General features: G+C 34.1%; 1 pseudogene; it reads right to left on the bottom strand.

Annotated features, from left to right (window-relative positions):
* Positions 1-94,975: 94,975 nt before the first annotated feature.
* LOC114093253 (ras-related protein Rab-18-like) lies at positions 94,976-95,497 on the bottom strand (annotated as a pseudogene).
* Between the last annotated feature and the right edge of the window lie 48,682 nt (positions 95,498-144,179).

The following is a 144,179-nucleotide window of genomic DNA, read 5'->3' as shown; positions in this document are numbered from 1 at the left end:
GTTATACCGTGTTACTGTTTCTGCCTCAGCTTTAGCTGTTGCAAGAATCACAAGTCCAGTTAAGTGATCTAACCTCAAAATATCTGTAGCAGCAAAGAGCATGTATTGGAGCAGCCACTGGATGCTGCACTGGGTGCATGAAGGTTTCCTTTTTTTTTTTTTTTTTTTGCTTTCCTTGTGTCAACCTAAGCAACTCAGTGAGACCCTGTCTCCAAATAAAATACAAAATAGGGCTGGGGATGTAGCTCAGTGTTTGAGTGCCTCTGAATTAAATCCCTGGTGTACCCTCATCCCCCGACCTCCTGCACAAAAAAAAAAAAAAAGTGTTCACGTCTATATGAAGTAAGATGTTATAATAATTCAAGAACTAAAATTTATCAGCGAGGATATTTTATAAGAAAGATGGTTAAAATCCTTTTTGCTCTAGCTAATGATGTTTTAGAAGGCATTTTATAAAAGTCTTAAAATTTCAAGGATCATGGAAAATTGAAATTAATTAAGTATATTCCCTAATTATCCATTTGAAAAGTACACTTGTATAGAAATAAAATGGTTTGACCATATGCATGAAGCATTAATCAAATAAGAAGAGAGACACAGGATGCAATTATTTGACTTGAAATATATCTGTTCCTGTGTGTGTTTGCATGTGTGTAAGCTAGCAATGTTGTGTGAATGTGTGTACATGCATGTATGGTGCTGGCAGTCAAACCCAAGGTCTTGCACATGCTAGGTGAGTGCCCGACCACTGAACTACACGTCCAGTTTTGTGTGTGTGTGTGTTTGTATGTGTTTCAAACCAAATACATATGTGTATGTATACATATACAATCTGTATGCATGTTTATGTGTACATGTACCTATCCTCATCTCTAGCAATTCTTTATATTTCAGTATCTACACATATAGGAAGGTTCAATTTGAAGAACACTTTAATCTATTATGTCAGCCATTGCCTGTTTGTTTCTTTTATTGATCTATGTATTTTTCTTTCTTATTAGACAAATATTAAGATACAGAATGCAACATTGTGGATGATATAATAAAAAAATTTATAAATATTACTTAGGAGAGTATTAGGATTGAATTTATTCACTTATTATTTAACTACTTTATAAACCTCAAAATAACTTGTTTTAAATTTATTAACCTCCATATATGAATAGTTGTAATAACATATGTGTGTCATATTCATGTCTTTAAAAATACAGGAAGAAAATTTTTGAGTATTTTGGTTTTTTCTGCTATTCCTTTCCCACAATATCAAAATCAGCCCAGCTAGCAATAGATTATATAACTCTTTTAAATTTGTTTGAGATTAATTATTTGATCAATATATTTAAATTTAATTTGTACTTTCCTAGTAGGTAATTTTAGCAGCTTTCTCTATGTTTAATTGGCTTTTGAAAATTGATATATTCTACATATTTATTTCTTTGAGTATATTTTTAAATTTGTTTATTTTTTCCTAAACATTTGTAAGAACTCTTCATATAGTATTGACAGTAATCTTTTTCCTGCAATCTACTTGACTGAATTTTTATGTATGTTATGTTTATTGATTTTGGCTTTGATATAGTATGCTGTGCCCTAGTTTTAATTTTGTTTAGTTGAAATTCTTATGCTTCACTTAATTTATTGTAGAATATTGGTGTTTTTGTTTTTGTTTTTCCTAGATTGTTAACACATAATTCTAGATTTTCTAGGTCTCTCTGCACCACTGATTGCCCTCCCAACAAAATATAACTATGAAACCTATACTAATTAATTAAATGATAAAGAAAGAGTCTATGGGTCAAAAAACTTTTATAGTTCAAATAAATCTTTATTACAAATAAATAAGACAGAAAAATGTCCACATTCACCCCTTCGCAGAATAGGAACGGCCAAGTGCAGAGCCTTGAGTTCCAGCCCTAAGGAGCCAGGACTTTCATCCCTGCAGATCATAGTTTCTCTTCCCTCCAAACCCCCCAGAGTTAATGCAGAGAAAATGGGCATCTGAACATTCTTTCTCGCCTTTAATGGGGTAAAGAAAATCTTTTGAAGAAATGGAATCAGGGCACTTGTACATGCATAAAAAGGAAAAATAAATAAATAAATATACTTTGATCTAAGTCTCAGTCTCACACTTTACTCAAAATTTCACTCAAAATGAATGAGAAACTTAAATGTAATTTTTAAAACTATGAGATTTTTAGGGAAAAAAAAAAGACAGGAATAAATCTTTGGTTTGTTGGGTTAGAGCGTTCTTTGATCTGACTCTGAAAGTACAATCCATAAAAAGGAAGTATTGGTAAATTAGCCTTACTCAAAATATGATACTTTTGCTCTATGAAAGGTATTTGTAAATGCAAATCACATGTCTGATAAAGGACTAGCATCTAGAGAGCCAAAAGAACACAAAATATTCAACAATAAATGAACATTAGAAAGTGAGCAAAAGTCAAGCAGTTTCATTGCACTGGTAATATGCAGATACAAATTAAAACCATTAAAAGAGATTGCTACACATTTACCAAAATGGCTTAAACAATGACAATTTTGAAAGTTGAAAAGGGTGTCAAATAACTGCACCACTGATATTGCTGCTGAATGTAAAATGGTAAAGATATTATTGAGAATAGTCAGGCAGTTTAAAAAAAAAACACAACACACACACACAGACACTCTTACATACATACATGTAACTACTATGTAGCACAGAAATTGTATCCTGGTCCATGTAACCCACATAAAAACAAATTTATGTTCACATAAAAACATGTGTATTACAGTTCATAGTAACCATATTTGTGATATTCTGAAACAGCAAACGACCATGTTGTCATTCAAAATGTTTAAACCAATTTTGTTGTAGCCATACTATGGAACAATACTGAACAATAACATTGAATTGATATTTAATACACACAATAATCTTAATGAATCTTTAAAAGAATTATATTCAATGCAAAAAAGAAAAAAACTCAAATGACTTCATTTATCTAACTCTTGCAATGACCAAACTGCATAGAGAACAAATGAGTAGTTTTCAGAAGTTGAGAATCTTTATTAATTTTTATTTTAAAATAGATTGATGAGACAAAATGTCCCTTAGATTTCTAACCTCTGTTTTCAACACTTCTGTGCAATCTCTTCCTCTTAAGTAGAAGGGAGATCTCTAACTTTTGCTTACTTAATAGAACATGCCACAAATGATAGAATGTCACTCCTCTAACACATTATATTATATGAAACAGGTGAAGAAACTGTTATGAAATAACACATCTAATCAGTTGACTTTAATTAAAGGGGAGGTCATCCTTTGCTGGCCTGACCTTATCAGACTTTACAAAAGGTGGTTTAACCCTCAAATATCCTTATCTAGACTGGCTGTAAGAAATAGATACAGTTAGTTCCAGATACAAGGAATGTATATTCTGCCAGTTCCTTTGTGAGTTTGGAATGAGTCACATGTGAGGGATTCTTATGAATCCCTTAGCCTAATAGGACAAAGTCAAGCTGTGCCTAGTCTGCTCACCTTCTGATATGGTGATACAATAAGTGCATGGTGCTTCAAACTGCCAAATTTATGGTATTTGTAATGCAATAATATGAAAGACATACAATAATATCTCAGTCCATTTGGGCTAATGTAGCAAAATATCATAAACTGGGTTACTTATAAGCAACAGAAATTTATTTTTCACAGTTCTGGAGATTAGTATATCCCAGATGTGGTGATTGTGAGATCTCATTTCCTGGGCAAGAGTAGCCGTGTCCTCAGCATGGCTTGACACAGAAAGCTCCCTCAGATCTCTTCTGAAAGGTCACTAAACCCATTCATGACTTAGTCACCTCCCAATGGCATCATCTTTTTTTAACTAATTAATTAATTTATTTTAATTAGGTATATATGACCACAGAGGCATTATGTTTCAACATGTAAATCTTGGAGGAGTGGGGCACAAGTATTATAAACATAGCAAGTATATAAAATAAAACAGGATTTTAGTGTTGAAATTGTTCTCTCTACCTTTTTTTCCTGGATCTGAATTCTATTTTACTGAGTTTATCTTTAATTAGATCTTTGTCTAATATATTTTTAAATAATTTCCAGAGATAGTTTAAATTGAAGATATGCTCTGGATTTTTGCATATCATCAAATCTCTTTTACTCTGACAGGCTACAGACAACATAATAGATTTTTGAGTTGAAGCTCATTTCTCTAACAACTCTGTTCTTGTCCAGTTCTGTCTATGTTTCAGAAGCATTCAATCAATCTAACACCTAAATATTTGTTGACTAGTATTTCCAAGCAAATATTTGTCTCATTTATTTATTTAATCAATGCCTCAACTCATCAATTCCCTAAAGCATCTCCACTTTGATTCAGCAATTAAAATATGATATTTTATTCCCACTGAAATCTATGGTTTCAAACACTTTCAAGGTAATCACTATTAATTTGAGAGTGTGAAAGATAAGGCCTGGAAGCAAAGAAAAAACAAACAGAGTTAAAACAATATCAAGACATAAGGAACTGATAGAAAACAGTTTAATACACTTGTGAATTTTATTGGAAATAGCATTGTAAGGAAACCGTGAATCTGAGCTAAAAAAGTTTTTAAAGTGACAGCTTAACTTATAGAAAAACTGTTATAGGACCCAGCTTGTGCAAGTAGGAAGTGGCCTATAAAAGTTTTACAGCTCCCAGAGAAGGTGTGCTCCCATTCATCCCTTCAGATTTAGCCATGGTCATAGGATGCAGGAAAGAACCCACACAAAACTGGAATTCCCAGTTCCTTTCTTTTAGAAGATCCAGGATATAATGAAGAAATTCTGCTCTTTCCAAGATATGGAATCATTTCAAGAACAGTCCCTGCTGAGTGTTTCCCATTTTTTTTAATTTTTAATTTTTAAAAAAATGGGTTTTCTAATTATATTTAATGGGAATCACATCATATCGCTCTTTTAATAGTGCATATTATGTACGCGTGGGTGTGTGCACCCACACATCATTGTATAAGGGGTGAGAAAATAACCATTCAATGTACACTTTAAAAGTATTTCTTTTAAAACAGATAAGGGAAGAAACTAGGCATATAAAATATCTTAGGAAAAAAATTTTGATCTTATTCTATTGCCAATGGAGAATATAGATGCCTTCTGAACAGGATGATGATATGATCAGAACTGACCTTAGGGAAGATTTATTTAGAATCAGTGTGCATTAGATATGACTGCAATGGCCTGGGGGTGGATTACACACTGGCTAATCTTGAAGGCAAAGTGTCAGTTATGTATCTTAATTTCTAATCTTTGCCTAATAAACTCTAAAGATGATATGATATATCATATTTTGAGGAATAAATCTAGACAGTAAGATGTACCTAAGATATGTGTTAAGAGCCCTTTGTGTAGTTTTTTTCCTCTATGTTGCTTTCAAATAATTTAACTTGTACTTTAATAACACAGCTTTATCTCATGACCTACAGAATATGGTCTAAGGATGAAATAATTCTGCCAAATTTTATAATTTGTGGTTTTGAGGAAATCTATAATCATTGTACTTATAATGTTCTTATTTTATAAATTACGATATTTATTTTTGTTTTTTTAATGATTTCTATGATGATACTTTTGTTTTTCCATAGGTAGCAACATTTCATCTTTAAGTAAATATGGTCATTGTTGTCTGTCTCTGTTTGGTTTATCTATTTCTCTTTAACAAGCTACCCAAAATTTTATTGTAGTTCATGATTTGGGGAGCCAGGAATTGAAGCAGAGCTCAGCTGGGCTGCTGGCTTTCTTGTTTCCTGTGGTGATTGCTGTCACTGCACAAGTGAAGACTGGGCAGCTCTGTAGGTCCTGAGGCAGCTTTATGCCTATGCCTGGTGCACAAACTCACACATACATAATATGCACTGTTAGAAGAGGGACATGATATGACTTCCATTAAAAAAATTAGAATGCCCATTTAAATGTTTTTTTTATTAAAAAAAGTGGAGGAGGGGGACACTCAGCAGGGACTGTTCTTGAGAGATGGGGAAGGCTGGTATCTATCATGTTCGGCCCTCTTGTTTACAGTGTCTTTCTAATGGGTCTTTCCAGTAGGGAAACTGTAATTTTTAATGGCAGTTCAACTTTTCAAGAGTAATCTTGCAAAGGCAAGGAATGAGATTGGTCAGTCTCTGGTGATCCAGGCCCCAACAATAACTGACACAGTATGATTTTTACTAGTCAAAATATCATAGAATCCAGATTTAGGAACAAAAGGAGATGGACTTCACTCTCAATAAGAGGCAGAAAAAACAATCTGCGGCATCTTTGAAGAACCAGTGTCAGAATGGAGTTCAGTTTATATCTTCGAAAGACAACTTGTTCTTGACATCAAGAAACCAATGCATATTTATAATTTTTTAAAATTTAATGTTTTAATCTGTGAAAAGAATGTATTTTGCCCAAGTCAGTGAGAGTTGACAAGTGTTGAATGAAAGCATGTCTGTAAAGAAAAAAACAAACAAACAAACTACATTTTCCTTGGTAAATATTTATCACCTTAGAGCTTAATCTGAGTTTCTTTGTCTTTATCTTTTTGAAGATATTATTTTACATGTATTGCATTATTGGCCTCTTCTGAACTTCTACAATTATAAAAATTATTAATGTTATTAATAAAAACTTTCTGTTTTTGTGCAATGCTATTAAATCCTAGGCAGAACATCGGCCCAATGATGGCTACAACATAGAATGCCATTGTAAAATATATAGCAAAGAGAAATTTACACTAAAATAAAAATATATTTTATATCATGAGACTAAAAGGCACATTATGGTGCTTTCATGTTTTTCCCCACCTGCAGTAAGCCTAGTTATGGAACAAAGCAATTTCTTTAACCGATGGAAAATTGAATTATCTACTCTGTCCTCTGGAATGCAAATACTAATGGCAATCAGACTTTTTCTAGTTTGAATTTATTAAACAACATTTAATGGAGCTGAGTTAGATAGATCTATGGTGAAAGTGAAAACATGAGACTATATTAAATTAAACTAAAATATGAACCACATATCTTCTAAAAGAGGCAATGTGCCTTTAAATGTATTAATACTAGTTGACATGAGAATTGAAAAGTTCATGTAATACAATGACTTGAGATGAGAGCTGTTATATTCTCTGGTATATTCTTCCTAACAAGCTTAGAGGAAATTAAATTTACAAGACAAGCTTTCTGTCTCTGAGTTTATCATTCTGCTATACAATTAAGATTGTAGATATGGTCTCTCTTCTTATTAAATCCTGTAAATGTGCCCAGAGGCTACTGCAAAGGGAATATTTACAAAATGAGATCAAGAAATATATAAATAAGAAATGTGAGTTTAGTATTCATTACTCATGATTTCCAAACTGGGCATGGAAAATGAGCAAGGCATTTATATTCATTCTGCTTTACTAATATTGACCTAGCAGAATGTTTTCAGTACAGCCCTACGATGGCAGGGATTGTGGACAAAGAGGAATTTAGAGATCATTGGCCCAGGACTTGCATTTTACAGATGGAAATCAAATAAATAAACAAAAATGAGTCAACAAAAAAAACCCCAAGGCCCAAGAAACATAATTTGCCCTCTAATATTTCAAAGACTTCATGAATGAAATAATTGAAACAAGGGGGTTTCAAGTTTATATATATTTTTTTACTAATTAATTGCTAACTCTTTTCTACAATGCAATTCATTGACACTCAATAACATAATAAGCTGTTTTGAATCAACTCTGATTAACCAAATAATAATCTGACCACAGGTATGTCATGATAACTAAGGTTTCTATAAACATTAACTATATTCTTAAATATATATAATTATACTTTTTCTCCCACAGTTAGCAATGATGGAATTTTGTTTTTCAAATAACAGTTCTGACCTGGTTTTGAAAAAATAAACTGGAATTGAATAAACACTTGACTGTAACAATGAACTAATGTAAGATTGAACAGCAAGCAATAATTTTAGAATGGCCAGAGCCATTCATAGAAGATTATGAATGACACAAATGTGAACTATAAATCTCTCCCCCTTTACCAACAAAGTACTGTTAAGAAGTTTAATTTTTAGCATAATTTTTACTTTCATTATCTGAGTAGGTAATTACCTCTCCATCATGAGATTATGTGTTTGATGTGTGTGTGAAAGATATTGCGAAAGGTCCTTTACCCTTTTATACATGGGCATTTGTCTGGTAGGCAGTGACAGAATGAAACTACAATACCATTGTTACCAACAGTAGCAGCCAAGGTACATTCTTCTCAGTGTGATTTCACCATTGGCAGAGGGGAGCTCTTAGGCAAAGGTAACATGCTCTCTTTCCCATTTATCTGTGGACACTCTTCCTGGCCCCAATTTCCCTTGAATAAAATTCACCATTCAAAGAATGTGCCCAGGGAAAATCCGATTGCCATGTGCTACTTCTCTAAGTGACTGAACTTCCAAGACAGTCTTGTTGGCTCAAGGAAAGTTGCAAACTAGGCTCAGCAGAGTGTTTTGCAGGGTATGGCCCCCATAATTGCACCTTATCCCCACACCTATCTTGTCTGTTTCTATATCGATTTCTTCTCCATAAATCTAAGAAACTTCAGAGCAGGCACTATATATTATTGTTTCTTATTTTTGATATTTGGAAAACTACAGAAAATATAGAATAGATTCATGCTTAATGAATAGATGAATATAGGTTCTGTCTATCTGAACAAAGCCTATTCAAATTTCAGGAGGCACAATAAAGTTGAACACTCATAACATGTTCCATAATGATGCATCTTGCTTCAAAAATCTACAGTGTTTTTAGCATTAACATTTCTTTCTGTTTACAGACTGCATTAACTTGTTTAGCTAGAGCAGGATTTGTTAATAATGTAAACATAATATTGTTCTCTATAAATAAGCTAATTATAATGAGCGATGCTTACTAAAAACATTGTGTTTGAACCAGAAAGAACATTATTTTTTCCTATAGAAGATGAATGTGAATTTAAATACTATTTTGGAATATGGCTACAAGTTCTATACATATTTGTATATTGAAATGGTAAGTATGAGTAAGAAGTAAGACCCAGAACAATTTATTCCTTTTGGTAAGTTAAATGGTTAGTTCTTTATAGAAAAAACTATATTTTTAAGCAAGGATGATAATTAAATAATATCTTGAATATGAATGTTGAGAGTTGTTCTGAGTTACTTCCCATTTGGTGAAGATTAGTACATAGTATCTTCTTTGAATTCATATTAATTGAGAAGTTTGGTTTTAATCCTCATAAAAATTCAAAGATATGCAATATATGTATTTCCAAAAAGAACACTTGTATTTTCAATAAAAAAAAAATTACCCCTAAAGTAGAATCCTGCTCCAATATAATGGAGACAGAAGTCTAACTCCAGTCTAACCCACTGTAATCAAACTCTAAATCATTACAGCCTACTGCCTCATTGAGTGTTCATCTCTGCACTCAAATCATTCTCTACCCCTTGCTCTCTTCTACTGTCTCTGACAATCAGATTTTCCCTGGGCACGTGATTCAGATGGGGAAATAAATTTTATGGAAAGGAAAGTGGGGCCAGGAATGCTCTCCACAGATTAGCGATAATGAAAGCATCTCATTTTTGCCTAGGAGCTCCCTCTGCCTATGATGGGTCCTGGCTGAGGAGAATGGTACCCTGTTTGCTTCCTTGGAGTCTGACAAGATTGTGGCTTTGTTGTGTAACTACCTACTATGGAACTGTGCATGCCCCTTATGAAGGTGTAAAGGGATTTTCACAATACCTTTCAAAATATTATTTAAGTGGTGGTGGTGGCAATAATAATTGTTCTTCATGTCCTGATTATTATTTTTTAAGTTTACACTGAAATAACTGACATAAAGAATTAATGAGTTTATGAAGATTAAATAGGTAATACTCTTAAAATTTTTATTTATTTTATTACAATAAAATATTTCCTATATATTATATGAAAACAATAGGAATATTGGAAAGATATGATTATTTCCATTTTAAAGGTGAATAAACCAAAACTAAGAGAAATTCAGCTTTCTCATTGACAGATTAAATCTAGTCTTTGATGTTATAAAAAGATTGAAATCATATTCCTTTTTTCAGTGTATTTTGTCAAATAATAGGTAATGTTGAGAAAGTGAGCATAACACTATTATTTTTGGTTGGTTATTCACTATTTCATTGTAATCTTTTACAGAAGCTTTCTCTATCATTTGGAGTTGAATAAAGGGAGTCAGCTGATAAATCCAAGAAAGTGCTTAAATAGTTAGGTGGATATAGTAAGGACCAAAGGTAAATAAATACATCAAGCAGGAGAAAAGAGCAGATGTGTCAGAGGTGGGTTTTAATTATACAAAGCATGGTCAGAAGAAATGTCATTGATCCAGGTGACATTTACAACTTTTGGAAAGTTAAGAGCCCACTGACATCCTTCAGGTAGAGAAAATAAAAATATTCAAAGGTAGGAGTGTGTGAGCATTTTTAAGGGAGAGACAATCAGAACAGGAACAGAAGAAACATGAGGAAGAGGGAGAAGGAAGACATAAAATTAGCAAGCTAACAAATGAAAGAAGGGAAAGGAGAAGATATCGTTAGGTCTTTGTTCTGAATAAAAATAAAAGTGGAATATAAATAAATGTTAACAGCTTACCCCAATGGGAATGTTGCATATAGTGTTAGTCATTGGAAAATAAAGGATCAAGAGCCCTGGATTTATCTCCAACACAGTCAAAAAAGAAGTCAAGAAGGCAGGAAGGTGGGAACAAAAGGAGAAAGGGCAGGCAAGAGTCAGTTGGAAAACTAATGAAAGAGCAAAATCAAGGGATGATGGTCACTTGAATTAGGATAGTCAAATTTTGCAAATAGTTAGTAGTTAAAGCAAAACCACATTTTAAAAAATTTATTAGTTGGGGGTGAAAGATAAAAAAGGAGGCAAGGACTGACTTCTGGGTTTGGGGCCTTGTCATATATAAGAATGTCACTACCAAGAGTGAGGAAAAAGGTTGAAGGTAGAGAGAAGAAACTCAATTTGGTGACTACTATTTTAGTTGTTATTAGGTATTTATGTAAATTGCTAAATAGGAAAGGATTCTCCTCTTCTTTCTTCACTCCTCTCTCTCTCTCTCTCTCTCTCTCTCTCTCTCTCTCTCTCTCTCTCTCTTAAAAGGAAAATTCATAGTACAGAGGAATAAGGAAAAGAATATTTTTGAGCAGTGATGAAGATAACTAATTGTCATTAAAATAATAACACCTTAGAGTGAGGATGATGAACTTACTGTTCAATAGTTGGGGAGAATAGGATAGTTATGATATAGATATTTAAGAAATTTGGGAGTTTAATGCACCAAGGAAAAACATATTCTTAGTAGGCAATGATAAAAGTCTGTTTGAGACAAATGAACATGAAATTAAAGTGATACCAGCTGCATATATAGGAAAGTGGGTTAGGAGGATAGTTAGACTTAAATAGATCTGGGGCCTGGCTATATGAATATAGCAACGATTGAAAGACCTCAAGGAGGTGCTGTTGTATACAATGGTGATTAAAATGACTGCCTATGGAATTTAAATAATAATTCAATCAATTTTGCAATAAGCATTAAGCGATTCCCTTTGGTGTGTCCAGTTTTGAGCCCTGGCATACTTGTAAGAATACAATGCTGTAGAATAATCATGCAAGTCTTGTTCTATGCTTGAGGAGAAATATTTCTATTACTCAAACCAAAATATGATACAATTTGATTTAAAAATAAGAGAAAACATAATTAAATGAAGTTAAAATTAAAATATAAGTACAACAAATTAGATAAATATAATTATATAAACTGTATTAGTTAATTACAATGGAAAGCTTTCTATTACACTAGACACTATGAGATTGTGCTTAGAATTCTGAAGAATTCCATACTATTGTGAGACGGATTCATTTATTCATTCATTCATTCATCCCACAAATAATTATCGATTTCACACTCTGTGCCAGCACTTGTATTACTTTTCTATTATTACTGTAAAACAAATAAATTATCTGAAGCTTAGTCACTTTAAACAACAGAAATTTATTATCTTCCTCCTTCTCTATGTCTATCAGTTCTCACCAGTGTATGGGATATTTTTTTGTTTTAACAATGGAGATCATGTTCTGCCTTGAGGGAGTTTATGTTGAAGTGGGACAGAATACTTCTCTGTAGTATATGATTTCCATTCATTTATGTGTGGTCTGGTGATGTGCCTCACCATTTATTTGGTATTCTTGTAGTACAGTGAAGTATACTCTGTTTTAACTAGAGAATATTGTACAACACAAGAACATGCTGATGAAAAACTCATAATGTTCAATTTCACTAGGTATTTTGTCAAATAGCCAATGAATGTTTTGCCATGTCTCTTTTTGGAGAGAAGCACAGAAGCATTTTTCACCCTTAGTGAAAAGAAGCACAAATTCCTGGAGCATTCTAAACAACATCATCACACCCTGGAGCTTGACACTGCAGGAGCTGTGACCTGGGGTCTCCTGAAAATAGACAAGGGAAGGATGCTGGTACATCTCTGTACACACTCCATTTCCTCAGGGCATCTGGCTGACTTCAGTGTGGGATTCCTGTGAGACAGTGCTTCCGTAGGAAGTAAGGCATTGTATTCTGAAAAGAATCCCTTCCTACTGGGCTCCAGTGAGGGTGGGTCAGTTCATTATTGAATTCTTTCATTTCACTTGCTTCTCAGGAGTCCTAACATCCTAGCACTTAAACCTGAACATTTTGCAATGTCTTTGGAAATGAGTTATAGCAAATAAGCAATCAGAATAAATATATTAACTACTAGAATGACTGCAAATTTGAGAAACATTATTTTTTTTTATTAAAAGAAGGGAAAGATATATACCAGGAATAAAACATGCTAGGATGCTCAAAGTCTGTTCTTATTTGAACACTTTCCTCTGCCATTTGCTGAGAAAAAGAGAAAATATACAGTGTCATCAAGGGAAAGGGTTTTATTTTCATTAAGTTGACGGGTTTTCTATCTTCTCTCGCCTTATGAAAGTTTTGTTTGTGTGCTCTGGGACACCTCAGCACATTTGTAAAACAACTTTGGCAAGCACACTTGTCTTCATCAATGGAGGCAGTGACAGTCAAACACTTTGTCTCCCAGTCTGTCTTCTCCCTTTCTCCTTTATCCTGCATCATAGCATATTGAATTTTGCTCAGGAATTTGCAAGCAAGCTCAGAATTTCCGGCTGACTCAAGCTGATTTAGTTTTAACAGCTCTTAAAAATTGTGGAGGCCAAAGAGAGAGCTGGGTGCAAGATAGTCACGTTCCAAAAATCTCATCACCAACTAAATTTTAAAGCACATAAGACAATTATTACACACATGTTTACCAGCGAGAAGGTTGCTACAGCTAGTCCAATAAAGGTGACAAAGATTCATCTTTTTAGCGTTAAAGATTCTCCCACTATTCTTCATGAAAAGTTTATTTGTGCCAGACACAACACTACTTTGGAAACAAGTTTAGCAAACAGTATGAGGCAATCAGAAGCCCATAAATCAATAGCTAGACTTAAAAAACATTTTGGGATAAATCCTTATTCACCACTTCTAAGTTGATTATATGAAAGAATAGAAAGTATCTCTAAAATAATTTAGCCACTCCACATGGCCTGAACACTAATAACTGTACCAATAACAACCCATTTCTAAAATGTGTTGGGATAATTAACAATCTGTTGATATCACAAATTAAAACTGATTTTTAGTATTTATTATAAAATGAGCCAAGCTATGGTGGGAGTAGTAAAAGTAGTTAAAATATGTATAATACTGCCCTCTGGAGTATATGCATTCTGATTGAATGGTAACCAACTCCCCTAATAATGTGTAAATGCCTAATTAGATCCAATAACAATCACTATAGTCCAGGCTGACATGGATTTACAAACATGTGCACACAAGTGTGTGTGTGTGTGTGTGTGTGTGTGTTTGTGTGTGTGTGTCCAGAATATTTTAAAACAAATAACAACAAATTTAACATTCTGACTATTCCATACTTTGTCATAAAAAAAAAAAAAAAATTGCATGAAACTTCACGTTGGAGATTAAAGTCAGCCAATATATAAAATCGTAAATTCCTTTTAAAATTCAATTTAATTCAAATAAATTTAAAGTACACCCTAAGATTTCCTTCCCTACATTTCCTGCACAGCTTCCTATTTTTCATTACCTGATTTCTAAAACATTTTTTTCAGTTTTTACCACGTGCTTAATACCCCCCCTCCTTTTTTTTTTTTTTTTTTTTTTGTAGCACTAGATATCAAACTCAGGGCCTCACATGTGCTAGGTAAGTGTACTTTAACTTGTGATTTCAATGTAAAATTGCATCATATTTTCCTTTAAAGAATTCAAATTGAGAAAATTGATGCAAAGTATTATTATAACCATAAAATGTATAATCATTGGGCTTGGTTGCCAAGTCTGTAATCCCAGCAGCTTGGGAGGCTGAGGCAGGAGGATACTGAGTTCTCAGGCAGCCCCAGCAGAAGTGAGGCACTAAGCAACTCAGTGAAACTCTGTCTCTAAATAAAATACAAAATAGGACTGGGGATGTGGTTCAGTGTTCCAAGTGCCCCTCAGTTCAATCGCTGGCACCCGCTCCCCCAAAAAACTATCATCATATCACTAGTGATAGGGCCTATTAAGAAATAGCCCACCTTTGTGAAATTCAAGGAATTCTTTATAAGCTAAATGTTTTTCAAAATTATTTTTATTTAAATGATCAGGATGACAAGGTGACTGCACTGGCAGTTTCATATGCAAAGCATATTGATGGGATGCAGCATGGTACCACTTAGGAAACCACAAAATAGTTCATAATACTTGTTATATAGTGTAAGAAAAATCTCAAGACATAGAATCAGAAAGGTAACTCTGGGAAAGAGGACAAAGGGCTTTTAAATACCAACATAAATTAATATATATCTTGAAAATATTTAGGCTCATTGAAGGAGAAACCCATGATAAAATTTAGAGAGATAAAGGAGGGGGGGAGAGAGGGAGAGAGACAGAGAGACAAAGAGAGAGAGAATGAATATAATGACCAAAGACGGAGGAAAATATAACTGCTGTGAAGCATATGCAGTGATGCCCAGCTGCCTCTGCCCAAGATTAGGTATGAATCAATATGTTTAAAAATTTAGCTATGATAAATCTGTGTGCAATAAATGTAGAGGAAACACAATTGTTTTAAAATATTAATACAATACAGACAGGAGCAGATAGCTGACTTCCTCAATTCTATAATTGATTACAGAATCAGTTCTGTAATGGGAAAGAGAGATTTTTCAGAAGTAGGAAGAACACAGGACAGACTAATGGTACTATGAAGGGAAGTTTCATTTGGGACAAAGGAAGTTTGAGAAGTCTATTGGATATCCAAAAGAGATGTCAAGAAGAATGTAGGATAGAAACCTGAAATACAGAAATGGTAGCCAGAGTAGAGGTCTACATTTCAGAATCATCAGCGTATAGATTTTCTTTTCTTAAAGAAACAAGAAAGAATGAAATATCCCAGGGAGTGAGTATATATTGAGAGAAGGAAAGATCAATAACTAAGTTAAAGAAAATTAAGGTAAGCTAAGAGAACATAAATAATCTTAGATTTCTGACTGGAATTTGAAGAGGAGACATGGTGGCATCCACTAAAATAGAAAGCTTACAACTTTGCAATATGATACAATGAAGTGGCTTCACACATGTAAGGTTTCTGTGTAATTTCCATGAAAATTGATTTAATGATCAATAGATTTACTTCTTTACTCTGGAAGATGTTTACTGAATTTAAGTTGATCAGTACTCCTTGTTTTCCTTATAGCATTTTGGATCCTCTTTCTTAGAGCATTTGCTCGTTCTTATTATTTCCCTAAGCTATACATACTGAATTCCCCCTAGGTTTAGTTCTTGGTTTTTACCATCTTTCATTATGTGCTCACTCCCTTGAGAGTTTTATCCTATTTCATTTGTATGTCTAGTAGGATTCTCAAACTTCTTGAGTCTGAAATCCAGCTTGTCCCATGATAACCACCTCTCAGAAAGTTATAACTCCATTCTTCTATCTCTCCTCACAATTGCAGTACTCTTCTTCTTCTGCCTCTTACAATTCATATTCAATCTCTCAGTTCTGATCCTGTCGATTCCTCCCTTGACTTCTCTCCCAGTTTTCATATTTTCTGCACTTCAATTGTCATCATAGTTGTCAAAAGACAATTCACGTCACATTACTTGTATGTTTGAGATGTATTTAAAAATTTCTGTTATCATTAAGGGGAAGAAAAGTAAAGTTTTTACATGGGCTCACAAAGTATTCCATAGTGCATTAAACTTTTATTTTAATCTATCCTACAGAGAGTTGTATATTTTTATCTTCTCTTCAGAACTGCCCCCTAAATTGCAGGCTTGTGTATTTCTATATTCCACTGCTAAATATATATCTCAGTAAGAATCCCTAATAGCTTGTGAAATCCACTATATCCAAATTATATTTTGTTTCTTAGTCCTTTTCTTTCAAGCCTTGCCTTTGTGACTTTCACATAAAACCAACATGCACCCTGTGGCTATGGGCAATAAATAACCTGTGAGTTGTGCTTTATTTACCTCTTTCTCTTTCCCCCACCTTCCCAGTCTAATATGGCTATAAATCCTTCCCATGTTTTGTACATCTATTTTTACTATCCTACCTTGAGACCTTTGTCATTAAAGATACCAACTCCTAAGGTTTAGTCAAAATGTTTCCTATCTAGATTCCCTTTTGTCTGTCTTCTAATCCAATCACTACATGGTAGAAATACTGAACCTTTAGAGATTTCATTCAGATGATATTCCCCAATTTTAAGTAGTTAGAGGTCTTCATGACATTGATCATAAACTAAAAACTCTTAAACATGGCTATACTATTCACCTCCTATCTTATGTAAACCTCATTTTACATATTATCTCTTATATTATTCTCCAACCCTGTTGATTGTTTTCTGTTTGAATAAAAGGACAATTCAGGTTATTACTGTGTTGTTATTTTGGTGCTGGGGAATGAACTAAGGGTTCTTTACTACTGAGCTCCATCTCCTATCCCTTTTATTCTTAATTTTGTGATAGGTTCTCACTAAATTACTGAGCTTCTCCCTGAATTGCTGACGTTGTCCTCTACAATGCCCCTTGGTCTTTGTTATTGTTTTCCTCTGGTTTTGTAAGCTGTCTCTGTTTATACTTCAGGTCATAAAGTGAACATAACTTCTTTAAAAACAATTCCCTCATGATAGTTTACCTAAGTATCCCTCTTCCCAAACTAAGGTCACAAAAATATATCAGTGCTTACTCATTAATTACTTATACATTTAGTCACATATCAAGTATGCTAATGTAGGGACTATTCATAGTATCATCTTATTATTGTTGTTACAAATTACCATAAACCTAGTGACTTAGAATGATACAAATTTAACTTACAGCTGAATTTTAAAAAGGCTGAAATCAATGTTGTTTCTTTCTGAAGCGAGGCTCTCAAAGAGAATCATCATTTCTTCTCCTTCTCCAACTCCTACTCCTTCTTCTTCTCCTTCTCCTTCTCCTTCTTTTCCCCCTAGCTTCCAGAGTATACTTACATGAGTCAGGACGGGGTCCCTTCTTCCATTTTCAAAATTCAGCTATAGCTTCTTCTCCTTTTACTGACATTCCTTTCTGTTGGTCTGTCTTCTTTCTGACTATGATTGTCCTGCCTATTTATCACTAAAATTCTAGGATTTATTTGAACCCCATACTTATACTATAGGAAAATCTCCCTCCCTCAAGATTTCTGAAAATCCCCTCTACCAAGCAAGTTAACACATACATAGGGCAGGGGATTAGGATGTGGATGGCAAGTGGTCATTATTTTATCTATCTCAGGTAACTTATCATTCTTTCATTACTTTTTAATTTTATCATTTGTATCTCAAGGACCTATGTAGGAGGGGACATAATTGGAACACAATACATTTTTTTGGAATGAGTAAGTCATAAACTTGATTAATCAAAATTGAAATATTGACTATCCATTCATTTTAAGGAAACATACCTTTGCAAAAGAGAGATAAAAAGAAATAACATTTTTAAACAAAGCTGGGTAAAGCATGATGATATTTATAGAAATGCCTTATTTGAAACACAGGCAGTCATTGGCCTCCATTCAACAAGTTTAGAAACATTTCTGAATGACTCACCTCTGAGCAGGAGGTGCCACCTTCACTAGGAGAACTCCTCAAAGCACAGACAAAGCTCAGAGAAAATATACTGGCAAGATGTCTTTTTCTCATAGAGACAAATTTGGTCTTTTAAAGAAAAGAATTGAAAGGTGGAAATAAAACTATGCATATTATAAGAGAAATGTAACCTCACCCTCCTCATTCAGCATAAGCCCCTTTATCCCCAGGCCTCATCAAGAAACCATGTCCATTGCAATTGTTCTCAGCTCTTTGGACTGTCTTTCCAGTTGTCCCATGAAAAGGATGAAGTTTTAAGGCCATTGACTCAACATATGTTTTAAAGCAGAAGATTTCCCAAAATACTCATAACTCTATTATACTCAGGGATTTGGGAAGAGTTCAACAGAATATCTCTTTGGAGACTAAACTGTCCACATTTGATCCTGAAATTTTCATGCTGTGGGAGAAACTCAACTTCACACTGAGGCATTGCAAAATTTAACAAGTGGGATCTAATCATTTCCATTACTAGGAAGGTCCTGGTGGCTTAGATTAAGTCACCTGCCTAAGTAAAGAAACTTAATATTATTTATCCAAGAAATATTACAATAAACTTCTGAAATCTGATGAATACAAAGAAACAAATAAAGAACTTCAAGTTGAGTTATATGAAAACGCATAATTTCTCTCTCTCTCTCTCTCTCTCTCTCTCTCTCTCACACACACACACACATTTCCAAACTACCATTATTTTATTATCTATAATCATAATTAAGGAATAATTACCAAACACTTAAAATAATAATAAATTTTAATACATCTAAGATATTTCTTAACTTTCTTTTAATTTGCCATTAAGTAAATGGGATAAGCTAAGAATATATTTTAATTCTGTATACTTAATTTCTTCATTGTTTCTATTTTTGAATTCTTTTGCTCTTCGGGGAGTTGCTTTTTTAAATCTCTTTTTAGAGAGGCATTGTCTACCACCTTTAAAAAAAACAGTGACAACTTTTGTGTTACTGAAGGTTTCAGATTGTTGGTTAGATTTAGTACCAACTTGTAACATTTTAATTGGAAGCTTAGCTTATTTTATACCTTGGGTGGGGATTTTGCCAACTAGAGTGTTTCAAGGACACTTAAAAATTGGTTACACATTTCCAGCTCTTCTTTTCTTCTTACAATGCAAATGGATTTTCTTTGGATAAAGTTTTGATATGTGGAAGTTTCACAAGCAACATATAATTATTAAAGATAAATATTTATACTAAAAACATTCATGAAAGGATTACATTGGATTTTACTTTCCTCATACATTTATAGTGGGTATTGATTTTCAAAGTTAATTTATATTTTATTAAAATGTGTATGATACAAACTAAAATAAACCTTCAGAATACTTTTATTTCAAATGAACGTTCTCATTATTATACCAAATTATTCAACTTATTTCAGATATATAAGGAAATGACATTCATTCTCCCTGCCAATATATAAATATCAGAGTTCAGTATAAATTAATAAAGCATACATGTTTTGATGGTTTTCAAATTTACCCAGTTTCAAGTTCTGTCCTTCACTTGATTTTATAAAGCTGAACAATGCTTAATCAAATTACTTGTTTTATTGTGAATTTTCTTGCCCAAGAAATCTACACTTGGTTTCAGTTATTATAGGCAGAAACATAGCTAGATTTTGTCACCTAATTTGACTACCTTAACAAACACTGTGTTTTAACTTCATTGAATGTTCCACTTTTCCCCAGTATATTGTCAAAACATTCTCATTATATTATCCTTGATGTATTCATATGCCACTTTTTATCATAGTTTTAATTTACCACACTCTGCTAGCATGGTAACAGGGTCAACACAGCCTAAGTGTTAAAGATGTAGATTCTGAAATGAAACTGCTGGCTCCACATTTAATAGCTCAGAGGTTATGAAAGAACTACCTAATATACATAAGACCTATACTTTATTTTAAAATAAGCATCATGGAATATTTAACCTCACTGGACATTTATTGCATTTAAACAGAATGACACATGTTCACATTTTTTGTGCAAAATGAGAAATGAATAAGTATTAATGTATATGTTGAAGAATGTTTATAAATTTAAGGAAAATATGAAAAATAATTGTGATAAAAATATGCCAATCTGCTATTTGTTTCTTAAATAATCATTCTAATTTAATATGTTTTAAATTATCATTTTTTTCTACAATGTGTTTAATGGGAGAGAGAATTTCTGATAATGCTCTAAAATAGTGAACTGCACATTATATCAACTTTCATTTTAATTTCTCTGAAAAGTGCCTTGGAGTTACAACATCTAATCAATATACCAGTGAATAACTGAATTTCAAATGTGCAAAATAATGCAATAGACTTCTAGAGCTGTCCTATGGAAATGATCAGATCTGTTGAACAATATGATATTTCTTATTTCTGTTGCCTTTTTTGGCATTCCCTTTGCCACCTCTGTTACATTCATGTTATAAAGGGGATCAACTGTGGAATATTTAAAATGGCTAAGTTGTATTTCTTTAAGATAGATTTCTGAACCATGAACTGATCAATAAAAATAAGGTTCAGAGTTAAAATTTTGTACTTTAGCTTCCTTTTATGTTATCACTGTCATTATTAATTTTTAGAAATACTTATGAAATGAAATCTACCCTCTGAAAGAAAACAAACAAACAAACAAACAAAAAACCCACAAGAATTGTTGTTTTTAAATATGGTTTTAATATGGACTGAATGATAAAACCTTAAATCAATCACTACCAACTGTCATTTCTTTTCTCTTTCCTTTCTTTCTTTTATCTTCACATATATATTTTTTTCCTTAGTTGTATTTGGACACAAAAGTTAATTTATTTTGTTTGCTTATTTTATTTTGTTTGCTTATTTTTATGTGGTGCTGAGGATCAAAACCAGTGCCTCATATGTGCAAGGCAAGCACTCCACTGCTGAGCAACAGCCCCAGCCTCTCATCTTGCTTTTTCTATTTCTTTTTGATAACCAGCATGTGATAACCATCAATTAACCATCATAATCTTTCTTTTGGCGGGGGTACTGGAAATTAAACTCAGGGGCACTCAACCCCAGCCCTATTTTGTATTTTATACAGAGATAGGGTATTACTGAGTTGCTTAGCATCTCACTTTTGCTGAAGCTGACTTTGAATTTGGGATCCTCCTGCCTCAGCCTCCTGACTGCTGAGATTATAGGCATATGCCACCACGGAACACCATTATAATCATAATGTTACCCTTAACTTGACTAAACTTTAGACACATTTTAATTCTTCCTAATAGTCTCATTATTAACTTTTTCTTAGAATATTCAATTTAAAAACCAGAATTATAATTCTTTCCTTAACACTTTGAGAGGTAAATCTTTTCAAAACCTCTGGCCAGTTTTATAGCCTAGAAATATCTTTTTCATGGACTTGACATCCATCTCTTTTAAGTGTGATCATGAAGGAAAACGGTGCCTCCATCTCCCAGTGTCTCTGGGTAGTGGAAGCCTAACATGTACAGATGGCCTATTCCCATGGACCACTTTTCCACTCACATCACCCAGTACTTCACTAACTCTCCCAGAGCTGAAAGCCTCTCCTTCATTTAAGAGGTCACTTTCGTGGTTGATGAAAGTGCTCCTGCACACAAGCAAGGGACCCAATCAGACACTTCCATCCTCGTGCCCCTAAGGGGTGATTCAATAGAAAATCTAGAACAGATGTGTGTGTGGGGGGGGTACACTAATCAATAGTAGTGAGGAGCTTGTACACAGGGGAATAACAAGGAAAGGAGGAAGTTCCAGAGACCAAAAAAGAACAGGCCAAAATTCTCCCATCATATTCCTGGCTCCTGGTACCCTTCTCTTTGAAAAAGTCTTTCTCTTTATCTGTTACTTTTGCAATAAACCTACTTCTTGCTTGTTCTCTCTGTGTACTGTTCTTCAATTCTTTGCTGAATAGAGACAATGAACCCAGAACCCTTAGACAATAACATTTACTTCAAGGGAGTTCAGCTCAGCTCCTCTACCCTATTGTAATTTTCTTGGTCCCATTAAAATTGTTTTGAACACAATCTTTCTTAATTGTTTATCTCCCTCTGTTGCAATTTTTCTTTGACACAATCATAGAGCAAAAGATGCTTCATACTAGAAGGTGGATATTTCAAGGCTCATTTCTGGGAATTAAAAATTGATCAATGCTTCCATGTATGTAAAATCCTGCTCAAGGTCTTTTTAAGTAGTAAAAATGTCCTTTCACAAACTGCAGGAATGATTAAAGAGTGAAACAAACATTCTCAATCATATAAATAAACAGGGAATAATAAATAGATGTTATAAATTGGAATAATCCAAATTTGATTTTATTTTTCAGGTCAGTGCTCAAGCTAGTAGGTGATCAGCTCTGTTGCTGTTGACTTGTTAATAGAAATTGAATCTGCTTTGTACAGCATGAAAGAGTAAGTTGTATACTCACCTGAGTCTAAAGGACACTCAAACCTATAAATTTAGTCAGCCTACATTCTCTGGATTTTTTCTTTGGAGATCAAAATATTGCATTACTCATTATACATGAGTAACTCAGTAAGACCCTATCTTATAATTTTGTTAAATATGTCCCATTTTTTAACAACACATCCAACTTTATCTGTAAGATTATATTTTATAATTAATTTATAAAGAACTGAGTAAAAAAGCTGCTCCTTGCAGGTCTATTTTTATACATATAGTGACTGATGGCGTTAAAACTTATAGAGCTGAATGACCACAATGGTCTTATTTAAAATACACCACTTGATTTAGGTATATTTGACTAACAGATAATTTATAGATCATGACAAATAAAGGCATACTTGTTCCCCAAATTCTTCACTACCAAAAGTTAAAAAAAATCTCAAAAAATGATGCAAAACAATTGTTTTAGTTTCTTATGTACTTATGCAATTGGATAGATTTAAGGAGACTATGAAATATCTAGAAACAAGAGACTCTAATCTAGATTTTCTCTCAGCTTTAACTGATGCAACTACTCATCCAGAAAACTACTGATGCTTGTAGTTTCTGTTCCTTTATCACAAGTGGTTTGCTAATTTTCCAACTCTCCTTTCCTACAGTATTTCAGTATTTATAAGTGTATATTTTACTTTATACTAAGACAACACTACAAAAGGTGAAATGTACATAAACATGTTTGATATTATCATGGACCATGTTTTAAAATTACAAAGATTACATGATCTTTCTGCATATATTCTTATAGTTATGTAATTGTAGAAGTCACATTGAAGTTGAAGTTACAGTTTTAGTCTTTTTTACATTACTTCTGGAAAAAAAACAGTGAAAAGAAGTAAATGAACAATATATTATTTTAAAGACTAAAAATATGGTGGATAAATGAATAGAGTTATGAAGCCCAAATATAATAACATGACATTGCTTTAGACTAGAACTGCTGATTGGTGGTAGTGGAGCCTAAAGAGGATTCTCAATTACTGGACTGTGAATTCTTCATTGCTGTCTAATAATACTAAAGTGTGAACATGGAGAATTTTAGTCTTCCAGACTTAAAATTGAAGGTGAAAACTAAATACTGTCTCAAAAATCAAATAAACGAGTTCACTAACATTTTACGTAGGCACAAATATGTTTTGGATAGTGTCAGAATTTTACCTGATCAAATTCAAACTAATTCCATTGTCTTTATATGTTCTGTGAGACATCTAAATATCTCTGAGTAGAGGTACTTGATATCACTTAATTAATCTGTTGTTGTTGCGATGGTCAAAAGGTGCGACTTATGCAGTCAAAGGGGAGAAATAAAGAATGCCCACGTGCTTCTGCCCTTTTCAATGCTTTATTCACTCAAATCACTTGATACAGTTTCACTCTATAGGTTCTTAATCAAGAAAATGACAATTCTTAATGCTAGGCACTGCAATAGAAATAATCAATTCACAGCAAAGAATTCTAGATTAATTCAAAGCACTGCAAACACACTTAATCATGACAGATATGCCTTCTTCATGCTAAGCTCAAGTGTCAGATCAAAAGTCTCAAGCTTTAGGCTCTATGTCCGGCAGGTGCACACTCACTCAGACTGCAGTGATCAGGTCCAGAACCAAGGCAGTCTTCTCTGGGGATGGAGCTGACAGCCAGTTGAGGAGAGGGTTGTAGGGACAAGTTGCAGCTCTCACCAGGGTCAAGATGTGACTTTTGAATTTGAGAGTGTTGAGGAAGATGCAGAGGATCAAGCAAACCAGGAGAAGAGTTGGGATGTCAGTCCAGGTCTTCATCAGGCTCTCCAGCATGAGGGCATTAGTGTCAGCTGGCTGAATGTCTGTTCATTTGCTCCATCATTTATACTAAATTTGGGGGCTTCTGACCAACCTTTCAATCCCTATCAGCTGCTACAGGATTTCTCAGTAAAGTCATTTGCTCTGGGGTTAAAGCATCTGGTCTGGTAGTCCCCACCCTGATTTTCTTACATCTCTTCCTTATGGGGTGAGGAAGACATGACTTCATGTTGAGCTTGTCAGGGTGGGGAGAAGTGACTCCTTTATGTCAGGGCTACTCCTGATTATCATAATGGAGGGCTCCATACGTGTGCCTGGGGAGACTGCAGGTTTCAAACTGGAGTTTTAAAATGTAGTTGCTTAGGCTAAGGCCTAAAACGATCCTTACAATTGTAAATTATTATCCACAAAAATATAAGGATTTTTGTCACAACTGGTATGGAAATATGGGGGGCCATAATCATTTTAAAATGCTCTATTCTGTTTAATAAATGGATTCTCTAATCTTTTTATATGGCTGAAATATGTATAACTTTGAAGAAAATGTAAACTTCTAAGATATCTCACTACCCTGAATCATAGAGAGCATTAGATTTTAAGATGGGATAAAAGGCTTATTAGTCATTGCTGTCAAAAAGTACTTAAGCGAGGACAAATTATTTTGGCTCATGATTATTTCAGCTAACAGATAATTTATAGATCATGACAAGTAAAGGCACATTTGTTCCCTAAATTCTTTACTACCAAAAGTTAAAAAAAATCTCAAAAAAATGACACAAAATAATTGTTTTAATTTCTCATGTACTTATGTAATTGGATAGATTTAAGGAGACTATTAAATATCTAGAAACAAGAAACTCTAATCTAGATTTTCTCTCAGCTTTAACTGATGCAGCTACTAATCCAGAAATCTGGCTCCATTGCTTTGTGTCTGAGGTAAGGCAGAGCACTATGGCAAAGAGAGTGTGATGGGGCAGTAAATACCAAATAGAAAGAAAGGGGGCTGGGGTAAGATATAGTGCTCAAGGGCACACCCCCAAGGACCTAGTCCTTTTAACCAAGTCCCACCTCCCACCGCTTCTATTATCTACCAATAGTCCACTCAATGATGAGTCAGAAGCATTATGATTGAATCATTTCTCAACAACCACACTTCTGCACATTGTTGCACTGCAGCCCAAACCTTCAACAACAGAGACATTGGGGAGAAATTCCAGATCCAAATCTAAACAAAGGGACTAGCTCCAATGATGTAATGCATATTGATTAAATGTAAATGAGTAGGACCACAATAGTAAGTCTAAATGAAATGTAAAGTACTCCAAATCAAATGTAAAATATTAGAAATTCAAAATATATTTAAACATTTATATTGGAAGCCTTCTTTGGACTTCAATTTTGCCTAAATATACCCATTCTTATCTTTCATAGTATACCCATATTTATAGTCAGTTTTTCATTTACTATTAAATTCCTATCATCGGTTTCTATGACACCTAATCTCCACTCTGTTTGCCTTAAAGAAAAAGTTAATGCATTGTAATTTTTGATTCATTGATCCACAATCTGGCAAAATAACATTCAAGTGAATAGTGGATAATGGTTTTCTTCCTTCTCATTTATTTAAGGTTGGCCAAATCCTTAACAAACTATTTTATGTGATTATATGTTGTATTGCAGAGACAGAAAGGGGATTTGAAAAAAATCACAAAATAGATGTGCAAATATACTATATGTGAGAAATATAAATAATTGGTACATTTTAAATATAAAGTCTATATTATTATCATATTAATACAATTAATTTCCTTTTGTGATAATGCTATTACACTCATGATAGATTGTTATTTTTTCTTCTAGTTAGAGGTTGAATGATTTTAAATGTTTCAGTAGAAATTAAGAACATAGAATAGAGCCAATCGGATCATAGGAGAGAGAGAAGACAGGAAAAAAATAAGGGTGGAAGAGATAAAATGAGATGGCAAATGTTAATAATCACTGTATTTAAAGGAGTTGTTATTCCATGCTTTTACTTTTTCATTACAGGTAACCTTTTCATAATAAAATGTTGGAAAATACACAAACATATGGGTCACCTATTCATTATACCAACTCAAGACATATTTGTTGCTATTTATACATTTCCAACTTTGCCTATATTTAAAATCAAAGAAATCAGATGCTTAGACCTCCATTAAAACATGTGTTTACTTCTTCTCCATCAGAAATATTTATATATTCCCATAATTTCTGTCAACAGGAATTGCTATTTATCTAACACTGATCATTGTAGTGTCATGAGCATTTATGATGCTATTTAGATAAATGAAAGAATGCTCCATTTGTTATGAATTTTATTGCACTCCACTAAGAGAAACATTTAGAATTGATGTCTCAAATAAATATTGAACTCATATTTATTTATTATCCTTGTCAGACATTCGTAATAAAATCATATATTTCATTCCATATTTCATGACATTTACTTTTTATAAATTCAAAAAATCACCTCAATTAGTCTATGAAATATACACAACTGTTACACAACTAGAAAAAAATAGTACTGTTTTGGAATTATTTATGATTTTTTAAAATTTTCGGCCACAAAAAATTGATAGGATTGATTCCAGAAGTATTTTTTTTTCTATAAAAATAACCATTTCATACTGTTTCTGATCTCTTTTCCTGGAGGTTGAGTTTTAAAGAATATTTCTTCAGCATTTTATACATACAGATAGCAGATAGAATTAATCTTCTATGGTAAACCACAAATGTGTCTACAATTTCTCACTCCTCCCATCCTTTGCATTCTGACAGAAAGGTTTTCTGTTTGTTTGTTTGTTTTCCTTTTTTTAAGGCAAAATCTGTTTCCCCATCACTTAAATCCTGGAGGCCTTGTGAGTTGCTTTGGCTGATAAAATATGGCAGAAGAAACTGCATGCCAGGTCAGAATCTCGGCCTCAAGAGGCCCTGTGTGTTTCAAAAGCCACTTCCCTCCGAGAAAGCTGCACAGTATAAAAGATGCAGTGCTTCCAGAAAGTGGCAACAGCATGGTCAAATGTTCACATCTGAAAGCTGTCACCAGATTTTCACTCAAAGTTGCTTTGTGTGTGTTTTGTTAATTTTTCACTAGATTTTGTGCCTAAAATGTTGATGTTTTTGTTTTATTTGAAACATAATAAATCATAAGTATGCTTTATGAGAATAAAGATGCTACTAATATTAAACTTTTCTGCTCTGATATTTCATCCAAATTATTGTCTGAAATAATACAAATTGCATGTCATATGTTTATTATATTATGATATGTATTTATGTATTTGTATTTAACCAATTCAGTTAAATAAGCTCTGTGATAAATTCAGATCTACTAGGATGAGGCCATCATATTTCAAAAGTGGCATTTAGCTCTCTATGCAAAAATGCTCAATGCATCTAAAATATAATTTCTTCTCACTAAAGATAATGATGACTAGGAAATATAGTTTCTTGGTTAGCTAATATTGTAGTATTATTTCCTGACTCATTTTAGCATTTCACTTTTTAACTCCTCCGGTCTTTTTAATTAAATGAGTTATAAAAGAATGTGCTGAAGTAGAAGTAAAAAATAGCAATAATCTCACTTACCAGGTGGAATTCTCTTGTGCCTTGGCTCTAATGAATTATAAAAACCCCAAAGAGCCATGAATCTTCATAAATTAATGTGGACCAGTTTGTGAATTAGGAAAAAATGAGGCTCAATAAAGCCAAACAACTCAGCAACAATAAGTAAATAAAATTTATTTTATAATAGTTGTATGGAAGAGGCTTATTTTGCAAATATATATATATATATATATATATATATATATATATATATATATATAATATATTTCATAAATATATTATATATATATATATATATATATATATATATATATATATATATATATATATATATATATAAAGTTAAAAATAAATAAATAAAATTCAAAGCTCTTCATATTGCTAGTATGTTCTCAGAAGACCCAAGCTGAAGTCTCACAACTTGGGATATTTAAAACAGGACTTTAATATGTGGGCTTGTGGGAGTTGATGACACAGAGCAAAGCTAAACTTGTACAAGTGAGGGAGAAACTGCAGTTCAGGTTTTCTTACTTCCTTTTAACCTTCTAATTTATAATTTTACATTATTTGAAACTGTTTTTGATGAATGATGATTAGAATTAACGAAATCAGTTTAATGAAGCTTATTTATGAATGATTTTTACAAACTAATACTTTTATTGGGAAAATTTCTGCTTGACATTTTGTGTTTTGACTGGCATTTCCGTGTTGCCAGCTGTCATAAAAAGGACTGCAACACATGCCGTGAGCAGCATATGCCTTTTGGGTGCTGAACAGCGTTTTCATACAAAAAAATCAAATGATCCATAACATATTATGCTGTCGTTTGAAAGCAGCATCAGAAAGGAAACATTTTTCATGCCTGTAAATATATTTAGTTCCCCAAGGCTCAATCTAGCATTTCCTCACCACTTTTGAAAATATAATGAGGTGAACATTTATTCTTTTAATTCACACTATTAGAGATTTCTGAATACTAATGATTTTTTTCATAAATAAAGGTGGTAAAAATACATTTATAAGATTTAGTGGCTTCCATTTATTTTACTGCTGTTTACCTAGACTTCTGTTCCCTAGGCATACCTTTTCAAATCCTTCTATACCAGTAATTACTAATCTCTGTGGAAAACGACATCTTAAATGCTATGTTTAACACTTTGCTTTAGAACTTATAATAAAATATATGCAAATCAAAGCAATCGATTCAACTACATACTTAAAATGCATTATTAATTCTGCTTAATTTTTATGTTAAATATATCAAATGAGTTTCACATTTAAACTACAAGGATATCTTTAAAATCTTAAAAAATGACTTCAAATTGGCAAAACCCTTTCCTTTATGAATTCAATTTGATCCTCAAACTTTGATACTATACTAAAATATTACTACGTTTTACAAATTTCTTGTCTTCATTTGACATAACGAATCTCTAGAAAACCAACATTGTATTTTTTTAAGAATAGTCTATATTTGTCAGACAAAAACACAGCTGAGCATATGATTGCTGGTATTCTATATTTCTGCATTTTGCTGACTAGGAAAAGTACTAGGTTGTGTAAAAATATCCAGTTGATGCATTTTAATTTCATTTAGCTAAAACACAGAATTTTCCTTAGCAGTTAATATTTTACTGTTTTTTCTATTCTTTTTAGCACCTGCCTTAATCTCTAATGCAAAAATGTTGAATGTTGTTTGAGGAATTAATATGTTAATAACAAGGAAATGTAAGTATGTTAGACAATGTTCCTTTTTATGAAATATTGTAGAAATTTATATATTTCTGTGTAAAAGTGGTAAACAAAGAGACAACATGTGATAATTTTTAGACATCAACTTGATAGCTGGTAAAACATTATTTTTGGAAGAGATTAGCATTGGAAATTGTAGAGTAGTAAAGAAACTTGCTCTCAATCATGTGGGCAATCATCATGGAATCTGTTTAGGGTTCAAATAGAATAAAAAGGCATAAGAAAGGCTAAGACATCACCTGCCGCCCTCAGACATCCAAAGTTTCAGGCTCTGGGGTCTTCAGTCTTGGATGAGAGTTAACACTATTGGCTCCCCTGGTTCTCAGCCTTCAGACTTGGAATGAATTGCATCACTAGCTTTCCTGGGTCTCCAGCTTGCAGATGGCAGATTATGGGACTGCTGGTCTCCCATAATCATAAAAGCTGATTCTCATAATAATAAGGGGTGAGATAGAATTTTTATATCTTATTTGTTCTTTTTCTCTGAATTATGCATCATTATGAAGAATGTTAACTTTCCTAGTTTACTATGACCTCTGAGACTTCTGTCATCGTTGCAAGCCCCTTCATGACACATGACTTTAAAATGGGGGAGGAGTCCCAAACTAGTTATAACATCTTAAGTGGAGGGGTCTTTGTGCATAATCTAATAGGTTTGATGAGTCACTTAAGATGCCATTTCTCCAGCACTAATACTAGAGAATGTGAAATTTTAAGCCTCCATTAAATGAGATTTTCTGGGGCTGATCTTGACTGTGACATTAAGCAAGGATAAAAGACAATACTTGTTTCCAACATAGGGAACAAACATTCTTCTAATTGGTGCACTCCTCACTTAAAATGGGTTTTTCTAGATGAGTTAGAAATATGATGTGAGTGGACATCGGTCCAGATATTGCCCATATTTGTGATTCTCATTCTCTTATAGGGAGAAATATGCAAAGTGAGTTTGAGACTTTAAATGCTCTATATCAGGACTATTAGGAGTTTCAGTACTTTGTTCTAGTCTTGTTAGAGGGAGATAGATGGTATAGAAGAAATAAATAGCACTTATAATGTATTAAAAAGAAAGTATAACTGAGAAGGCATTTGGTTATAAATCAAAATCATTGATATGTCATGAGAAGATATTTGTTTCCCCAAAAGAAGGCTGATTTATTTCAAAATATTTTAATTAAAGTTGCACTAATCTCAACAATTTTATATATTTGTTAACTAAGGCAATTTTGAATAGTTCTTAACAATTTTGTATAATTCTTAACTATGACATTTAACCAAAGAGAAAGAGACTAGTGATGAGACTATGTAGATAAGATGACAAGACTATGTTTATGGTAATATATAAATAATGTAACACAGAAGCATTTTGAGGTGAAAAATCTATAGAACTGTTGAAATTTGTTACATGTAGGATCAGTAATTTGATATCCTGCAGAAATCTGCTTGTCCACAATCTGGAAGCATTTATATATGGCTTATAAGCTAAACTTTGGGTTTATGATTCAATAAACAATATTTTGAACACCCAAAATAAAATTATACTGACAAGTTATTTGATGATAAGGATTTTTATATCATTATTCTGGAGTTTCTACCTTTTTGCATATAGTATATACTACTGAATAAAAATAAATCATTTTTACTCCTATCTTTAAGAAAGTACTCAAAAAAAAGTAAAGGAGAAACTAGAAACTGAAATGTTGAATTGAGGTTATCTATCACTTTATTTGAAAAAGAATAATCATGTATCTTTCAAGTTATGAAATCCATCATCCTGCATCTGGTTATGTGCCAGAGAAACTGTGTCCCCCATGGATTAAAGAAGATAATTTTGAGGTATGAATGTTTTAAAAAGAATACAGCTTGGCAGTATGTGTAAACTTTAAGAAAATATGGAAACATCAGTATGATAATTAAACAAAAGTTGAGCATTTGATTTTAAAAAAAAAGCAGGGACTATTTAAAGTGAAAAATAGGGTCTGCTACTTTACCTATGTTTTCTTTAAGTTGTAGAGTTTTTCACAGTAAATTTTTGGTAAACTAATATAAATTTAAGGATAAAAGAAAGAACAAGCAAGTGATAAAAATGCTTCACAAAGGAATAATAAAGAGCAGATTTCCTAGCATGAGATATAATTGAGAAAAAAATGATTTTGAAAATATTTTTTAGCCTTTAATTTTTTCTTGGATTTTCTGTTACCATGGCTGGGCAAGTGCTCCCCTACTGAGCTACACCTACAATCCCCTCATAGCCTCTGTTTAATTTTTCCTTTGAAAATGAATCTCACTAAATCCCCAAGGTTCGTCTCCTGCCACACTCTCAGGATTAGCAATGAAAACTACAGAACCCTAAAAAGAGAAGTAGAAGAAGATCTTAGAAGATGGAAAAATATACCCTGTTCATGGATAGGCAGAACTAACATCATCAAAATGGCGATATTACCAAAAGTTCTCTATAGGTTTAATGCAATGCCAATCAAAATCCCAACGGCATTTCTTGTAGAAATAGAGAAAGCAATCATGAAATTCATATGGAATAATAAAGGACCCAGAATAGCAAAAGCAATGCTAAGCAGGAAGTGTGAATCAGGCGGTATAGCGATACCAGACTTCAAACTATACTACAGAGCAATAGTAACAAAAACAGCATGGTACTGGTACCAAAACAGGCGGGTGGACCAATGGTACAGAATAGAGGACACAGAAACCAATCCACAAAATTACAACTATCTTATATTTGATAAAGGAGCTAAAAGCATGCAATGGAGGAAGGATAGCATCTTCAACAAATGGTGTTGGGAAAACTGGAAATCCATATGCAACAAAATGAAACTGAATCCCTTCCTCTCGCCATGCACAAAAGTTAATTCAAAATGGATCAAGGAGCTTGATATCAAATCAGAGACTCTGTGTCTGATAGAAGAAAAAGCTGGCTCCAATCTACATATTGTGGGGTCAGGCTCCAGATTCCTTAATAGGACACCCATAGCACAAGAGTTAATAACAAGAATCAACAAATGGGACTTACTTAAACTGAAAAGATTTTTCTCAGCAAGAGAAACAATAAGAGAGGTAAATAGGGAGGCTACATCATGGGAACAAATTTTTACTCCTCACACTTCAGATAGAGCCCTAATATCCAGAGTATACAAAGAACTCAAAAAATTAGACAATAAGATAACAAATAACCCAATCAACAAATGGGCCAAGGACCTGAACAGACACTTCTCAGAGGAGAACATACAATCAATCAACAAATACATGAAAAAATGCTCACCATCGCTAGCAGTCAGAGAAATGCAAATCAAAACCACCCTAAGATACCATCTCACTCCAGTAACAGTGGCAGCCATTATGAAGTCAAACAACAACAAGTGCTGGTGAGGATGTGGGGAAAAGGGTACTCTTGTACATTGCTGGTGGGACTGCAAACTGGTGTGGCCAATTTGGAAAGCAGTATAGAGATTCCTGGGAAAGCTGGGAATGGAACCACCATTTGACCCAGCTATTGCCCTTCTCGGACTATTCCCTGAAGACCTTAAAAGAGCGTACTACAGGGATACTGCCACATCGATGTTCATAGCAGCACAACTCACAATTGCTAGACTGTGGAACTAACCCAGATGCCCTTCAATAGATGAATGGATAAAAAATAATTGGCATTTATACACCATGGAGTATTACGCAGCACTAAAAAATGACAAAATCATGGAATTTGCAGGGAAATGGATGGCACTAGAGCAGATTATGCTTAGTGATGTTAGCCAATCCCTAAAAAACAAATACCAAATGTCTTCTTTGATATAATGAGAGCAACTAAGAACAGAGCAGGGAGGAAGAGCAGGAGGAAAATATTAACATTAAACAGAGACATGAGGTGGCAAGGAAAGGGAGAGAAAAGGGAAATTGCATGGTAATGGAGGGAGACCCTCATTGTTATATAAAATTACATATAAGAGGTTGTGAGGGGAATGGGAAAATAAACAAGGAGAGAAATGAATTACAGTAGATGGGGTAGAGAGAGAAGATGGAAGGGGAGGGGCAGGGGGATAGTAGAGGATAGGAAAGGTAGCAGAATACAATAGTTACTAATAGGGCATTATGTAAAAATGTGGATGTGTAACCGATGTGATTCTGCAATCTGTATTTGGGGTAAAATTGGGAGTTCATAACTAACTTGAATCTAATGTATGAAATATGATATGTCAAGAGCTTTGTAATGTTTTGAACAACCAATAAAGAGAGGAAGATGGCGGCGAGGGGAGTGCATTGCCCCCGTGTGCTGCTTCACTGTGTGGGAGTATGACAAGTCAGGACGGCTAAAGCCTATCTTGTTAGGAATTTCCAGCAATAGTGGGGTGCTCCGGAACCTGGAGGAAGGATTTCCATCGCACGAGGATCGGCTACGGGGACTCAAACGCGAGAGGTTTGTCGCACGGAGGGTAACACTGCTTATTCAGCAAATCGCCCCGCGGCTAGTGTCTGCAGCGCGCGCTGGGAAACGAGGAGATAGCGACGCAGGGATACAGCGCTGCAGTTTCTGCCAGCCGTGCAAGCACCGTACTCAGGGCTGAATTCTGGGTTCAAGACGGGGGAAGGAAGCGGTCCATCTTGGTTCTCCACACCGGTCAGACCACAGAGGAGGCCAGCGGCCACCATGTTGGAAAGCTGACGTCACCATCCCTGTTTCGACTGACCGCAGCTCATTCAGCCATAGAACAGGTAATTTCAGGCTGCCATTTGCCTGCGACTTGCAGACAGATTGCTCGGGCTCAGTGCCTGGGTGCTTCTTAGAGCCTGCTCTTATCGGAGCGAGCACCGAGCGCGGAGCGGCCGAGTTCCGGCTCCCGGAACCGCCCTGGCCCAGGGCTGGGGAGCCTGCGGAGGCTGCTTCTTGGAGCCTGCTCTTATCAGAGCATACACCGAGCACGGAGCGGCCGAGTTCCGGCTCCCGGAACTGCCCTGGCCCAGGGCTAGGAGCCAGCGGAAACTGCTTCTCGGTCCGGGTCCTGTTGAGGGCCGGTCAGGACTCACCCGTTGCTTTGGTTGCCCGGCAAGGGGAACGAAATGCTGCCATTCGCATAGGATACCAACATGGCAGAGATCTGATGTCATCAGAAAGCGGCGGAGGAGAGAACTTCATCAATACAAGCGGCGACAGAAACAGTTGGTCTCCTGGTAGGGGGGTGAGGCACAGACACCCGAGTCTCTCTCGATTTGTCGTCGAGCCAGAGGGGAGGAGCCGGGCCGCCGCCAGCGCCCGGAGCAGGCCCAGCGGCTCGCCAGTGTGGTGACCACGTGACCCCAATTGGAGAGGGGGCGGAGCGGAGCCGCCACCCGTACCCAAAAGGTGGGCAGATCTGTGACCGACCAGCGGGACAGGCCCAGTGGCATGCCGGTACGACAGACACGTCACCCCATTTGGAGTAGGGGCAGAGTAGAGCCGCCACCCGCGCCTGCAGGGTACGCAAACCTGCAACCGACCGGCGGATCAGGCCCGGTGGCCTGCCGGCGTGGTACAGTCATCACCCCAATTGGAGTAGAGGCAGAACAGAGCCGCCGCCAGCGCCCAGAACAGGCCCAGTGACCTGCCGGCGTGGTAGTCACAACACCCCAATTGGAATAAGGAGAGAGCAGAGCCGCCGCCCGCGCCTGCAGTAAAGATACGCAAGCAGTATGAAAAGACAAGGAAAATAGGACCACAAGCAATGCAGGTCAACCCAACTTTAGAAGAGGTAACAGCTGCAGCAGATTGAATGTCAGATAAAGAATTCAGGATATACATGCTTCAGGTGATCTGGAGTATCAAGGAAGACATTAGACAGCAAAATCAGACAATGAAAGATCACTTTGACAATGAATTACGCAAACAAATCCAGGAAGCAAAAGATCAACTATACAGGGAGATAGAGGTTATAAAAAACAAACAAACAGAAATCCTAGAAATGCAGGAAGCAATAAACCAACTTAAAAACTCAATGGAGAATACTACCAGCAGAGTAGAACACTTAGAAGATAGAACATCAGACAATGAAGACAAAGTATTTCAACTGGAAAAGAACATAGACAGCTCAGCAAGACTGTTAAGAAACCATGAGCAGAACATCCAAGAAATATGGAATAACATAAAGAGACCAAATTTAAGAGTCATTGGGATACAGGAAGGTACAGAGCTCCAAGCCAAAGGAATGAGCAGTCTATTCAATGAAATAATATGAGAAAACTTCCCAGACTTGAAGAATGAGACAGAATCCCAAATCCTAGAAGCCAACAGGAGGCCGAATGTGCAAAATCATAAGAGATCCACACCTAGACACATTATAATGAAGATGCCCAACATACAGAATAAGGAGAGAATTTTAAAAGGTGCAAGAGAAAGGAAGCAGATTACATTTAGGGGTAAGCCAATCAGGATAACAGCTGATCTTTCAACACAGACTCTGAAAGCTCGAAGATCCTGGAATAACATATTTCAAACACTGAAAGAAAATGGGTTCCAACCAAGAATTGTGTATCCAGCAAAATTAAGCTTCAGGATGGAAGATGAAATTAAAACCTTCCACGATAAACAAAAGTTTAAAGAATTCGCAGCTAGAAAACCATCTCTTCAAAACATCCTCGGCAAAACATTACAGGAAGAGGAAATGGAAAATAGCAATGAAAACCAACAGTGGGAGGTAGGACAGTAAAGGGGGGGAAAATAATCAAAGAAGAAAACAAACCATGTTTAGTAACAGAAATAAACAAATAGGGCTGGAACAACAACCCATATCTCAATAATAACCCTAAATGTTAATGGCTTAAACTCACCAATTAAGAGACACAGGCTAGTAGAATGAATCACAAAACAAGACCCAACAATATGCTGCCTACAGGAGACGCATTTGATAGGAAAAGACATACCTAGGCTGAAGGTGAAAGATTGGGAAAAATCATATCACTCATATGGACTTCGGAAACAAGCACGAGTATCCATACTCATATCAAATAAAATAGATTTCAAGCCAAAGTTAATCAAAAGGGATAAAGAGGGACACTACATACTGCTTAAGGGAACCATACACCAACAAGACATAACAATCATAAATATTTATGCCCCAAACAATGGTGCAGCTATGTTCGTCAAACAAACTCTTCTCAAGTTCAAGAGTCTAATAGACCACCATACAATAATCATGGGAGACTTCAACACACCTCTCTCGCCACTGGACAGATCTTCCAAACAAAAGTTGAATAAGGAAACTATAGAACTCAATAACACAATTAATAACCTAGACTTAATTGACATATATAGAATATACCACCCAACATCAAGCAGTTACACTTTTTTCTCAGCAGCACATGGATCCTTCTCAAAAATAGATCATATATTATGTCACAGGGCAACTCTTAGACAATATAAAGGAGTAGAGATAATACCATGCATCTTATATGATTATAATGGAATGAAATTGAAAATCAATGATAAAAGAAGGAAGGAAAAAGCATACATCACTTGGAGAATGAACAATAGGTTACTGAATGATCAATGGGTTATAGAAGACATCAAGGAGGAAATTAAAAAATTCTTAGAGATAAATGAAAACACAGACAAATCATATCGGAATCTATGGGACACATTGAAAGCAGTTCTAAGAGGAAAATTCATTGCTTGGAGTTTGTTCCTTAAAAAAAGAAAAAAACAACAAATAAATGATCTCATACTTCATCTCAAAATCCTTGAAAAAGAAGAGCAAAACAACAGCAAAAGAGCTAGAAGGCAAGAAATAATTAAAATCAGAGCTGAAATTAATGAAATCGAAACAAAAGAAACAATTGAAAAAATTGATAAAACTAAAAGTTGGTTCTTTGAAAAAATAAACAAAATCGACAGACCCTTAGCCATGCTAGCGAAGAGAAGAAGAGAGAGAACTCAAATTACTAGCATACGGGATGAAAAATGCAATATCACAACAGACACTTCAGAAATACAGAAGATAATCAAAAACTATTTTGAATCCTTATACTCCAATAAATTAGAAGATAGTGAAGGCATAGACAAATTTCTTAAGTCATATGATCTTCCCAGATTGAGTCAGGAGGTTATAGACAACCTAAACAGACCAATATCAATTGAGGAAATAGAAGAAACCATCAAAAGACTACCAACTAAGAAAAGCCCAGGACCGGATGGGTATACAGCAGAGTTTTACAAAACCTTTAAAGAAGAACTAATACCAATACTTTTCAGGCTACTTCAGGAAATAGAAAAAGAGGGAGAACTTCCAAATACATTCTATGGGGCCAACATCACCCTGATACCTAAACCAGACAAAGACACTTCAAAGAAAGAAAACTACAGACCAAGATCTCTAATGAACCTAGATGCAAAAATCCTCAATAAAATTCTGGCGAATCGGATACAAAAACATATCAAAAAAATTGTTCACCATCATCAAGTAGGATTCATCCCTGGGATGCAAGGCTGGTTCAATATACGTAAATCAATAAATGTTATTCACCACATCAATAGACTTAAAAATAAGAACCATATGATCATCTCGATAGATGCGGAAAAAGCATTCGACAAAGTACAGCATGCTTTATGTTCAAAACTCTAGAAAAACTAGGGATAACAGGAACATACCTCAGTATTGTAAAAGCAATCTATGCTAAGCCTCAGGCTAGCATCATTCTGAATGGAGAAAAACTGAAGGCATTCCCTCTAAAATCTGGAACAAGACAGGGATGCCCTCTCTCTCCACTGCTGTTCAACATAGTTCTCGAAACACTGGCCAGAGCAATTAGACAGACGAAAGAAATTAAAGGCATAAAAAGAGGAAAAGAAGAACTTAAATTATCACTATTTGCAGATGATATGATTCTATACCTAGCAGACCCAAAAGGCTCTACAAAGAAACTATTAGAGCTAATAAATGAATTCAGCAAAGTGGCAGGATATAAAATCAACACGCATAAATCAAAGGCATTCCTGTATATCAGCGACAAATCCTCTGAAATGGAAATGAGGACAACCACTCCATTCACAGTATCCTCAAAAAAATAAAATAAAATACTTGGGAATCAACCTAACAAAAGAGGTGAAAGACTTATACAATGAAAACTACAGAACCCTATAGAGAGAAATAGAAGAAGATCTTAGAAGATGGAAAAATATACCCTGTTCATGGATAGGCAGAACTAACATCATCAAAATGGCGATATTACCAAAAGTTCTCTATAGGTTTAATGCAATGCCAATCAAAATCCCAACGGCATTTCTTGTAGAAATAGAGAAAGCAATCATGAAATTCATATGGAAAAATAAAAGACCCAGAATAGCAAAAACAATGCTAAGCAGGAAGTGTGAATCAGGCGGTATAGCGATACCAGACTTCAAACTATACTACAGAGCAATAGTAACAAAAACAGCATGGTACTGGTACCAAAACAGGCGGGTGGACCAATGGTACAGAATAGAGGACACAGAAACCAATCCATAAAACTACAACTATCTTATATTTGATAAAGGGGCTAAAAGCATGCAATGGAGGAAGGATAGCATCTTCAACAAGTGGTGCTGGGAAAACTGGAAATCCATATGCAACAAAATGAAACTGAATCCCTTTCTCTCGCCATGCACAAAAGTGAATTCAAAATGGATCAAGGAGCTTGATATCAAATCAGAGACACGCTGTCTGATAGAAGAAAAAGTTGGCTCCGATCTACATACGGTGGGGTCGGGCTCCAAATTCCTCAATAGGACACCCATAGCACAAAAGTTAATAACTAGAATCAACAAATGGGACTTACTCAAACTAAAAAAAATTTTCTCAGCAAAAGAAACAATAAGATAGGTAAATAGGGAGCCTACACCCTGGGAACAAATCTTTACTCCTCACACTTCAGATAGAGCCCTAATATCCAGAGTATACAAAGAACTCAAAAAATTAGACAATAAGAGAACAAACAACCCAATCAACAAATGGGCCAAGGACCTGTACAGACACTTCTCAGAGGAGGACATACAGTCAATCAACAAGCACATGAAAAAATGCTCACCATCTCTAGCTGTCAGAGAAATGCAAATCAAAACCCCCCTAAGATACCATCTCACTCCAGTAAGATTGGCAGCCATTATGAAGTCAAACAACAACAAGTGCTGGCGAGGATGTGGGGAAAAGGGTACACTTGTACATTGCTGGTGGGACTGCAAATTGGTGCAGCCAATTTGGAAAGCAGTATGGAGATTTCTTGGAAAGCTGGGAATGGAGCCACCATTCGACCCAGCTATTCCCCTTCTCGGTCTATTCCCTAAAGACCTAAAAAGAGCATGCTACAGGGACACTGCTACATCGATGTTTATAGCAGCACAATTCACAATAGCAAGACTGTGGAACCAACCTAGATGCCCTTCAATAGACGAATGGATAAAAAAAAATGTAGCATTTATACACAATGAAGTATTACTCTGCATTAAAAAATGACAAAATCATAGAATTTGCAGGGAAATGGATGGCATTAGAGCAGATTATGCTAAGTGAAGCTAGCCAATCCCTAAAAAACAAATGCCAAATGTCTTCTTTGATATAAGGAGAGTAACTAAAATCAGAGTAGGGACAAAGAGCAGGAGAAGAAGATTAACATTTAACAGGGATGAGAGGTGGGAGGGAAAGGGAGAGAAAAGGGAAATTGCATGGTAATGGAAGGAGACCCTCAGGGTTATACAGTGGAGGGGGTAGAGAGAGAGGAGGGGAGGGGAGGGGAGAGGTGGGGAGGGGGGATGGTGGAGGATGGGAAAAGCAGCGGAGCACAACAGACACTAGTATGGCAATATGTAAATCAATGGATGTGTTACTGATGTGATTCTGCAATCTGTGTATGGGGTGAAGGTGGGAATTCATAACCCACTTGAATCAAAGTGTGGAATATGATATGTCAAGAAATTTGTAATGTTTTGAACAACCAACAATAAAAAATTAAAAAAAAAAGAACAACCAATAAAAAAGTGGGAAAAAAAGTTCTTATAATAAACAAATATTTGGATCTTAGAAGAGCAATCCATCCTATAGTCTCAAAAATAAACAAAACAAAACTAGAGAGGGAGAGAATAATATTGTATTCTCTTCATGTTGTTTATATCATTTCCCTTTGCAATTCTGAACATTCTTTCAAAGGAAAAAATTATAACAAATTTAAAGATGTTGATTGGCTTTGTGATCCTAGAGTCAACCAAAATTTATTCTGTAAATAGAGTGTTCAGAAGTATTAAGCAAAAGAGATGGTTTTGTAGACAGAGAAGGGTTGAAGAAAAAAAAAAAAAAGGTCTGGGGATGTGGCTCAAGCAGTAGCGGGCTTGCCTGTCATGCGTGCGGCCCAGGTTCGATCCTCAAGCACCACATACAAAGAAAGATGTTCTGTCCGCCGAGAACTAAAAAATAAATATTTAAAAAAAAAAAATCTCTCTCTCTCTCTCTTAAAAAAAAAGAAGAAAAAAAGAAAAGAAGGATCAGTCATTTCAAAATTTCTTATTATAAGGCAGGGTCAGGAAGATAGAATACCATAAAAGTAACTGATTGGTTAATGACAGATAACTTCAAGTTACTTTTGTAAGGATTAAAGAATGTAAAAATTAGAGAACTTCATTGTCATTGTCAACTGGCCTTTTGGAAAACTTGACCATTTCTCAGGAGGTCAGATAACAACTTAGTTTCCACAATGTGATGAGGTATTTTAATATAGTGACTCCATTTTGATTTTTAGTCTTATTTTGGGGGGACCAATATGGGCACCTACTCCACAAAAAATGCTCCCCTGTAAATTTTTTTTTAGTTATACTTGAACACAATATCTTTATTTTATTTATTTATTTTTATGTGGTGTTGAGGATGGAACCTAGCTTAGCAATACAAATGGATATGGGTTAGATGGTATTTGAAAACAGAACTCTGATCCAATAATGAGCTGGGGAACCCAAACCATCTCTGCAGCAATTGGCCCTGAAAAACCCAGACTTGGTCAAAAACTGTCATTTTCCCTTAATTTTGTCTCCATTTCTCAATCTCCCATCTAGCTCTGGATAAACAATAGAAAATAGGTTATGTTGTTCTCCATGATGCTATTTTTTTTTTTTTTTTGCAATTCTAAAACTTATACACCAGTAAACACTTATTTTCTTTTTCCATTGTATTTCTACCTTAATATGCTTTATATTAAAGAGAAACCATTATTTTTCAGTGAAAATTTTCATATTAACATAAAATTTTTAGTATGAAGAAAAGTTCTAATAATCACTACTTATTAAAATAGATTGCAGTTTTCCTACTAATGAATCACTCCTTCAAACACTGTTCATATTCACGGTAGTGTTATCATCCTAAAACATATATAGCATCTAATATTTCACCTAAATTAAAATCTATTTGATGCAGGATGATCCCAAAACTTTCTAACATTTCAATTACTATTTGTTCATCTTGCCTATCAGGGCAAAATCTCCCTCAGTTTGAAAATCTCAGTGTATTCATCTCTGGGTTCCTGGAACTTAGGACAGAGTGGGGAATTAAGTAAAGTATGCAGACATCATTTAGGGAATAATAAGACAGAGGAGAGATTGATCTGTGAGTCTAAACAGGTTTTGGGAGTCCTCTACAATTAGGGGCACTGAATAGTTCTCATTGATAGTCTGCTCAAATGTAGATGTATCACATACATAGGACCATTTCAAAAGATTTTTTAGTATCAAGATATCAACTGAAAATAAACCCCAATAATACTTTGATATTCCAAGACAGTTAAAAATTGTCCTTGCCTTTTTGAGCTCATTTCATATTAATAACTGCCTGAAATAGGCAATTAATTCCATATTAATGCTAAGCTTCTCTTTAGCATTTTAAAATGTCACTGTGAACATTCTCTCAAAATGTATACATGTGTGTGTGTGTATTATATATATACATATATACATATGTGTATACATATATAAGTATATATTGTTTCCATATATAAATATATAATGATTAATGAATTATAACAAGGTAAATATTATTTATATTAGAAGTACAATTGCACAATTAATTATTTGACTAATTATTCACAATTTTGATATAATATAATCTGCAGCTATGTCTTGAAAAGAAAGAAACTTAAATTTTCTAATATACTTACATAATTTTCGATGTGAAAATTGAAGTAGTTAACACTGATAAGAAGATATTTCTGAGAAAATCCATAGAAAGCACCACAAAATAATTCTGATGTAACTATTAATTATATAAAATATAAAAGTGATTATTTCAATATTCTGAAAAAAAAATATTATAGATTAAAAATCAATATATTTAAAATACATAGTGAATATGAAGAAATCAAACTAACATATTTGGCTATCAATAAACATAGTTGGTAGCCTAAATTTTTCATTATAATTAATGTGTAAATATTTATTTTTCTAAAATGTTTGAATTTCTCTATCTTTAATTACCTAAAAGAATAATTATCTTTATATGACATTCAAACGAATTTTGAAAATTTTGTGAGTTCTTGATCTCATTAAAAGATTAAGCCAGAGTTTTGCTATTAGACTATTATGTATAAACCTTTAAAGGAAATTAAATTCTTATACAAAAAACTTATTTTCATATGAATGTCCCTGTATCTATTGACATGATATCAAGTTAAAAGGAAAAGCAGAACAGAAGTGAGGAGACAAATGTTTAATGAGAGATAAAAGCTTCTATTCTGAGGCTAGTTTTTACTTCATGAACCTCCAATCCTTCAACTATAAAGTGATATTTCAGAGCTGAAAGTAGTAATACCAAAACTCTCAAATTATTGGCATCTTTCTTGTTTTAAAGTGTATATTAAAGGTTGTTTGTTTAATTTTGTTATTCTATTTTTGGAAATTTGATCTTCAAAATGTTCTGTGTGTGTTTCTGCTCCCATGGTAGCAACCATTGATACTCTTCTATTGTTAATATATACCCACTTTAAACTTAACTTATGGGAGAGAAAACTTGAAATAAACCATAGTGCAGTTAAAAAAATCTATATTTGGGGTAACATTCATTTTTTTTCTCATTCATTCCTTGTCATCCATTTACTATGAGAATATTTGCTGAACATTCAAAATTATAGCTGTATATCAAGATTTTTAAATGTCTTTTTCATGGTTGGTAAACAAAATGCATATGATGCACAAGGTACAAGATATTTAAGAGAAAAATTTTTCTTACAGACACATGGATAGATAATATAAAACAAACAAAAAAGATAATTAGGTTCACCAAGTATAAAGCACTGATTAGTATATTTGGGTATGTAAACAGGACCGTAAATTTTATATAGTTTTTTTTAGTGCATTCTATTATTATTTTTTTTTTGGCATACCAGTCTAAGCAGGTGTCACTAAATGTACAGACATGTGGAGCCAATGTGGTGAGGCTGTCAGAAAAGATAGACTTCCCTAAACATTTCCAATTGCACAGATGTCATAAGGGAAATTCTGCAAGATGCCTGTCTTAACCTCACTTCTACCTAGCACTTCAGGCTACTGCAATGTTGCCAAGGTTCTACCAATCCTTAAGTAGGCCGTATGCCATGGAAACAGATGGGTGCAAAGAAGATGCCAAAATGTGAGTCCTAAGGTGAAATCTATGTTCATAAGGAATATCATATCTGTTGGGACATTGAAGAGACTGCTACTACGGACTAAGCATCTTAAGCAATAACCAATGCAAATTACCTTCAAAGAAAAGTGAAACTAAGAAGAAAAATTGAAATGTGAAACCACATTCTGGATGATACAACCTGATTGCAACTAGTTACTGTTTCTGATACTAACACCATGCATTTATTTTTTCTCTAATTTCTGATTTATTGTTTTGCTAAGAAACTCACTCCTCCTTATTAAACAGTACCTTCATAGCTTACACTTTTTTACATCTTCTTATTCAATATATATTGTTCCACTTCATAAAGCATAACCAACAATATCACTTTTCTACACACACACAAAAAAAAAAACACGTATATTTCTGTGTAGCATATAGTCGATAAAGTAAATATAAACTTTTATCACAAGACAGATGAAACAGCTAAGATGAGCTACTACATGATACAAAGTAGTGAATTTTTACATAACTTGATTTCTTTACCCATTCTACCTTTTTCTTTTTCTTTTTTTTTTTTACACTATTTTGTTATCATTGTTCTTGAATCTTTTCCACCTATATGTCCAATCAAGTACAATTGTTCATGGCCAAATTCACCCCCTTTTTTCCATATTTTAATCATATATTTTGCTAGAATTCAATATTTAATTCTACTTTGTACTATAAGCACTTTTGGTTACTTCATAATTTTGTAGTAAATAATACTCATAGTTCTCAGGGACATTGCTTAGTTTAATTTCACATTACTAAAATTATTAGGTAGGCAGTGGATATGCCATAGAAGTTACCTCAATGTTTCCTTATTGAACACTATTTAAGTACAGCATATTTAAATATATTTTAATTTTTAAAATCTCGTAAGATTTTCAAACATGGAATTGAGGATATTAAGAATATCTGTAAAGATTTTATGAGCACGTTTGTCAATTTTGATTAGCAGTCTATTGAAAGAGATCTAAAATTCAACCAACTGCAGCCAGAAAAGCAATGAATTGAATTTGTTTATTTGCTTTATTTTTAGCATAGAAGTGAAAACTTCCAAACTGTATAAAAGGAAGATATGTATAAAATATAAAATAACAGATAGGAAGTAACTTAACACTCCCTGGCAGTGATAGTTATTCAGGTAAAAGGAAGAAAAATAAAATAGTTTATCACATAAAACAATTCACCAAAGTCATTAAAGTGTTAAGCCAATCTTTATATATTCAAATCGAAAAAATAAATATATTCAATTTATTGCTTTTGTTTGTTTTCTATATATTTTTTCATGAGTTTTGACAATAAAAAATGTAGACATTGCTTCTGCATGTTAAAGGTCCAGAAATAGCATTATTAGTAGGAGTCCATTATTTTTTCCACAAGTGTACCTGACGATAAGTTTATTGCTGCCTTTATGTAAAATCTCACTCCCAATTTGTGGTCTAGTTTTAATAAATACCAACAGAACTTTTCAGCCCCACAAATTTTATAAAGTTGTGATTTTGTAGTGCTTCTAATGTTCCTTTTAAATGAAAAAAAAAAAAAAACTATTATTTTACTTCTGATCCCAAATTGCATGAAATTAAAAATTTCATTCACAACATTTGAGCTATATTAAAATTATTAGCAATTTAAACTTTAAAAATAAGTAAAAATATATGCCATTAATTAAATACATTGAATACATGAAAATCTTTTGAAGTTCTAAATCAGTTGCCGAAACTTTGAGACTCCTAAGTGAGTCACACAAAAATAAGTGGCTTATTATAGAAGCATGTATAACACTCATTTCAAAATCATTCTTTATATTATTTCACATAGAATGTTTTAATCTTGACTTCTAGAATCCAGATCTCTGTTGTCATAAAAATGGTATGTGCTTGATAACGTTTGCTATTAGTTAAAGTAGCAGAATAAATAACTAGTTATTCACATGACTATCTTGTTATCTAAAGTCAAATAACCTTAAAAAGAATTATCAGAGAAAAAAAATAAGTCCTTGAACCGATATTAAAAAGTAAGTTCTTCAAAGGCATAGCATCACAGAAAGCAGCAGACAGAGCCACAGTAGATACTGTTCCTATTATCAGGCAGCAAACAGCTTATCTAAACACCAATGTGAAAAAGTGTATAATTTTCCCTCTCAAATTATAAGTACTTCGAAAATTTATGAATGCTTTACATGTAAGACAGGCGAAAAACAACATCTTATGTGATGGAAACATCAGCACCTTAATAAACAAACGAACAAAACAATGAATGAGAATAAGTAGTAGTAATAGTTCAAAATTACTGATAACTTACTATATGGAAAGCTTGTACCAAAGACATTGACTGCACTCCCACATCTAATTCCGTAATGTCTGTTAAGTTAGTGTCAGACATACCCTCTCACACAAGCATTTTATAAATAAAGGTACAGACTAAACGGTTTGAGTGCTCAAGAAAATAGAGCTAGTAAAAAAAAAATGGAAAATCAAAGTTCTAAGTTAGATTTATTGATTCTGAAACTTTACACCTTCAATCTGTGAAGTAAATTGACAGAATTACATTTGTATGCAGTTGTTCATTCTAATAAGTGGATCTGTAGAAGTTATTCATTGGCAAAGATCTGCAAGTAGCATATTTAAAGTACTAAAGCTACTGGTATGTTTAATTGGTAACAGAGCTGGGCACATGTTAAAAACTAAATATAAAATATTTGTTTAATTTTTATAATTGATACAACACTTAATAGATGAAAAGGCAAGATCAAAAGAAGAAAATTCTAATCAGGCCATATATTTGTAAAAGTGTGGATAACTCACATATAAAACAAAGGCTTTTTTGATCCCTTAATTATTTAATCAACTTTGGCTGAATAAAGCAAGTTGTGAACAGGTAGGCTGTATGTTCAGGTTTGTTTATACTGTAATTGTCTCTGTTGACATTGAAGTAATTTAGGTTAGCATTACCTACACTTAGTTTTAAAGAAAACTGATCAAATTAGGACAGGTGGAGCAGTTGAAGGATCAATGACATGAGGACACAGACAGGCAAAGTCAATATCTTTCCTGAAAGTCTCATGCTCCTGTACTTTGTGGTGGGGCTTGTGGAAACTAGATATTTAGAGGAATTTTTCTGCACTGAAATCTACTCAATATTTAACTTTTAAAAATGTACAGATTCTCTGGAAGTTTTGAATTTTTTAATCCTAATATATATGAAATATGATTAGCTATGCCTACTACAAAAAAAGAGATGTGATCTGTTTTATTTATAAAAATCTAATATTAAACATATTAAATTCTATTAAAATATCTAGCATGGGATTTCTCCAGAATATAAGACGATTTCAACTCTTCCTTGACTCTAAAACCAAGTATGAACACAAAGAATCAAAGTTAAAAAGGGGCTATTAGAATTCCTTTGAAGAATAAAAAAGGCTCAATTTTTGCTACCATGGCAGTGGAGTGGATTCGGAGGTTATCCACTGTGGGAGTAGTGAGGTTTTAAGGTGAGACATTCAAAAAGCTCTTCTTTGAATACACTTGTTGTGCTTTTGATCCTTTCTGAGGATAGAAAAAGGACAAGGGAAAAATAGCATGTTATGCGGAATATAGCAAGAGCTCCAGAAATAGCTAGAATTGCACTGCATTAAATCTATTGCATTAAAAGATGTAAACATTGCACACAGCAGATAGTTTGGTAGCAGTTGAATGCTGGCTTAGTGTGAAATATACAAGCTATTTTTTTTGCACAATTTCTTGAATGACAGGAGCAGCACAGCATCCAGTGCATGGACATAACAAATTTTATGAATTTCTCTAACCAGTGAAATAGTAAAAACAAGCTATGTCCTAGCAGCTGTTCTCTGATTTTGTTTGCTTTCTATATAGCAGCCAAATGACAGTTATTATTTTTTTCACTATTGTTATTGTATTTTCTGTAGTTGTTGCAACTTAGCTTATTTGGGTATTTGGTTGTTGATACTGAAAATAAAATACATAATCAGACCACCTACTGTTCCATTTTATTTTCAATCTGTAAACACCGGTGGTAAATTTACTTTTTTTTTTAAAGCCAATCCATCTGCAGTTTCTTTCTCTCTCTCTCCCTTTGAAACATGCAATTTGGGAATAATATTTCTAAAGATAAATTGGGTTCACTATAAGCTTGGAAATCAAGAAAGTTGCATGCACCTAAATTGCCATGCAACTGAATGGGCTATTTTAATAAAAAAAAAATCCATTTGAAAAGAGAAGAGTTCTGATCCTTGTTATAAGGAGTCATGAGCATTCAAGGAAGATTAGTCTCCTTGGCTCCCACAGGAATTACCCTTCTACATGAATCAGCTCTCTCTTTCATATTCCAAAAAATTATCCTTTTCCTTGCACACGAAGAGTGGAAAATTATAATAACTTTAGAGAGCTTGACAAACATTTTCTTAAATACTGGCTTACAGACATGTTGATGATTTCTGCAAAAAGATTAAAATGAAAATTCACTAAAGGAAAGTGGACAGAAATGGGATTATTTATATCCAGGCAGAATGATTCTCTGTTGAGATAAAGTCAACTCTGGACATGCTCTTAAGGGACACTAGTATTTTCCAGCTAAAAACCCTCATTGGGGCCATGGAAAATCTTGAGCTGGAGAAAAGACAGTGTGAGTTTCACCTTGCCAGCAAGTTGCTATCTAAATCTGAATTGCTGTGACAGAGTGTGCTTACAAGATGGAACGTATGTATGTGAGGCTGTGTCAGCAGTTGGTGCAAAGCAAAAAATTCAGTCATGAAGTTGTCTTATCTGTGTAATTTCTATCAGATACACAGCCTGCTCAGCTAGTATGGATAAAAAGAGAATATTTTTTAAAAAAATTATAAGCTTTTAAAATGACTCTTAAAATATAGGAGTATAGGATGCCTCTCCTTGACATCAACTGTAGCAATTAGTTACCAGCAGGCTTTGACCAGTGGCAAGCAGTTGATTCATGTCTTTGGTTTCCTAAGGCTTGGACTCAGTACCTCCTTCTTCCTGAGCTCCTCTGATGCTGCTGTGTGAAACCTCTGCAGGTGTTCTTTTATGTACCAGTAAGGCCAACCTGCAAGTGAACATGTGAGCATGTGAGGGACACCCTTGACCAATGGGAAGAGAGGTCATGAAGAAGTTCTTGGTGCAAATATTGTACCATGGAAAATAATTTTGAGGTGCATAATGCTTCTCTTACCTTCCTCGAGTTAAGCACAATGCATCTGTAGTGAGGGCCACCTCAGTTATTATGTGCACTTAGTGTTTTGGTTCTCTTTTCTCTCATTCTTACTATTTCAGTTAGTCTAGTGGTTTAGCTACTCTACCAGGCTTTCTACTAGAACTACCATTCTGTGCTTTTGCAAGAACCCTAGGAAAGCAAGGAAATGCATCTTCTTAGATGAAGTGCCAACATATATTTGAAGATAATCACCTCTTAACTCTCATCTAGAAACTGTTCTATATTTGACAATGTATGTGTATTAGTAGCTTTTATTTGCTTATTTTTATTAGTTAAGCAACATTAAGGTGAACATGTCTAAAATACTTTTATGCCTAGTCACCATTTATAGAGTACAGTTTAAGGTTTTTAACATGACTCACAAAACATATAGGATCTCCAGAATAAATTTCTAGCAATATTTTCTGCCACCAGCAAACATTATTTTAACACACACTACACAAAAACACAAAGCTTAAACTTCACCAAAATCAAAACAAATGCATTCAATGTTCTCACAATCTATCAGCATTCCTCATTTTTCTTGACCTGTCTGCATTTTGTTTATTCTCTTTATGTAATGACTTGCTAAGTTTTGAATATGGTTTGTCTCTTCTGAAACTCATGTTCTAGTTTAATTCCCTTGTGAAGTATTAAGAGGCTGTGTATGGAATCCAACCACAGTGTTTTGAGTTGAGACCCTTTGAGAAGCAATTGGGGTTAGATAAAGTCATCAGGGTGGAGTTCCAACCATTGGATCCTGGTGGCTTCATAAGAGAGAAAAACCAGAGGACACACGTCCATGCGCTCTATCTCTTGCCTTGTGCTACCCTGTGCCACCTTGAGACTGCCAGCAAAAAGGGCGTTATCAGATATAGTCCCTCAGCCTTTGATGGGAACTGTGGGCTGAAATAAACCCCATTTCCTTATAACTCACTCATCTGTGCTACTGTGTTAAACAACAGAAACTTGACTGAGGCAGGACTGACACTTCCACTCACCACCAGACACACTTATCATCCCTTCAGTTTCCTTCATTGCTCCTTTTCATCTAGCCAGACAGACAAGTTGATTTGATTCTCAGAGGTCTCACAGAAGTTTTTCATGTATCCACTTTATAATGTACTATTTAAATAAGTGCTTATCTTCATGTGTTTCATGTTAGACTAAGGGTAGTGCCTTTGTTCAGTTTTTTTTTTTTTAACCTTTCCTCTCTGTGCAGGCATCAACCTCAGGGTCTTGTATATGCCGGGCAAGTTATCTACCACTGAGCTGCATTTCCAATCCTGTTCTTTTCTTTCATTCTTTTTTTTCCTCCCAAACCCCTCTTTCCTTTAAATTTTATTCTTCTTCCTCAAGCTTAAATTTTCCTCCTTTTGCTCTTTATAGAGTTAAAGAGTCAATTTTAAGTTTTAAGATGTTGAACAGGTAATTACTTACTTCTTTGCCTCTAAAGCTGATATTTTTCTGAGGTTGCAGGCATACATCCCTGTACACAGTCTTTGTTCTCTTCATAGTTCTATCTCTAGTACATGAGAGTAGATAGTCTATAACTATTGGATGATAAATCAACATGGCGATTATGACAGTATTTAGGTATCTCTTAAATATTTAATTCACAGGTAGGATTTCTTACATCAGTAATGATGTTAGTTGAAGTATTACCAAGTAGCCTAGTTCCATATTATTGCCCAGGAAAGAAATTTTATACTCTTTGATTTCAGCAATTTTAGCTTATTTTCCTCATAACATGTACTCAGTTGAAGTAACAATGTGTGCCTATCATATGTCAGGCACTGAGAGAAACACTTTGGAAAACAATAAAGTGCTTGTTATCTCAAACCTTAGAACACAGTCTTGTGGGAGGCCCAGGAACTGGAAATTGAATAACTAAATGAAATTTCTACAGCAAAAAGTTGTCAAAAGTGATTAAAAAAGTGAACAACTTGTGAAGAGAAAGATCAGCTGTAGAGAGGCAAAGAAGTTGAAAATTGCCTGTTTAGCAGCTTTACTTAAAATTGATTGTTAAGCTATATGATGAGTAAGGGGAGGAGAATTTGAGGTTGAGGGGACAAGAGATTAAAAAAATGTCTGCCTTAGCAAAATATCAGTTATCTTCAAAGACCTAGAAGAAAAATTGTGTGGATAGAGTTGGTGAAGCAGGGAGGCCACTGGTAGGCATAAATTCATAGAAGAAAGCTAGATCAGAGCAGGTTCACACAGGAAAACTAGGCTTTATTTGAGAGTAACAGTGAGAAAGTTTTGATAATTTTAAAATATATGATTATAAAATGTGATGAATAACTTATAATCCATTAGGCTTCTTACTCTGTGGAGAATTGAGTGGAAAAGACTAGGAGTGGAATGGAGAAAGGGAGCAGTTTAATAAATATGCCTGTAGCAAAGCAGAAAAGTCGCAGATGAGATATAAATTTATGTGTCAATATTTAAATTATATGTAAAGCAAAGAAATTAGATTGGACCACCAGGGGAGAGAATGAGAGGAAGGAGAGAAGCAAAGATTATCTCTCAGAGGATTTAGCACAGGCAAACTAGCCACGTTGGGGCAATCTGGAAGTGTTAGTGTTTCATAAACTACAAGATAAAAGTGTTTCAAGATGTGGAGGAGCATTAACTATTTCATATGCTCCTGAGAATTCTAGAAAGTGTGTTAACAAAGTGTATCATTTGAAATCGGAAAAACGTAGGTCAATGTCAACTTTACAAGCAAAATTCTTGTAGAATCAACAAATAAACACAGACTTGCAGGAAACATGTTTTATATTTGTCTCTGAAGAGGCAAGTTTTTGGTTCTTAAACAGTATTGCAACAAGGATATGAAAATCAGGGTAGGAAGAGACATTTTAGAACAGGTGATTGCTAAGTTAGGTTCTGAGAAAAGAACAGGAGCTGGTTAGCCATTATTGATAGAGGAGCAAGATTGGGACAAGGTAAAAGCGAAAGATAGAATCTTAATGCACTGGGGGATTTTTCACATCACCCTCATCCATCAAGGTTTTGAAATGTGGAATGTAGTACATCCTCAGAACAGTAACAAAATTTCATAAACACAGTTCATATCTACTATATATATATTTGTCATGATGCATGGGAAATTAGTAAAAATTGCTATGCAGTAGTATTAGACTATAAGGTTAATTTGCAATTTAAGTTTTTGTATGCTTGTTGCAAATATATAAATATGTTTGATATTTCATTTTCATGGGTTTTATAATATTGAAAATTTGCTTATGTTTTCTAAATTCAAATTGCAATACCGATTTTTTTCAAGATAGAATTTGACTAGGCTTTCTCAGTTCACTTTGTAATTCAAAATTTACATTTAAACTAGCCAGTCATTTCAAATACTAGAATTCAATTTTCCTCCTAATTTTATCTATAACCTTTTATTTTAAAAGAACATTAGTATTCTCTGTGCAAGTTGCTTCTATTACTTTTGCTTTTTTTTTATTTTTAAAGAAGATCACTGATAATAAGATTTACAGGTACAGTAAGAGTGAATAATATGCTGAGTTTTTAAGAGAATATAGTTGACAGATGGTCTCTATGAAAAACTTACTATTGTGGGAGATGTTTTTAGTGGCCATTTTGATGAAAATTTTTTCAGTAACAGATAATATTTTCTAGGATCTTAAGTTATAAATTCTAGAAACAGCAGGATTAATTCATCATCTTTGATTCTGAACTCAATGAACCGAAAAGAGAAAGACTCATTTTCAATTTATTGTTCTTAGAGAATAAGATACCTACACACAAAAGCCATACAACCATATGGCCTTATGTTGGGAAATTAATATTAAAGAGAAAACTTATCAGTCATTACATGACAAAATAACAACATAAATAAATATTGTTACTTTTACCCGATAGATACAAAAGTCGATTGTAGCATATTCTAGAAAAAAAATGTTTAGAATATTTTTAATGTAGAATTGCATGCACTGGGAAATAGATATAGAGTTGGAAAACTGAACAAACTAAACAGCTATTGAAAGCTGCTACTACTACCTATTCGCCCAAGGAGAAAACTATACAAATTAAAGTACCAATATTGCTTGGTATATTTATCTTACTCAACTGCCTTAATAGAGTACTCTAGAGTGGCTAGCTTTAACAAAAATTTATTTTGTACAGTTCCACATGCTAGGCATCCAAGATCAAGAGGCTGGCAGGACTCATTTTTGGTGAGACCTGTCTCCCTGATTGTCAGAATGCTGCTTTCTCAGAATCCTCACATGGCCTCCCTCTGTAAGAGCATGAACAGAAAGGTATTACAGTACCTCTTCTTCTTATAAGAGCACCAGTCCTAGGCTAGGGATATAGCTCAGTTGGTACAGTACTTGCCTTGCATTCAAAGGCTCTGGGTTCCAATGCTCAGCACTACAAAAAAAAAAAAAAAAAAAAAAAAAAAAGAACACCAGTCCTCTTGGATTAAGGCCCTAACATTATGACTTCACTTAAGATTAATTATCTGCTTAAAGCTCTCTTTCCAAATATGGTCAAAATGGGAATTAAGATTTCAAACTATGAATTGTGGTCACTTTCATTTAGTCTACAACACTTGGTAAAATTTAAATGGTTCACCTACTTCAAATAAGTATTTCAAGCAGTGATGGTTTAGTGACCAAGGAGCCACATTAAGGGAACAGACTCTAGGCTTGACATCAAAACTGCACATGATGCTCATTGCTGTTTCCAAACTCTCAAACTTAAACAATGTCGTTTATTGGGTCTTTGAAAATGAACTGCCATTTTTTGGTTAACTATGAGTTTTGCTAATAATGTTATACTTATTCCTTCCAAAGTGAACGTTTGATGTAGTTACACTATTTTTTTTTAAATTTAAAAGTAGTGTTTTGAACCCTATTTTCCATTCAATTCCAATTTTAATGAACATTCAGATTTTTAGTGGAAAAATACATGATACAAAATATGATACAAATTTACCTAAATATGCCTTTTATATTATTTGCTTCTCTAAGCCCTGCTTACAAATCATATATGTGGAAAATGCTTCAAGTACAGAGTCTTATTGCATTATCCCATTTTAAACTAGTTGTAGCTACAAACTGGTCTTCTATCACAAAGTTTCAATTTTGTAGTTCCTGAGAGATTTTTCTAAATCACTTTCATTTATGCGTAAGACATAATTTTATGAATATTTCAGTATCAGTATTGCAAGAAACAGTTAAATTAGTAGAATAAGATACAGAATAAAGGTAAAAAAATATGGTCATAAACTATAAAATATATCAGTAGTGTAAGAGTCACATTTAATTTCTAGAACCTGAGAAACTTGAGGAATGCCTTATGAAGATAATATTTTATGTGAACTTACATGAACAAACTTACATGAACAGAGTATTTAATTGGCAAAGAGGAACTTTCTCAAAACATCCCTCCAAATTTTTCCCCACAGGGCTAACAGAAAATACATGATATTACAACTTAATTAATTTTTTTAATTGAGAATATATATATATATATATATATATATATATATATATATATATTCCTCAGAGGAACATATGAGGATTCAAAACATAGTCTTTGGTCCCATAATTTTGTTCAACAGGAATTAAAGCTTGAAAATGTCAGTTAAATAAAGTAAAATTGCCTACATATAGTTTTCATGAAATAACTGGTAATAGACTAGTGAGAACATGTGTACAACTATAGAATTTGACAAAATACATAAGTTTTCAGGTATCAGAAAACAAGAAGCAATTTACTGTGATCTTTTAGACAAGTAAACTGCTTGCTCATTCTCCTGAATCACTCTATAGACTGCTGCACAGAGAAGGGACTTCCTTCTCGGTTGACTTCCACAGATCAACTTGGCTTTGCTGTCTACCTGCTGATACAAAGCTCAATGTCATTTAAAGGATGACAGGAAACTAACAATATGAGGTCCACTATCCAGTCAAAAATGACTGGACCCACAGAGAAACAGGAAATGTAACCCATATCTAGGGAACAATATCAGCCAATAAAAACAGAGCATAAAAGAGATTAGTGTATAAAATGGCTATTAAAGTACTTTCCATTATTTAAAGGAAAACGCAAATTAATGACAAATTAGTGATATAAACATAAATTATAATGTCTAGTGCTCAAAATACAATAGTAGAAATGAAAACAAATCACAAAATAGACCTAATAAAAGTTGAGTTTCTCCTCAAACCTTTATTAGTGAATTTGAAGATAGAATTTACTAACTAGATTCTACCAAATAAAAACTACCAAAAGAAGGTTATACCTAATATAAAACACAGAGAGTATAAAAAGCAGAAAAATATGAAGAAAAGTATAGTTTAATCTGGATAGTAAATATATTCATTTATGTGTAGCAGGTCTTGACAGAGAGTAGAGAGAAATTGGAGAAAAATATTTAAAAGATGAAGGATGAATTTTCCAAATTCGATAAAAATGTAAATCTAAGCCTTATTAAAATAAAGTTACATAAATAAGGTCAGTATCTCCTCATCATAGAAAAATCAGATCAGTGGTGTCTGCTATCCAGGGAGACAAAACAATTATTTTGGAAAACTCTTGAGTGAACTTTCTGAGGTCCTGAGCTTGTCCTATATCTTAATTGAGCTTAGAGTTACACAAGTTCAAGCAGTTGGCAAAGCTCATAGAGCTGTGCTCCTCTGTGCATTTAATTTATGTAAATAATCCCTCATATAACAATCAAACAATCTTCTTGCCACTAAAATTTCCAATAAAGGTGCATCTTACGGTTGTGAATTAGAATTTTAAAATAGCTATGCATTCCATTTGTATCTGGAATTATCTGTTATAACAAATTAAATAGATAGAATAAAAGGCTTAATGAGCAAATGCTGATTCTCTGGTATATTATCAATTTACAGTCTCTGGGAAGCTATTTAAAAATTATTTTGTTTTATAATGTTCATTTATTGAATCACTGATTCTATAATGCTACTATTTCATTCTGTGAAATACTTAAAACAGATTCTGAAAACTTACGGTCCCATAAGTGAAAAATACTCTGAAAGAAAACATTTTTATGACCATGTAAGAGATGGAGGGATGTATGTTCCCTTAGCTTAATTGGAATATTCATTCTACTATTAGCTCTTTGTGGTTTTTAATATTCCTCTAGAGTGCTAAAAAGTAAAAGGCAAATTTTTATTATTCTCCTGAAGCAAGATCTCCTGGGTATAAGCTTTCCCAGAGGAAGAAGGTAACTTGTTTATATTGGACCATCAGGGAGAAAAGATTGTGGAAAATAAAATTCAGCGAGGAATGTGAGATATAAATAAGTGAGTTAATGTACCCAGGAAACATAATCTAATGCAAAGTTGGAGCTGTATTTTTCAAGCTCTATGAAAAAACTGGAATTAAACTAAAAAATATTTTGCCAAGGAAACTAACCTACAATATTTACTTGTTCTTGTACATGTGCAGTTGAGATCATAAAAAGAATATTACTTCATTCATTCTAGGTATTATTAAATTTTTGCCTGCTAATATTAGATGTATTGTCTTCTTCCCTTCTGAAATATGAAGGCTTATTTATCCAGTACTTCTGCCATGTACATGATTCTATGTTTATAGAAACAGTCATGGCCATATATATTCTATTAAGCTGTTTCAGTTCATTGTGCACTACAGAAGGACTTGAGAAATAATTTATATAGAAAAAATTGAGAGAGGTAGAAGTTAAAATATGTTAAGATGATGGATATGTCGTTCATTCCTACATCATGAAAAATCTGAGTTGCTGCTAATTGCATGTGTCCCTGAGTGCAGACTACTCATAGTTATGTGAACACATCCAGTAAATTTTCATATTCATTCAAAGTATTACTGTATTTCAAGTTATCAGTTTCCATTTCTGAAATAAATAATTAAATTGTTCGATCCCTAAAATTTATTAATCTATTGCTAAAAACAACTCTAAATTTCCATGACTACATTTGTGATTAATTTCATGCAAGTTCATAATGATTACCACAAAACTATTTTGCTAAGATTGTTGAAGAAATTAGCATCTTTCCTTCCTCTATTAATAACATACATGACTTAATTACATTTGTAGATGTTTGATTTTAACAATCATATCAACACTTTCATCATTAAAACATCCTAGTGTGTATATGCATGTACATATAAGCTACATATTTATATTTAGACCTATATGAATTTCAGTATAGTTAGAATTTGGTAGAATTCATATAATTTGTTTAGTTTTTATAAAGATCAAGATCAGAAACTATTCACTATAATAAAATCTATTGCTTATTTTCTGATAAGCTGAATCCTCAGAAATTCAAAAAAATATTTTTTCAAACTTTGATTTACTTATCTGACATAATTAAACATTCAATAAAATGTACTAAAAAGGAGGGAGGAGAATACTCACAGTATTTCCCATAGATGCAACCAACATACACAAGGTTTACTTCTGCTCCATACATATTTCCTCTTCCTACTACTCTAGTCTTCCTCTTCTTTGTGACCAAAATAAAGATTTGGAAACGCAGACACCAAGAGAAACATTAGAATTGTCACTTAGTGACGGGGGTTTAGAAATCAGTGAATTTGAAATCAAATGCTTACCCCAAATCCTTTCTTTCTATGATGTTATTTCTAATGTGACTATCTTTGATTTCAAACCCTGATGAACAGCAAATCGATTTAAATATCCAACTTGGAAGAATCTTAATGAATCTTTTTATTACAGAATCATGGATTTATTACATATATTTTTTCTGTTAAAATTATCATCAGTATATATTCATATCACATTTTGCTGGTAAGTGGTTTCAAAACAAGTTTACCAAATATCTGCCTGAATAGAATTTTTTTCCCAAAACATCACAGTTCTTGAACATCATCAGAGGAAGGTATCTCTGAAATCTTGCCATTTTCCTTCCCCTACTTGATCTCTTGAACTGGTGATAGAATGTTGTATTTGATAGCTTCGGGGGGTTGGAAGAGAAGATATTTCTGGTATCATAGTCACAGTCTTCATTCACAAATAAATGATCAACAGGATTGATCTGACTAAGTGCTTCTCCTTACTACATACAAAGTCATTAAAATAAATATTATTTTATTGTTAGTTTATAAGTTATGTTAATATATTAAGTGGCACAATTAAAATATGCCTAAAAGAAACTCTGGAGCAGAGAAAAGTGACATGAATGAAAATCGGGAAGACTGAGACTGAGAGAAAAGTAATATAGCATAGGGAAGATGGAGCAATGGAGCTGGATGTATTGGCAAGAAATCACACAGAATCTGAAGGTTTTGTTATTGGAGCCTAAAGAATGAAGCAGAGAGCAGGAAACAATGAGGTAGGACAAAGATCAAAATATATTGTCATTGTGCTATAAGCAAAGATTTCATAACTAAGTAATAGGTAACTCCCTTAATATCACTGTATTATTACATCTGCATTAAAAACAATTTAGAGATTCATCTGGTTCAATGATGACCACAGATATTGATGCATACTTCCCAAATCAGCAAGCCATACAAAGCCATAATTGATAAAAAGTATATTGATAAATTAAGTATACTTCTTGGAAAATCCTTATAGTTTTTTATTTTAAAAAAAGTATTAATTTTTAGGTAATATAAGAAATAAAATAAATGAAAAAACACAAGTTTTACTAAAATTTGCTTTTTTCCCCCTTTAAGATATCAAACTAGATCATGACCCCATAACTTGCCATATTTAAAAAGCTTTCCTCTAAAATGGTATGGTTCACTTATTTTAAATTTTGTAGTCACAAGTTAAAACTTGTTCCCCAAACAAAAAAATTAAATATTTCTACTTTGACTTCATGTTTGTTTATCTTTTATTTAGTTTTTAAAATATGCATATCTTTAAAGAATATAGGATACCCTTGAACAGTTTCTATATCTACCTATAGCTGTACATTTCCAGCTGCTTTATAAAGTACATCTTTATTTTTCAACATGCACAGAAATACATTCTTATAATAGTGAAATTCACATGCTTTCACATAGCCACTACAAACCTTGAAAGGAAAAGAGTTCCTTGCTGTGAAATAGAGACATAAAAATATGTTAACTGGGAGTTATTGCAAAGCTATTTTTTCTAAGCAATATTTTCTTGGTATAATTACCTTTGCTGCTTCCAACAGACAAACCTAGAATCTCAATCTTTATGAGAAAAATAAAATAAAGCATTAATCCTTATAAACTGGAAATGATAATAAAGCCAATTTTATCCTTATAAAATATAGTAAACCTAATTTCCTCCAGTAGGAAGACATGACTAGAATGAAGACACTGAAGATGAATATTACTAAGCTGAAACCAGACTTGAAAGATTTGGAAATAAGTTATTGTATTTAATTATTTGGAAATATAATCAATATTGAAAAAATAATCTCCTGCCAAGCAAAGGTGAAAAACTTCTGGAACTGAATATCAGATGAAAGAGAAAATGCAAAGAATAAAACAAAACAATACAAAAAATAATGGTTCAATGAATTTTATAGTGGGTATATCCAAAGTGGTTTGGACAGGAAATCAGAGCTTTCACTTTTAGCTCTTCAGTGAGCTCCCTATTTTGAAAAAAAAAAATGTATTTAAACTTACCTCTAAAATATGTCTCCACATTGTAAGTATATTACATTAAGCATTCTGTTAAATGCATAGCCAAACAAAACAAAACAAAATTGGGGGGATATCCTCAGGGTGCAAAAAAGAACAAGAATTTGAAATCAACACTAAATGAGAACTCAAACCCAGGGTGACTTACCAACATCAGAAATCTTAAAACTTGAGTTTTAGTTGCAGGTTCTTTGTCAGAGAAAAGAGACATACATTGGTGCCATTTATGATGGGGATGTGCCATTGCACAGACAGGACCTTTAATTGCTGGTTTGAAGAAAATATAGGTACAACTTGCTTGACAGCAAAAATAGACAGTCTAATAATTGTGTCAAACAATAATTTCCTTCTGTCATTGGCCCTTGCAGTTTCTTCACCTGTGAAGTAAGAAGATAACATAGAATCCACCTACTTCTAGTCACATTCTGAAAATCATGACTCCAAATTTCCATTCCCAATAGCTGTAGCACTGCATTTGGAATCTTTCATGAACTTCCTGTTTCTATATTTTCAAGGTGAAGCCCCAAACAGAACTTGAACTCCTAGGCTTGAGGCCTGGCCAAAAAGTGTCTGGATGTTTGTTGGTGATAGAGATGGAATGCAGTTTATAGAGTTTTAGACATATGTGTTACTTTGTTTTTACATCCATAAAATTATGTGTAAGGCCCTTAATGGTATGGTACACAACTGGAGGTTGGAAGAAGAGTAGACTTCAGACCAGAGACCTACATTTACAATTTCACTTGCCACACATATGTTAAGAAATGCATATGGTCTTAGAATCTGTTCCAGTGTGTAAACTAAATACCTGTCAATAGAAAGCTATAATCAGTACCCTCTGCTATAAAAGATGCAAAACTGGTACTATATAAGTGTTTGAGAAACTCACGTTTATCTATAATCTCTAGTGGTCCCATGTTTATAGTGGTTAAAAATACCTGGGTAAAGTAGAAGAAACCCCTGGGAGAAAAACAAAACAAAACAAAACTATTTTCCCTGATATACAAACGACAATAGCCTGGCACAATGGTGTGTGCCTATAATCCCAGTGGCTTGGGAGGCTAAGGCAAGAGGATCACAAGTTCAAAGCCAGGCTCAGCAACTTAGTAAGGACCTAAGCTACTTAGTGAGACCCTGTATTTAAGTAAAATATACAACATTTTTAAAAAATGGGCCAGAGATGTGTCTTAATGTTTAAGTGTCTTTGGGTTTCAATCCCTAGTACGAAAACACACAATTAAAAAAAAATATGAGTGTCACTCCTTCCAAATACTTGGAAAAACTGTATGTCATAGGCTCTAAAGGTAAGATAAAGTTAAAACATGCCATCAATATTTTACTCCATATTATTATACAGTAAAGAGGAACTTCTCCTCTGCTTTCTCAAGCTTCACTGAGATAAAGTAACACAGATTAAACAGGAGAAAAGAATACAGATATACAAAAGAAAAAGAGGGCAAAATCTTAGCATGGAGGAGAATCACACAAATTTGATCTTCTCCTTGCTCAAAACTATTCAGTAATTTATACAATCTTTTTTTTTAAATCCTGGACAATTGAGAAAGTCAGGGGAACAGTAAATGATTTTAGGGAAACTTAGTGGGTTTGCAGAACATAGGATAGTCTGGGAGGAAGTCTATTTGGCCCACAGAATAAAGAAGGGCTTGTAAATTGTTCTATGGGACCAAAAGAGAGAACAATGGTATGTGCCAAAGTCTGTCCAGGTGTTTTGACAGATTTGATCTCTTTTTGTAATATGAGTTTTGTTAATGGAAACCCAGGAAAGGGACCAGAGGTCATTATTTTTTTCCTTGAGGATCCAGACTCAACACAACAGACAAGCCCCACCATTCACTGGGAGGGGAAAACACAAGGGAGGTCAAAGAGACTTTAATCTTGGACCTATTTTTTAAGGCCTTTTAAAATTTCCTTTAGATAAAATTACTCAGGAGGCCCAACACATCATGTTTGGGGGGTGTTGATCTCTGAGTCCCAATAATTTTAGAGTCCTTTTGGCTCACCACCTAGTCACTGATTTTACAGACTGAAAAATAAAGAATGTTTTTCATGTTTCCACTTGTTTGAAAATAATCAAAAGATTGATATAGTGTGACTTGTATATTGTATGAAATGCAAATTTCAGTACCTGTAAGCAACACTTTATTAGCACACAGCTCTTCTCATTTGATTGTGTGGTGTCTCTGGCTGCAGCAGAATTTTTAGAACTGAAAATCTGTCTGGTTCAGCTTGGACACTGAAAAAGCAAAGGATACTTTACTGTCCTTGTTAACATGGGCTGCTATTCCACTCTCTTTATAGAATTATTTTTCTATTCAAGGACCTTGGGGTCTTCAAAAACCATCAACTCTTCAAAGGAAAACATTTACGAACAGTAAAGTTTGCTCCCTGAGATCCTTTGAGTTATTCACTTCTATCCCTTGCCCTATTGTTTTTGCCACCCCTGGACTGCATACTGTCATCCTCACTTAATCCTAAACAAAGTTTCACATTGGAAGACCCACCATAAACCAAGTCCCAGCTGCTAATAAATTCAGACTTTCCCTTCCCCCACTTGAGCAAAGCTTTGTGGAAATGGCCTTCCCCTCACAGAGGTAAGCAACAAATTCTGTTTGCCATGTCAATAGGTTGTGCTGAAGATATTTAGAGAGACAGTTTTCAACAATCTAGTAGTTACCATAGAGACCCTATGGCCCGTAAGGCCTGAAAGATGTGTTAGCTAGTCCTTTACAGAAAAAGTTTGTCAACGTCTGTTTTAATTGAGTATCAGTTATATTTTAAACAAAATGTTCAACTTAATCCATTTTCAAAGGTGTATTATTGGTTTGTTTATGTGAGACAAGAGCATTCTTCCTTGTGAATTCCTAAGCAATTTTGTGGAAGTAAAGAGTCCAGGGTGGATCTTTAAATATATTTATATATAAATGAGAACTGGTAACACAGTGTTTTCAAAACTGGGGTTAAATGACCACTCAATTTTTATCTGATGGATGTTGCTGTCATTTCTTCCTACATGCATAATGTTTAGTAAATGTCAAAAGTCATAACTTCAAAATATATGAGTGTGATATTTTTAACACCAAAATTTGGTGCCAACTTGGCAACATCTAAGGCAACACAGATATTAAATGCACTGGAGTGAATTGATTATGGGGAAAGGAGGGAGGTCTGCACATAGTCCAGGCACTTGGTGTCTGACTTTCATTTCTTTCTGTGAGAATCTATGAAAAGTATCCAAATACGAACAAAGAGACTATTTATGCAGAGCTGCTTTTACCAAGAGAATCAGCTCCTAACACTTGAATTTGGCAGAGGCTCAAACAGTGTTATGTAAGTGGAAAGGATACACAGTGAAAAAAAAAGGAAGGCTTCAGGTGTGTCCTGATGTGTGATTGGTAGCAGTGGACAGCTGGATGTGGACTAAGTAGAAACAGAATCTTAAATGAATGTTTTAGGGAACAATATTTGTCTTTCTCTGGATAAACCTGGAAAGTAAGGGCAGACAGTGGGAAAATAGGCACTCATTGACACATCATGACCGTTCAGAGCAAAGAATCATCCTGCAGAGAGAGGTGGCCCTTAGCCTTCCTGGGTTGGTTACTAAGAGGTTGTGGGTCATAGTTCTGTTATCACTTATGGTCTGCATTGTACTTTTGGGTATTCAGATTCTCACTCCTTTTTATTTATTTTTCTCTCTTTTGCACTGAAAAGGAATTCTACAGCAGATTCAATGCTGAACTGTTTCCATTGCTTTAAAGCTTTGATCATTCAGGAGTGATCACAGATAGCACCTGCAGTATTCTTGAGTCTTTCTTAGCATTTCTGAAGTTTAATGGATATTTCTTTCTTCCTTTCTTTTTTGCATTTCTTGTCTGCATGACTATTGTGTAGGAATAATTTTTACCAGTGATTTTCAGTAAAAAGTTTAGGAAGGAAGGAAAAAATCCACCCCAGATTGTATGTTAAAATTATAGTACCTGAACTATTAAAATAATTATGTTGAATTTAGTATTATACAAACAGTCCAAAGATAAATTTTTGTTATTGAAAAACAAACCAAATAAACAAACATCTCTCCAACTGTAGAAAGATGAAGCTTATAAAGGGATAAACTTCATAATTGTCTGTTTTAAATACATGTCAATTAGATTCAAAGCTACATAAAGTATCTTGAGAGACAACTTTTTAGATATCTTTTCAAAAGGATAACAAGTTAAAAATCTCACCCTAACTCCATTAGAAAAAGCCTGAGTCTTGATCTTTTTACTTCTTTACATGGGAAAATTTTAACTATTGAAAAAACAAGAAAGAAAAACTGCACATCAGGACACTGATAGCATCAACACACCACAGTAAACTAGAATTTGTATTTAGTCATAAAAGCACCTTTGTACCAATTTCCGATAAGCTCTTGTGCCTCTTTTCACTTAAGGGTCAAGGAAATTATCTAATAAATTACCTTAATGCAAAATTAAGCTTTCAACACTCTGAACTTTTAGTAGAGTGCTATGTAGAAATAATGTTCTTTGGTTGCTGTCTGCTTCACTAAATGGAGAAAATATTCCATCCTAGCAAAGTCCATTTTATTGTTATTAACCCTTTATTGTCTGTATGCTGTGAGGGAAAGTAGATTAGGGAAACTCTCCTCAGAGTCTCTTAGATAATGATGTGTTGTTTGTGCAAAAAAGTTTAAGCGTTGCTTACAGCCTAACAAAAGGCATTAAAGAGACACTGAATTTGAGTGTATGTAATGAAAGAATCTCTCTTTTAACTTCTCAGGTACACTTAATGTTACAGAGAAATATTCCTGCTAAAACTAGGCAGTGTTTAAAGCATATTTTATTTGCTGGACAAATAATCATAGTCAGAAATTTCAGATACATAATGTCATTTAAGGAATGTCTGTTTTACAGACAAACAGACCTTTGAATAAACAAATAAATACTCTACAATATGACATATGATGAATATTTTACTAGATGTTGTTTGTTACTACTCTTGGTTAAAAAAGACATGGTGACATTTAATGCTTGACTATGAAGAAAAATTTATATCAATTGATTAATTATTAAGTAATATTATTATTATTATTACTTAAATTATTATATCAGTGTTTTAACCTAGAAAAGAGAAATTGAGAGATAAGAAGTAGCTACTTACCAAAAAGATGAAAGATGACTGGGGGCCAAGTTGAAGAATCAAATTATAAATATTAAAAAAACAGTTAAGAAACTCTTCTGAAAAAGTAAACAAATTAAATTAAATTAAATAATTCTAATAGTCTTATCATTTATTATACTAATGAAGATAAGAGAAATTAAATATAATTACATAGGCAGTTTTCTTAAGACATTTTAATAGAATAACCCATATTTGGATATTCCAGGCCAACCAAAAATATCAAACTCAGTTTCTTTAAACATTATATAATCAAGTAATAAGAAAGTACACAGTCTTTGTTTTTTTTTTTTTTTTTTTTTTTTTTGTTGTTTTTTACCAAGTTCCAATGTTTTAAAAATTGTTTTTCTTAGAATCTCACCAAGTTCTTACATCTAGAATTGGGGGAAAGATATTTGTTTAAGAACTGAAGTATTTGAGAGGCAGAACAATATTTTATTAGGCAGGTAAGTAATGTTTATAACTTCAGTCTGAGTAAATAGGCTAAGACAGTTATTTTTTTTTAATTAGGGTACAAACAATAACAACAAAATAAAATGTTCACACATACACAGAGATATAAGTGTATGTGTTTGTACATACAATTGAGGAGAAATGTGAGCAACATCAGAGTACTCCAATCAAAACTTACTTTCTTATTTTTAAATGTTTGAGGAAGAATAAATTTATCTGAGAGAAAAAAACATAAATCTAAAACTGTATCCAATCAGTGTCATACATAAATTTGCCTATAATTTCTACTATTCCCTTTGGCCTAAAATATACTTTAAATTACTTTTCAAATACACTTTTTACATTTGTTTACTTATGAATCTAAGAACCTCCTTATGTGAATCCCTAAACAATATCCGAAAAGGTCAAGTTTAAGTGTGTGTGTTGTGTGAAACATCCAGGTAGCAATCTTAATTTGTGATCAGATCTTAAAAAGAACCTTATCTTCAGTTTGGCTGCATGTGGTAGCAGCTGTAAACCTAGGAACTCAGTGTGGCTGAGGCAGGAGGATCACAGGATCGAAGCCAGCCTTAGCAATTTAGCTAGGCTCTAGGCAACAGTGTGAGATCCTGTCACTAAACAAAATATAAAAAGGGCTGGGGATGTGGTTCAGTATTTAAACACCCCTGAGTTCACCCTTGATACATACATACATACATATATACATACATACATACATACATACATACATAAATAAATAAATTTTAACAAATGAACTCATAAAACTGAGGTGTTAAAAACCAAGACAAATTAGACCCCTGATTTCTTCCTGCTGGATGCTCCTGTAGTTTTTGTGTTTTTTTTTCAAGCAGATTTTTAATAATATCATAGTTTTAAAAATTTAAAGGATGACTCATAACATATAGTTCGTTTTTCATGAGAATCCTTGATATAAACACCTATACATTTTATTTGCCAAATAAAGACTGACAAAATCTGGGCTCAGACTCTGAAAATGGATAATAGACAAGGAAAGAAGGCATCATGAACAAAAGGAAGCAGGTAGAAATAGACTTCAAAGACCTTTAGATGATAAGGAAAGGATAGCTTAAGCAAAAAAAAAATATTGTATAAGAAGAGGCAATACTTGAAATAAAGATCTAAAATAAACACTTAGGGTAAAATTAGGGCTCGAGAGCAGTGTGTGCTATTTGTGACTTAGCAAATATATTTCACAACTTGATTCAGCTCTAACCCTTCTTTGTATAACAGTCACTATCCTCATTTACTACACCCCATTGTATAACACTGCCTTTTCTGAGAATATTGAGTGTTTAAATTATCAACCACATACATAAATTATTTTAATGAGTTTAAAAATAACAGGACTTTTTCTTTTTTATTCTAATTGTCTACAGGTTTAGCACCTTGTTAAGATAAAAAATTTTAAAATCCACTGTCAGTACATAAATACATTGGAAGCAAATGGAAATGCCCAATAATTTGATATATATATATATTTAAACTTTTGAATAATAGTAAAATAATGAATTCAACTAATCATACGTGAAATAAAAATCAAGTCAGAACTTTTCTAGAGGAGATGAACAGTCAAGAATCTTTGTTCTTATTTAGAGATGATGATTTCCAATGTGTATTTTCTCTGTCATGATTTTGACCCTGGCTTTTAGCTGTGACTATGACTCGGTTTCTCCAGCCTCTCTTGGACATAAAGTTTGGCCATTTCACTAAGACCTGGTCAGTAGCATGCAAATAGATGCTATGTTTTAGTTTTCCATTTCATAGCTGATCAGAATTCATATCCTGTACTACATTTCACCCTTCTGGTGGGCTGGGTTTTGGACACCTTTATCTTCAGAAACTAGGGCGACATCCAGAGACTTTAGAACAAAGAGAAAGAGGGAAGCAAGACCTCAGACATCTTTATAAACCAAGTATCTTAATTTTCACATAAAAGAAAAATAAACTCCTATTTTGTGTGAGTAAATGTATTTTATTTATTAATCCATAAACAATATTTTAATCTATATTCTTACTTATGGAACAGGTTAGTTAAGTATTAAGTGAGTTGTAGAAATACATGTGAAACAAATCAAACTAATAATCTTTAAGTCAGATAAACCTAAGCAATTGACATAGTTAAACTTCAGATTTTTCATTTTATAATAAAGAAGACCACAACATTCTCTAAAGTATTATTATAAATATAAATGTTCTAATATATAAAATTTTAATAATGAAGATATTTTCAAACTGTTTTTAATCTTGAGTAGCAAAATTTCAGTTTCCTATGTTATTTGAAAAAAACATTAAATTTGATTTTTAAAGTAATAAAAACTCATCTTGGAGCAATTCATTTCTACAAAAATGCTAAAAATACATTCAAAGAAATAACTTTTAAAATAGCACTTAGAAGTAATGTTAACAAATTTTGTTTATATCTTTAACTTTACAAAGGTTTTTAGGTGAAAAATAGACACACACACACACACACACACACACACACACACACATACATATTCCTAACAATTTATGGATTAAATGCAGTGCAGTTTATAAATTTCATCTCCATAGACTTTAGGCATTTTCAAAATACATGTTCCAATATTTTTTTCATGTTCCAATATTATTAGACTTTTGGCTAACTATTTTTAAACAATGTTATAAATCATTATTTGAAATAACTTTGCATATAAAAGCATTTATACTGATTCTGATTATTGCTTAGATAACTTTCTATCAAAATGTGTGCTATGTAGAAAGCGAAAAATAATTAATAAACGCTTGTTTTTATGTTTCCAAATTTTACTCTAGTTTATACCCCTATTAGTACAGTATGAGGATATTTACTTCCTGTAGCCCTTGCCGATAATGAGAATTACTTCTGAACACTTGATAGACAAATGCCTTTTCAATTTACCATAATTAAATTCAAAGATGAACATTAAATAGCTTACTACAGTATTTAGTAACATCTAAATTAAATACTATCATTTCTCATAAAAGTCCTTTATTCGTAGTAAGCATTTATAAGCTATATGCTGAGTGAATTACAGTTTCAAAGACAGAAAACATGATTGTTACATTTCTTAACAGTCTTCAATCTCTTCAGAATGAAATGCTAAAACCAATTATTAGTATAAATTAAATTATCCAGGCATTACTCTTACTAGATTTCATATGCACCATTATAAATATGAATACAGCATTTATGAATAATCAAAAAACCCTGTTATATTGTGATGCATGGATTCTTTTTGTAAGATCTTCAATTAATATGTTATCTATCTTTAACATCATTTCAGCTTTCATTTTTATAATTGACATAGTATTAAACTCATCAACATACATTTGAATATCCATAAACGAATATGATCGTCAAATTACTTACTTAAAACTTACATTTATTATTAGCAGGATATACTGTCTCTCTTTTGAATTCTATCCATCTCAAAAATTAGCAAAATTCATAGCCTTGTGTGGTCCCAAAGACATTATTTTTTCTTTTCCACAACAAATTGAGAGAATTTGATTCATAGTACAGTATATTATTTACCTGAATTTCATTCATCACTTCCCCATAGTCTCAGTTCTCAAGCCAAGACCTAAGCAGTTTCACAGAAAATGATCATAACCACCATCCCTTTCCCAACATATCATTTAGTCAAGCAGAATACTGAACTTTCTCAAAGATAAACTTGAACAAGTTTATCTAATATATGAGTTCCCAAATTTACTATTTATAATGCTTAATTTTCAAATCATTCACAATGAAAGTTCCTTCTAAGAACAACAACCAATGTAAAGAACACTGAATTAAGGTTAGTTCTAATATCATTAAACACAGTGTCCCAGAGCCATTAATAACAGGACTATATCCTGAGATAAAATTTTGAAAAAGTGGTAGTTTACATTTTAAACTTACATAACACAAAAGCTCTTGATTTACTTCTTTTCCCAGGTTAAGTAGATGCCTGTATAACTACAAGTCTGACCTTACAGAATCCTACATTGACTTATTCAGGTTGTAATGTGTCGGTGATTACATTTTTGGCACTTTTGTATTTAATCAGTGATGGGACAATCTTTTATGGCATCTAATTAAAGTTAGTATGAAACATTAGGGTAATCCTTACGGGATAGATTATAATATTTAAAACCAGGAATAATAGCATAACTTTGCAAAGGTAAAATGGCAGACTTTACCACTATGATATATGATATTTCCAATAAAAGAAAAATTATTTTATTTGTGTGTCAATATCTCCAAAAGACTACATTATCCATTTATGTAGCTGAAGCAATCTTTGGAAGCTTCAAATATTATTTATCTAGAATTGGGTTCAGCTAAAGAGGAAACAAAGAATCATACAAAAAACTGCATTTTTCTTGTATAGCAGTTATATCTATTATCTCTAACCAGCATGTGGCTAAAATATCTATTCACAGACCAATTATTTTTTCGTCCCTTGGAAATTCATTCACAAATATAGATTTGTTCTCTCATACACATCAGCCATCACTTTAGTTACTTATTTACAGTGATAGAAAAAAACAATCATTATCCAAAACATTTTTGAGAAATAGTGTATAGAGTGACAGCTTTGCTAGCAGTAATCCTTTAGCGCATTCAGAGTCCCCCATGAATTCCTTCTGTATAGATTAGTAATGGTTTCGCAGAAGTGATTTTTTTTTCTTAACCATTTTCTGGTATCTTGCCACAGTTCCTGTGACTTCTGGATCTGACTCTGATGATAAGCTTTTGCACATGATTGATGGCATTCTTCAAACTGATATAACCACTTCTGTTTGGTTCCATTTCTCTTCATATCTCTTTTCTATTGCATCAATTGCATGGAGCAGGGCTTCACCATATGTCACCATAGGTAAGATTAGGTTGTAGCCTTTATTAAGATTTTACTGAATATCCATTGGTAACAGGTAGTATAACCTAACTTCTAGAATATTCTTCAATGTCCAGTGTGTTGAGTCCAGCTTCTTCTGAAACTCTTTTTGGTAGGACCAAGTTCATGTCTATCACAAGGAAGGCTCAACAATGTCTAGACTCATATTAAGCACAATTTAAAAGAGGTCTTCAGGAAAGAAGTTATTCCTACATCCTGTACTTCAACATAGATTTGTCCAAGATCACTTACTATACCAGAAAAGACTCTTAGGAAAACCCACTTCTGTTTATCACCACAGAGTGATATCATGTCCTCTCTCAAATAGAACAATTACAACACAATATAAGAAATCAACATAAATGTATTTGGAGATATTAATCATAAATAGTAGTTTAAATTAAAATTTAGTCTAGCCAGTTTCTTAAAGTCCCCTCTTCCACTTAAAATAAGAATCTTTATTTTAGATTTTTCTAATGACTGTGAGCTCATATCCTATACTTACTTGCTCAAATAAAAATACAAATTAAACATAAAAAAAACAGCCATTTTCCTAATGGATTTAGGCAAAGTGAAATATAAGTTTACACAAAATCATTCCTATCTCTATTTTAATACCCTTTTCACAAGAAATAGTTTTTTTAAAAATCCTGGACACCTATGTACATATATAAATAATTAATTATTTAATATATCAAACATTTTCCAGTTATATTTAATACTAAAGTATCTCCTTCTCTTACTCTCAAATTCAGAATCTATTCTGGAGTGCCTAAAACTCAGTGCTACAGCTTCTACTGAAGTTCTTCTTTCTGTTAAATTTCTTGTCTTCCCAGTGACTTTAAAGTTTCTATCAATAAAACCAAGAGTAAGAACAGAATAAGAGAAGAATACGTGATAAAAGGAAGAATGATGAAAGTTAAAATGGAATGGAATCTGAAAAGTTTTGAAATGAGGAAAGCTCGACTGTGTTCACTGGGTAACAAAAGAAGAAAAATAAAACAAGTAGAACCATTTGTCTATAGTCCCTATGTTTAAAGTAAGATTCAGCTGACATGAATTTAGTCACAGTTAAAGATGTAAATATGTAAAACGTACCTCTGCTTTTTAAATATAAAATAAAATTTAACAAAAGTCCTCAAGTCTGAATTGATTGAGACCCCAACTTTTCCCCATATGTCAGAATGTATCACTGGTATTGAAGGGACACAGGTTTTCTTTTCTTTTTTGAAGTTGTCTCAGAGTCGAAGTCGTTTCTACTGAATTTGTTCAGTTTATGGTATATCTCCATGCCTCCATTTTTCCTTTTCTACTGCAATATTCTCATTAGATTTCCCTCTTATTTTTCTATGCTCCTCCACCAAAACAAGTTTTTGATTATATAAAATGAAAAGAAGGTGGAGAAGTCTAACTTCCAAATATAAATTTTATTATTGACCTTCTTTTTAAGCTTACACTATCACCAGGCCCTTCACAATAGTCACCTTTATTAAAAGGTATGCCTTTTACTCTACTTTGACTTCCCATTCATGGATCTGTTTATTACCACTGAACCTATATTAAGGTTCCATGTGTAAAAGAATGGATGTTTCATTTTCTCTCTTTCTGTTTAACATTTATAATTCTTTGGTTCTCCTAGACACCCTGATCCCTGCTTCTACTTTCTGGTATTCCTTCTTGTTTTCCAGAGTGTAAGATGATTTCCTTATATTATGGGTTCTGAAGGGTCAAGTCTTTATTTAAGGACAAACAGCAATAGAACATAGAAGAATAAGTGCTCTTTTCTAGTTTCTTTTAGTCAAAATAATAACACAAAACCAAGAGGAAAGAGTTGTAGTCAAACATAAAAGTGGAGAAATTAAAAATATGATGAGAATGCTGTCACTAAAATGGTTTCTACATCTCCAGACCTGTGCCATTGAAGAGCTCTACGTGGCTACGTAAACTCAGATTCTAAAAACAGCCATATATCCTTCTCCTTCAAATCAGAAGAATTAACTTTGTGGATATGCTAGATCAGAGAGTAGAAAATCTGTGTAAATGATCTTATGAAAATTCTGGATATCTGGCACTACACAAAAGAAACAGCTTAAGATAGGCCAACATCTAATAACTCTTTCTGACTCTTAATCTGTTGTGAGCCAATGAAACTCATGCACCTTTTGCTCTCTCAACAGTTTGCTCTCTCAACATTTTCCTGCTTTTGAAATACCAAGGGTGATTTATGTTTTCCTGATCAACAATTATAGACAACTGAGTAATCCAAATATGTTCATCATAGTGATATCTGTTATTCAGATACATTCTTTGGATATTTTATTTGAAGTAGTATTCACATTATCATTATTTACTGATTTATAAAGATATTTAAAATGTATTTACTAATTCTGAATTAGGTTAAGTGTTTATAACATGCTGTAATCAATAGCATGCTGGGCGTATTAGATACACCTGACTTAATTCAAGGTTTCTCTGGGAGTTGGTAAAATTCTGTTCCTTGATCTATTGTCAGAAGCTTTTGTTTGAATGTGTGTGTGCGCAATTTCTGTGGCTTTGCTCAAATGAGGTGCTACCCTCTCCTTTTTTTTTTTTTTTTTTTTTGATTTCTCACATTTTTCCCTTTTACAAATTTATACCTGGACCAAGAAAGCATATGAATGGCACAGAACACAAGATTACTTGCTTGCCCTAAGATTATAAAGCATTCTAATAAATTGGGAAAGCACTTATTAAAATGTAATGTGAAACAACCAGTTCTACCCATTTTATGATGTTTCTCTACTGGCGGTTTCAATCTCTGTGTATATAAAGGAATATATTTCATTTTTGCTTTGGGAGAATAATACAGGAGTTAAAATACAAGACTCCAGAAATATCAGTTCAAAAGTTAAAGTACAAATAACCTTCAATGGTTTTTTTATCAAATATATCTCTAATTTATAGATCTGAGAGCAATTATAAGCAAAACAAACAACAAAAATATTTTTATTTCTTTAGTAACAGATATTTTATTTCAAATAAACATAAGACATTCATCAGTTTATTTTCAGAACTTTTGTCTTTTTAAAACAGTTTTACAATGTTTTTTTAAAACTTCAGTAGGTGATTTAATAGAAAATTGAAAGATGTTTCTTTTTTTTAATATTTACTTTTTTTTTTTAGTTTTCGGCGGACACAACATCTTTGTTTGTATGTGGTGCTGAGGATCGAACCCGGGCCGCAGGAATGCCAGGCAAGCACGCATGCCAGGCAAGCACGCTACCACTTGAACCACATCCCCAGCCCTGAAAGATGTTTCTTGAAATGCTTAAAATAACAACACTCAAAACCTTCTCTTTCCTGTTTATTTGTGAGCAAAAATTCTTTAATCAGACCACTCTTTTAATGTTTGAGATACCTTTTATTTTTTATTTTTTAATACTAGAGATTGAATCCAGGATTAAACCTAGGGCCTCTGACATGCTGGGCAAGAATAGGCCACAACTCTATAACTGAGCTCCTCCACCAGCCTAGGTATCTATCTATCTATCTATCTAAATATATATATATATATATATATATATATTATATATATATATATATTATATTATATATAATATATATATATATTATATTATATAATATATATATATATTATATATATAATATATATTATATATATAATATATATAATAATATATATATATAATATTATATATAATTTTGTATATATATAATAATATATATATATATATATATAATATTATATATAATTTTGTAACAGGCTCTCACTGAGGTGGCCTTGAACCTGAATCCTTCTGCCTCAGCCTCCTGAGTAGGTGGAATTACAGGTATGTATCACGATGCCAGCCTTGAGATCCTTTCTAACCCACCTCCATACAGTAAGTAGTTCTTTATTCCTGCTCACACTATTTCAATGGTGTGGACTTCAGTAAATCCTAAAATAATATTTTATATCTTTTTTTTTTAAATGATCAACTTTCTATCTCCTTTTAGGACAAAGAATTTTTTTTCACAAGACACATCTCCAAATATTTAAAGAAAGACATGTTAACCAAGGAAAAATAGGGAAAAAAAGAAATATATGAAAAAAATAGTGTTTTCAAGACTTTTATGGAAATCTATAGCATTTCTCCTAATTATATGACATTATAGTAAGGGTTTTGTTTTTGCTTTGTGTGGTAGGAAGTGAAACCCATGGCCTCACATATGCTAGGCTAGCACTTTACCACTGGGATACACTGAACTAAACTAAGGCTTTTAAAACATCTTCCCAAGATTTTTAATACAGGTTTTCTCTTAGATTTTGTTTGCTGTGAATTAATATATATATATACTTGTTCAGATTTTTTTGTGAAATGGATAAAATTGGAGAAAGAACGGGAAGTTTGAATAAATTCAATTGCTTTCATTGCTTTTATAGAATTGTGTTGAATTAAACAAGTAAATCAATTACCAGTCAACAAACAAAAACACTTATATATTTTCCAAATTTACAGTACAAATTAACTAAAATAAGCACCATCAAATGAACTTGATTTTGGTTAGAAGCAGGAACATATATTCTAAAGAACATCATTGAATTTGCAGTGGGCACGATCATTTCCCCACAACACCAAATTTGAGTGTTTTACAAGTGTGGTCTCTGGTTCAGCAATATCAGCTTCACCTGGGAACATGGATAAATCCAAATTCTCAGATCTCACAGCAATTACTCTGCATCAAAAACTCAGGTTGTGGTTCCACTGGCTTTTAATAAGTCCCACAGGTGAGTCTGAAGCACAGTTTAATTCAAAAAACACTGGTGTACAAGTTAGTGCCAAGTTTGGGTTGTATTTTCAACTGGGGGTGGGGGAGAGAAAGACAAAAGAAAACAGTACTGGTGTTACCAACATTAGGCCCAACTGATATTCAAGCACATAAAATTTTCAATCAAAAGGGTAAATCAGTAATGTAAAATCTTCCCTACTCTGATCTCCAGGATAAATTGACTTCTTTTCTTTCTTAACACTTTTTTTTTCTAGCATTAGATCAGAATTAACAAAAGAAATTTCTTGCCCTCATCTTCCTGATATTGCCATGGTCTTTGAGAACAGTGTTGCAGTAGAATAGTAAATACCATCAATACTTAAAAAAGTAATATTTAAACATGACATAGAGATCAACCTTTAAAATGTATTACTTAATTCCTTATGTTCTTCATATTAATTCATTTTGATTATAAATGCTCATTTGTAATTTTCTCTTTGTTACATATGGACTTCTCTATCAGAAGTATTCCTTAAGTTACAAGTTGTCTCTTATATTTTATTTGCTGTAAATTAGTTCCATTCTATGTGAACTTTCATTCAAATGACTACAACTTCTTAATAAAACTAACTTACACTGACTTCTTTAAAAAACATATGTCAATTTTATTTTTATTTTATAGGATTATTGCTTTTTTATGAATGAAAATCTCTCAATGTATTGGCTTAATCATTTTAAATATAGTTATTCTGGGGATCTTGAAAATTTCCCCTTAATATCATGTATTTCCCCATTCACTTCAGGAATGATTTTGTGTTCAAATGGTGAAGATTGTTGGGTGTTTTTCTATAGAGCACAATTTTTCATGTGTTGGAATTGTTCTCTGGGATCCCTTCCACGGAGACCTTCTGAGGGAAACAATCATTTCAATTTGGCTGCTCCCTTGATGTGTTAGACCCATTCCAAACATCCTAGCCACACAGTGATTCTGTCTCTATTCTCACCCTGTTTTCATGATGAACTCACTAAATAAATCCACAGTTATCCTTTCTCATCTTTTTTTTTATTACTTTGAAAAGTTATTTTGTTTTCTTTGTCTCTTTCTCTTTCTCCTTTTATAATAACCTATTCAAAGATAAAGAGTTTTGAAGATGTCCCTGATACATGGATGCTCTTCCCTGTCATTCCAGATGGCATTTGACAGTTCCTGCCTGCAGTGACACCAGGGACATGTCAACCTAATTACAAAGCCTGTGGGCATCTGGGTTCACTTCCTGAACTTGGCTATGCACAGGTCTTCCTGCTTCACTAGGACAACACCTTCGTACAATCTGTAGTCTAAGGTTGTTGAAAATGTTGTTTGATTTTTTTCATCAGAGATTTTTTTTTTCCACCATGAGAATATGTTCTAGGACTTGTTAAGTACCCTTGTGGGTTCACTTCTACCTTTAAAGAAATTTATTTCCTTTGTCATGAAGATGCCAATATGTGAGTTATCATTGACTGCTCCCTGAACCCCAAACTCAACCCTGCTTCCCTCTTTTTACTTTACCGTTTCTTCAGCTTGTCTATATATTTATATGGCTTCATCTATCTGATTTTGTTTGTTATTTCATCTATTATTTCAAGTGCTTGTACCAAAGGGGGTACATCAAAGGAAAAATATTTGAGAACATTTTTAACCATGGCATCTTCCAGTTTTCAAAGTTGAATCAAGATTTTCTGTGGAAAAACTTTTGTGGGCTCTGGACACTAAATCCCTAAGTTAATGCTTGTGTTCAGCAGCAAGCTGCAGGAGATGAAGCAGAAGCCAAGCTGACACTTGCACTCTGGAGATATTCAGGCCTCTGGAGAACAAGCAGGGCTGAAGCAGCACACGGGACCATCTGCTGTGTGGTCAAGAGAGCCACAGCAGTGACAACTCCAGTTAATGACTGCAGCCTAATCTCTTCAAAGCTAATTAAAAATAACACTATAGAGATATGAAACAGGGAACTAATAAAAATTGCTATACATCAGTAGTGCAGCTGCCAAGATAATTATGTGGTCCTTTTTCAGTCATGATGACCTATACCTCTATTCCATGGGGCAGCACAATCCATAGGTAGGGCCAAGACACTGGCAATAGATTCAGCCTTTATGGTTATGTTACCTCTTGTTCTTGCTGTTATGGCAGCTGCTGTCACTGAGCTCAACTGTGTCCCATGTGCTTTCTATTTTAGTTAAAGCTATGTATTTGTAGTATAAGATTATCAAGTTTTAAATACATCACTTAGAACCGAAATTTTAAAACTTGAGGACTTGTATACACTTTATCTTTGTAAAAGACTGCCAGGAAGTTGTAAACTATTACCAATAAACTAATCTGACAAAGTTCAACAGATGCTATTTTAAGATTGATTCAAAGAAAGCATTCAATATTTTCAGTTCAAACGTTTCTATAAACAACATATTTTAACCAGTATTGTGCTCTAATGGATTTCTTTGTGCTACAGTTTCTTGTTTGAGATAACAACAAAGGCAGTTTCCAGGTTATTGATTTCAAGAATAAAATATCTACAGGAGGATATTTTTGAAACATATAGTCATTTTGATTATCAAATTTATCTTTTATACATTATACATCTGCATTTGGTAAACCCTAGGAATATCTCCGCAAATGTTCCAGTATCCTCATCCATTTTGAATTACCTAAATAGCGAAAGGTGGAAAAAAATTAGATCTATTGTCTGATAGCTTCTAATTCTTATTATGGGATTAGCTCATCAAATATGAATTTCAAAGTATGAATTTCAGTGTGATTTCTTGAGCTCAATATAGAGTGTACATATTTTAAAAATATAATTTTTACTTCTTCACTATACAAAATTATCCTTGCAATGAATACACTTTCAATTTTGAAGAAAAGGATAGTCATGTGAGGGAAAGTCCAAGAAAGCAACTCATTTTTAATTTCTTGTAGAATGCTAAACCAGCAAGATAATAACAAGCAAGGATGTGTACTACAAACTCATGTGTTTCAAGGATGAAGCAGTTCATGAAATTAAGAGTGATGGGAAACCTTTTACTTTTCAATGAAAATTATTTAATTAATTTATTAATTTTTGAAGGGTCAGGTAATGTGGCTTAGTGGTAGAGCCTTTGCTTGGCATGTGTAAGGTCCTATCCCTAGCATTGCCAAAACAAAAAACAACAACTAAAAAGTGAAGAACCCTGTAGCAAATTGGGAAATGCCACATAACCAGAAGGCATCGAAAGATTCTGATGAATATGTGGACAAAATAAAACAAATTGATAGGCATTTTTTTCTTCCATAGTCTCCTGATTTTATCCTGAATTTTATCAAAGGTTTTGGTATAAGATGTTTTTATATTTGCTTTCATTAAAAATTGGTTTGACCTAAGATACTAAAAGAACAATTTATATTATCTAATCTCATGTTTGCACTCTAGTTAATATAACTCTCCCAATATCAGGTTATTAATTTTCTTTAAAGTCTAACAGACTTCTTCCAGTACAAAATAATGTGGTTCTTTAATCCTCCATTTTAATTAATGTATGCCTTTGGTAATATTTCTAAATTTTATTAAGCTTTATAAATTAATTAAATGTACATATTGCTTAGACATGGAAAACAATCAACCATATGTTTTTTTTTTCTGGTAGTTTTTCATAATAAGCAAGTGTATATATGTTTAGGATGCAAAAAAAAATTATAGTGCATAAACTGCGGTCCATAGAACCTTATTCAAAAGCCTGTTTTATACAGTTCTATGTGGGTTAATTTTTATAGCTCACATTTCAATAAAAATTAATAATACCCTAAATCAAGTGTTTCTTCAATATGGATCTAAAAAAGGTTCTCACATGTAAAGAGTACCAAATCATAATTTGCATTTGGCATCATATCTCATGGTTTACAATGTTAATGTACACCAATTTTGTCATGCAAGGGTCTTGTTATGAGAAGAGTCTGCCTTGGATGTGTACAAGAGGAGGCTGAGTTCCTGGGAGATGATGACACTTCAGGGCCAGTCCACAGTGGACATTGACCCAGCAGGACAGCATACACTTAAGATTTCTCTCCTAGAAAAACATCGACCATGCAATGTGTAGAGAAGAGTCTCCAGAGCCCCATCCAGGTGTGATTTCACCCAAATTGCCCTTGGTGGGACTTTGCTTGTGAACATTTCTCTGTAGTTGTTGATTTGGCCTCCTTTCCCTTTCAGCCCCCTTTCTTCACTACCTTTCCATTTTTTTTTCCTAGAAAGACTTCTTAATACACCAAACATACTTGATTTCTCATTTTAATTTGTGCATCTGGGGAAGCCAATCAAAGTGAAAAGGAAAACCTATGTAGAAGACATGGATAATGAAGAGTTCAGAAATAGCATATCTAATTAAGCTTCTTCTCTTGCATTATTCTATATATTCTTCAAATCAGGCACTATGAACACAATTACAGAGAATTACCAACTACTTCAAATTTGATTATGAGATTGATGAATCATTATTATATGAAAAACATTAATCCTATTACTTGGGGACTTATTTTAATTCATCAGGAGTATATTCATTGTGGGTAGTAAGGTCCTAATGACTATGAATATGTTATACTATTTTTAATCTAAAGAGTCTCTAATAAGCACAACAAATATTTAAGGTTAATGTTAAAAACTGCAATTGTAACAGATTACAGTGTCTGTAATTCCAGCTATTCTGAAGGCTAAGGCAGGAGGATGGCAAGTTCAAGGTGTGCCTGGGCAAACTAATGAGACCTTGTTTCAAATATAAATATATATATATATGGTCTGGGGATATAGCTAAGTGGTGGAATGCTGATGGGTTCAGTCCCCACTATGACCAAAACAAACAAACAAAACAAAACAGCAACAAAAAAAGGAACTGTAAGAAACAGAACCAATAAAACAATTTCATGCTAATGAAAGCAAATAATTTCATGATAATGATTTTATGCTAATGAAAACAAAGCTTATCTTGTGCTTCACCAAGACATCTATGGCACCTGAGAGGTGTGTTAACTACCCTTATATCCTTTCAATAAAGATTTTGGCTGGAGTCATGTAGTTCCTTACAGCCTCAAGTTGGAGAATTCAGGCCAAGACAACACTTGAGTGAGATTTCATGCTGATAGAGGAAGGCAATGATATTAAATTCAGATTATTTCCATCTAAGGAGAGTGTGAGCTTCACTAAGGGCCAGACTTTGTCTTAGGATCTTCCACTTGACCTGCCTGAAATATTCTCAAATGTGCACTGGAGGCTGAGGCTCCTCTTAGCAAATTCCTTCTCCTTCCAGCTCTGTTCAGAGGTTGCATTCCTATCTTGCACGCCAAACGCTTTCATTGTCCACACCTGCATCCTCTCCCCTTCAGTTTCATATATTCACACCTCAAAAGCTTTTGTATTTCTAATTCCTTCACAGATAGTCCAATTGTCAAAATAATCACATCCAGTTTGATTGCAGTCACCTTTACACACAGGTCAAGTTTCACACGTAATGAATTTATTTTTTCAAAGAACCAACTTTTTTTATTGTCAATTTTTTTGAATTGTTTCTTATGTTTCAATTTAATTGATTTCAGCTCTGATTTCTGTCTTCTGCTTCTAGTGTTGATTTTTACTTGTTTTCTAGGGCTTTGATATGTAATGTTAGGTCACTTATTCTTTGACTTTCTATTCTTTTAATGAAAAGAGCTCAATGCAATGAACTTTCCTCTTAGCTCTGCCTTCAAGTGTCTCAGAGCTTTTGCTATATTGTATCATTTTCTTATTTGCTTCTAAGTATTATTTTTTTTTTCAGTTTCATCCCTGATTCCTCTGCTATCCTGTTGTCATTGAATAGTGTATTCTTAATCATCCAGGTGTTAGAGTAGCTTCCATTTTGTATTTTATTATTGAATTTTTATATTATCCCATTATGACTTGATGGAATGCAGGGTACTATCTTTATTTATTTATTTATTTTTGTAATTTCTAAGAGTTACTTTGTGACATAAGTTATGGTTTATTTTAGAAAGGAATGCCTGTCCTGCTGAGAAGAAAGTACATTCCCTTGTTGATAGACTAAATATTCTATATGTGTCTGTTAAGTCTAAATTATCAATTAGTTTCTTTGTTTAATTTTGTTTGGAAGATCAATCCAGTAACTACAGAGGTGTGTTATCCAGTATCAGGGTTTGCTTGATATACATAGATGCTCCATTGTTTGAGGAATAAATATCTATGATTGTTATGTCTTGTTGATGTATGATTCCCTCAAGTATAAAACGTTCTTCTTTGTCCCTTCTGACTAACTTTGGCTTGAAGTCCACTTTATCTAATATGAAGGTGAAAACCCCTGCTTGTTTATGCAGTCTATGTGAGTCATTTATTTTTTCTTATTCTTTCACCTTCAGTCTGTGTATGTCGTTGCCTATGTGGTAAGTGTCTTGAAGGCAGACTATTGTTGACTCTTGTTTTTTTTTTTTTTAATTCTATATGCCATTCTATGTGTTTTGATTGATGTATTTAGGCCATTAACATTCAGGGTTAATATTCAGTTATGATTCCTATTACTGATCATTTTGGTTTATTTCTGATTTTTAATTTAACTTAATCTATCCTTTGATTGTCTTTTTATTTAGTGTATTTTCTCCCTTTCCTGGTTTTCAATTTTTTTTTCATTTCTTCCTCATGGAATATTTTGCTGAGAATGTTTTGTAGTAAGCAGTAAAAAGCAGTTTGATTCTGAATATTTCTAGCTGTGAATTCTTTTAACTTTTGAATACCATTGAAGGGTTTTATTTCATCTTCAAATATGAAGCTTACTTTTGCTGGATATAAAATTCTTAGTTGGCATTCATTTTCTTTCAGAGCTTGATATATGTTGTTTTAGGCCCCTTATCTTTGAAGATTAGAATTGAGACATCAGCTGAGATCTGAATTGGTTTCCCACTATATGTAATCTGATACTTTTCTCATGCTGCCTGTGAAATTCTATCCTTATTTTGTATACTAAGCATTTTTATTAAAATGTGCCTTAGTGTGTGTCTTTTCTAATTTGGTATATTTGAGGTCATATATGCCTCTTGTATTTTTTTTTCATTTCTTTTTTCAGGATTGGGAAATTTTCTGATATTATTTCATTGAAAAGACTATGCATTTCTTTGGTTTGTATCTCCAAACCTTCCAATACCCCGATAAATCTTAAATTTGGTCTTTTCATGTTATAATATAATTCTTGGAAGTTCAGTTCATGGTTTCTTACTATCTTTTCTGTGTGTGAAATTTAATTTTCAAGATTATATATTTTGTCTTCATTGCCTGAGCTTCTGTTTTCCAAGTGGTCTAATCTGTTGGTGATAATTTCCATTGAATTTTGAATTTGGTTTACTGATTACCTCATTTTAAGTATACCTGCCTGATTTCTTTTCATAATCCCTATCTCTTTATAGAAATAATCTTTCACCTACTGAATTTTTCTCTGACTTCACTCCTTACATCATCTTTGATTTTATAGATCAGTTTAACTGTATACATTTTTAACTCCTTCCCTGACAGTTCTACTGTTTTGTCAAGGGACTCAATTATTGGAGCATTTTGGTTTGTCTGGACCTCTTTTCTTTTTAACCTATAATTTAAACTATGGATGAGCACTTAAATATATTTACAATAATTAACATAGTTGTACATTATTTATTTTTTTCTGTAATGTATGCTTTCTTTTCCCAGGAGTTAAAATTTTATTCAGAGCAACTTATTATATTTCTATCATGGAAAACAGACATGATCTTGGCACATGCTAAAACTTTATTTCTTAGGAGTTCTACTACCTTTGTAAACATTTTTCAGAACAATGTGATTTTCAGTATTTTGAAAGCAGTTTGATTCTGAAAATTATTTAAATATATAAATTTAAAAAAAACATTATCCCTCTTACTTAAAATCTTATTTGAGACTTCAAATATAAACTTCAAATTCCTTCATGTTCACACAGGTTAGGAGTATTATTATCTTCAGCCAGGACAGAATTTTTTAGCAACTTCATAAACGCTCTTTTGGATTTTTCAATTATCTTTTATAAATTAATAAATAAGTCTATAATTTAATAAATAAAATCCTAAATATCTTAGTGTCATGAGTAATTTCCTTAATATGGAATTTATACCAATTATTATAATAATTGTCACAAGGAGAAAAATATTATAGTGACTGGAGGTTTCAAACCAAATTGGTTCATGAAAGTAATATAAAATTATAATTGTCATATTCATCACAATCAACAAAATTTTATTAGATATTCACTCTTTACCTAGCTTTAGGCTAGATGCTGAGTATAAGGAGAAAAACAGCACATTCAGATATCTCTCAGTATTTATGCATTAAAACAAACAAACAAACCAAAAGACAAAAATGGGAAAGAAGAGAGAAAATTAATTAAACTAATTTTAAACTAATTTATTAATTAATTAAACTAATTTAATTTTTAATTTTTTATTGTTGCTTGTTCAAAACATTACATAGTTCTTGATATATCATATTTCACAATTTGATTCAAGTGGGTTATGAACTCCCATTTTTACCCCATATACAGATTGCAGAATCACATCAGTTACACATCCATTGATTTACATATTGCCATACTAGTGTCTGTTGTGTTCTGCTGCCTTTCCTATCCTCTACTATCCCCCCTCCCCTCCCCTCCCCTCTTCTCTCTCTACCCCCTCTACTGTCATTCATTTCTCCCCCTTGTATTATTTTTCCCTTTCACCTCACTTCCTCTTGTATGTACTTTTGTATAACCCTGAGGGTCTCCTTCCATTTCCATGCAATTTCCCTTCTCTCTCCATTTCCCTCCCACCTCTCATCCCTGTTTAATGTTAATCTTCTTCTCATGCTCTTCGTCCCTACTCTGTTCTTAGTTACTCTCCTTATATCAAAGAAGATATTTGGCATTTGTTTTCTGGGATTGGCTAGCTTCACTTAGCATAATCTGCTCTAATGCCATCCATTTCCCTGCAAATTCTATGATTTTGTCATTTTTTAATGCAGAGTAATACTCCATTGTGTATAAATGCCACATTTTATTTATCCACTCCTCTATTGAAGGGCATCTAGGTTGGTTCCACAGTCTTGCTATTGTGAATTGTGCTGCTATGAACATCCATGTAGCAGTGTCCCTGTAGCATGCTCTTTTTAGGTCTTTAGGGAATAGACCGAGAAGGGGAATAGCTGGGTCAAATGGTGGCTCCATTCCCAGCTTTCCAAGAAATCTCCATACTGCTTTCCAAATTGGCTGCACCAATTTGCAGTCCCACCAGTAATGTACATGTGTAACCTTTTCCCCACATCCTCGCCAGCACTTGTTGTTGTTTGACTTCATAATGGCTGCCAATCTTACTGGAGTGAGATGGTATCTTAGGGTGGTTTTGATTTGCATTTCTCTGACTGCTAGAGATGGTGAGCATTTTTTCATGTACTTGTTGATTGACTGTATGTCCTCCTCTGAGAAGTGTCTGTTCAGGTCCTTGGCCCATTTGTTGATTGGGTTGTTTCTTATCTTATTGTCTAATTTTTTTAGTTCTTTGTATACTCTGGATATTAGGGCTCTATCTGAAGTGTGAGGAGTAAAGATTTGTTCCCAGGATGTAGGCTCCCTATTTACCTCTCTTATTGTTTCTTTTGCTGAGAAAAAAACTTTTTAGTTTGAGTAAGTCCCATTTGTGGATTCTAGTTATTAACTTTTGTGCTATGGGTGTCCTATTGAGGAATTTGGAGCCCGACCCCACAGTATGTAGAACGTAGCCAACTTTTTCTTCTATCAGACGGCGTGTCTCTGATTTGATATCAAGCTCCTTGATCCATTTTGAATTAACTTTTGAGCATGGCGAGAGAAAGGGATTCAGTTTCATTTTGTTGCATATGGATTTCCAGTTTTCCCAACACCATTTGTTGAAGATGCTATCCTTCCTCCATTGCATGCTTTTAGCCCCTTTATCAAATATAAGATAGTTGTAGTTTTGTGGATTGGTTTCTGTGTCCTCTATTCTGTACCATTGGTCCACCCACCTGTTTTGGTACCAGTACCATGCTGTTTTTGTTACTATTGCTCTGTAGTGTAGTTTGAAGTCTGGTATCGCTATACCGCCTGATTCACACTTCCTGCTTAGCATTGTTTTTGCTATTCTGGGTCTTTTATTTTTCCATATGAATTTCATGATTGCTTTCTCTATTTCTACAAGAAATGCCGTTGGGATTTTGACTGGCATTGCATTAATCCTATAGAGAACTTTTGATAATATTGCCATTTTAATGATGTTAGTTCTGCCTATCCATGAACAGGGTATATTTTTCCATCTTCTAAGATCTTCTTCTATTTCTCTCTATAGGGTTCTGCAGTTTTCATTGTATAAGTCTTTCACCTCTTTTGTTAGGTTGATTCCCAAGTATTTTATTTTTTTTGAAGATATTGTGAATGGAGTGGTTGTCCTCATTTCCAGTTCAGAGGATTTGTCGCTGATATACAGGAATGCCTTTGATTTATGCGTGTTGATTTTATATCCTGCCACTTTGCTGAAATCATTTATTAGCTCTAATAGTTTCTTCGTAGACCCTTTTGGGTCTGCTAGGTATAGAATCATGTCACCTGAAAATAGTGATAATTTAAGTTCTTCTTTTCCTATTTTTATGCCTTTAATTTATTTCGTCTGTCTAATTGCTCTGGCCAGTGTTTCAAGAACTATGTTGAACAGAAGTGGTGAGAGAGGGCATCCCTGTCTTGTTCCAGATTTTAGAGGGAATGCCTTCAATTTTTCTCCATTCAGAATGATGGTAGCCTGAGGCTTAGCATAGATTGCTTTTACAATATTGAGGTATGTTCCTGTTATCCCTAGTTTTTCTAGAGTTTTGAACATAAAGGGATGCTGTACTTTGTCGAATGCTTTTTCCGCATCTATCGAGATGATCATATGGTTCTTATTTTTAAGTCTATTGATGTGGTGAATAACATTTATTGATTTCTGTATATTGAACCATCCTTGCATCCCAGGGATGAATCCTACTTGATCATGGTGCACAATTTTTTTGATATGTTTTTGTATCCGATTTGCCAGAATTTTATTGAGGATTTTTGCATCTAGGTTCATTAGAGATATTGGTCTGTAGTTTTCTTTCTTTGAAGTGTCTTTGTCTGGTTTAGGTATCAGGGTGATGTTGGCCTCATAGAATGAATTTGGAAGTTCTCCCTCTTTTTCTATTTCCTGAAGTAGCTTGAAAAGTATTGGTATTAGTTCCTCTTTAAAGGTTTTGTAAAACTCTGCTGTATACCCATCCCGTCCTGGGCTTTTCTTAGTTGGTAGTCTTTTGATGGTTTCTTCTATTTCCTCAATTGATATTGGTCTGTTTAGGTTGTCTATATCCTCCTGACTCAATCTGGGAAGATCATATGACTTAAGAAATTTATCGATGCCTTCACTATCTTCTCATTTATTGGAGTATAAGGATTCAAAATAATTTTTGATTATCTTATGTATTTCTGAAGTGTCTGTTGTGATATTGCCTTTTTCATCCTGTATGCTAATAATTTGAGTTCTCTCTCTTCTTCTCTTCGCTAGCATGGCTAAGGGTCTGTCGATTTTGTTTATTTTTTCAAAGAACCAACTTTTAGTTTTGTCAATTTTTTCAATTGTTTCTTTTGTTTCGATTTCATTAATTTCAGCTCTGATTTTAATTATTTCTTGCCTTCTACTTCTTTTGCTGTTGTTTTGCTCTTCTTTTTCTAGGATTTTGAGATGAAGTATGAGATCATTTATTTGTTGTTTTTTTTTTTTTTTTCTTTTTTAGAGGAATGAACTCCAAGCAATGAATTATCCTCTTAGAACTGCTTTCAATGTGTCCCATAGATTCCGATATGATTTGTCTGTGTTTTCATTTATCTCTAAGAATTTTTTAATTTCCTCCTTGATGTCTTCTATAACCCATTGATCATTCTGTAACCTATTGTTCATTCTCCAAGTGATGTATGCTTTTTCCTTCCTTCTTTTATTGTTGATTTTCAGTTTCATTCCATTATGATCAGATAAGATGCATGGTATTATCTCTACTCCTTTATATTGTCTAAGAATTGCCCTGTAACATAATATATGATCTATTTTTGAGAAGGATCCATGTGCTGCTGAAAAAAAAGTGTAACTGCTTGATGTTGGGTGGTATATTCTATATATGTCAATTAAGTCTAGGTTATTAATTGTGTTATTGAGTTCTATAGTTTCCTTATTCAACTTTTGTTTGGAAGATCTGTCCAGTGGTGAGAGAGGTGTGTTGAAGTCTCCCATGATTATTGTATGGTGGTCTATTAGACTCTTGAACTTGAGAAGAGTTTGTTTGATGAACATAGCTGCACCATTGTTTGGGGCATATATATTTATGATTGTTATGTCTTGTTGGTGTATGTTTCCCTTAAGCAGTATGTAGTGTCCCTCTTTATCCCTTTTGATTAACTTTGGCTTGAAATCTATTTTATTTGATATGAGTATGGACACTCCTGCTTGTTTCCGAAGTCCATATGAGTGATATGATTTTTCCCAACCTTTCACCTTCAGCCTATGTATGTCTTTTCCTATAAAATGCATCTCCTGTAGGCAGCATATTATTGGGTCTTGTTTTATGATCCATTCTACTAGCCTGTGTCTCTTAATTGGTGAGTTTAAGCCATTAACATTTAGGGTTATTATTGAGATATGGGTTGTTCTCCCAGCCATATTTGTTTATTTGTGTTACTAAACATGGTTTATTTTCCTCTTTGATTATTTTCCCCCCTTTACTGTCTTACCTTCCACTGTTGGTTTTCATTGTTATTTTCCATTTCCTCTTCCTGTAATGTTTTGCCGAGGATGTTTTGAAGAGATGGTTTTCTAGCTGCAAATTCTTTTAACTTTTGTTTATCGTGGAAGGTTTTAATTTCATCTTCCATCCTGAAGCTTAATTTCGCTGGATACACAATTCTTGGTTGGAACCCATTTTCTTTCAGTGTTTGAAGTATGTTATTCCAGGATCTTCTAGCTTTCAGAGTCTGTGATGAAAGATCAGCTGTTATCCTGATTGGTTTACCCCTAAATGTAATCTGCTTCCTTTCTCTTGTAGCTTTTAAAATTCTCTCCTTATTCTGTATGTTGGGCAACTTCATTATAATGTGTCTGGGTGTGGATCTCTTATGATTTTGCACATTTGGCGTCCTGTAGGCTTCTAGGATTTGGGATTCTGTCTCATTCTTCAAGTCTGGGAAGTTTTCTCATATTATTTCATTGAATAGATTGCCCATTCCTTTGGTTTGGACCTCTATACCTTCCTGTATCCCAATGACTCTTAAGTTTGGTCTCTTTATGTTATCCCATATTTCTTGGATGTTCTGCTCATGGTTTCTTAACAGTCTTGCTGAGCTGTCTATGTTTTTTTCAAGTTGAAATACTTTGTCTTCATTGTCTGATGTTCTATCTTCTAAGTGTTCTACTCTGCTGGTCATATTCTCAATTGAGTTTTTAAGTTGATTTATTGCTTCCTGCATTTCTAGGATTTCTGTTTGTTTTTTATAACCTCTATCTCCCTGTATAGTTGATCTTTTGCTTCCTGGATTTGTTTGTGTAATTCATTGTCAAAGTGATCTTTCATTGTCTGATTTTGCTGTCTAATGTCTTCCTTGATACTCCAGATCATCTGAAGCATGTATATCCTGAATTCTTTATCTGACATTCCATCTGCTGCAGCTGTTACCTCTTCTAAAGTTGAGTTGACCTGCATTGCTTGTGGTCCTTTCTTTCCTTGTCTTTTCATACTGCTTGCGTTTCTTTCTGCTTGGTGAAACTGTTGTGTTTTTGAAAAATTTTCCCCCTATATATTTATATTGCTCTTGTATAGTTGAAAAGTCTCCCTTGCAGGGTAGGGCGGCGGTCTGCCTACCTTGCAGGCACGGGCGGCGGCTCTGCTCTGCCCCTCCTCCAATTGGTGTGAGGTGTCTACCACGCCCAAGGACCCCTGGGCCTGTTCTGCTGGTCGGTCGTAGGTCTGCCTACCTTGCAGTCACGGGTGGTGGCTCTGCTCTGCCCTTACTCCAATTGGGGTGTCGTGACTACCACGCCGGCAGGTCAGTGGGCCTGTTCTGGGCACGAGCGGCAGCTCTGCTCTGCCCCTACTCCAATTGGGGTGACGTGTGTACCAAGCCAGCAGGCCACCGGGCCTGATCCGCTGGTCGGTTGCAGGTCTGCCTACCCTGCAGGCGCGGGCGTCGGCTCTGCTCTGCCCCCCCTCCAATTGGTGTGACCTGTCTACCACACCCATGGATCCCTGGGCCTGTTCCGGGCACGGGCGAAGGCTCTGCTCTGTTCCTACTCCAATTGGGGTGACGTGCCTAACACCCCGGCCGGCTGCTGGGCCTGTTCCACCGGTTGGTCGCAGGTCTGCCTACCTTGCGGGCACGGGCGGCGGCTCTGCTCTGCCCCTACTCCAATTGGGGTGTCCTGACTACCACGCCAGCAGGTCGCTGGGCCTGTTCCACCGGTCGGTCGCAGGTCTGCCTACCTTGCAGGCACGGGCGGCGGCTCTGCCCTGCCCCTCCTATCACGCCCGCAGACCTCTGGGCCTTATCTGCAGGTTGGTCACAGGTCTGCCCACCCTACGGGCACGGGTGGCGGTTCTGCTCCGCCCCCACTCCAATATGGGTCACGTGACCATCACACCAGCGGGCCGCTGGGCCTGATCTGGGCGCGGGCGAAGGCTCTGCTCTGCCCCTACTCCAGTTGGGGTGACGTGTGTACCACGCTGGCAGGCCGCTGGGCCTGATCCGCCGGTCTGTCACAGGTCTGCCTACCTTGCAGGCATGGGCGGCGGCTCTGCCCTGCCCCTCCTATCATGCCCGCGGACCACTGGGCCTGTTCTGCCGGTCTGTCGCAGGTCTGCCCACCTTGCGGGCGCGGGTGGCGGCTCTGCTCCGCCCCCTCTCCAATTGGGGTCACGCGACCACCAAGCCGGCGAGCCGCTGGGCTTGCTCTGGGCGCGGGCGGCGGCCCACCTCCTCCCCTCTGGCTTGACGACAAAGCGAGAGAGACTCGGGTGTCTGTGACTCACCCTCCCTACCAGGAGACCAACTGTTTCTGTCGCCGCTGGTATTGATGAAGTTCTCTCCTCCGCCGCTTTCTGATGACATCAGATCTCTGCCATGTTGGTATCCTATGCGAATGGCAGCATTTCGTTCCCTTTGCCGGGTGACCAAAGCAACAGGTGAGTCCTGACCGGCCCTCACAGGCCCTGTCTCAGTCCTGTTGCCACTGCCCAGGAAGGCTCGTTTGGTATTTACCTCCACAGTACTCAGCAGGACCCGGACCGAGAAGCAGTTTCCGTGGGCTACTTAGCCCTGGGACAGAGCAGTTCCAGGAGCCGGAACTCGGCCGCTCCGTGCTCTATGTATGCTCTGATAAGAGCAGGCTCCAAAAAGCAGTTTCCGCGGGTTATTTAGCACTGAGCCTGAGTAATTTGTCTGCAAGCCGCAGGCGAATGGCAGCCTGAAATTACCTGTTCTATGGCTGAATGTGCTGCGATCAGTCAAAAACAGGGATGGTGACATCAGCTCTCCAAGATGGTGGCCGCTGGCCTCCTCTGTGGTCTGACCGGTGTGGAGAATCGAATTGGACCGCTTCCTTCCCCCGTCTCGAACCCAGAATTCAGCACTGAGTATGGTGCTTGCACAGCTGGCAGAAACTGCAGCACTGTATCCCTGCCTCACTATCTCCTCGTTTCCCAGCGCGCGCCGCAGACTCTAGCCGCGGGGAGATTTGCTGAATAAGCAGTGTGACCCTCCGTGCGACAAATCTCTCGCGTTTGAGCCTCCGTAGCCGATCCTCGTGCGATGGAAATCCTTCCTCCAGGTTCCGGAGCACCCCACTATTGCTGGAAATTCCTAACAAGATAGCCTTTAGCCGTCCTGACTCGTCATTCTCCCACACAGTGACGCGGCACACGGGGGCATTGCACTCCCCTCCCTCCTCTAAACTAATTTTTTAAGGAGAATAGATAGGAAAGTATTGGCTTTCTCTCCTTTTTCTGCCTTCTTTATTTCTTCCAATTATTGCCATAATTCACAATAGTTTAGTATGAATACTCCATTGAAGAATAATTTAATAGTACATGTATTCTTATTGGATTAATAAAGTATTTGTTTGAATAATTTTTATAAAACTAATTATAACTACCAAGGCTTCATTACTTGGTTTGGTCCTTACTATGCTCATACACTTATTTGGCAGGATGATTAGAAGGCTTGAAAGGGGAATATTTTGCCCTGGATTTTCTCAATCAATTAATATGATGGTATTAAATATTCACTCATAAGTTTGGTTAACAATTTAAGAAGAAAATCTCAATAATTCAATATTACTTGGAGATAATAATCACATTTTTCAGAATGTATCATATTAATATCATGTAAATATCAAATTTTCAAAGTTCAGGAATATATCTGTATTTACTGTATGGATGGTCTGTCAGCTAGTAGATGCCTGGTGTGGGTTTAATAAAAAAAAAGTATACATTAAAATATAAGTTGTTGAACATCAGAGTCAAGCTTGTTGCTATTCTTGAATTGGTAAAAATACACTAAGTCTAACATTTCTGGTTTTATTCAAGAATCATTTTATATTTATTATGTAAGAAGTCAGCAATACATCCCTTAAACTCATTTCCTTTTAGGAAAACTGTCCCTCCTTTATTTTACCTGTCCAGCCTTTTTTTTTTTTTTTTTTTTTTTTTAGTTTCTATAGCTAAATCTAATTGCTTGGAATGTGTAAAACTGATCTTAATCTTTATAGTATATCACCTTAAATTTGTAGGAGCTTCTAAGTATCATAAGCTGTATAAGTCAAAGAGAAAGAAAGAAAAAAAAAATAGAATGAGTTATTTTCCTAGATATACTGAAATGCTACAAATAGGATTTTAAGGATGGACAAAAACTTAGATGTTATCTGGTCAAAACATCTTTTTACAACACACAATACTGAGATCTGTGAAGGTGTCTTTTTCAATTTTTCTGAGCAGACTCTGGGCTGAACATAGATTTAATCCATGATCCATTTCCTCAGCTCGTTTCCATCCACATTCAATTACTTCTTGTCCTTTGCTTTTGTCCTTTTACACTGAAGTGTCCTGGTGATTTTGCTTGTTTTGCTCTAATTGTTTCTGACTTTCCCCAATCATCTGAAAAATTAAAATTAATATTTTGAAATTATCTCCCTCCAAATTATGAGAGAATTTGTTTTATGTACTAAGATTATTAATAATATCTGAATTTGAATATGCTTTAAAGAGCCATTTAATTTTGACTTTCTGATGAGGCATTGTTCATTTAGGTTTTTAGGTTATTTTCTTTTTCTTTTTTTCCCCAACACTTTTATTGGTGCATTATAACTGTAGATAATGATGGGATATGTTGTTACATGTTTGCACATGCACATAATATAATGATGTAATTTACCAATATCACTCCCTAGCTCCTCCCTCCTCAGATTCCCCTTCACGTCTCCTCTCCTGATCTCCCTTTGATTTTAGGAATTCCACCCCCACCTTTCTTTTACACATATGGGGAAAAAAAAAACATGACCCTTAATCTTCTGAGTTCGACTTATTTCACGTGACACAATGGTCACTAGTACCATTCATTTTCTTACTAGGGACATAATTTCATGTTGCTTTATGGCTGAATAAAATTCCACAGTTTACCTATACCACATTTCCTTTATCTATTTATCAGTTGTTGGACATCTGGTCTGGTTCATGGTTTGGCTGTTTTGAATTGTGGTGCTCTAAGTATGCATATCATTTATAATTGTACATAGAGAATAAACTGCTAAGAAATGAATATCAAAATATTATTGAGGGATATGGCAATGGCAAGCCTTAAAGGACATATTACTTATTGTAAGGCTTAAAATAGCAGAGATCAATATAAGGTAAATAACATTTGGGTGGAAATATATATATATATATATATATATATATATATATATATATATATATATATAAAGCACAATAGCAAGAGGTTAGAAAAATGAATCCTGCAGAAAAAGATTTATTAGTGTGTACAGGTTGGTTTTGATAAACTGCTGGCTACTTGTTACACTAAATCATCAAGGTTTTCATTGCAATGGCATTTTCCCACACAGGTCAGAATCTGAAAGCTATATGCCTTTCTCAAATTGTCCTTTAGTGTTTTGTTGTTGTTGTCGTCTTTGTTTTCTTTTTTCCTACCCTATAAAGCCCAGAAATAGTTCTTGAATATTGACTAGGGATATATGGAAGTCATCCAATATATAAATCCATTCACATTACATGCTACAATTGAGATTCCTGGGGAAAAACTACAACATTTGTGGAAAAAAAGGTGTTGATTTTAAAAGTGGTCAGTCAAAAGAGGCTACAATAAACACACTATTCATGTCCCTTTGAAACCCATTCTAAGGTACAATCTATGATCTGCCCAACTCCACATAACTAAAAGCATAGTACACAGGATTATGAAACCAATATACATACTAGAAGATTAAAACTCCAGTTAAATAACTAGGCTAATTAATGAATAAATTGGTTTAATTCAATAATGAATCAAAAAGTGATACCAAAAAAATTTAACATATCATTATTGTTTTAGAAACATCATCAGAACAAGTAGAGGTTTAATATGAATTAATTAAATTGGGCTACACTTTGCACTAAGAATTTATTTGCTACTAAAACAGAATCTAGAAAAATCCTAAAAGAGCTGTGGAATCATGCTTTTCATGATTCTCCAAAGGAACTTTTACAGGTTTAAGGAACTGGTATCTCTGCCATAATTTTAGAAATTCTACCTACATACCAAGCAATTTAGTAATTGGCAGGAAAAAAAAAAACAAAGGTTTTGTGTCAACAGATACTAGGTACATGAATGTTTAAAAAAAATACATGATAAATGTAAATCATTCAAATGTACTCATAAAGGTACACCTATTTTATGTTACATAAAAAAAATTATAGATTGCAAATTGTATATGTTTACCATAGTATTTTACCTGCAAAAGTCAATGAATAGGATTTCTTGCAAATATCTACTACCATGATGCAAAACATTTGTGCGCAAAATGAAGGTCCCTAAAATAACTGACAGAAAGATGTCACTGTCAGATTAAATGTGCAAAAGATAGAATTTTCCAGAGTTTATAACACAGAACAATAACCTCCACAGGCTCCTCCTCCATGGCTTTTTTTTCTCTGTGTGACAGTTTGACTTCTTTTTTCTGGTTCTTACTTTCCCACAGTCCAGGCTTGTGAATGATCTTTTCAACAAGTTCGTCAAAGGCACATTGTGCACCATGGCAGGTTTTTGCATTTGCCTCTCTAAATAACGTGGAATAGTTTCCGGGAAATTTCAAGTCTTCATTTCTATCAACTTCATGAATTCCCTTACCAATTTTATTTCTAACTATCATGTGTGTTATGTCATTTCTTGTCCAATATGTGCAATTCCAATTCATTTAACCAAATATCTGGTTTAACAAAAGTACCTCATTTTGTGACTTCATAAACTAATATACACCTCCCTGGACCTGCAGTATCTTATTGATGCTACAAGTTCTGAATCAAAATATCATCTGTAAACCTTAATAGCAGAATGTATTTGTGCAACCCAATCTCACTGATGATGAGGATCTTCAGAATACTCAAAGTGATTTTGTCCATGCTGAACCTGCTTCACCCAGAGCCCAGATGGCTACCCCCAGTTGCCACCTCAACCCTTCACTATGGAGAATGGTCCACACATGCTTACCAGTGTAAAGCTACCCAATTTAAAAAAAAATTGTAATTTAAATCACATTTGAAGAGACAGCATCATCAACATTTTTATCTATATTGATATTGATGCTTGCTATTTTTGAAAATCTTGTTAGTTGATAAAATCTATAGTTTTTTTTTTTTTTACTTCATCTCACTAATTAATGACATTTAAAAATACTGAATGATTCATTAGCAACTTCCTTTTATGGGTTCTCAAAAATCCTAAGAAAACTATTAAATAAAAAGAATGGCATGATTTTTTCTCACCCTGTACTTCCTTATCTCATTTTCTGTTACTCTCTCAATTACTCATGGTGACAATAGTGACTTTTTTTGTGCACATAAAGATGTATGTATATTTTATGCATTTCTCATGCCAAAATTTGATAATAAATTATACAAAGTGTCTATCCTATTATTTTCCTACATATCATCATGATATCACACCCTTTTCTAATAATGCATTTCTTTGGCAAATAAGACCTTTACAATTTACCCTAACTCATACAATTTTTACTTTAGATTTCTAACAAATTTTCTATTAAACAAATATCTACATGTACTGTAGGCAAGAAAAAGTAATATTTTTTTCCTCACCCATCTCAGGTTTATAACTGAAGCCTCTATATGGAAAGAAAATATGAAAATAACAAGATAAAAAGCATACAAATTAATTTTACATAAGTTTTACATAACACAGGATCCTCCAGACATACAGAACCAAAGAAACACATGGTCCAAAGAAATATAGGCATAAAAGTGCCCAAAGAGCAGGCATTTGTACAGGAGACTGACTACATAACCGGTGTGTGATCTAATGTCAATTAACTGAGAAAATGTAAAGATTGTTTATTCAGACTTAATCCATGTCCCTCTATCTTCAGAGATAAAAATATTTCTTTAATTCAATTCTAGAGAGTAAATGCAGGTCTTATGACCTATTGTGATGGAAGGTAAGGGAATTTGTTTATGACCTGCTTCCGAGGGTGAAGCCTGGGAGTTGGTTAGAGAAAACTTTCTGGATCTGCTTTTTTTCTTCACATGACATTTTTCAGAGTAGTGTGTCCTGCACCCTGTCATCTTTGTTAATTTTCTTTCAATAAGTGATACATCTAATCATAATTTTTCAGAATTAAGATTTGTTGATTTTTTTAAAAAAAAGTTTTAGCGAATTTATTATTATAATACTTATTGTTTAAAATTTTATATAGTAATTTTCTCATATTTCATCCTTGGTCTATTATTGATTCAATATCCTGCCATTTTCATTAAAGTTATTTTATGTCAACTGTTTTCCTTTTATGTGAATTTACTTGATGTTCTCACATTGCAAAACTGTTCCTCCTGCTTCTGAAATTATTTCTTTAAAGTATTTCCATAGAATTGGAAATATTTGGGAATCTTTTTTGAAAACATTCAATAGATTTTGTGTTAATAAATATTGTAATTTTTATATAATCATGTGTGAGTCAGTATTATAATTTGCATTTAATTATTATTTGTGCTTCATTATATATAATTTTTAGTTCTCATTTTGATATGGATAGAAAAGCATATGAAAAGACGCTCAACATCATTTCTCATTAAAGAACAAAAATTTTAAAAAAATGAATTTATAATGAGTAACTATGAGAATGGATAAAATTTTAAAAATATGATAATACCTATGGGTAGGAAAAATGACAAATAGCAAGAATTCCCATTCTTTCCATGAGCAGAACAGTCTTGCTGCCCCATCCTGTCTCACTTCAGAAGAATAGTCAGTCAAGCATAGACTGTTCCTCTGAAACCATGAGTCAAAATAAATTTTCCATCCTCTAAGTTGTTATTTTATTTTATCTTTTCCAGAGAAATAGATTTATTTTGAAAAAGCAGATACAAATTCAAGGAATATGCGACTGTATTAAGGGGAGACACCATTTGGGATAAAATAAGAAATACATATTCAAGGAGAATGTTGAACATCTTAAGAGTGAGAAAGTTTCAGAGTAAAGCAAGGGATAACATATTCAAGGCAGAAGGAAGGCCAGATTCATAGGAAGATAGAGCCTATAAGATGTTACCGTCCGATATTTTCTTCACAGCAACACAAAGCAAATTAACAAAAAGTGATGTAAGTCAAAATATTTATGATATGAATGGCTTCTCTGTCCATTGGTGTAGGAAGAATAATGAACATGCTAAGATACATACAACCTAATCATCTGAAGCTGTGAATATGTAATCTTATATGGCAAAGGGAAATGAGGGTTGTAGATCAAATATTTTGCTAATCAGTGATTATTTAGAATTGAACAGGTGGATTCAACACAATAATGAGGGTTCTTTATTTTGGAAGAGAGAGACAGAAGAGAGAGTTAAGAAAAATGAGTAAAATTGACTCAAATTACTTTTGCTGATTTTGAAAATGGAAGAAGAGAATTTTTATCCTAGAAAGTGGACATCTAAACAAGCTAAAAAAGGAAAGAAAACTAATTATCCCTAAAGCCTCCAGAAATAATGTAGAAATAGTGACAGACTTGTTTTAGCCTTCAGATTCACAAGACACTTTCCTGCTTTAGCCTTCAAATTCACTTCTTCTGCTGACAGGTGAGGTCTGCACAAGCCACAAAACTCTTCATTGGAGAAGTCTTGCAGCTCTCAATGGCGGGCCATGCCCTCCTGTGTTACAGAAGATCCCAGTGTGTCATTGTTTAATGAGAACCATTTTGAATTTTTGACCTCCAGAATCTATAAAATAATAAATTTGCATATATATATTTTTAAGCTAGGGATTGAACTCTGGCACACTCAACCACAGAGCCAAATCTCCAGCCCTATTTTGTATTTTATTTAGAGACAGAGTTTTACTGAGTTGCTTAGCATTCTGTCAGTTGCTGAGTATGTTTATTTCAATTATGCATTTTGGAACTGAGGAAATAAAACATAGTATGGGCTCAAAGACAAACTAGTCATACTGTAAGATGAACTTCAACTAAAACTTCATTGAGCACCTGATTTCCTTAAGCACTTACTCTGAGAGGGACCATAGCATATATTTTAGTTTTTCTGGAATTAGTATCAGTTCAAAAATCCACAGAAGGTCCAGTTATTTGCTTTCCCCAGTATACAAGCAACCTGCTAAAAGGTTATATGACATTGTATGAAAATTGGAGAGAATATTAGCAGTATAAATTAGATCTGTGTATTAAGGTTCTTTCTCAAAAGACCTGTTTTCCTCTCACTTTATCGTGTTCAGTTCTGTAAACTGGTTTGAATCTGGAAATTGATTGAAAGACTATAGCTCTGTTTTAGAGATTTAAGTTTGACTTCTGATCACTTGCTCAGAGTTTATACCTATAACGATTAAGTAAGAATTCATTAGATACCCATTCTTTTCTCTCCTAGGTATACCATGCCCCATGAGCCAAACAATTCTGATTGCTATTTAATTCTGCTCACTGCTTTAATTCTGCTTTTCATTATAGTAATGACATCTATATTTTGTTTTGTAATTAAGTGTCACCACTTCACCTCTGCCACCCTGGCATACAACTATCCCCACTGTCTTTAAGGAACCCAGTTCAGTAGCGATTCCTATTGTAATTTCTTACTTGCAGAGAACAACCATAGAAGTCTTCTAGGATCCTGGGTATTTCTTCATTAATTTATTTCTCAATTAACAGGAGAGTTGTCTTTTCCCAGGGTCTATATACAGACTTACATGAAAATTCCACTCTAATTTCCCAATCTCCCTAAGCTTTTGGAAAACTTGTTCTACAGTATATTAAGGTAGTTAGGTCAGTTCAATATAATTTTTGTAGGCTACCTTTGGTCCATAGTTTAGACTCCAAGAAAACAAACTGTTACAGACCTTTCTAGTACTTCAACATGCAACACTAAACCCAGAATCTCAGTTTAGTAGGCCTATACCAATAATTTTATTCAAATCCAAACTTATGTCCTTCCAATATTAGCTCACAAACATTTCTTAGATTTCTATTATATAAATTGGAAAAATCATGCAATTCTTTTCTCATGTAGTATACTTCCTCATGAATCACACTTTATACCTCACCTTTTAGTCTAGTTCATTAGTCAACTTATTGGTCCAGGAGGAAAGAGGGGTGGTAAGGGTGGGTTCTGATAAAAATTAGCAGCATCTCACAAGGCAATTATCTAAGGGAAAGACATGACAATTTCCTCTGCTGAATAGGGTTGCCCTTATCTAATAAGGACTGAGCATAATTTATAGGTCTTCCCCTAGGTTCTGCCTATGTGTTCCATTCCCATTTCCAGGACCACATCTCTGCCCAATCAATGTAGTTACTTTAAGAGTAGATATCCTGCAAGGTAACAAATTCAATTTGCCTTGTATTCCAGCCACTCACAGGATGAGACTCTGGATTTTGTTTTCAGAAATCTCATCTCCATGGCTACAGGAGATAAGGTTTGCCTTCTGGGCAGACATAAAGACTTTCATGCTGGGAACTTGAAGCCCTTAGTTTATTTTTTTCCTTTCAACACTTTGTTCATCATTGTTAGGAGCAAAGAACCAATTGTATTATGCTCATTAGATTGAAAATAAAATATTCTAAGAAACGAAATACATAGTCATCCAAAATTTTCTTACATATGGGTATGGCTAACATTATCCAATGGTGATGCAGATTTCTATTGCCACAGTTTGCTAGTGGTGTCACTTTAACATTTTGGATAGAAAAGATAATACCTTTAAAAAGAATCAGATTAGTGAATCTATTACAAAAAAACTTAGAACTAATTAAAAAGTATCATTCTTCAGGTTCTGTTCTTCTAAATCCATCTTAGCACCAAAATCTGTAACAGCTAAGATTCCACAGTGAAACAGAACCAATTGGATAAAGATAGAAATACTGATATACAGATATATTTATTTTAAGAAATTGGATCACACATTAATAGTGCCTGGCAAGAGTAAATTCTTTAGGGAAGGCTGGCAAACTGGAAACTCAAATGAGAGTTGATTTTTCATTCTCAAATTTGAAGCCCATAAGGTAGGGAAGCAGGATGGAAACTCAGGCAGAATTTGTATGTTACAGTCTTGAGGTAGAATTCTTCCTTCTCTCAGAAAGTTCAGTTTTGTTTTGCTTTTGCTCAGCCACCCCTGAAAAAGGCCTTATGCAGATTGAATGAGATCCACCTATGTTGTGGGAATTAAGCTATTTTGTTTCAAGTGTACTTGAAACAAAAGATAATATATATTAGTCACAGGCATGAAATATCTTCATATTAAAACCTGGTCTAATATTGACCAAAAAAATCTATGATCAATTGGCAAAATTGATGCATAACATTTACCCACAACATTTTTCAAAATTATTTATTACATTAATAAAAAAACTCTAATAGGAAACTGGCTTTATTTTGCTTTTCAATCTATGGCAGTAAATTCATTTTAGCACCAAAATCTATCACAGTTAAGATTCCACAGTGAAACAGAACCAATCAAATAAAGATAGATATGCCAATATAAAGATATATTTATTTTAATAAATTGTATATAGAGTTTGATGCTACTGATTTTAGTCATGTTGAAGTGTTTTCAGTTTTACCAACATTAATTTTTGAACCTCATTGCAAATTAATGCCTATTTGAAAGTCTGGAAGCATTTATTCTGTTTTCTTCTGCTACTTTCAATGTTTCAGATCTTACATTTAGGGTATTCAATCCTTTTTAAGTTGATTTTCCTAGCTGGTGATAAATAGGGATCTATTTTCATTCCTTTGTGAGCTGATATTTAATTTCCTGAGAATGATTTATTGAAAAGACATTTCTTTCTCTAATGTGTGTTCTTAGCCACCTGAAGATTGGTTGACTCTAGATATCTGAGTTGACTTCTATGCTTTCCATCACATTCCATTGGTTTATGCATCTATTTATGCTAATACCATGTCATTCTAATTCTAATAGTTTTGTAATGTATTCTGAAGTCAAATAATATACCTCCTGCTTTGTTCCTTTGTTCTGTTGCTCAAGTTACCTTTGGCTATTTAGGGTTTTTTGTTTGTTTTGTGTGTCTGTGTGTATCCAGATGAATTTTTTTTCAAAGTTCTATGAAGAATGACAATGGGATGGCTTTAATCTGTATATGGCTTTGGGTAATATTATTTGTTCTTTGTTTGCTTTTTTTTTTTTTTTTTAACAATATTGATTCTCCTAATGCACAAGTGCAGAATATTTTTTCAGTGTTTTTTGGCCTCTTCAACTTACTGTTCATTAATGTTTATAATTTTCCTTGTAGTTATCTATCACTTCTTTGGTTATATTTGTTCCCAGGTTTCTATTTTATTTTGGAGCTATTGGAAACGAGGTTGTATTCTTATTTTTTTCCCAGTAATTCATTAATTGCTTATTTTTATGACAGGAAAATTCATATTATTTTCATTGGACGGTTTTAGATTTTTGATTGTACATTTCACTAGAAAATATCTTGTGATTTGATTCTTCAAAAGGAGGACTAAGACAAAGATCTCCAATTTCAGGCTATACAAGTAGAAAAATATAATGTGTTTATGTTGCAGGTAATGTTACTTGTGCAGTTAAACCATGGTAAGTGTATACACTCCACTAAAAGATGTGTTTACATCATTGTAAACCTTATTTCTTTGACTTGGACACAAAGTATATATAAATAATAGAGGAAAATACCTCTAAGGGATAGGCATCATCAAAGACCAGCACTTGGTACTCTTTCTTTTCATAAAGAACAACTATGATGATTCATCCTCATCTTTGACAACTTTTAAAAATGGAGTTGCTAGGAAATCTTAATAGTTAAAAAGTAATGCCTTGGTCATTCTCAACCTCAAGACAAATTACAGGGTAATAACCTATTTGTCATCTATAAAAATGTTACTGACTTATCAGAACATGAATAAAAAGAAGTATATCACAAATTTCTAGAAAAGCTGAAGGAACATAATCTGTTCTCAGAGTGGCTGTACCCTAGAACACAACAATTTCAGTCCAAATTATGACTCATACATGTGTGTAATAGTCAACTGACATTTAGATGAAATTGGGATCCTAGTGTTGATTTGTCCATTAAATAGTAATAAGATGATCTATATTTTGCTATTCTGAATTAAGAAATGAGAAAAAGTAGCTTCAAAGTAAAGCATTAGATTGAACATTTATCTTGATTATTCTCCTAAACCTCAATTAAATATGCATAAGAAACACTTTTAAAGGTATCAATCTCCAAGGATAAATATAGTAACAGAAATAATAGCTACAATTTTGGGGGGAAAAGGCAGTTAAAGATACTTTTAATTTAATCATTCTAAAAAAGCTAAATTCTAAGTTAAAAATAGTAAACATTAAGAAGGAATCCAATATATACCATAGAACACTCACATGCCCTGGGTATTGGATACAACTACACTAGGTTGAAATATATGTGAGATTTCTGGGGGAGAAAAGAGCATTATAGAAAGCCTGTTTGATAAGGAGTTAAATAGTAAAATATGTGATTACTCCTTTCCTTCTCTATAATAACAGAAAATGGTGTGGTCTATTATTCTCATTAAAAATAAATAAAAATAAAACTCCCGATAAGAAAAGAGTATCATTTTTAAACTTGTTAAAAATTGGAAATTATTTCTCTTAAAAATTTGATCAGCCCATGAGAATAGTTGTAATGATATAGACAGAATACATTTCCCAATGAAACCAGCAAGCTTATGAAATAAAATAAATATAATAGTTGAGACTGAGGATCCCAGGAGGATAATTGTGCAATAGGTATACACAACAACTCAATTAATGCAGATTGAATAGCAGAATTTTCCTGTAAGAAAAGGATATTTAGTGCCACCTTATGGATTTTAATAAATTGAGATGAAATCTAAATGACTTATGTTGAAGAATTTGTGAGTAAAAGAAAAATAAATATTGAAGTAGGTACCATTAATCACTCTCCCTCAACATCAATGTTCATCATTGTTCTAAATAATAAAATAATCTTTTAGCACATAAAATAAAATCATCTTTTAACATGAAATTTGTATATTTTCTATCCCAAGTAATAGCTATCCACTAGTAATTATGTGTGGCCATATAACCAAATTGTTGCAAATAAGAATCATTTAGAAAGCTGAAGCATAACTTGTGGAGAAAGTTTGATTATCAGTGCTACAAAAATAAGTCAATTAGTCAAAGGAAAAGGGTAAGCTTTTCTTTTTTCTTTCTTTTATTGATTGATTGATTGATTTATGTGTGTGTGTATGTGAGAATGAAATAGAGATGTGATTGGATCATGAATGACTTTCCTACTGTAGATGTCATAGAACAGAGAACATGATTGAAAGACCCTGTATCCTTGCCACAGTCTGGCTGGGCAAAATAACCAGGGGGTGACAAGCAATTTGTGAAGGTTGAAACAGAGGGAACCACTTTATTATGGGACAGCAGAGGTATATATACTTAACTAATTACACACAGCTTAACTTAATTAACATCATCTAGATACAGCAGTCAGTCATTAAGGAATCATCATCTTAATGACTCGCTGGCATTACTTCACAAACCACTCCTCCTGGCAAAGTGTCAGGCGCCATCTTGACTTGATTGTGGCCCTCAACATCTCCCCTTTTGTTTAATTAAACAACAAGTATGTGGCTTAGGGACCCTGCCTCTTTTAGGTTGTCTAATACTACATATGGTCCTTACCCGTCATTGGATGGTCTGACCTCAAATCGTCAGCCTCCTGTCTTAGGTTGGTACCATTGTAATTGGATCTTACCCATCTTTGACTACCAGTCCAACACACTCAGCCATACTTGTGGATAACAACCATCACAAGCAGAAGGGAGGAGGATACAAAATGCCATGATACTAAGCCAATTGATGGCTCCTTTTGGAAAAATTGTACCACTGATGACACTATCAGCAAAGATACCCCGGTACTACCACAATTCATTGCATCAACAGATACTTCACAGTGCATATAAGTGACACATAGTCCAGGCAAGTTCTGCAAGCAGTTCAAAGCAGAGGAATCCATTAATATGTCCATTTCCTCCCAAAGTAAATCGACTCCTTGACTGAGCATCAGCTACTGAGCCACACCATTCATTGATGCATCTGTTTATACAGTTTGTGTGATAGCCATCGCAGAAGCCATTGCAGCAGCAGCAGAAACAGCAACAGCTGTGATGATAGTAGTTGTAATTCCAAAGTCTTGTTTGGTTCTCAGCAACACTGGAAATCCCTCCACCCTCGTCCGCACCTGGCACTGGGAAGAAGGCAGGAACTCTGACAATGATGGCCAAAGAAAGTCCCGTAGCATTCTAGCAGGCACCAAGAAAACAACCCTCTGAACAATTCAGTACATTATCTCAAGGTTTTTTACATTTGAAATAGGCCTCAATGGTGCTCATTATTCATTAGCCTCCAGGTGTGGGAGAACCATTGTAGCTAAATTGGAATTCTGGATATCAGCTGCCATGGATTTAAGATATTGCTAACCCTGCATTTATCCACAGGAATAGCAAGGAGTCCCATGGCAGCACCTGCAGCAAATAGGGAAAAACTGATGACTCATTAGTTATTGTCATTGGAAATGACCAAACTTCAGGGACGCCAGGCATGTCTTCTGCCGCCAGCTGTAGTGTCCCGGGCAGCCCCAGACAGCCCCAGGGAGTGTCCCGGACTCAAACTGCCACCAGGTACAGGGAGCAAGAGCCTGCGAGACTGTGCCTCCAGGTCAGGTCTGGGTTTGGGCTCACAGCAGTGGCGTCCTGCCCCCAGGGCAGGGGGTGGGGGGCAGGGAAGGGCCGCTTGGAAAGTCCCTGCTGCACTGTGACCAGCTTGTGCATGCGGCAGCCGCTGTGCTGCTTCATGCACCCTCCGGTAACGAAAAGTATTTAGTAGTAGCCTTTTGTTGCAACTCCTTTCCTGATAGTCCTTCTTCCTCTGAACTTTCTTCCTCTTTCTGACTAGAGTTCCTGGGCTTTTATCAACCTATGCCCTAACTGTTCTTGGTTTTACTGGGGTGCCTCCTTCCTTCAGCAATTTACTTAACACCCTTTCGGTTTGGTTCCACCCAACTTCTGATCCCATATTTCCGTAACAAAGACAATACAACACACCAAGACAAGACAAGACAAAAACACACTGTATTAACCTTCTCCATTTTCTCGAAATGGCCATCCTTCCTCTCGCCCTATCTGCTTCGAGGGACGAGCAGCTTTGCTCCCATCCTATCCATTTCTAGGAATGGGCTGCTTTCCTTGTCACTTACCCCTGAGTGTCCCAGGGCTCCCCGTATGGGCCACCATCTGCCGCAGTCTGGCTGGGCAAAATAACCGGGGGATGACAAGTAACTTGTGAAGGTTGAAACAGAGGGAGCTGCTTTATTACAGGACAGCAGAGGTATATATACTTAACTAATTACACACAGCTTAACTTAGTTAACATCATCTAGATACAGCAGTCAGTCATTAAGGAATCCTCATCATCTTAATGACTCGCTGGCATTACTTCACAAACCACTCCTCCTGGCAAAGTGCCAGGCGCCATCTTGACTTGATTGTGGCCATCAACATATCCTGACACTGCAGATCAATACTACAGTACTGGACTACCTACTGATACCACAGGTTATCAGTGACAAGTCCTGCTTCCTCACATGTTGAAATACAACATTAGAGAAACACATGGAGGCAAGCATATAAAGCAGGGTTTATTTAAAAAGGGGTAACACAGACTTTGCCTGAGAGGGAGAAGGGGGCCATAGCTGGTATCCTGGTATCCCAAGAAGTGAGGTTGTTCTGCTCTTTTTGTATGTCTTAGGCTTACTTTGTTCTCCTGCTTTCTTCCTTTTATCTCTCTTCTTCCTGCATAGGTTTTTAGACCCAGATGCTAGGTGGGACAGGCAAAAGGTGAGAAGCAGATGGATAGAGGGGCCAAGCTGGAGTAATCTAGGCAAGAATGGGGGTCCAGGGTACATTAATAAATTTCACAACTCCCTGTAGGGAGGTACTATCCCTGGAACAGGTTACCTTAGCAACAGATTGGAGCAGGGGCAAATTATCTTGATGAAGGTGGAGAAAGGGGTCTTAAGGCATTAGTACTTCAATCCTTCAGGGGATCCAACTTCCTGGATACAAACTGGCCTCCTTGATTTATCTGACCCAATTTACCTCTCTATAAGGACTGCTTGTGTTCATTCTGCCTTCACTACTTCAAAGTTATTTAGACAATATACAAACTTTTTTTTTTTAACTATAGCATATTGTGTTGTCTGTGGAGACTAATAGAATTTATTATTGGAAATAGTACAGAGCACACAGAATAGCATTAAAAAAACCTGTTACTAACTTAGTCTTTGTGGACTCTGATGAAACAAAATAATTCGCATACTGTAGGTTAGAATGCTTGTGGATTTTGGTAGGTACACAAAATGCATTGAACATGCCCCTCCTTTCTAGCACAAACACTAATTTTGTATTTTTTTTGCAGAACAGTTTTGTACTTTTCTTCACCCAACAGGAGACTCAAACATTTCACTAAGTAGCCATGATCCACTTATTGGAACATGGTAGTTTTACACAAATATCAGTACTCAGTGTGCTGTTCATTACTATTCTATGTTGATGAAGATTAGATCATATCACCCCAGTCACGCCACTTTGACATATTGATTATTTTGGTCTAAAGTCAATTAAGAAACAGTGAATGTGATTGCAGGAAATGATTTTTCAACTTCATCTTTTTACCCCCCAAATAAGGCACTCTTCTCCTATGAGAAAGTTGTTCTTTTTGTATCAGAAAATAAGGAGGACATGTTTATCACTGGAGATAGGGAATCAATGCTGACAGTAAACTATAGAGTAAAACATACAAATAAAAACCCTCATCTTCCATTAGTTTTCTCCATATATTTTGTAGTCACTGTTTTATTCAGGTTTCTGTTGCTTTGACCAATAACCCAACAAGAACTACTTAGAGGAGGGAAAGTTTCTTTGGGTCTCAGTTTCAAAGGTCTCAGTCTACAGAGTCAGTTCCATTGTTTGGGGCCTGAGGAGAGGCAGAACATTATGGCAGAAGGCATGGCAGAGGAAATCAGCTCAGTATATGACAACCAGGAAAAGAGAAAGAGCTTTGCTCAACAGGAACAAAATAAAATCCACAGAAGCACTATCCAGGTGACCTGCTTTCTCCAGCCATAATCTATCCACAGTTACCACCCAGTAAATCCATATGAGTGAATTAACTCACTGATTAGACTATGAACTTATAATTTAATTGTTTCCCCTCTGTATACACATTTTCTCAAACATGAGTTTTGGTGACTATCTCATATCTATACAGTAACACTCACTTTCCCACAATTTATCATTTTTTAAAATAAAATAATATATAAGCTCTTGGGCCTATCTCTATCTTTGTATCTTGATGTCTTCATAAAAAGGCCTGTGGGAAAAGGTAAAAATATCAATGTCAAATGTGTATGGTTTTCTCTTATAGTCTGTGGCCCAGACACAGAATCTGTCTTTCTTCCCTTCTACTGTCATTCTTCTAGTCCCTCTCAAGGGACAGATCTAGAAAATGGAATGATATTATAGACTTATATACACACTTACACATGTCTAAAATGATCTCTTTTTACATATATATATTTTCACATACATATTATCTATATCTATATCTAATATATATTATATATATGCAGATATATCTAATATATAATATCTAATATTGATATCTATATTAGACATAGATATAGATATATAATCTACAAATTTAATTTAATTTCACACTCCTGGTTTTATTCTAGCTTCTCTCTTGTCATGTTTTTAAATACATTTTCTGGCAGTGAAAAACACAGCTGTATTTACCACCAACTGTACAAAACATTCTGTTTTAAATATTACTGTAAGAAATATTATAAAGTTTTTAATTACCTGATAGATTTTACATGTTGGCTCTATTTGGAGCTATTCCAGCCTGGAAATTTTTTATTGCATTAATAGTTTATGTATTTCTTGAAGGCATACCAGTGTTACATACCAGAATATGACCTAGTATCTTTTACTCTTGTGTTTGTGTTAAACTATTCAATAAATCTGAGTAGATGAATGTATGCATTTTTGTGCTTTTAATGTTACATAATAACTACTTTCTCATTGATGGTTAGCTTTATAAAAGCTGTTGATTTTTTCACATAAGTTTCATTTTTAACATACAGAATTCAGGAAAAAAAATAAAGTGAAACTTATTTTTTGAGCAATGTAATTACAACAAATATTACTATGAGCAAATTAAGTAGCATGGTGACTTGGTTTTAGAAAATCACCCCCAAATTATGAAATTAAATGGTATAAAAATATTGTACATGAGATCATTTTTAGTCAACCTAGATGATAGAAATTCAATGTAAAAATGTTTGGTATTTACAGTAAGGATAACAAAATAAAGTAAACTTTTTAATTTAAACTAACTGAAGAAACATTATATATAGTCCTACTTATATTAAGATATATCATAAGATATATTACTAAAATACATTTTGATGAAATGACTAAGCCTTGAGGATATTGGGGGTCACTCAGAAAACTTTTATTTTCATTAAAATAATTAATTTTCTTTATTTGTTCTAAGTAGTTATACATGACAGTAGAATAAATGGAGAGAACCTCTCCTTCTTTTGGTTGTACTTGTTGTAGATTCACTTTGTTTTTGTAATCATCTATGAACATGGGGTAATAATGTTCTATTCTTTCTACTATTGTTCCTACTCCCATACCCACTCCCCTCTGCCTAATCCAAAGTGCCTCTATTTACTCCTAATCCAAAGTACCTCTATTTTCTCCTAGTAACCCTACCCCATTATTGGTAATTAGAATCCAGATATCAGAGAAAACATTTGGCCTTTGGTTTCAGGGAATTGGCTTATTTTGGTTAGCATAATATTCTCCAGCTCCATCCATTTACTAGCAAATAACATAGTTTCATTCTTCTTTAAGGCTGAGTTATAGTCTATTGTGTATATATACCACCTTTTCTTTATTTATTCATCTGTTGAAGGTCATTTAGGTTGGTTTCATAGTTTGGCTACCATGATTTGAACTGCTATAAATATTGATGCAGCTGTGTCACAGTAGTATGCTGATTTTAAGTGCTTTGGGTCTAAACCAAGGTGTGGTATAACTCGGTTAAATGGTGATTTCATTCCAAGTTTTCTGAGGAATCTCCATACTGCTTCCCATAGTGGTCACAACAGTTTGCAGTCTCACCAGCCATGTGTAAGTGTACCTTTTTCCCACATCTTCGCCAACACTTATTGTTGCTTTTATTCTTAATAATAGCCATTCTGACTGGAGTGAGATGAAATCTTAGAACAGTTTTGCTTTGCATTTCTCTAATTGCTAGAAAAGATGAACAATATTTCATACTTTGTTGATTGATCGTATTTCTTCCTTTGTGAAGTGTCTGTTCAGTTCCTTAGCCCATTTCTTCATTGGGATTTTTAGTGTTAAGTTTTTTGAGTTCGGGCTGGGGTTGTGGCTCAGTGGTAGAGCGCTTGCCTAGTGCATTCAAGGCTCTGGGTTTGATTCTCAGCACCACATAAAAATGAATAAATAAAATAAAGGTATTGTGTCCAACTGCCACTAAAAAAGAAAAATAAAAAATTATAACAGATTCCATACCCCTACAATTAAAGAAAAAAATAGGTTTAAAATTATAACAGACTCCATACCCCTACAATTAAAGAAAAAATAGGTTTTTATATATCCTGGAAATCAGTAGCCTATCTGAGGTGCATGTGGTAAAGAGTTTCTCCCATTCTGTGGACTTTCATTTCATGTTATTGATTGTTTCCTTTGCTGAGAAGAAGCTTTTTATTTTGAGCCAATACCATTTATTGATTTTTTATTTTGCTTCTTGTGCTTTAGGAATCTTGTTAAGGAAGTCAGAACCTAAGCCAACATGGTAAAGAGTTGGGCCTACTGTTTCTTCTATTAGGCACAGGGTCTCTGTTCTAGTGCTTAATCTTCGCCTCTGTTTGAATTGAGTTTTGTGCAGGGTGAGAGATTGGGATTTAATTTTATTTTCTTATATACGGATTTCCAGTTTCCCCAGCACCATTTGTTGAAGAGGCTATCTATTTCCAATGTAATTTTTCTTTTTCTTTTTCTTTTTTTTTTTTTTTATTTTTGGCACCTTGTCTAGTAGGAGGTAATTTTATTTATATGGATTTGAGTTTGTTTCTTATCTTTTGTACCATTGGTCTACATCTATTTTGGTGCCAATACCATGCCACTTTTTAACTATGGTTCTGTAAAATAGTTTTAGCTCTGGTATACTGATGCCTCCTGCTTCACTTTCTTGCTAAGGATGATTTTGTCTATTCTGGGTCTTTTGTTTTTCCGAATGAATTTCAGGATTGCTTTTTCTATTTTCATGAAGAATGATATTGGGATTTTATTAGGAATTGCATTAAATCTATATATTACAGCCATTTTGACAATGATGATTCTGCCTATTCAAGAACATGAGAAATCTTTCCATCTTCTAAAATCTATTTTTTTAATTTCTTTATTTAGTTTAGCTTTCATTGTAGAGGTCTTTAACTTTTTTGTTAGATTTATCCACAAGTATTTTATTTTATTTATTTTTGAGGTAGTTGCAAATGGCATAATTTTTCTTATTTCTCTTTCAGTGTATTCATCACTAATGTATAGGAACATGTTTGATTTATGAGTGTTTATTTTATATCCTGTCACTTTACAGCATTTATTTATTAGTTCTAGAAGTTTTCAAGTGGAATTTTTTGGATCCTCTAAGTACAGAATCATGTCATCAACAAATAGTCATAGTTTAAGTTCTTCTTTTCCTATTCGTATCCCTTTAAATTCTTTCTTCTAATTGCTCTGGCTAGAGTTTCCAGGACTATGTTGAATAACTGTGGTGATAGAGGAAATCCTTGTTTTGTTCCAGTTTTTAGAGGGAATGCTTTCAATTTTTCTCTGTTTAGAATGATGTTGGCCTTTAATTTAGCATGGGTACCTTTTACAATGTTGAAATATATTCCTACAATCCCTAGTTTTTCTCCTGTTTTGAACATGAAGGGGTGATGTGTTTTGTCAAAATGTTTTTTTCTGTATCTATTGAGATGACCATATGACTTTTGTTTCCAATCTATTGATATGATGAATTACATTTATTGATTTCCTTATGTTGTACCAACCTTGCATCCCTGGGATGAATCACACTTGATTGTGGTGCAAATCAAGACCAGGCACTGAAAGCTGTGGGTTGGCTACCCTGCACTGGGCTTTATTGGTGGCTAGAAAGGGCCTAAGAAATTGGAGAATGGGGAGTCAAAGGGCCCTATTGGGTGTTGGACTGATGCCAGACCTGGTGGACTAGGAGATTGGTGAATGCCTGACTGCGTAGGGATTCAGGGACCCAGCTGGTGCTAGGGCCCAGCGAGTGCCAACTCAAGTGGACAACAGGAACCTGGAGTGTGTTTGACCAGCTATCTGGGAAAACTCAGAATAAGATGTTCTCACACCCTCTCCTTATTTTCCAATCTGCTATAGCCATCCCCATCTGTCCCCATGTTCTTTTGAACTCATAAAGCTGAGAAGAACCAGGCTCTCTCCCACCTCTGCAGCAAGATTATGGCTACCAGCACAACCAGCAGGAAGACCTCAAGTGCAACCAAGTCTGCAGGCACCTTGGTAATGTACCTCCAGGCTCTGTTTGGTGTCCCCAGATGGACTAAGCTGTGTCCTGAGATGTTGGTGGTGGTTTCAAGCCTGAAGGCACTCATACATTGGGCCTCCAGGCTCTTTCTGGTGTCCCAAGATGGAGGTTGCCCCATCTGAAGATGGGGAAGTGCCAGTGAGTGGCGCAGCAATGTCTGGAGGCAGCCAGCATCCTGAGATGGGGCAGCAGGCAACAATAATCAATTTTAAAAAATAGAAAAAGTCTCCCAAATTCTACAGAAAAGAAAATGTTGCCAGAGGTTTTTAAGTAGCTGACCTGACTTCTTCTCTGATCAATAAGAAAACAAATTACTGTGAGCCATGCTTCAGAGAAAAAGAAAAATTTGATGAAAACATACTGAGAACTGAAGGATGTATGAAAAAGGAGTCCCACTGATGGAGAAGCCATGAAAAGAATGTAGGTGTGGAAAATTCAATCCATTTGTACACCAGCACTCAAACAGAAGAATAATAGAATAATAGAAATTATGGTTTAAAATGTTATGTTAATATTCTGCACTTAGACATTGTAAAATTGTTAATAGACAAAAGAGGAGGTGAGGTAGAAATGGATGAGAGAAAGTTTAAGTGTGTCATTTTCCACGTATTTAAAGTCAAGACCTAATAATTGACTTGAAATATATGATTATATAATGAGTAGGGCTTCTGTAAGTATAAACAAATAGGCTTTTAAAACAGAGAGTACTTAAGGAATAGAGCTGGGGATTTCATGCTTGTACTTTAAAACTTACACTGCAGTTGCATTGTCCTTGCAACAGTGATGAAAAGGTGTGACCTTTAGGACACCATTAGACCATGAGGACTTCACTCACATAATCATAACTGGTGATTTTATATATGTACTCATTTGGGCACTGAGGTGTGGCTCAGTAGAACGCTTACATAGCACACATAAGGACAAGTTTTACCCAAAACACTGAAAATAAACAAAATTTTTAAAAACTAAATTGAAAAAAATAAAAATAAAACAAAGATCAAGTCACAATTTCAGTGTGACTAGAGTCCCAACTAGCCCAGTCCTAAGTTCATTTAAAAACAAATGTTAGGGACCACTGGACTCCTTTTACATATGGCCTTTCTCTCTCTCTCTCTCAAATTTTCAACTAGATTTCAAATGCCAGTAAAAACGTATCTTTTTCACTTATCTTCCCTGTGATGAAGCAGCCAAAAGGACCTGGCTATAGGCGTGTACTTCCCAGGCTTCAGAAAATGAGAAATTATTTTTTCTGCTTTGGGTAAATTACTGAGTCTACTGCACTCCCATACAGTAGCACCAAATGAACTAACAAGAACGATATATCTTATGATTATTTTCTTGAAAATGAGCTATGTTTTCTCATTAAATTTCAGTTCCACTAATTAATTCTTGATTAATTTAAAAAGAAATTAATTGATTTGGATTCTAACAGTATTTATGGCATATATTATTTTCAAATTATTTGCAACTTTTTTCTCCCTGTCTCAATTATCTATTTTTCTCTTCTTAGAAATACAAATTGAGAAATAAAAGATATAATACCCAAAATTACCAATGATTATTTCTAGGTGGTAGAGTCTGAGAAATTTTAAATTTTAAAATTTCTCTTCAATACATTCTAAAAATCTTAGAAGTGTCATAATTACATTAAACATTTTTCATAAAAATATTTTAATACAAAATTATCTAGTTTATAATTAAACATAGTTGGCTTGTGAACAAATGATTGACCTTTTTGTTAGTACATTATTTATTATTATTATTTATTAGAATAATGGCTTTCATGCATATGTCTTTTCTTGCATGTTTTTTAAAAACTTATCTACTTTTTTTCTTTTTTTGTAGTAATGGGGATTGAACCTAGAGCGTCATACATGCTAGTCAAGTTCTCTACCATGGGCCTACATCCACAGAACTTTTTTTAAAAAAACAATAATTATTTGCTTTTTAGAAGTTTTATATTGGTACCAAAGAAAGTAATTTATTTTTTAATTTATCACCAGAATTTAAATTTAGCCTAAAATGACAGAAAATATTAGTTTGTAGTTTATTACAAATATTATTGTTTCTAAGCATTTTGCTGAGTTTAATACATCATGATTAAAATTCACTTAAGTCTTCCAGAATTTTGAATTATCTGAATTTTATTTTAAAAGTTCATATTTGTGTTTTTAAGATTTATAGAACATTTACCATCTCTGATCTCTACTTTCATAAAAGTTTTGAATGAATAATGTAGTCGTGTATATGCCTGCTTTTATTTTTTCACTTATATCCTGATTAAGGATTATGAACAGTTTTTCCCACTCTTTGGGTAGTCTGTCTGTTTGAGATTGATTTTCCATTTATATTTTTTTTTCTAAAAATTGCAATTGTTCTGCTTTAGTGTCTTCCTTTCTAGTATTCAAATCAAATATTTCTTTTCATGTGAACAATTTAATTTGGAAGAAATGGTAGTTACCCTTCTGAAAATTAATTCTGAATTTTTTGGAACAGACATAAAATGAAAGTTGGACTATAAGATTTAAAATTTCTACTTAGGATTAATATGGTGATACCTAACTTTGGAAAGTGTGAGTTTTTAGGACTTTCTTGCTTCCTTTGTTTATCAGTTATGTAATAAAATATTTAAAAGTGTGTTTAAAAATAAAATTCAATTAATTCTACTTGCATAGGTCTTTTTGATATGTACCATACTTATTTCCACCATTATGTTATTAATTTTAAAAAGGTTTTTCTGTATATCTTTTTTCAGAAAACAGATTTTACTTAACATAAATTTATTTAACATAAATATAAATTATGTAACATAAATAGCAAGTCACCCAATACTAAATATATATTTTTTTCAAAAACACTTAAGAAAAATTAAAATTTCCAGTATATTTTAAGAATTTATGTGACCAATTATATTCAGATAATCTTAAAATTTTCTGGGAGCAAACTGATAATGAGTCTTCCTCTTTACAGAATCATAGTGATTAGTAACTAATAATTATATATTCTTGTGTTTACATATTACTTTCATTGTGGAGCAATATAAAACAAGCTTTAATGAATTTTTACTGAAGTTAATGGGTAGTTTTTCATATATTTACAAATTTTCAACTAGATTTCAAATGCCATTAATCACAATGCATTTAATATTTCAACGCACATTTTTATTACATACTACAGATACATTTAAAAAATAAAAACTAAGCCATTTTTGTACTGGCTCAGAAAAAAAAAATGTATCTTTTATTCCCCAAACAGTAACTATTATTTTCTGGTATTAATGTCTCACTTGCTGTCATTTTTATATAGATGAAATAGTTGATGATTCCTATTAATTAAACAAATTCACAGGAAAGTTCTGAGAAATAATAGGATTGAGATAGAGTATGACATAAGAGAATGAAGGAGTGAAATTTTATATAAAATTTCAGACAATAAAGATGGGTTTGGCTTCATAATGTGTGTATATGGTACACCAAAGAAAGGCAGGTGCACAGTGCTTTCCTGTGCATTCCATCATGACATTTGAGAAGAGTAATAGCAACTGATGCAAAAGAAATATTAATTTTAAAGTTTAAATAGCTTAAATTGAAAATATTTCTAGCAAAGAACTGTGTCAGAAAAATGATTGGAAATCAAGGGTCACCAATTTTTTTTAAAATGCAAATCGAATTCACCACCTTGTAGCAATTGTTTAAAGATATCCAGCACCATAATAGGAATCCAGTCATCAGTAAAATCTGATCATATCATTCCACTGAATTCTTTATGAAAGAACTAGCATAATCAGTACTAACCCATACTTGTTATCTTAATGCTATTTCTCTATCAGTTAATTTAATCAATTAATACCTGGGTTTTTGAATACTTTGTTGATGAATTCAAGGAAATCAAGTCTTTTTACAATGCATGCAGAAGAATAACTGGAGAACGAATATAAACAATTAATATATTCATTCCCTACCCATTTGGTGTCTGATCTTAACTTGACAAGATTCTCAGTTATTGTTTTCTAGTATTTCCTCTGTTTCTTTCTCCTTCTAGTATTCCCCATACCCATATTTAATACCTTCAATGCTAGTCCTTGTCCTACACTCTTTGCTTTGTTTTTCCTTTTCCCCGGTTCTTGTTCTCTTTTCTTTTTAGTTTTGAAGATTTCCTTTGAGATAGTCTCATATACAGAGACTCATTCTTAACCTGTCTCAGGTCCACTTAATAAGTCAATCAAAGGCATTATTCATTTCTTTTAGTTATAAATTTCTCATTGTTTTTTATTAATACTTTATTATTATTTTCATGTCTCCATTCACATTGCCAGTCCATTTTTTTTTACTTCCTACTGGGAATTGAATTGCACCCAGGGCACTTTACCAATAAGGTACTCTACAGTGCTTTATTTATTAATTAATTTTTAAATTTTGAAACGGGGTCTTGCTAAGTTGCTGAGAATCTCACTAAGCAGCTGAGGTTGGTCTCAAATTTGTGATCCTCCTGCCTCACTCTGCTGGGTCGCTGGAATTATAGGTGTGCACCACTGCACCTGACTGCCCATTATTTCTTATATATTATATGTTTCACTCTTTAGTGTATCTCTCATGTGTTTCTGATGATTTCTTAGTCCTTCAAATTGTATTTATTTAATCTGTTCAGATGCATTATTTTTTTTCTGAGTAGACAGACATGATGTACTTGGTAAAGGAACTAGTCTATATTCATAAAAGTTGAAAGATGAAGGTAAGGAAAATCAAATATTTGGGAAGGATAATTATCACTAAGTCCTACAGTTAGGTCTCAGTCTTTTAATGGAATTGAACTTCTGTACTCTGAAAGGCAAAAGTAATTTATTCTTTTTTGATTGACTAATATTTTGTTCTATAGCTATATCTATGTTTTTATTCATTCATCATTTGATAAACATTTAGGCTGTTTCTATATTTTGCTTACTGTAAAGAGTGCTGCTATAATAATTTTGGGTTTTTTTGAACACTTCTTTTCAATTCTCTTGAGCTTATAATGAGAGATTAAATTATTTGACCATATGGTAATTCTATATTTAACATTTTGAAAAACTGTTATCCCCAGTGGGTATAACATTTTATATTATCAATATCAATGTGTGAGGGCTGTAATATCTTCACATTCCCACCAAAACTTGATATCTTTCTGTTTTTAAAAACTCCTATAGGATTGAAGTGGTTTTTCATTGTAATTTTGGTTTTCATTTCCATAATTACTTGTGAAATTAATACTGTTTTCTAATGCTTATTGAAAATTTGCAAACTCTTCCTTGAAGAAATGTCTATCTGCATCCTTTGCAAATTAGTTAATGGATTGGGGATTAATTTTAAAGGGCTGACATAAAAAAAAAACTGAGTAAATAAGAAATTTATTGTCTTAATTCTGGATGCTAGAAGTCTGAAACCAGGATGTTGGCAGGGTTGGTTCCTTCTGTGAACCATTAACAACAATAACAAAAAAAGCCTATTTAAGACCTCTTAGCCTTTGTGTTCATATGCCTTTCTCTTTGTGTGTATGTCTGTGTCCATATTTTCCCTTTATATGAGGACTCTGGTCATACTCCAGTATAACTTTATGTTAATTGATTAATAACCCTGTTTCCAATAAGGTAGCATTCTAACATACTTGCAGATAAACCTCAGCATGTGAATTTGAGGCATACAATTCAACCCATATTTGTTTTCCCTTTTTTATGTTAAGTTGTAACTATAACATTTGTGTGTGTGTGTGTGTGTGTGTGTGTGTGTGTGTTTGTATAATATTATCTACTATAGTCCTGTACTGAGTTTTGGAATTGAACATTGTCTATATTCTTTCATCTTTTTAAAGATTGTTTTAGATATCTAGGGTCTCTTTTAATCCCATATACATATTAAAATTGACCTATTTCTGATTTTTAAAAAAAACAGGCAGTTGGGAATTTAATAGGAATTTTAATGAATTCTTAGATAACACTGGAATATGTTATCTTAATATTAACCATTGAATCCATAAGCATGGTATATCTTTACATTTATTTTTTAAAAATTACCATATTTCCGCAATTTTTTGTAGTCTTCAGAATACAATTTTTTTAATTCCTTGGTTATATTTATTCCCAAACACTTTATTCTTTAGTTTCATTATATACAATTAATTTTTTTAAAGATTTTTCTTAGATTTTACTTAATAGTATGTAAAATAAAACTGATTTTATATATAGATTACATATCTTATAGCATTGCTCAGTTTGTCTAACAGATTTGTGTTGTTTTAAGAATTTTGAATGCATATAATCTGCAAGTAGATATAGGTTTGCTTCTTCTAGAATGCCTTTTTATTTATTTATTTTAATTTATTTGACTAGAACTTTCAGTACAATATTGAATAGAATGGACTGAAGTGGACATCTTTATCTTATTCCTGATCTCAACTGGTATGATGTTTGCTCATGGTGGCCAAGAAGCATAGACAGAGAGGAAGGCATCCTGTCCAAGGGCAAGTCCCGAGTGATCTAACTTTAAGCAGGTCCCATATTTTAAAGTTACTACCACCTATCCACAGTGTCATGGACTGGTCACCAAACTTTAAAAACATGCATCTGGGGAACATTTAAAGTCCAAATCTTACCAGTTGAGTTTGAAAAGAACTTGGGGTTAAATTTTCTTTATGTTTTTATAATTAACCCATGAAGTTATCTCTTCTTAAGGTTTTCTTTATTGGGAATATTTAATTATTAATTTGATCTTTATTTTTACCAGTCTATCCATATTTTATTCTTTTTCTTGAGACCACATTTTAGTAGCACATTAATCTAGTTAAGCTTCAATGACAACATACCACACAGGCTGAGTGATTGTTTTTTAATAGTCAAAACACATATTGAAGGTGAAGGTGAAAGTAGCCTTTGTAAGGTAGAAAACAGTAGGCCAAGCAAGAGAGAGAGAGGCTTGAGGTCCAGGCTTGGTAAATTAAAGAACATAATTTATTTTCTTACAGTTCTGGATACTGAAAGGTACAAATAGTGTGCTTTATTGGTAATAAGTAATCTGGATTTTAGATAGTCACCTTCTATTATGTACTCAGTTGGTCTTTCCTCAGTAGGTGTATAAGGATGTGGGGAAGGCAAGAGAGAGAAGAGAGGGACCACATCTTTGATGTTTCTTATTCTTTTAAAAAATTCACTTACACAGGATGAGGACTTCATTTTATGACATCATTTTTAAGTTTAATTATTTCATCATGACCATATCTCTAAGGGAATAAATATTGGGATTAAGACCTACCACATTAATTTCAGGGTGTTACTATTCAATTTATAAGAGGTAGTTGGCTTGTTTCCACGCAGTTTATTTAGGGTAGATAATGTTTTAAAAAATAATTTTTCATATTTTTACAAACCAATATTTTCCATTTCTGTAAAATTGAATGTATCACCTCACATTTAGTTTGAGGAAATTGTAGCATCTCTTTCTTGGTCAGCACAACTAGAATTTTCTGAACTTGTTGATCTTTTCAAGAATTAAGCTTTTGGTTATGCTAACTTTATTATTCAAGAATTAAGCTTTTGGTTATGCTAATTCTGTTAATTATCTTCATTACAACCTATAATTTTTTTTCTTTCAACTAAATTTACTTTTCTCTTTCTCATATTCTTTAGAATATAAAGTTAGAGTCACAATATTTTCTTTTGGAGTCACAATGTTTTCTTTTTAAATTATAGTTTATAAATAACCTGTGCTCTCCACATTTGCTGAATTCCACATCTGTTAGTGTGTTGTGTTTTTGTTTTCATTTTCTCAGTGTAGTTTCTCCAATTATTTCTTGATTGTTTAAAAGATGTTGTTTAATGTCCACATATTTGTGAACTTTTTAAATTCTTATTTTTGTTCCAGTTTCATTACATGTAGTCAGAGAAGATTCTTTGTGCAATTTGGTCTTTTGGAATTACATATGAATTTTACAGTCATTGTAAAAGTAAAATATGATCTAACATAGATAATATTCTTTGTGAACCTACAAAGGCCTATTTGACTACTGTGGGGTAAGGTGTTCTTCAAATGTCTACTAATGATTCATTTTTATAATTTTTATCTCTGCTTAAATAACTTTCTGTTGTTTTCCTATAGTGTTTCCCCCCCGTGGGTTTGTTTGCTTCCTAAACATAAATAAAATACCAAATTTAAACTCTTTTTCTCAAGTGTCCAAAGTCTGTGCTTGCTCAGAAACTAGTTCTATTATTTTTCTATTTCTTATTAACATACCAAACATTGTTTTCTTTGTATACATCCTAATTTTTGTTTAAAAATTCATATTTTGTATATTTTAATATGGCAACTTCAGAAATAATATTCTTTACTATTCTCATAGAGAACTATTGGCATTTATTTCTTAAGTGGTTTTCTGAATTAATTTTTCTATAATTTTTTTCTCACGTGGAGTCTCTACAAGTTCCAGTTTCATTAATTTACTGATTATCTAGTGATTTGACAGAAATTTTCTTAAACACTTGGAATAAATTAAAGTCAAATAACTACAGCAGCAGCAACAACAACAACAACAAAAAACTGCCTGTATTGAAAAAGGGAGACCTGTATATGTCATTGGTTTAGACTTCACATCCTGCTTATAGGCATCCTGAAGGTCATTTAGAGGTAAAATCTTTATAGCCTCTGGTCTTCTCAGGTTTTTTTGAGCCTGTCTCCCACTTTGGTACTCTTCTGGTCTTCTAGAATCTCAAAGTAGTTAGAAGACTTCCAAAACCTTTATTGATTCTCTTCTCTCCCTAATTATCTGTGGAAAATTGGTTGCAGGACCCTCCATCGGAACTGTTATGGTTTAGCTGTGAAGTGTCTCCCAAAAGTTCATATGTGAGACAATGCAAGAATTTTCATAATGAACTGATTGGGTTGAGAACCTTCACCAAATCAGTGCATAAATCCCCTGATAGGGATTAATGGTGGCAACGGTAGGCAAGTAGTGTATGGCTGGAGGAGGTGGTTTATTGTGCTCATGGAGTTTATCTTTTTCTCTGGAAAGAAGAATGCTCTCTCTATCTGCTTCTTGCATGGCCATGTGGTGAGCCACATTACTCCACCACATACCTTCACCATGATGTCAGCAATGGAGTGGACCATGTGTGGGTTGAGACCTCTGAAATTTTGTGTCCCCAAATAAACTTTTTCTTTCTTCAGTTGTCCCTGTTGGATCTTTTAGTCAAAATGGTGAAAAAGCTGACTAAAACAAGCACCAATTTCCATGTTCAATTATCTTATTTAAAATGCTACAATATTTGTACACATAACCTGGACATAATCTTTTTACACTTTAAATCATCTTTAGATTATTTATAAATAACTTATTAAAATATAAACATGCTGTGTGACAGGTATTATGCTATGCTCTTTAGGGAATAATTACCAGAAAAGTCTGTACATGCAGATTACAGACATTTAAAAAAATATATTGTTGATCTCCTGTTAGTTAAATCCACATTTCCAAAACCTCATGGTAAGACTATGGCCTTACTGCCATCTCTGAACTCTTCCATTCCATCCTCTTTGATCTTTATTTTATTTACACCAACTGTTATTTCTTGCCTCAAGCAGTAGCAGCTAATGTATTTTCATTTATATACTGTGGCACATATCATGTGAGATGCCACCTCACCTTGGAGAAGTTATCAAGTTGATAAAAGGAAGGCAATCCTTTGAGCTACCATGAGGTAGTCAGGGCACATGACTGCAGTTCATCCAGAATAAGTTGTATTATTCCTGTGGTACCTGATAACTGCACCAGAAATGTGGGCTTTAAGGCCATTATTAGAGAGGGGACTAGAGTGTAGTAACAGAATAAGTTAAAAGCCACAGGAGTTATCTTACAAAATTTGGCAGATTTTTTTTTCTTTAAGCATTCCATTGGTTTTTATAATCTTTTGATTAGTTTCCAAAACCATGAGTTTATTCTAATTGTTTTGGCCAGCCAGTTTCTCCATTACTTTTGTGAAAGGATAGAATTTCAGAATTCTCTACTCCTTAATTTTCACTGATGTCGATACTGCTCGTATTTTTATTGTAAAATAAAGAGTAAAAATGACCTTAGCAAGCAAAGAAATGTTAGGATCTGGGCACAGAGATAGAGAAAATAGTGAAATCTAAATTTTAAGGTAAAATGTCCTTGGAATCAAAAAAGCAATGTTAAAATAAGAGAATAAAATTATCTCTCTCTCTCTCTCTCTCTCTCTCTCTATATATATATATATATATATATATATATATGACCTTCAGGGTTTTAGATATTAATTCTAAATGTACTGCTTTATTTTTATCACTGCATCTACTAAATTCATTTTTCCCATTTGAGTCATCTGAGTACATTTTCTTAATGTATTCATAATGATATATGTTTAATATATTATTAAGAACCTTGCTTATACAAAAAGTTCTATTTCTCCTAAAAATGGATAATAGCACAATGGAATATAATACATATTTATTGCCAACATTTATCCTAAATGCTCCGAAAACCTACCCATATTCTTCTGTAATTATTTTGTGCAGAAAAAAAATACATGCAAGGGAATTGATATGTCTCTAGGTCAAAATGCAAGTATTTTTCTTCATTTTCAACCATTTATTTAACAAATATTTGATAACCTGCTACATTTCTGACAATGAAACACTAAAAGAAAATTCTCAACCCCCATGGAATTAATTCTAGTGAAAAATAACAATGAATAATCATGAATTTTATGAATATATAATTGAATATAAATATATGAATATTTAACCTCATAAATATTAATAAAATAAAATATATAAATAAAATGAAATGAGTGAATTTCTGTTAAAAAATTTGTAGATGTACAAGTTGAATAAGAATTGGTAAGTGCTGCATTTCCTAGGTCCTATGAACTAAGAATATTTTCATGTGTTTAATCATCAAATTTAAATTTTAAAAAAAACATTATATTGCAACACATGTAATTCACATAAAATTAAAAATAGTTTCTAGAATTAAAATTTATCTGATCTCAGCTATGCTCATTTACTGCTTTCATTGACTGTGGTAACAGCAGAGTCAAATTGTGCAAGAGACCATTTGCTCCACGAAACCTAAAAAGTTTATTCTTGTTGTTAGAGAAAAACAAACACTTGGTCTAAAACAGCAAGACCTCATTTAGTCTAGGAGTCCTGTTTATTTTTCCTTACCATAGCGTGATTAAGATCCTAGTGGATCTGATACAAGTGGATTTTACAACCAGTGATAATGTTTACGAATTAGAACTAAGTAGGAGAAAATAAAACGTGAGAAATGTACCCTCCTCTTAATTTACTTCTTGTCCAGTAATTTTCATACCTGTGAAAAATTCTTTATGACAAATTACATTGCTTTTTTTTTCAGGAATATCAGTAGAATTTCTGTCTACAACAATTTTCCTGTTGCTGACTTAGGAGATGGAAGGCTTTAGTTTAAGTTGGAGGCTTGAGTCATGTTTCACCTCTGAGACTGAAAAACTCTTCCATTAAATATAGAACTAATGCTTATTTGTTCTCTTGTACTTTTTGAGACCATAAACAACAAATGTGCATCTGTATATATGTAAAGGTATATATACATATGTATATGTAAATTTTTTTTTCTGGTACTGGGGATTGATTCCAGAGGTGTTTTATGACTGAGCTACATCCCCACTCCACTTTTATTTTGAGACAGGACCTCCCTAAGTTACTGAGGCAGGTCTCCAACTAGTATTCTCCCATCACAGCCTCTCAGAGTTGCTGGGATTACAGGTTTGGGCCTCATGCCTGGCCAGATTTATATTATTTAATCATGAATGATATTCACAGAGCAAATTAGACTAACATATGATATATATTACAGTGTATTAATAGATAGGCCAAATTCTAGTCATCCTAAGCTAATGTGTTTAAGACAATTACAGAAAAAAGTCCTTCTATATTTAGGATTGAATTTCATTGCTGTTCCAAAATCATGCTTGTATCATTAAGATAATAATTAAAAGAAATTCAAGATAAGATTTTATTATCACTTTTTACTTTTCAGACATTTATGAAACTGTCAATTTTTAATTTTACAATATGGTCTTCTTAGAAAAAAATCTGTTAATTCCTATAAATTAAGATATATCAGATATAATCCTTCTCTATTATTGATGTTCAATTTCTCATCTAAGATATTGATAGAAATGATCTTTGCCAAGAATGAAATTTATTTTCAAAAAATCTCCAAAATTTAAAATTTGTAGGCATTAAAAGATGCTGTAGAGAACTAAGTTATACTAGTGGAACTAGTCATATTATTTTGAAAATGAATCTAAAATAATATATTCCAAAACCTATATAAATATGAATGTTATATATTGAAGAAATTAAGAACAAAGATACTGCAAAATACCATCACTGGTTTTCTTTAAGAAAGAATTATGGTGACTACATTTCAGATTTTATATATTTATACCTAAGTGTAAATATTTATGCAACTTCTATTCTTTCTTTTTTTCATATATAACATTTCAATTTAGAAGGAGAGAGAAATTCTTCTAAGTTCATGTTTTATTTACTGCAGAGTAAAAGCAGGCTTTAGATTTTCACATTCATCTTTGAAGCTAGTTTCTTCTATTGTGAGCTCTTTTTTTTTCTTTTTTTCAGCTATGCTGGTTTCTCAATGACACAGAATAACTTGAACTTTTCTCTTTTTAAAACTTTTTGCCTCGTATTTGGAAGCATATAAGTTAAAAATGATACAAATTCTTATTGAAATTTCTCTAACCCTAAAGATATATCTTTTAGAAATGGTGTTAATTTTTTTTTCATTTCAACTAACTTCCTGCATCATTGTCTTTACATATTTTAGCACAATTATAAATATTACTGCATGTGTTTGTGATATTAAATTCTTCTGAAAATGTTCAGTAAGTCTAGAAAGAGAAACTGAAGAAATAACAAATTTTGTTTAACTTTTGTACATGTGTTAAAAATTAATAAATATTCTAGGAAAATTTCTTAAGTCTTCACCTTTTTTGCCTTATTTTAGTAATTCTCTGCAATTGCTTGTAGAGTGAAATTCAAAGGAACAAATGAGCATGGATGGCCGTTTAATTGAAGGCATTGATCCAGTTGTCCAAATGAATGCTCTATTTGAATTTATAATTTTTAATAGTAGTAAAGAAATACAAGCTTGAGTGTATGCAAAAAATTTAAAAAAAAAAAAACTTGTTTGAAAATATAATAGATCTAGTATAAGACATTCATTTAAGAACTTTAGGTAAAATTTTAGTTAGCTGTTTTTTTTTTTTTTTTTCTGCAACCAAAAGACCTGACAAAAGTATTGTGGTGGGGGAAAGCTTATTTTGACTCACAATTTTAGAGGTTCAGTCCATGGCCAACTGACTTCATAGCCCTGGAGCCAAGGTAAGGCAGAACACTGTGGCAGAGAAAAGCAGCTCAGGACATTGCAATTATGAAAAAGAGAGAGTGCTCTGCTCACCAGGGACAAAATATAAACCCCAAATCAAACCATCAGTGACCTTCAACTACAGATTAGCTGCAATATGAGCAGTTAATCCAAATCAGGGGATTAAGGCAGTGATTAGTTTAAGGGTCTCATAATCCAATCATTTCACCTCTGAGACTTCTTGGATTGTTTCATGCATGAGCTTTGGAAGGACCCATCATAAATTTTTTTTTGTTTTGTTTTGAATTTGATGTATATTTTTTCGTTGATATACATCTGTGACTTACCACATACCTACAGATACATGTACATTTTTATTTTGTTAAATATAAATATATATACATGTTAATATGTGGGTATATGTATTCATATCCTTATAATTATTTAAATACTTTTGCTTGAAGATATATCATTATATTGTACCACATATAGGACTCAATTCCAATCAAATTCCTTCATAACTTTGTTCCAAATTACTGTTTTGACTTTATTTTCCACAAGTGCCTATGTGTGCCCTATCCTGTTGTCAGGATGTATTGCTACTTTGGGGTGAATATTATTAAAATTCTCACTTCCCATTTCCACTGCTAAATACTCTCCAGCAACAATCACAGACTAGTAATATGGTACTAACTGTGCTTATGAAATCTACCATAATTTCTTCAAACTGGTTCAGTACCTCATTTATTTGTTAAAAAAAGTGTTTTAAGTATCTATTTACAGTTTCAACTAAATCACAGAAAATATTCACATATTGTCATTAAAATAAAAATTAGTTTTTTATATGCTCATGAATTCTGTGGTCAAGAATGAAGACAATACTGTGTGGACATGGCTTATCTTTCTTTCTCAATGTCTGGGGCTTGAGGATGGAGTTTTAAATGTTTTGCTGGAAATGATTCAAAAGGTGAGGATTGGATTTATTTGTATATAAGTTCATTCACCTGTCTAGATGATGGGCTTAGAATAATCAAAGTTTGGGCTCCTTTGAGCCACACACCAAAGCTCATGTGGGTGTGTTTTGTGAGTATGCCATCCTCAGGGTCCTCAGCTCTCTAATTGTAATTCAGAGCTTAAAAAAAAAAAACTATCTCAGCAAAAACTATGAAAATTGTGTGTTGTGTTCTGCCTAGTTTCAGGAGTTCTGTGTGTTGCTACAGAAGAGTGAGCTATGGTCATTTGAAAGTCAAGGGGCAGGCAATTAGATAGAAGGAAGGTCAAAAAACTTGAGGCCATTTTAAATTATCATGGACCTTCATAATGTTCTAAGGTATTTTCTGAGGTTTTCATTTTCATTGCTGCTTTTCCTGATCTGTCAATCCAGAGTAAAACCCCTATAAATTACACTTATTTTATTCCCTTCCAATTCATTCAGTCCCCTCACTACAGTATAGAGTCAATTAATTTTTTGAGTCAAATTTACATTTAATTTTCTATTTTAGATTGAGAACTCTTTTACATTGGAAAAGAATTAACAACTTGAGATGCTTACTTACAAATGGACATGAATACACTCACATATACACATACACGTTTTTATCATATATTGAAAGTTTAACCTTGTTTATTCGCCTTTGACAATTGGTCATTGAGCACCATTTATGAAGCTGGCACATCTCTTGACAGAAGTGTGCAACGTGTGAATGAATCTAATATATGTTCTGGCTTAGGGAGCCTATATTCTAGTGATAATGTCAAATAATAAAGCATATTTGTTGAATTATGGAATATAATTTAGAATTTAGAAAGTAATTCTAAATTCTCATAATAATTACAGCAAGGACCTATCATATTTCACTCACTTTTGAAGGAAAAAAAATGTATTTCATATTGTCTATATTTTAATGCTGTACAGCACAGCTATAGGCATTGGAATAACATATTCATTGCAGTCATTTAAGAAAGGAAGACAAAAATTTTTAAATATGAAAATGTTTTGTTCAACAAATTACATAAACTTAAGTCTTAGAAGAGTGTTTCTATAAGTTACTTTCTACTTAAAATGGAAGTTTGAAAATAGTTTTGGGTTTTAAACTTATGTTCTAATACTCAATGCATACTCTAAAATCACAATAGCAAAATCATTAAGCATTAAATCAACTCATCAATTCTGCATTAGTGTTATGGCTACTTTTTCCTTTGTTTTTTAGTCTTAATTTTATTTTAGTTGTATATGGACACAGTACACTTATTTATTTGTATGTGGTGCTGCGGATTGAACCCAGTGCTTCACACATGCCAGTTGAGCACTCTACCACTGAGCCACAATCCCAGCCCTAGATTTTTTTTTTTATTATTATTATGACATTCCACTCTGGTGAGTTAGATTATTATCCTGATCGTACACAATTTCTTAATAATTAAGAATACAGTAACAACTTCTTTTTAAGAAGGATCACATTCGTGAGTTTTTGGTGGATAGCTTTTTGTGTGTGTGTCCTTATACGCAGGTTAAATTAGACCATTTTATGACACTGGCAAGTAACTTTTTTTTCCCTATTTACATGCAAATATGACAGTATCTAATGATACAAAATATTATTTTTCATTTTTATTGATATATGAATAAGCATCAGTTCTACTATTGCTGTGTAAGCCAGATTTTTAAAGATTTCTAATACTCCACTAATACCTTCCTGAGTTACTGCAAAGCTAATCCACCATAAAATGCATTTTTGGAAATCAAGAAATTATTATGTAAGAACCTTCAGAATATGTTTTCACTTCATAGATCAAAAATGATTTATGACTAATAGTAAATCACAAAAGGCTGGATAGATTATTTAAAAAAAAATGAATCTAGATCTTGATGTCTGGATTTCATAGTTGTTGAAACAACTCAATGAGTGTGACTTTTTATCTAAGGCTACAGAACAGAAAGCAAGAAAGTGATGATAAATAGAATTGATAAAGAAAGCAGTAAATGCCTCATTGTTTATCTATGTTGCTCTACTAAAGAATGTGGTTGCAAACACTCTTAGACAGTGCATTTGCAATGATGTGGATGGGAATTCTATTCATGAATTCAACTGACAGATCTTTGTTAACCTGAGAAAAAGATAATAAAGCTTGTGAGCATATGACAAAGTATGTCTGAATCTGTGATCCATGGAACAATTCTATTGTTCTTGAAGCTGACCTAGTTATATCTTGTCTTTATTTTGTTAAGAAAAACCTTATTTTATTTTGTTCTGTTTTAAAATAGCTCTTTTTATTCAAAGTGTAAATATATAATTGTATAAAGTAAGTAAAAGAAAAATAAATGTTCTGGAATTCATGCATTTGTACTTTGTATTTCATATAAATGCAAAAGGAAAACAGTACAAATTAGTTTACTAACTTACAGCTTAGTAAATTGCAATGCTACCTATCCCTTTCAGAAAATAAAACAATCTCTTACTCATAGTAAGCTCTTGACACTTCTGAAGACTTGAGTAGTTCACTTTTTTCACTAGGAAAAGACAAAGGATAGCCTGGTGCTCTTGATACCTTGGTAATATACATCAGATATGACTTTGGTGAGAGCACATGGAAGAATTCTGGAAGACGTATGCCTAGAGGCTGATCAAGTATCTGTCATGGATTATTGGAAACTGTGAGTGCCACTTGAAGAAAAAATAATAATACATTGCTTGAGTGGAGCTGTACTTGGACAAAGAATTATGAGTTCCTTGATTGGCAAGATCACAGATTTCAAAGAGACCTAAGTGTACTGGATGTACACAACAGTCCACAAAGTAAATTATGTCCTCCATACTATACTATAGATTTTTTCATAACTTTTCTAAGTGGTAGGGGCACAGAGAATAACCATTTTTTTTTCTCTTCTGAGCCCAGAATAGAATTCAAAATCTTTCTAACATGGAAAGTGTTAGAGTCTGTTATCAAGTCAGGATGGTGCCTGGCATTTTGCCAGAGGGAGTGGTTTGTGAGGTGGTGCCAGCGAGCCATTGAGTGTGGAGATTCCTTATTGGTTGACAGCTGTATCTAGTTTATGTTAATTAAGATAAGCTGTGTGGAATGTATATATACCCCTCCTGTCCTACAAAAAACGGCTCCCACTCCTGCTGTATCAATCTACACAAGTTCCTCGTCACCCCCCGGGTTATTTTGCTGCAGCTGGCCTGCGGCAGATGGTGGCCCCTTATGGGGAGCCCCAGGACACTCGGGGGTAAGTGACGAGAAAAAAAGCTGCCCATCCATAGATAGGACGGGAGCAAATCTGCTCGTCCCTAGGCAGATAGGGCGAAAGGAAAAATGGCCATTTTGAGAAAATGGAGAAGATTGATACAGTATGTTTGTGTCTTGTTTTGTCTTGGTGTATTGTATTGTCTTTGTGATGAAAATATGGAAGGGGTGAAAAGTAAATTACTAAGGGAATAAGGCACCCCAATGGAACCAAGAGCAGTTAGGGCATTTGTTGATGGAAGCCCAGGAACTCTAGTCAGAAAGAAAAAGAAAGTTCAGAAGAAGAAGGATTATCAGGAAAAAAGTTGCAGCAAAAGGCTATTACTAAATACTTTTCGTTACCGGAGGGTACGTGAATCGGTGCAGCGGCTGCCACGTGCATGAGCCGGTCATGGTGTAGCAGGACTTTCCAAGCAGCAGCAGCCAGCTCTTCCCCACCCCCCAGCCCGGGGAGCGGGACTCCACTGCGAGAGCCCAAATCCAAACCTGACCCGGAGGCACAGTCTCACAGGCTCTTGCTCCCTGTGCCCAGTGGCAGTTTGAGTCCAGGATACTCCCCGGGGCCATCTGGGGCTGCCCAGGATGCTGCAGTGGCAGAAGAAGCTTGGCGTCCCTGATGTTTGGTCATTTTCAATGCCAATAACTAAGCTACAATGGTTCTTCCACACCTGGAGGCTGATGAATAATGAGCACTATTAAGGCTTATTTCAAATGTAAAAAACCTTGAGATAATGTACTAAATTGTTCAGAAGGTTGTTTTCTTAGTGCCTGCTGGAATACTACAGGATTTTCTTTAGCCATCCAGAGTTCCTGCCTTCTTCCCAGTGCCGGTGAGGACGAGGGTGGAAGAATTTCCAGTGTTGCTGAGAACCAGACAAGACTTCGGATCAAGCTAGCTGCCTGCAGAACTTACCAGGACTGTGATTTAAGCTAGCTGCCTGCAGAACTTACCTGGACTGTGATTTACCTGGACTATGAGTTAATCTATTCAGACACTGCTTTACCTGGACTGAGACAACAAACTGTAATCTACAACAAATTGTAATTCGGTATCTTTGCTAACGGTGTCATTGCTGGTATAATTTTTCCAAGGGCTTCTTGCATGGAGCCATCAAGTGGCTTGGTATTGTGACATTTTGTATCCTCCCCTTCTGCTTGCAGCAGATTGTTTGTGGTGTTTTTGTAAAAACCACTATGGTCGTTATTTAAATTAAACAAAAGGGGGAAATGTTAGAGTCTGTAAACAAGTCAGGATGGCGCCTGGCATTTTGCCAGAGGGAGTGGTTTGTGAGGTGGCGCCAGCGAGCCATTAAGTGTGGAGATTCCTTATTGGTTGACTGCTGTATCTAGTTTATGTTAATTAAGATAAGCTGTGTGGAATGTATATATACCCCTCCTGTCCTACAATAAAAGGCTTCCACTCCTGCTGTATCAATCTACACAAGTTCCTCGTCCATCAACCCCCGGTTATTTTGCTGCAGCCAGCCTGTGGCAGAAAGATGTTCAAATACTCAAACTTCAGGGACAAAAATGTTGAAGCACAGCACAAAGACCAAAGACTCCAATTTTGAATCAAAGTAAAGCAACCTTGTATTTGTGTACACAGGAGCTGGCCAGGACTGTATCTTCCCAAATCCTGGGCTAGAGATCAGTCCCCCAGTTCTCAAGGAACAGGGTTTTATAGCACAAAAAGTTGCGAAGGGAGGTGTCTTGAGAACTTACAGACAACAGGGTTTTGACAAGCATAGTACAAAGGCAGCAGATTCATGATCTACATGGCATGATATTTCAAGGTAGGGAGTAAATTCAGATCCCAACATCAGAATTTATGAGGCATCACTGAGGTTTCAGAGAGGGTTGTTATCTGCTCAGGGAGAGCCAGGATTTATAAGATGCCACTAAGGTTTTGGAGAGTGTTGTTATCTGGTCAGGGAAAGACAGGCATGGGTGAGTTCAAGGCATGGGCAGGAATTCCAAACAAGTTTAGAAATCATAGTAATTTACAGTAAAACAGAAATTAACTTTTCATGAGATGGCTCCTGATCTTAAAATGGAATTAGGTTGAATCCATCAAAAACTATAAGCAAATGAACAAATAAAAACCTACTTTTATTGCTTATTAAGAAAATCTATTGACTAAAAGACTATTATTTAAGAACTAATTTGAAATATTAAAAGAGCATTGATTATTAAATTAACTAATATTTTAGGTATATGATTCCAAGAGGACCAATAAACAACAGTGTTTAATGTATTCAAATATTGAAGTGTAGTATTTAGGTCATTTGAAATTTAAAATGTAAATATCACCTATCATATAATATGTATTTTATATAAATAGTGAATATACCTAGTTTGACTACTTGTGTATAGATTATCTATATGAATTCATATAAGATTTATATAGAATCTTACACTACTGTTATGTAGATTGAGTATTGCTTTAGGGGACAGAATTTATTTATTTATTTATTTGTTTGTTTGTGTGTTTTGTTTATACCAGGGATTGATCCCAGGAGGACTTAGCCACTAAGCAACATCCCAGGCCTTTTTATTTATTTTATTTTATTTTAAATTTTGAGAAGGTTATCACAAAGTTCTTAGGGTCTTAATAAGATGCTGAGGCTGACTTTGAACTTATGATTCCGCCCCTGCCTCAGCCTACAGAGTCACCGGGATTACAGGGTATGATACCACATCTGCTTTATTTTGAAATTTTTTTATGATTTTCCAAAATAGAGCATTTACTAATATTCAACTCTATCATTATAACTTGGGGCAATGATGGTCTTGTAAAACAATCATAGACTAAATTCATGTTATAATTTAAAGACATGGTCATGGCAAACATGACCTTGGGAAAAATCTAAAGAAGAAGTGACAGATCATAAATTATAATTCAACATCCTCAGAATCAAAGCAAGAGCATGCATAAACCCACGGAACATTTGTAAAGAAATTCAAATCTATTTATTTCCTGCTAATTTGAAATAATTTAATCACTGCACTATCAGCTCATGTGTTAATACATCTTAAACTTGCCATTTTTTAATAATATTTCCTAAGAAGAAACTTGTAAATCAGTTTAAATTCTCACTGTCAACACTTTACTGCACTAAATGCATTATCCTGTTGGCTTCTAGCAACCTGAAGTCTTTCTTATAGGTTTCAAACACACACTGTTACAAATTTATGGATTACTTAATTTAGTGAACTTCTCAGAGACAGAGAAATTAACAAACTAAATTTCCTTAATGTTATATGCATGTTATATATCAAGTCTTATTTACTATGCTATCAAACTTTCACCTTCCTCTAGGGGTGCTGGGTTTTTTTCTACATTTAGCAAAGAATTGAAAAACAGGACACAGAGAGAGCAAGCAAGAAGTAGGTTTATTGAAAAGAGACAGATATACAGAGATCTGTACAGAGAGAAGGGGACCCAGCTGTAGGAATCTGGTGTGTGTAGGGGGGAGTTTTGGCTTGTTATTTTTATGGTCTTTGTAATTTCTTCCTATTCTTATCTCTTACCTTGTCCACCAATTCCTCACTAATATTAGTTGGTGCCTACTCTGTCTACTTTTCTGTTTTAGTTTTCCTATATAGACCCCACAATTAGGAGCACAAGGAAGGAAGTATCTTTTTGATTGGGTCCCCCACTAGTGTCCAGGACACCTTCTTCAAGAAGGAATTTGACCTCAATGACCCTCTTCATGCACCTTTGTTCTGGCCCTGCCCCAACCTCTTCACTCACCATCTTGCCCTGGCTTCCTAAGCCCTTCTACATCTCTTTCATTAAATTTTAATGATGTATTTTTGATCTGTTACTTTTAATACAGATGATTTAAATAGAAACTATAGTAAATTATATTCATAGAAGCAATAGATATTTTGTGGAGAATAAAACAAGACAATAAAATTACACAATAGGGTTCTGTAGCTTAATTAGAGCCATGATCCAAATTACCTAGCTATGTCAATTATTGCTTTCGCTTCACCCTTCCAGTATATATTTGTGTCCAGTGAAGTAGATACAGGATGAAGAGTTTCCACAGGAAATAAATTAAATCAGTATCTCTGGTGTTCAAACATAATAGAGCACTGTGTAAGAGGCCCCAGCTGATGAGAGAGCAGAGGCAAAATGATGAAGAAAGACCAAGGATATTTGAGTTGTAGTTGTTGTTGTTGTTGTTGTTATTATTATTATTATTATTATTATTATTATTATTATTTGTTATTGTAATTATTGTTACTGAGGTGCTTGACCACTAAGCAACATCTCTAGTTCTTTTTTTTTTTTTTTTTTTTGAGATAGGCTCTTGCTAAGTGACTTAGGGACTCATGAGTTTTCTAAGACTGATCTTGAACTCACAATCTTCCTGCCTCAGCCTCATGAGTGGCTGAGATTACAGACATTTGCTTCCAGCCACAGCCTGAATTATATTTTAAAACTGCAAAAATTACTATTTATCAGGAATAGTGTCAAAAGTAGAGCCTGGGGGGGGGTCAAATGTGACCACAGCTTAATTTTAGTAAAAGCAAGGACAAATGGGAGTTGCTATTATGACCACTTGGCCAAAAATTATCAATGGAAATCGTTTTAAAGGATAATTTAAAATTAGTTTAAGAATGCCTATAAGATGACTTCTTTGATACAAAATTAACAGAATAAAGAGGTCTAACTTCCTCCCACTGAATAAGTTGGAAACATTGCAAACACAGTCTTGATGTTAATCTTAATGAGCTGCTATTTTGCAAATTTGGGGTGGTAATTGGAATATGCATAATTATATGTAGTGGATTATGTGGGTTCATGCAAATAGATCAAAGTGGTAATTAAACAAAAATCACATAGTAAGACAGGATTGTTCCTATAAGACCTTTCGTCTTTCATGATTTTACTATAAATTATCTCACTGATATAATGAATTTCTTAAAAATCTTTTACTTCTTTAGAATTCAATGTTTCTTTTCTGTTTTCCTACCAAGCCAATATCATGTGATAAGAAAATTTGGATCTGAGCAATCCAGCAGTTATTATAGCTTTGATAAATGTAGTGTTGCCCTACACTTTATGTTTAAAAAGAGACAGCCACCCATAGCACTCTCAAGAGACTTCTTGATCTTTGTTTTGAATATGTGGTTTTTATCTATTTATGCTAAAATACAACAATATAATATTTTGTCATTTTGATACCTCATTTTATTAAGTTACAAAAAATAATCAGCATATGGGGTGATTGTAAATCATATAGTAAAATTTATTTTGAAATCTTATTGTGCCAATAGGATAGAATTAAAATTTTAATTTGGTGACAGGCTTGTCTCATAGGCTTAGTTCTAGGTGAGTGAACTATGTCATGCAATAAGTGAAGGAGAATACTAAGTAAGAATCTTCACTATGATATTTTTTTCAAAATATCAATAATTGACTCTAGTCATTGATCCAGAGAAAATGAGTTAGAAATGTTGGTCCATCTTTTTTTATTTAGGTACATTGACTGCTGCAGTCTGGCTGGGCACCAAATAACCGAGCCACCACACACCTTGTAGATTCAAACAGCAACTCTTTATTCTCGAACTGTCACCGGCACTCTACACGCACGTTCTGGGGAAAATTCCACCTCCACTGGCTCTGCATCCCAAATACTCTCTGAATCCCTTGAAAACTCAATGGAAACTCAAGGAGTGGGAGCCTGAGGCAGCAGGATACACCCTATTCCCAGCAGGATCCACACCCTAAACCTGGAGCTGCCCTAAACCCAGATCCACTCTGGTCCTTGAGCAGGGTCACCTTTCTCAAACATTCATGCAATGTCACTGCAAATGACCTGGGTCCAAGGCAAGCCCATTTCCACAATGGAGAGTCCTCCCTCTAAGCAACATTGGGTAGGCTGACAAGGAAATTGCCATGTGTCATTCCTACTTGGCTATGGCTCTCAGCATCTCCCCCCTTCTGATTAATTAAACAACAATGTGGCTTAGGGAACGTGACTGTTAGGATGTCCAATTCAACATAAGGTCCTTTCCCGTCATCAGATGATCTGAACTCTAGGCGTCAGCCTCCTGTCTTAGGTTGGGACCACTGGAATTGGATCATACCTGTCACTGACTACTGGTCCAGCATACAGCCATACTTGTGGATAGGCCTATGCACCAGTGGGGGAGTGAGGTTCTTTGCCTCACCTCTGTTGGCCCCCAAATTTTAGACCATCACAAGCAGAAGGGAGGAGGATACAGAAATGCCATGACACCAAGCCAATTGATGGCTCCTTTGGAAAAATTACATCACTGGTGACACCATCAGCAAAGATATGCCAGCACTACCACAATTCGCTGCACCAACAGATAGTTCACAATGCATACAAGTGATACATAGTCCAGGCAAGTTCTGCAAGCAGTTCAAAGCAGAGGAATCTATCAATATGCCCATTTCCTCCCAAAGAAAAATCGACTCCTTGATTGAATATTACTTGTTGAGTTATTATTCATTGATGCATCAGTTTATACAGTTTACTGTGATAGCTATCAAAGAAGCTGTAGTTTGGTATTATCTTTGTCTTCACCAGCACTGGGATAAAGATAGGAATTCTGGCAATGATGCTAAAAAGAAATTATGTAACATTACATTATCCTGAACACAATTATTAAATATAATGAAAAGGAAAGGTGAAAGTAAACAAACAGATCAGTTACACCTTTAAAAACAATCCTTAACAGCTGTTTACCTAATTTAAATTAAACCATTTAAATCACGTGAATAAAAAAAAAATTTGGATCCATATTTTTCATGAGTGCTCCTCATATATGATATATGGACATATGCACACACAGACATACAACACAAAACACAAAAGTGTGCACACATAACATACAACACATAAGACAATAGTAAAGGCCTTGTAGCTTTACACAGGCGAAATCTCCATTGCAATGTTTAAAAACTCCACAGTCAAAAAATAAAACTGATCAGAAAAACATTAACCTAGGTTTGTATGAGCTAAAAATATAAAATAGAACTTTATGATGTGGGAAAAGACAATAATAAAATAGATATTGAAAAAAGCATCCTGATTAATCACTGTCGCAGATGTAAGAATAGCCAAGCTGGAGCTCTGGATATCAGCTGTTATGGATTTGAGTCAAATCATTTTCTTTTTGGTCTGTAGAAATTGCTTTGGTTAGTCTCTCTGGAATCCAAATCGGCTGCTGTTCTCCCTGTGGAAACACACAAACAGAACCCTGACTCCAGACAATCACTGGGTCAGGACCTTTCCATTGTACTGTTAGAATATCTTTCCAAAGTACCTTAGGCTTATGTACATTTTTTGGATACATATGCCTTTCCACAGCACTAAGTCCTGATGAAGCCAAATTTAAAAAGTTTAGAGTAAAAAGGGTTATTTTAAGTTTATCTTTGGGGGATATATACCCCTTTCCAATTCCCTCTTTTTGCTTTAATAAGTACGTTTTAATAGTTTGATGAGCTCTTTCAACTATGCCTTGTCCCTGTGGATTCTATGGGATTCCTTTTATATGAGTAATACCAAATGATGAGCAAAATTGTTTAAAAGAGGTAGAGGTATAACCAGGACCATTATCTGTTTTTAACTGTTTAGGAACGCCCACAGTGGCAAAATTTTGTAAGCAATGAGCTATAACATCTTTAATTTTTTCTCCAGCATGAAGGGAGTCATCAAAAATCTGGAAGAAGTATCAACTGTAACATGCAAATATTTTAATTTTCCAAATTCTGGCAAGGGTGTGACGTCCATCTGCCAAATATGGTTAGGTATCAGTCCTCTAGGATTGACTCCAAGATTAACTTGTGGTAAAAAGGTCACAAAATTTTGACATTGTTTTATTATATGTCTGGCTTGTTCCTTAGTTATTTTAAAATGCTTTTGTAAAGTATTAGCATTGACATGGAATCTTTTATGAAAATTTATAGCTTCTTCTAGTGTAGAGAAAATATGTATGTCATGTGTAGTTTTATCTGCTAAATCATTGCCCAAACTAAGGGCTCCAGGCAATCCTGTATGTGCCCTGATATGTCCTATAAAGAATGGATCTTTTCTGTCCCAGATTAGACTTTATCTAGTGGAAAACAAAGAGAAAACAGTAGAGGAAGGAGAAATCCTACCAGCATCTTCAAGGGATACTATAACATTAACTATATACTGACTATCAGAAAATAAATTAAATACAGAATCTTTAAACATCACAAAAGCTTGTAAAACTGCATTAAGCTCTACCTTTTGAGCTGATTGTTTGGGTACTAAAAATGTAAAAGTTTGATCAGGGGTAACTACTGCTGCTGTACCATTATTTGACCCATCAGTGAATATATTTGGAGCATTCATGATAGGGGTTTTTCTTGTCATTTTTGGAAAAACTACAGGATGCTTAGACCAAAAAGACAACAAAGGATTACATGGTAAGTGATTATCAAATGAAACATTAGATTTATACATGATTATTGCCCAAGTATTTAACTCATTAGCTAACTCATCAATTTGATCCATAGTATATGGAGTAATAATTTTATTGGGAGAAATTCCAAACACTCCCTTTGCTGCTTTTATTCCTTTGAGTATTAATTGTCCTACAGACTCAGGATACCTAGTAAGAATAGTGTTAGGAGAATAGGATAAATGTATCCACAATAATGGACCTTCTTGCCAAAATACTCCTGTAGGAATATTTTTTTGTTGGTAGTACAACAAATAATAAAGGCAAACTTATATCAATTCTATCCAAATGCATATTTTCCATATATGTTTCAATAATTTTTAATGCCCTTCTTGCTTTAGGAGTTAACATGCAGGGTGAATTTGGATCTGATGGACCTTTTAGAATATCAAATAAAGGTCCCAACTCTCCTGTTGGTATACCTAGATAAGGCCTTATCCAATTTATGTCTCCCAATAACTTTTGAAAGTCGTTAAGTGATTTGAGTTGATCTACTCGTATTTGAATTTTTGGTGGACGGACCATGGTTGAGGATAATAGAACTCCTAAATAATTAATTGGAAAATTTAATTGTACTTTATCTATTGCTATCTCTAGATTATAATTTTTTAATAAGTTTGTAAGTGTGGCATAACATTCCAGCAATGTGTTTTTATCTTTATGTGCTAATAATACATCATCCATATAGTGAAATATTTGTAGTTCAGGATTTTGATTTCTAAGTGGCTGGATTGCTTTGTTAACATAGAGTTGACACATAGTTTGACTGTTAGTCATCCCTTGAGGGAGTACTTTCCATTCATATCTCTGATCAGGACCTTCATGAGTTAGTGCAGGGATAGTAAATGCAAAATGTGGACTATCCTCGGGATGAATTGGAATTGAAAAAAAACAATCTTTAATATCTATAGCTAAAACATGCCAGGTTTTTGGCAAAGCAGACAATTGAGGAATCCCTGATTCAGCAGGTCCCATAATAACCATCTCATTATTAATGGCTCTTAAATCTTGCAATAATCTCCATTTACCAGATTTCTTTTTGATGACAAAAATGGGAGTATTATGGGGAGATATAGAAGGTTGTATATGTCCTTCCGCTAATTGTTGTTTGACCATGTCATGGGCTACTTGTATCTTTTCTTTAGTCAGGGGCCACTGAGGAACCCACACTGGTCTTTCTGATTTCCAAGTAATTTTGATTGTCTCAGTGGCCCTTTCTGAAAACCCAATCCATGTCTATTTATTCCTTGTTCTATTTGAATTGGTGCTGCTATACCTTGTTCTTGTTCTCCTAATCTTTTTTCTTTCCTAAAACTTGTCTAGCCTTAGTAGTGGGCGCACTAGGATTGATGTTATTTGTTAACGTCAAACCTAATTGATCTAGGACATCTCGTCCCCATAAATTTATAGGTAGATGATCCAATACTTATGGCTGTATAGTTCCTTCACATCCTTCAGGATCCTTGCAATCTAATACCATTGCACTTCTATGGGGATTTGTTGCCACTCCTAGGCCTCGAAGCGTTTGAGTGGCTTGTTGTAATGGCCAATGTTTTGGCCATTCTTGAAGAGATATGATGCTAAGGTCAGCACCTGTGTCCAGTAGTCCATTAAATTCATGTCCTTGAATATTTAGTTTTAGCATTGGGCGAGAATCTAAATTTAAAGACAGAGATCCAACATGGCGGTGGGCGGAGAGGCAGAGTTTTCAATACCCCCGCAGTGATGGGGTCATAAAGACGCATAGATAACGCTTAGATTCTACCAAAAGAGAATCTCCTAGCAAAATTCCACTGAAGAGAGACGGGCCGGGAGCTACTAAGATTTTTTGAAGCAACAGATTGCCCCAGATGAGCGAATCCCTGCCAGGAGACGCAGATCCAGATCCGCCAGCCACAATCTGTGCACCGCAGCGTGGCTGCCGGCCCATCCGCCAGCAACAAACATGACTGGGTCCCGCTAACCTCCGAGACGCAGCTTGGCAGGAAGAAGTCTTTAGCCAAGCCTTCATGAAATAGCGAGCTGGGAGCTGAAGCCAACTGGGAACGGACCAGTCCCACCCCTCCCTTCGGACACTCCAGCAAGGAGCCTGGGGCCCGCCATAACAGAGAGGTGATGTCATCGGAGTTCGGCTGACGGAATTCCTTCCCAGCAGAATCCACATTAGCAGGTGTGTGACTCCTTCCCCATCCAGATACAAGCAGCCAGGAAACTTCATGGACCTCTCAGGGGTCGTGTCTGTAGGGAAGCAGATGGGATCCCCGACCCCCAACCCCCCATATCACCAGCAGTGACTCCCAAGGTCTTAGCCGCCAGTTTACCACAGCACTGGGGCTTAAATGGGCACGCGGTGGGGCTGCAAGTGTAACTAGATCTCTGGGGAATCGCTTCTGGTGAACAGGACCTGGCTGACAGGAAGAAGGGGGATAAGGGCCGGATAATGAAATGGAACTGGACTGACAAGTCTGAGAGACTCCCAGGAGACCCTTACAGGGATTGCTATGGGCAGGTAGAGAGCAGAAGCTCCGCTCAGATGGCACAGCTCCGCCTACTGAAAGAGAAGAAAATGGATCTCTAAGACTTCAATTTTTTTTTCTTCTTCTCTCTCTGTTCCGTTCTCCCCTTTTCCTTCTCTCTTTCTTTCCCGTTTCAAGTTTTATTGTTCTTTTCATTCTCCTCTAATCTATCTCTCTCTCCTTCTTTCTTTTTAAGAGCACCTTCATTCCCCTACCCACCAACTTTCATCCCAAGCATTAAATATTCCATTACGTGTAATTGTCTAAATGCAAATAGGTGAATGTCTCGAGGCTGTCTATAGGGCTCCTAAATACCTAGCTACTACCAACACCCTGATCCAATTGCCTGTTAGTATCCACCTTCAGTAGAGCAATCTTTTAAAGTAACCAAGACATACTAACCCTTGTACCATCATAGCACCTAACCTAAACATATAGTCCTAAGAACAAACAACAAATCACTATATGCATACAGACCCTGGAAGCCTTTTATGAATTGAATGAATCAGCTTTAAAGTACAATAAAGCCCAACATTTCTAGACATAATCTCCCACCACAAAGGAGAGACAACAGAGATATACAAAGCCAAAACAAATGTATAGGAGAAAGCAGTTACAAAGCAGTCAAACAGAGCTGGAAAGTAACATGAACAACATGAAAAAACAAGGGAAAAAAGGATTACAAACAATGCAGGACAACTTAAATCAACAGGAGGACCTAGAGGCATCAGAAACATGGACAGGGAAAGAAATCAAGGCATACCTAACTCAGATGGAATGGAATATTAGAGAAGACATGAGACAGCAAGTCCAAGCATTGAAAGTATATTTTGAAAACGAACTAAACAAACAAATTCAAACTGCAAAGAATGAGCTTTACCAGGAGATAGAGATCTTAAAAAAAAACCAATGAGTAATCCTAGAAATGCAAGAAACCATAAACCAGATTAAAAACTCTAACGAGAATATTACAAATAGACTAGATCAAGTAGAAGTCAGAACATCAGATAATGAAACAAAGTTTATCAACTTGAAAAGAATATAGTCAACACAGAAAAGATGCTTAAATTTCACGAGCAGTCTATCCCAGAGATATGGGATCTCATTAAAAAAAAAAAAACAAATTTGAGAGTCATTGGGATAGAAAAGGCACAGAGGATCAAACCAAAGGAATGGACAACTTATTAAATGAAATAATCCTAGAAAACTTCCCAGAGATGAAAGATGGAATGGATTGCCAAATCCTGGAAGCCTACAGGACCCCAAACATCCAAAACTGTAATAGACCAACTCCAAGACATATAATTATGAAGATAGCTAACATACAGAACAAGGAGAGAATATTAAAAGCTACGAGAGAAAGGAGGCAGATTACATTCAGGGGCAAACCAATTAGGTTAACGACTGATTTTTCATCACAGACTTTGAAAGCAAGAAGATCCTGGAACAACATGTTTCAAACGCTGAAAAATAATGGATTCCAACCAAGAATACTGTATCCAGCAAAATTAAGCTTCAGATTTTACAATGAAATTAAAATCTTTCACGATAAACAAAAGCTAAAAGAATTCGCAGCCAGAAAACCAGCACTGCAAAGCATTTTGAGCAAAATACTACAAGAAGAGGAATTGAAAAATAGTGGCCAAAACTAAGAGTGGGAGGTACCTCAGTAAAGGGGGAGAAAAATAACCAAAGAGGAAAAACTAGCCAAACTAAAATAAATAAATAAATAAATAAATAAATAAACATGACTGGAAGTACAAACCATATTTCAATTGTAACCTTAAATGTTAATGGCTTAAATTCACCAATCAAGAGACATAGGCTAGTAAGCTGGATTTAAAAAACAGATCCAACAATATGCTGCCTTCAGGAGAATCATATGATAGGAAAAGACATACACAGGCTGAAGGTGAAAGGTTGGGAAAAATCATACCACTCACATGGCCCTCAGAAGCAAGCAGGAGTGGCCATACTCATATCGAATAAAATCAACTTCAAACCTAAGTTAATCAAAAGGGATAAAGAAGGACACTATATACTGTTAAAAGGAACCATCTACCATCAAGACATAACAATTATCAATTTGTATGCACCAAACAATGGTGCTGCAACGTTCATAAAACAAACTCTCCTCAAGTTCAAGAGTCAAATAGACCACAACACAATAATTATGGGGGACTTCAACACATTGATCTCTCCATTGGACAGATCCACCAGACAAAAGCTGAATAAAGAAACTATAGAACTCAATAACACAATCAATAACCTAGACTTAACCAACATATATAGAATATATCAACCATCATCAAGTGGATACACGTTCTTCTCAGCAGCACATGGATCCTACTCAAAGATAGACCATATATTATGCCATAGGGCGACTCTCAGTAAATATAAAGTTGTGGAGATAATACCACGCACCATATCTGATAATAATTGAATGAAACTGGAAATCAATGATAAAAGAAGGAAGGAAAAATCCTACATCACATGGAAAATGAACAATCTGTTACTGAATGATCAATGGGTTACAGAGGACATAAAGGAGGAGATCAAAAAATTCTTAGAGACAAATGACAATACAGACACAACATACCAGAATCTATGGGGCACAATGAAAGCAGTTTTAAGAGGGAAATTCATTTCTTGGAGTTCTTTCCTCAAAAAAAGAAAAAAAACAACAAATAAATGAACTCACACTACACCTCATAAACCTAGAAAAGGAAGACCAAAACAACAGCAAATGTAGTAGAAGACAAGAAATAATTAAAATTAGAGCAGAAATCAACGAAATTGAAACAAAAAAAAAAAACATTGAAAAAATTGAAAAAAACTAAAAGTTGGTTCTTTGAAAAAATAAATAAGATCGACAGGCCCTTAGCCATGCTAATGAAGAGAAGAAGAGAGAGAACTCAAATTACTAACATACGGGATGAAAAAGGCAATATCACAACAGACACTACAGAAATACAGAAGATAATTAGAAAGTATTTTGAAACCCTATATTCCAATAAAATAGAAGATAATGAAGATATCAATAAATTTCTTAAGTCATACGATCTACCCAGATTGAGTCAGGAAGACACACACAATTTAAACAGACCAATAACAAAAGAAGAAATAGAAGAAGCCATCAAAAGACTACCAACCAAAAAAAGCCCTGGACGGGATGGGTATACAGCAGAGTTCTACAAAACCT

This window comes from Marmota flaviventris, chromosome 7 (assembly GCF_047511675.1).
Source record: "Marmota flaviventris isolate mMarFla1 chromosome 7, mMarFla1.hap1, whole genome shotgun sequence".
Lineage (NCBI taxonomy): Eukaryota > Metazoa > Chordata > Mammalia > Rodentia > Sciuridae > Marmota > Marmota flaviventris.
The sequence above is the reverse complement of the archived record's forward strand: the minus strand, read 5'-3'. Positions and strand labels throughout refer to the sequence as shown.